Genomic DNA, 144,179 nt, shown 5'->3' on the forward strand with positions numbered 1-144,179 from the left:
ACAGGAGAATGAAAAGACAAACCATGGACTAGAATAAAATATGTGCAAAACACATACCTACCAATGAACTTGTATAAAAATATACAAAGAACTCTTAAAACCAACAATAAGTAAAAGAACAACCCAATTTAAAAATGGACAAAAGATTTGGACAGAAATCTCATCAAACAGGATACACAGATGGCAAATAAGCATATGAAAAGATGCTCAACATCATTTGTCATTAGGGACTTGCAAATTGAAACAATAATGATATAACATTACCCTCCTATTAGAATGGCTAAAATCCAAAAAACTGACAATAGCAATTGCTAGCCAAGATGAAGGACAGTGGGAACTCTCACTTATAGCTACTGGAAATGCAAAATAGCAAAGCCACTTGGGAAGACAGTTTGGTAATTTCTTATAAATCTAAACATAGTCTTACCATATAATCTGGCAATGGTGCTTCTAGGTATTATCAAAAGGAATTGAAAACATGTTCACACAAAAGGTTGCACACTAATGTTTACAGTAGCTTTACTAATAATTGTCAAAAAGTGAAAGCAACCAAGATGTCTTTTTCTTTTAGGTGAATTGACAAACAAACTGTGATACATCCTTACAATGAAACATTATTCATTGACAAAAAGAAATGAGCTATCAAGGCACAAACTACATCGATGAATCTTAAATGCATGTTGTTAAATGACAGAAGCCAGCCTGAAAAGGTTCGTACTGTAGGATTTTAATTATGTGACATTCTGTAAAAGGTAAAAGACAGTTAAAACATCAGTGGTTCATTGAAATTCAGGGAGAGGGGAGAATCACTGAATACATGAAGAACAAGGGATTTTTTAAAAGGGTATTTAAATAATTATGTATGATAATATAATGGAGGATACATGATATTATGCATTTGTCAAAATATGTATGTGAGGTCACATGTTTTATGCTTCCAATGTACTTTTAGGAGCATAAAACATGTGACGTGACATACATATTTTCTAGCTTTATAACTACAGCAGTTTTGTTAAATTCTATTGTGTTTCTTCATTATTAACAACCAAAAAGGCTTTTTATGGGTTGTTTATAATTGTATACTCTACTATTTTCCTGACAGGAGAAAATTTCCGTTTTGGTCAAGCACTAATAAAAGCTGAGTTCCTACTTAGAATTTCACCCATCAGGGGACTGTTATGATTGTGAGAATTTTCCACAGTGGGCTGCTGGGTCCATTCATTTCAAACCTTGTTTCTCCTCCATTACGCACATACTTTTGGTGCCAGGTCTATAGGACATGTTCACATCATGATACAGCCTCTGGCCACACACCTTTGGGTCATGATGCCGTGGTGAGCTGGTGCCATGATTAGTAGAAGTGTTGCTGAAAGCCATTCCCACACCAGAACAGCCACTGATAAATGAAAGTCGCTGTAAATTTTACAAAAACATATCACGATGTGAACACATTCCTAGGCCCCCTCCTGGAAGTTATAAATAACCTGGATAGGTTAGAGTTTTTGAAATGTAAGCTTCAGAAAATCAGCCTCTAGCTTCTAGGAGTCTTTGAAAGTTATCTTTTTTTTTTTTTTTTCTTCAATATTCAAGGTGCTGTAGCAGTCAAGATAAGCTAAGAGTGAGAATGGGGAACAAGGTGAGTGTTTTGGAAGAGAAAATAATGTATTAAATAGTCTGTTTTGAGAATAGAAAAAGCAAATGGTCTAGGGAAATATAGTGCCTGCTTGAAGTTCATGGGAAGGAATTTACAGAGAGACCAGTAGACCTGAAGGTGCATTGTGCTCTAGCCATGTTAGCCATAAAAGTATAGACAAAGGGTGAGTAGAGAATGGGATGTGAGCCAGGCTGTGGTTTACCAAACAAATATTAGAAAGTGAGAGGGACCAACGGTGAAGAAGGTGTATGCAGGAGGACAATGATAATGCTGGACCACAGATTTTAATAACTACCTAGGAAGAGAAGACAGGGCATCAGAGGTTGACAGTAGTAAAAAAAAAAAAGTGGTAGAACCAATAGGTTGACAGGTCTAGTGAGTTAAAGGATGGTTAGGATTGGGGTATATGAGGGAGTAAACTGGAAAGATACAAAGTCGTGCTCAGAGATGGAATGAATGCAGTTGATATAAAAATGGGATGCAGTCAATGGCAACAACAAGGTGTATAGGAAGACCATGAGACTGATCGGTTAGAATAGTGTTGAAGGCACGTTTCCCAGGAGGACAGAAGTTCAATAACCTGAAAGTGCAGGATGTTTAAAGGCCCATTTATGGTTATATTATAATCCTCAATAATTAAAAGAATAGTATTATACAAATGAATCCAGTGACAATGATCCATCCAGGTGCTAAACCCATCAAGAAACCAGGTGTAAAAACCTGGAAGTTACTACATGAAAGCAAAAATGAGTGGCAGTGGGTATATAATATGATAGCAGGAGATTCTAATCTACAAGGGTCTAAGGATGAGAAAAGAATGACCCAGAAGCTGCAACGAGGAGCAGGGAACCCACCTCCAGATCCAGTAACACCTGTAGGAGGAACAGAGCCACCAATTGAGAGTGCTTCTGAGGCTGATATGTCCTTGAAAGAGAGCTTCATTTTAATTTTGAGTTAGGCAATTTAAAAAAAAGTTCTGATAGTATGTTAGATTTTGCTGAGTACTGAAATTCCAAAGGGCACACATTATATTACAATCATAATGCCTATCTATAATTTCCTGGTTATTAGGGTGCAGTGGGTAAAGATTTATCTAGGCTAATGTAGTGTTCCACGTTCTCCTAATAAATGAGAGATAAGGTTAGAGACTAGTATTGCATATAGATACATACATAGTTTGTACATGCCAAAGAATTCCAGAAGTTAATGAGGAATAATTAGCAGTGTTTATCTCCAGGGAAACTAACTTTAATGTTCAAGGGGACTTTTAACTGTATTTTATACCCTACTCTAGTGCAATACTGCAGTGTACAGTATGAGAAAGTTAAAATATAAATACTTGTTGGCTCTTTGATATTAAGAAATTATTAATAACTTTTCTTAGGTATAAAAGGGTACCAGGGTTATGCTTTCTAAAAGTTAACAATTAGAGATATACATAGAAATATTTCCAGATCAAATACATTTAAGTACTTTCCTGAAAATGATATGAAACAGGGAGTGGATAGGGAGTTTAGATAAAACAAGATTATTTAGGAGTTGAGTAAGGTTGAAGTAGGGTTATGGTTATATGAATTTATTAGACTATCTTGCCGACTTTTGCATGTATTTCAAATTGTCTATAATTGTCCATAATAGGCCAGGCGCGGTGGCTCAAGCCTGTAATCCCAGCACTTTGGGAGGCCGAGACGGGTGGATAACGAGGTCCGGAGATCGAGACCATCCTGGCTAACACGGTGAAACCCCGTCTCTACTAAAAAATACAAAAAACTAGCCGGGCGAGGTGGCGGGCGCCTGTAGTCCCAGCTACTCGGGAGGCTGAGGCAGGAGAATGGCGTGAACCCGGGAGGCGGAGCTTGCAGTGAGCCGAGATCCGGCCACTGTACTCCAGCCTGGGCGGCAGAGCGAGACTCCGTCTCAAAAAAAAAAAAAAAAAAAAAAAAAAAAAAAAGAAAAAATTGTCCATAATAATAATCTTAAAAAATAACTTCTCAGTGCAGTAGGTGATAGCCATTTAGATCACATTTTGTTTCAATTCCACTAATTATCATTTGCACTACATTTGAGGACTGCAATTATATCAGTATTTATGGACCCAACCTTCATGTTGTTTATGGATTAAAGACAACAACGAGCAATCAAAAAAAAAAAAAAAAAAAAAAAAGATGAGGTGTCTCAAGTTGAGCCTTGCAGGCCGTGTTGAAGAGTTTGGGTTTTATCTCAAAAATAGTGAGAAGCCATCGAAGTGTTTTAGCCAGAAACACACACATACACACACACACACACACACACACACACACACACACACACACCCCAACCAGATGTCTCCCTATTATTCACTATAATGTGATGAACTGGTTGAAAACGGGTGAAAGTAGAATCATGTGATCAGTTAGGAGGCTATTCTAATCATCTAGTCATATATTGGTCGAAGCTGGCAATATAAAATGTAAACAGAGTAGAGAGAATCAGCAAATTCTGAAAAGAAATGGTGGGTGATAAGTGTGGTGTCATATAGCAGGGGTATGTGCTTGAGAGTCAAATAGCATGCAGTGGTTAAGCAGGATGATTATCTACTGCCTAAATCACAGAAGCTATAGTGGGTTTTGATCTTGTCATTCCTCTTCTCAGAAAAAAGCAAAGGAGTCTAGGCTTCTCAGGGACCCTAACAATAGTGTCTGCACTCCCTGTTGTTACACTGAAGGCTCTGGTCTTATCTCTGCATATGTCTTTTTATACGGTGTGTGTTAAGGACATACCTGTTTGATTTGATAAAATAATATTAGAAATTTTATAACTTCTTTCTATGGAAAATGCTGCTCTGACTGGGCTTAATTCTCACTATAAAAATTTGTCTCATCCTTCTAAGTACTAGTCCAAACATCAGCTCCTCCACAGTCCTCCTCATTCTGTATCCATTTTTCCTTCCTGCATGCCCTAAGCTATATCTATTATAGTGTTTTTCTATATATCTATTGCATTTCTTTTCCCCAACCAAGTTATAAACCTCTTGAAAGCAAACATCGTGTTAATTCATTTTTTATTTTCCTTGATTACTTATCTTAGTAATCAATAAATATTTATTGAATTTAAATGATTTCATATCTCCTTGTGTCCATATTTCAACAAAAGCTAGATTAATGACAAAAGTTTCCATAGAAAATTTTGACTGTAGTTTAATAAATGCTCAATCATGTTGTAAACATATGTGATAAACTTAAGATATAAAATGACAGGGCAAATTTATGAGAGTGCATAAAATTCTTTATTTAGAACAATAAAGTATATGTATATATAATGTAAATTTAAATTCAAACCTGTATAAAAAAGGGTCGGGACATACACCTATTTTAAAAAGTACACATACAGTATATACACATCCACTTCACATTTTACAATCTTTTTTATTTAATTAAATTTCAGTCATAATAAAACTATTTAGAATAGTGTTGACATACATTTACATTATTATATGCAAACTCCAATCTATGACTGAACTAAGGGTATATCTGTGCATCCATCTAAATTAATACTTTTCAAGTCCATTGATTAAAAAAATGGTGGTAAGTGGACACTATAATCACATATTAATCCTTAGAATATAGGAGAATAAAATATTTTGATTGGAAAATTATATTTAGCGAGTCTTGTAGCTCAGAGATCAAGTACTGGAAAACGGTGTGGTTTTTAGTTTAAACAATTGTTTTAATTTTATTGTTAAAAACATCATAAGGATGTAGTTGGAGATGGCAGTTATAAATAAATTTACAATGCTTAGTAAACATTTCAGGATCACGAATATCCATTTTAGCATGGATTATTTCTTTAAAAAAACACCTTGTTATAAAATGAAAGTACCATTATTTTATTTTTACAAACAAAGGCATTTCAAGACTAGTTAATGGAAAGCAGCAACACTATGAATTGTGTGATCAAATTCCACAAATGAACTAATTAGAATTTCAACCTGAATGGTTTTATTTTAAAGCCAATTTCAAAATAATATTGTTTCAAAGATAAGCTGGTTTACTTTAGAATTCTTATCCCACTTTCCAATTTTAAAGTGTAATTAATGAATTACTCCGTTATAAATTGGTTCTAAAATATCTTTTGGCATTCAAAAACTTCATGAGCATTTTACATTTTCTGCTCTTAGTTTTCAATAAAATGAAAAGATTTAAACGCTCACTTTGGTGCATTTCCAAATGTTACACACATCTTACAGTTTCTCATCCTGACTAATATGACTAAAATGTACTACTGGTTTTCATTCTTTGGAGGTGATCCAAAATGTTTATTTAAGCAAAGGAAAAAGCCATCTCTTGTGTAAATGGTGATCCAATTCACCCTACTTGAGACTGAATTTCACTTTTACTAATGGACACTATTTACATTAGAAACAAGAACAGCAATGACTTTTTATAGTCAAGATACTTATTCACAGAGTCCAGAATTGGATATTTTCTATAGGTTAGTTTCAATGCTATTTTATCTTCTTTGTCAGTCATATTGCAATAGGACTCACCCCTAAGGAGTGATCTCTGAGTTTACCATATAGATAAATAAAAAATTGCGATCCAAAGAGGAGAGGTGATTTACCGTATCAGTTAATGACACACTGGAGGCTCTGGATGATCTTTTGCAACATCCATCCCACCAGGCCAAAATGCATTTTTGAAGAATATACTTTTTAAATATACAGAATGCCTAAAAGCTCCAAACTGGAATTACATTTTGAAATGAAAACTTGGCTGCAGTAAAACATTTTTAAATATCCATGATTTCTGAATGAATTTTTCTCTTTATTTATAACTTCAGTTGAATTAGAGTAGCAAAACGGGACCCAAAGTTTCTCCAAAGTACTTTAAAGTTCAATGAAATGTATTTATTTCTTACTAAAACCAATAATTCATTAGGTATGCATAATTTTTCATAATTTTCATTTTTTCACATACTTTTTAAGAGAATAGGCTACTTGTTCTATTATTGTATTGAAGAAAAATCAATTTGTCTCTGACTCATTAAAGGGTGGCAGTGTGGTAAGCGTATTAAATTACAACACAATATCCAGCAACACTTCATTATCACTCAGGAGGCACCATTTATCATAAAGCTGTTTTTTAAATAGACTTGGTTTCTACCAAAGAGGTGCGAAGCTTTCAGTATCATTGAGAATCTGCAGACTTCTGAGATCATTTTAAAAGGTAATTTTGAAACCTTGTAAGATGGAACTATCAGATACATGGCACCAACTGAAAAGGCGATTTCATGGTTTACTATGTCAGCAGTTAGTTTTCCATGATTTATGAAGAAGGATATTCAGAACACATCTGGGATAAAATAAGCAAAGATAAATATATATTTTTATCTCAAAGCAGAAATGACACAGTTAATGTCCAAGCAGCTAGCATTCAAAATAACGTTCAGCATTTTTCTATTGTTCATGCATTTTATTCAACTTTAGTGTTTTAAAAATTGGCAATCCATGTAACTTTCAATGGACCAATACATTTAATAAGCAGGACACATCTCCCCTCTCCTACCATGTCAGATTTAATAACTTGCTGAATTTGTTTATTTAACTCCATTGATTAAGACCATGTCCATGAGTGTTAAAATCCAGCTACTAGGTTTGAGGACAAAAGTACATTTATTATACTCTTAAGCACATTAAGCAGCATTTTCATATGCTCAAGCAAACTGAAACCACTGGTTAAATAAATCAAACTACTAGATTGAGAAGTATCTATCTTCTCAATCTATACACGAAATACACACATAACTCATATTAATCTCTATCTATTTTCCTGAAAACAATCAATGCCACACACCGAGACAGGACCTATCAGCAATTAAACTGATCTCTGGTTTTATTACTAATCAAGTGTACCATGGGATATCTGAGGGCCTGAACACCTTAATGCAGCTTCTCAAAGCACCTGGGTTACATCTTAGAGAAATTACTCATATTTAAGGAACCACAGCATGTTAGAGAAGAAAGGGACTGTAAGAATCATCTGGGCTCTTTGGTACAAAAAAGAGCAAAGGCCACTTACTGGAGTTGCATCTGGATTAGCTTTGAACAGAAGCTAAAATCTAAATATACTAGAAATTCTTGGACTTTTGAAATGAAAGGAAAGCTAGCAGTTAATTTTCATGCCCTTTTGTGTCACTACATTGAAAACTGTCATCTTATGGTTGTAGAACATGGCAATAATGTTATCACAAAGATTCAGTTAGAATGGAAAGCTTTGGATTCCTTTATGTGTACATTCAAGACATGTTAAAAGAAGTTGCATCAAAATAAACCGTAAGAAATCATTCTTTAACTTTACTCGGACGTTTTCTTGATTATTAAAAAAACTGGCTAGGAATATTCACATAATGTCTTACAAGTTCTAGTTTAAAAGCACAATGTCCATCTTGGGAATTCCTGCCAAATTCACTCTTAATATGACAAACACTGTCACACATTTTAAATAGCAAACTGACATGCATAACTACATAAAGCTTTCTTTTTATTTTTAATTCAAAAAGCTTAATGAATATAGAGTGCCTGATTTTAAATAAATGGATCCTTTAAACTGATAATGGTGATTATACTATAAATAACTAAAGTTTCCTGATTCCTTGCATTCCAAGTAACCTAGTTTTCAACACCCATATTAGCATGTGGGCTTGGTTTTCTAATGTTAGATACTAAATGTCATAATTTATTTTTATTCTCTCCCATAGTGAAAATTGAAATGGGACCATCTTACATTCAGCATTTTCTCCTAAGTCCTTTACATAGCTCTGTAATAGTTTTAGAGTATAAACACATCATAACATATTTTGCAAACACGATTTATACATCTCATAGTGGTCAAGGGAAAAGGCAGACTTTCCCAGGATGCCGATGTCCTCCTCAGCAGACTATTCTGATGTTCAGTGTTCTTAACTTCTTCCTGCGATGACTCTTTCGGAGAGTCTCCCCTTTGCCAAGGCATAATTCAGTACTGGCTCCTTTGCATAAATGGAACCGGGCAACCATTTGCATTTGTTTAGTGGGATATGGGTGAGCATGGTTTACATCAGGAAGAGATCAAAATCAGACCCATATCACTAATCAGTAACTATAAAAGCTGACATGCTGCCAACTCCAATCACAGTTCCCACTGCTTTCCACACTGTACAGTGGCTGACACTAGTGAGTTTTAAACATTTTTTTCTAGATCCCTTTAAGAAAAATTGTTACCCCTACTATCTAAGCTGAAATCTACTTGCGAAGACCAGGATGACTACAGGCTGCAGTTTGTATCTGAAGAATAAAGCTAGGTGTTTTGTCAGCATTTAGACATTTCTGGAGCCATGCAAATGGTGCATGCAGTCTGAGACACGTGCTTTCTCTTCCAACATCAGCTGCAAGTTCTAAATGAGACCCAAGTCCTGCAGGTCCTTAAAATAGAGTCCTGCTCCATGCAAGTTCTTCTTTATAGATGATTAATTCAGTGCCAGTTTCACAGTAAAACATTCTGTTCCAATTTCTGAATCATCCATATAAAGTCATGGGTAGCAAGAACAGATAAAGATGTGGTCTGTCACTCCAGACAGAATATGAATTTGTTTAAAGCTGCTTCATTTATGAAGCAAACATGAACTGTTACCAGCCTAGAAAGGAAGGAAACAAAAAGAGAGATTATGGTGTATCTGCCTTCTGCGTTTTTAAAAATCTCAGTAGCTGAAATCATGTATGACCACAGAATGAGTAACAGATTTACAATGTATGCTTCACTTACATAGCATAAAAGAACTTGATAAATGTTTTCTTAGATGCAGTGATCAGTCACTTTCTATGATCTCCCTGGTAACACATTATATGAACAATCTTACTTATTGTTTATTATCTATGTCCTCCCATTAAAATGTAAGCTCCATGAGGGCAGGGAGCTTCTCCATCTCTTTTAATGCTGTACCTCCACCCTTATAACAATGCCTGGCACTTAACAGATACTCAATAAATATTTCACTCTATAACTTTCATACCTCTTGACATTCTACCAATGATCTCAGTTTGTGGTAATACAATTATCAACCTAGTTAGCTTTGAATTTCTCCAGCAAGACTATAAAAGGTAGTAGATGGGGGTGAAGGGAGAAGGATTGATGAACAAAGAAGTGTCTGGAGAGTGGAGACCAGAGAAGTGGAGATAGATGGAGTAGCATGAAAGAGATCCCTAGGACAGGTGGAGAAGCTGGTCAGTGGCCACCAACAAGTAATAGCCTCACATGGCCACTGAGCCACTCTAGTATCTTGACTATCTAGTTAGGTTCTAGCAATCATTTCTCCCAGCTGAGGAAACAGCAGCAGAAAGACTTCATCTAACACTTCCAGCCAAAAAAAGAAAGACTGAAATCTTGGCACCACATCCCACAAAGCTTCTGTGGAAGGTCATTTGGCCTCAGTGTGGCTTATTGTACTTGTTGAAGCATGAAAGCCATATTTTGTTTTAGTTCTTCAGTACTTGTGTTAATCTACTAGGTTTCAGATGTTTCAACTTTCCAGTAAAGTATTTGTATTTCTTCTCTACTTAAAAAAATATATTTAGATGGTATCATCATCCCATCTTCAATCACAGTCTCTAAATAAATGTGTTTTGCATTTCTCATCTTCTCTGCTCAATCTCTTTCACTACTTTTGTCCTTGTTTATCAACCCAGCGTCACAGATCACTGTTTTTAAAGTATTGAGATCATTACACAGATTAGCCATAAAATTCCATAGTGTGAGTAATAAGAATTGCAATGTTTTCCCAGTCTGCCTAACTATAATATATTAAAAACTGTCTTATACAACAATTTAACAAACAGAGAACTCTAGAAGCTAGACAACCTGTATTTAGGAAATCAGAATTAAATCTAGAACAAAAATTAACAGAAACTAAGATAAAACTTCAGAAATCCAAAATATATAGAAAATATTTTAAAAGCATGGTTAGAAAGCAAAAGGGAATCACAAAAAGCAAAAGAATGTATTTTTTAAAGGTATAAATAATTTGAAACACAAAGCTGAATGTAGAGAATTAAATGTAGGACGGGCATGGTGACTCACGCCTGTAATCCCAGCACTTTGGGAGGCTGAGGTAGGCAGATCACCTGAAGTCAGGAGTTTGAGCCCAGCCTGGCCAACATGGTGAAACCCTGTCTCTACTAAAAATACAAAAATTAGCTGGGTGTGGTAGTGCACACCTGTAGTCCCAGGTACTCGGGGGGGCTGAGGCACAAAAACCCCTTTCAACCCAGGAGGCGGAGGTTGCAGTGAGCTGAGATCACACCACTGCACTCCAGCCTGGGCTACAGAGCAAGACTCTCTCTCTCTCTCAAAAAAAAAAAAAAAAAAAAAAAAAAAAAAAAAAAAAAAGAGCGAGAGCAAGATAATTATATGTAGAGAAGATTGGAAATCTATTTTTGATTTTGTCCCTGGGTCACTTAGCAAAGAAAATAAACTTAAAGACTGACACCTGTTTTCCCATAGAACAAAACTAAAATTTTTATAATGACAACCTGGGTCTTGCAAGAACCCTTGTGAAATAAGAAGAGAAAATTTATCATTAACCCTCATTACACATGAAAAACCAAGGTTTAAAAGACATGAACTGGTAACTGATATAAACTCATCTAGTATTATACGTATACCAAAGAGTCAAGGCTTGAACCCAAGTCTAATCCCTTCTAATCATCTGCTTTACAATCTATCTACAGAAACCAAACTTCCAAAGCTTTGGAAAAGTCTTAGGAAATATCTGGCAAAGAATCACAGATCTTGCCATTTGGTAACCAACCATTCCCAAGCCTTGAGGCCTAAATTTCCAAGCTTGACTTGAAATTGTCCTTTATTCCAATTCTAAGATTTATTTTCTTCCCCCTTAGCTCAGATATACAGGAAATTTTGTTTGTATTTCTTTGGTGAACCTCTCCACAATCAAACCCATGCTATTTACTATCAACTACACGAGGCCATTTCTGTGACGAAGCAATTTTTCTTTCAAGGTCTCAAATAAAATTCTTTGCAGATAACTCTCAAATTGCAAATCTGTTCTTTCCAGGCCTGACTGTTATCTGAAGTTCCAGTCTAACATATTTGGCCACTGGTCAGTTTCAATAATATTTACCAACAGCTTCTTCACCTGATTTCACATTTCCTGTTAATAACAGAGTGGGACACACTCTGGTACGTCCCATAGTCTCCAAATCATTCTTGAGTTCTGCCTGTAATGACAAATCTCACATCCCATTAGTAACTAGGATTTGTTGATTCTTTTACTGCAATGTCTTCAAATGGTCTATGCTTTCTTATTTCCTGGCCCTGATGCTAATTCTGTTGTCATTCTCTCTCACATCTTATTTGAAGACTGGCCTGGTAAGTGGACTCCATTTCTCTAGTTAACCATTCCCATACATCTTGCCATACCAACACCGAATTAGTTTTCCCACATCTCTGCTTTGATTGTCACCCACATCTTTCTTATAGCATTTTATCCCAATAGCTCCTTATGTGACACAAGCTTATATTTTAAGCTCCATTCCTGGAATTCAAACCCTTTCTCAAACTGATGCTCACCCTTTCTTCTCAGCATGTTAACTCTTTATATGTGACTTCCACTGGAATCCAACTGTCCAAACTGACCCTTGAACATAGTTTCTACTTTGGGACTTTCCTGACTTAGTTTACGCTGTGCGCTCTGTACAGATGCTACGTCCATCACTTACAAAGTGAAGCTTTTCTCCTATTGTTAGTGATTTCTCTCTCCTTTCAAAAATAGGTAATTGTATTTGGGTGTGCTCAATTCTAAGATGTCATCCATGCCAGTATCTAGAACTGTGTTGAATTCCCAACTTGTAGGACCATATGCAGAGTATTATGTATATGTCTGATTTCCTTTTGTAGGCTATAAACAATCTGAGGACACAACGAAGTTATATTAAGCTTTGCATCCATCAATGCACCTACTAGAGGTTGTTGGAATCACATTTGTGGGAAGAGTAAAGAGCAAAAGTTTCCTGTAATGTATTAACCTAAATAAAGCTTTTAATGTAATGTATCTGTTTTATTTATTTATCTTAATCTTTGCTATACACAACACAATATGAAAAAGGTTTTTGTAGGATGCTACTATGGATACTTGGCATAACCTATGTGACCAAGTAAATTTTTAACTTTTCACATAGCTATTCTCATGCATAGTGTCAAATAAACACAACTTCAGTTAATTTTTTATTTTTATATTTTGAGACCAGGCCTTGCTCCATCACCCAGGTTGGAATGCTGTGATTTGATCATGGCTTACTACAGCCTCAAACTCTCGGGCTTAGGCAATCCTCCTGCCTCAACCTCCTGAGTAGCTGAGACCACAGGTGTCTCACCATGCCCACCCAATTTTTAAATTATTTGTAGAGATGGGGTCTTCCTATGTTACCTAGGCTTGTCTCAAACTCCTGGGCTCAAGTGATCCTCCCACCTCAGCCCCCGAGGTACTGGGATAAAAGGCATGAGCCACCACTCTTGGCATATTTCTTCCTAGGTGCAACTTTCTTTGTTGTTGTTTCTAGTTCAATATACTCCTTCCACGTTTGTTCCTTGTATTTAAGATATTAAACCCTCCTTCTTTTCATTTCCCGAGAACTAGCCCATATGTTCTCTATTCTAGTGTTCCAATATTTGTCTTGATTTAATTTGTTTTAGTTGGTGAAACTTCCATTTCAGAGAGAAATCCTTGCCATAAACCTGAGTCATTCCTTGTATTTTCCCCTTCCCTGCTAACCAAGAAAATGATTATAATTCAAATTATATATATTTTTAAACGTATAATTGCAACTCCACATTTTATTTCTATCTTGGTATTTTTTACTACGGTTATTCTTATTTTTTAGAAGATTTTCTCTCCTACCACATCATAGTTCGGTCTCCCAGACTTTCCCTCTACTACACACCTATCTAGGAACTAGACTTAAGAGTTCCTTGGAGAGTTTTCCATCTCTGTTAGTATGAGGCCAAATGTAAGGGTTTACTTCATATAATGGGTAGTCAATAGATGATTACAAATGATATACACTCATTTTTACTTTGGGATTTTCAGATTCTTGATGATGAACTGGCCCTTTTCTCCCTCTTTCCCTACTTTTCCCTCAGCATTTGAATTCTTATGTACTCATACACACATACAAGTTTATTTCTGTTTTTATCTTCATAAATTTTATTCTCATGTTATTGTAATTCTGAGATATTCATTCATCTTTCCATTAACTTATTCAACAAATAGTTATTCATCATTTATATGTGCACAGTATAAGTGACATTGTTTAGTAGGGCTCCAAAATTAAATTAAGAAAAAAAAATCCTGCCCCCTAAGAGCTTATGGTTTTGAAAAGGGCACAAAATGTTCATTTAAGTGACTGTGATGTCCTACCAAGGGTCGTATGAAATCTATTTAGAGGGCCACAAATAGAGATTATTTTCATTTGGGAAGTCAGCTTTTTGTAGGTGGTAGTATGTGACCTGAGCCTTGGCAGAGCTTTGCAGAGATGATGAGTAAGGCACTTTATGAAGGAGAATGAGTCACGTTTTCATTCACTCTGTGATCTATTTCCCATTGACTACTCAATAAGTGAGCTGGGTTTTTTTTTTTTTTTTTTTTTTTTTTCTGGATAATTCTGGCTTCTTTAACCCGGCTAATGTGATTCATTTTATACATGAGTAATAATTCATACCTTAAGAAAAATAATTTATTAATTTCCTATGTGATTATATTCCCTCTTCATATGCATACCTTGCTGTCTCATTAATCCAAGCCAATAAATTAAACACGCACATTCACACAAAAGATAAAAACAAATCCTACTTCAGAAGAACAATCTTCTTTGCCATTTGCTTAAACTTTCATTTAGGGCTGAGTCACTCACTCAGTCTCTCATTCAACAAACATTTATAGAGAGCCAACAGTGCACAGGTAGCATGTTAGGTGTTGAGGGTACAGCAAGAAACAGAAAGACCCAGCTCTTGTCTTGGAATGCTAACTCAGTATTCAAACATACATAAGTTGTTTGACTATGGTTGCTTTAAAATACCATCTTTTTTCCTCCTAAACAAGTGGCCTGGGTTTCCGTATCCTAATCCACTCCCAAATGTCATGATTAAAACCACATGATTAAAGACCTGTGTGCCAAAACAGGATCCCAGCAATGCAATCCCAAACCAAACAACAGAGGACATTACTTGAGCATTTAAGACTCAATTAACCATTTAATGTGTGGTTTGTGAATGCTGCTTGAGAGAACTGAAATGGCTGTCAAGAAGAAGAAGAAAAGGAAAAAAAAACCAAAAAGAAAACAGTGAATCTCATCTTACGGTTCAAAGGCAAAAAAATGAATTTTTAGGAAAAAGCATCGTTTCAGCTTGGGAAATACTGCTCCAGAAAATAAAAAGTGTTAAGCAAAGGTTCTATCCATTTACATGATTTGACAGGAAGAATGAGCCTAGAAAAAAGTGGGAATGGGCAGCAGAAAACAGAGGGTGCTATTCATGGTATGGACATGTTAATCAAGAGTATGATTGAAGGTAAAAGTGACAGAGTATGTAGAATAAAGTATTACAGTGTTAGAGAAATGTGCAACATAATTATATCATGTTATCTTGAGTTGTTAAAAAAATGTTGTATAACCATAAAAGTAAGCTCATTACAGGAGGCCAGATACTTTATGACTCAGCTCCACTGAAGAAGATTCCGCCTAGAGATAAATCTCTGAAGCTGGGACAGGGGTTAAAGCTGGAAGGGCAGTGACTTGCCGGGTAAAGAAGAACTCACCACAGACTATCTAGGTAATAAAGAGGAGAGTAAATAATCCTTTGACAATGAGGGAATGCACAGAAGAAATGAGGAATTAGAAAGAGAAGAGAATATTCGCATGCCACTGTGGTAAATGCACTCAGGATTCCATGACAGTAACAAAAATAACAGCCAATTAGCAGAAGCAAAAGTGAGGGACAGCATGAATCAATACTGATTAAGTTAAGGCAGCTGTGGGTCTTCCTGCAACAGTATCTGCAGCAAGGGAGCAGAGAAAGTAGACAGGACAGGAGATAATGATCACTAGTAACTTCTAGCCACATCTTACTCTCCTTTCTCCCACAATCCTTCCGCAGACCCATACAATCACAGCATGTGTCTGCCATGCGTTTATGCTCAGTGTATCCTGGGCTCTGAACTATTATAATGCATAATTATTACTAGTCATGTGGAAAGTGGCAATTGACCTTGAAAATCTTACTCTCCTGACTGTAAGATATTTGGATGTTTTCTCTTTTTCCTTAAAATGGCAGGGAAACATTCTGGTTTTCTCTTGTTTCAGCATCTAACACATGGGACACCGTCATGTTATGGTGGTCACACCTAAATAAAATTGATTCCATATGTCTTTATTCTATTAGTAATACTTAATTTTAGTCCTAATTTGCTATATTCCCCTTGTCTAATTAATTTTCTGGCCTCAAAAACAGTCCAAGTAAACATACAACTGTTAATTTTTTTGTGCATCTCCCATACAAGATGAATCCACTAGTCAGGACAAACACTGCTTACCTTTCAAAACTGGAGAATACACAATGAATTAGATATGCACATTTCAATTATGTAACAACTTCAGCCAACATGCTGACATCTGCTTGATAGACCACTTACTAATGAAGTTTGTTTATAAATTCTGGCATCTCATATGCTGTATAGTTCTAGCTAAATACTTCAGTTTGAATTAAAATGTTTACAATCTACCCATCTGACAAAGGGCTAATATCCAGAATCTACAAAGAATTTAAACAAATTTACAAGAAAAAAATCAAACAACCCCATCAAAAAGTGGGCAAAGGATATGAACAGACACTTCTCAAAAGAAAATATTTATGCAACCAACAGACACATGAAAAAATGCTCATCATCACTGGCCATCAGAGAAATGCAAATCAAAACCACAATGAGATACCATCTCATACCAGTTAGAACGGTGATCATTAAAAGTCAGGAAACAACAGGTGCTGGAGAGGATGTGGAGTAATAGGAACACTTTCACACTGTTGGTGGGACTGTAAACTAGTCCAACCATTGTGGGAGACAGTGTGGCAATTTCTCAAGGATCTAGAACTAGAAATACCATTTGACCCAGCCATTCCATTTCTGGGTATATACCCAAAGGATTATAAATCATGCTGCTATAAAGAAACATGCACACATATGTTTACTGTGGCACTATTAACAATAGCAAAGACTTGGAACCAACCCAAAGGTCCATCAATAATACACTGGTTAAAGAAAATGTGGCACATATACACCATGGAATACTATGCAGCTGTAAAAAAGGATGAGTTCATGTCCTTTATAGCAACATGGATGAAGCTGGAAACCATCATTCTGAGCAAACTATCTCAAGGACAGAAAACCAAACATTGTATGTTCTTACTCATAGGTGGGAATTGAACAATGAGAACACCTGGACACAGGGCGGGGAACATCACACCCTGGGGCCTGTCATGCCGTGGTGGGGAGGGGGGCGGGATAGCATTAGGAGATATACCTAATGTAAATGACAAGTTAATAGGTGCAGCACACCAACATGGCACATGTATACATATGTAACAAACCTGCACTTTGTGCACATGTACCCTAGAACTTAAAGAATAAAAGAAAAAAAGAAAAAAAAAGGAAAGAAAAAAAACTTACCAATATACGAAAGTAACAGTGTTGATACAAGCCACAATTACACTTCTTGAAACTCTCTCTCTTTCTCTTGCAACATACTGAAAAACAATAAAAAATAAAAAATTTAAAAAAATAAAAAAAGTCATGCTTATTTGCTCTTAGTCAGAGATTCTGAGGTACACCATGACCTGGGCATTGTAAAAGGCAGCTTTTCTGTAAATACAGTAGTAGAAGATTGCAAAATTTAATGGGGAGCTTACCTTCTTATTACTATAGGGAAGAGGGAAGACTTCATTTGTCTTAAGGTAGTCTTTCAAAGTAGTTAAAACATTTCTTTCTCTGTATATGCATATACACACACCAAACATGCCTATATGCATTTCATATGTGTCTGTGTATACAATAGGCATGACATGAGAGAATGCAACACACCAAATGAAAATTATAATCAAAGGTAAGGGAACATATGAGCACTGGGCAGTATAGGGTAAGGTGAAAGAGTAACAAGAGCCAGCTACAGAGAACGGAAAGTCATCTTACAGCAAATTTTGCATTTGGCTTTACAGAAAACAACAAGCATGCTGAGAAAAGTTAAGGGCTCTGAAAGCCAGAGTAAAATAAAAGATATATTAAATATACAAGAGAAAATCACGAACATATTTCGAATAAGAAGTCACACTATGAACCAGTGTTTACAGAAGAGTGTGACTAAAGGTTGAGTTTAGAAGGGCAAAAGAAAAGATCAGTGGCAGCAACTCATGAGATCATAAAGATGTCAGTGATGATAATGCTTCCTACCAAAAGAACTAAGCTTAGGAAAAGGCTCTGAGAGCTGAATCAGTATGTTTTGATAAAAGTGTGGAAAAGAAAGAACATGAGCAAATATGCCTCCAGAGTTCCACAACTAGGAGTCTGAGAAGATTCTGCTGCCTTACTTAAATAAGAAAGCAGAGGTAACCCCTTTATAAACCCTAAGAAGGGTCATGAAAACAATTATGTGAAGGTATTCTACAGGTAAATCGAGATGCAGCATTGAAGAGAGAGTGAGACATCAGAAAGATGGATAAAGAGTTGGGACTCACTGGTTAGGAGCTACTGTCATGAATTAAGGACTTCTTAAAGACATTCTGGGCATGTACACAGCGTGTGAAATGGCAATGCCATGCTTGATTAGGCACACATTTAGCAAAACAAAATACCTTATCTCATTATCGTCTTCATTAATTTGTATATTTTCAACTGCCCTTGTAAGACTTGGCTGTCTCTTCTGGAAAAAGAAGAAACACACATGCTGTAAAACGATCAATGAATGGTCTAATATTTAAGAGGTAAGTGCACTCCACTTTTATCTTTTATGTCAATAACTCCAATAACAGTTTTTTCAGCATGTAGCATGCAAAATGTTTTTGTAATAAAAAATTATGAAAGTTGCACGGTACCATCAACTCAACATTTTTAGGATGTTGGGGGAGAAAGAGTAAGAAAGAAGTTGACATTTAATCAAATTCAAAAGACATTTCAAGAAGCTGAATCACAATGATTTTTGCACATTTTTAAATTTTAGACAGGCTTCAATAAGAAGAGAACAAAAGAGTAGAAATCCAAAAATAGCAGATAATACAAATGACATTTCTATTTATCTTTTAAGTATATCATATGATTTTTGGCAGATCTTCCTTTTCATATTTAGTTCAGGTTATTAACGCTAGTTCCTAATTCTTTTTTTTTTTTGAGACGGAGTCTTGCTCTGTCTCCCAGGCTGGAGTGCAGTGGCGGGATCTCCACTCACTGCAAGCTCCGCCTCCCGGGTTCACGCCATTCTCCTGCCTCAGCCTCCTGTGTGGCTGGGACTACAGGCGCCCGCCACCGCGCCCGGCTAATTTTTGTATTTTTAGTAGAGACGGGGTTTCACCATGTTAGTCAGGATGGTCTCGATCTCCTGACCTCGTGATCCGCCCATCTCGGCCTCCCAAAGTGCTGGGATTACAGGCGTGAGCCACCGCGCCCGGCAAGTTCCTAATTCTTAAGTGTGAATAATCAGCTACAGGGATTGTCTCCAGATGTAATGAGAAATGGGAAACTTTCTAAAATTTAAATTTTGTTTAGATTATAAACTAAGGTAGAATTCACTGTTTTCGTAATGGATCATTTCTTGAGGAAAAAAGATTAATAATTTATGTAAACATAGCATATTAAAAAAAGGAATGGCAACACTTACCTTCCAGTATAAGGCTCCAAAAGCAAAGCCAATTATAAGAGAAAAGAATGCTGGCAATGCCATGGCTGCCCAGTGTAGGCTGGAGTCTCCAGTGGGATTTTTGGCCTTCCCTATAATTTAAAGAACACAGTGATGAATACAGCATATTCATCCTAGAAGTTTTGCTCTTATGCTGTGGTTGTTTTTAACTGTTTCCGTAACACATTCTGGACCTATATCTGTTTAAAGTATTCAAAAGATTGATTTTTCTGCTGAATATTGCTTTTGCAAGGCAATATAAGTCCAGGTAGTCTCCAAAAGATGAATGCATTAAAAAGGAAAGAAATCACAGAGACAGAAAGAAATCTGGCTTGGGTAATTCTGCCACATATGGAACACAGACTTAATATATTTCTGGGGGGGAAATGACTTACACTATCAAACAAATCTATCTCTCATGCCTTTATCTTGGTATTTGGCTACGTTGGGTCAGCCGGATGTCCCAGAATCAAGGTAGCCAAACACCACGTTCTTCCTGTTCTATACAAAGACCAAACCCAAGTCTTGAAATTCACCACTCAGGCCAAAGGAAAGACCAGACTCAAAAGCAAAAAGCAGCTTACTAAAGAGGGAGATATTCTGGAATTTGCTACCTAAAACCTTTCTCAGGCAGAAGGATAGCATCTAAGGAGGGGGCTTCAAACAAAGCGGTGTGGGAGACCTCACTAAGGAAAGCAGACCTGCTCTCTGAGGGTGCGGTGACTACCATGTTGACAGTTCCATCCCTAAGACTATGAGCCAAGATGCAATCCTGGAATCTGACTAAGACACAGCAGCAATCTTCCTGCAGGAGAGAGGGAGGGAGAAAAACAGCAAAGACTAGGTGGTGGGGAGGCAGTGCGGGGGAGGGTTGGGGGAAGTGCCCATAGATTACTTAGCTTCACATCCTATAGAGGTCAATGTTATCTCACTTTTTTTATTTCACTTGTTCATGCGTGGGGCTTAAGAACCAGGTCTTTGGTCCATCAGGGATACTACTGTCCCTCTTGCAGGCAGACAAAAAGAATTTTATCAGAAGAGATTTGCTTAGACCTCCAGCGAATGACTTTCAATACTTTCCACTGCAGCTATCCAGTAGGAATCAATGAGATTTGAATTGTATGCCTCAAGGCCCAAATGAAGGCTATTTGGGGACAAAGCTTAAGCTGACAACAAAGTTTTGATTTTATGCAAAGATAGCCTGCAGAGAATTTGTGTGGAGAGGAAGCTCATCTGGGCAGGATTTGAGTGATCCCAAATTCCTGGGTTATTACCATATTAATTATATCTCCTTATTACCAAAACTATCCACTGTCCAGAAATCTTGGGAACTGACTTGTTTCATTTGACTAATAATAACTAACATCTGTAGACATATAGAACACAAAGAATTGTGCTATAATTTTGCTGAACTTCTTTTTAGAGTGAGCATTTTTAGGAGCACCATGCCTGTGACATGGTTATCTTGGTGTTTATGAAACAAGCAAATGAATATTCTTCCTTGATTCAGATCTGGAGCTCACTAAAGGTTCAACATAATTACTGATCCAAAGTCTTATTGCATCTCATTATTCTAGTACTTAATGATGAACTCTTACAAGACATCAGGTATGTCTCCAAGCACACGTGTACTAACTCACTTAAAACTCACAGAAACTCTGTGAAGGAGGTATTATGATCTTCCATTTGACCGAAGAGTCAACAGAGTTTAACTTGACTAGTATATGAGTCCAGGAAGGTTGAGTCAAGACTATTTCTAGAAGATGTATAAGGTAATGACAAAGTTAGGATTTCTTTCTCTATCATTTAGGTACTGTCTGCAAGGATCTCAAACATAAACATCTTTTAAACATTCTCTTTACTTATCATAAAGGATATTACTGTTATGCTATAAACATAATTTCCTTTGGATAACTAGTAGGTTTGTATGTTATTCCATTATCCCATGACTTTTCCTTACACACTCACAACTCTGTAATAAGTTTTCATATGCCCTGGTCCTCTGACATGGCCAACTTTTGAGTTAACCCTGAAAACTAGCATGCTTTCTTCAAATTTCCCTAACCCTTCTCCCAAAAAACAAGTCTTACCCCCTTTGTGTTACAACTAAAAACATTTGCATAATTCTATTATGATACATATTATGTACTGTACTATGAGTATTTACTTCTGTTTCTCTTAGAATGTGAGCACCACAAAATCTTGTCTTGTGCATAGGTATCTAAGTGGCATATTCATGAATGACATCACCTAGCTAAAAGTTGCTGACAATGCAAGACTCAAAATTTTTTAAAAAGAAAGAAAAAGGAAACAATGAACAAAAAAGAAGCTTGTCCATTCATCTTGCAATTTAAAAAGTAATCTCTAATTCAGAGGCATGGGATTAAATAGGTATTTTATATTTAATTTGTCTTCTAAAATCAGTAGGAAAGACTTTTTGTTTCCAAACACGATGGTAGCAGACTAGCCTTTCCAACCTAAGTAATTATAATTCTGGACAAATTATGAGGCAACTCTTTTCAGAAATTAGGGAACAGCAGCACAAATGTGTAATTCGTGAGACAGGGAATCCACACTAAGTGAGGCTCATGTTTGCCCTGGCTTTCGGCTTTCAGCTCTCCTGTCTGGGGTGCACTTTCAGATTGAGGTGTGGAAGACAGAGTCCAGGCAAGGATCAATGGCCTCACTAAGGCAGGGAGTCAAAGATTGAAATTCAGGGCTGCTGATGTGGCTGGGGTTTCTAGATCTAGGTTATTTCAAAGAAGGGAGCCATGCAAAGAAGGAGCATCAGAAATCTCTAGATGAATCTCCTTAAGTTACTGGTCCAATAATAAGCTTTATATGCACCAGTAGAGAAGTCACAAAACCTGACTAAAAAATAAAATAACAACAACAAAAGAAAACAAAAACCAAACCTTTGGGAAGCTATAATATTAATAGAGACCTTAGCAGTCACAGAACAATGGTGGACAAAGTTGTTACGACAAGCAATATTGGAGAGATTTTCTGAGTACTTTAGAGGTGTCTCAGATATTCCATGCCTTAGGAATAAGGCTACTTTCGTTTGTACCCAAGAATGTTTAAAAACAAGGCTGGGAGAAAAGATAAATCTCATCTGCTAGTATTCGAACCTCTTACCAAAACACAATTCAATAGCCTCTAAAGAAATGCTATAGAACTGAAAGATATTCAACAGCATAGAATTCATAATATCCGGCATTTAAACAATCACTAACCATTTAAAAGGAAATGTGACCCTTCCTTTTAATCAAGGAGGAAGAAGTCAATAGACATTAACTCTGGGATGACCTGTGTGTTGAAATTTGGAGACAAGAACTTTAGAGCAGCTATGATCATTATGCTTAAGTGATAAAAAAGAATTTTTTTCATAATGAGTATGCAGATGGAAAATTCCAGCAGACAAACATAAAACACATTAAAAAATTAACTGGACATTCTAGAAGACAAAATATAAATGTATAAATAAAATAATTCACTGGATGAAAAATTCAGCAGATCAGAGATGGTAGAAGAAAAGGTCAATGAACTTGAAAGCAGACAAGTAGAAATTACTCAGAAGAACAGAGAGAAAAGAGGATAAATAAATGAATAAAACTTCTGTGACCTAAGACACACTAGCAAACTGCTAACATACATGCAAGTAGTATCTCAGAAAGAGAGAAGAGATAAAATGGATTAAAAAAAATTGAAAAAATTATGGTTATTTTTTCACCAAATTTCAGGGAAAACAAATTTATGTATCCAAAAGCTTGACAAATCTCAAGAAAGATAAATACAAAGAAAACCACTCGTAGGCATATTCTAGTTTAACTGTTAAAAGGAGAACACTTTGAAAGAAGGCAGAGGAAGAAACGACCTAGTACATGCAGGGAAAAAAATAAGACAAATGGTGGCTACTTTTTTTTTTTTTTTTTTCCAGAAACAGTATCTGCAGGAACACAATAGAGTGATATTTTTAAAAGACTAAAAGAAAAAAAAAAAAATTCTGTTTACTCAGACTTCAATATCTAGTAAAAAGTACCTGCTACATGGAAGACAAAAAAAGATATTTTTCCAATTAAAAAGAAAAAAGAATTTGCTGCCAGTGGATCTGTATTATAAGAGACACCAAAGAATGTTTCTCAGCTTGAAGGAAATTAATACCAAATGGAAACTTGGACTGACAAGAGGGAATGAAGGGTACAGGAAATAACAAATATGCGGGTTAATATAAAAGACAATATATTTCTTCTTCTCTTACTTTAAAATACGTATGACAGTTCTAAGCAATAATTGAACTGCATTGTGTATTGTAGACTGTATTGTGAAATTTATAACTGATGTAGATATGTTACTATATGTCAGTGATGACACAAAAGATGGGTATGGGTAAGTACAACTATCCTGTTTCGAGGTTCTTGTATTTTTTCTCAAGTGCTACAACAGTAACTCTAAGTAGAAGATTACAAGTTAAAGTGTATACTTTAATTCCCCAAATAATCACAACATAATGCAAAAGGGTACTGTTGAAAAGCCCACAGTAATTAAAATTAAACACTAGAAAAAAAATGAAGTAGCCCAAAAAAGGGTGAGAAATAAGGAACGGAAGAGCAATACACAAATGAGACAGATAAAAAACAAATAAGAAAATGGTGGATTAAAATCCAACTATACCGATGATGTATTACACAGAAATGGATGAAACACTCTAATTAACAGAGACACACTAAATAAAATAGTGAAACCCAAGTGTATGTTGTCTACCAGAAATGTACTTAAAAATAAAGACAATAGACTGAAAATAAAGGAAAATCAAACATATACCATGAAAACAGTAAGCATAAGACTTGCTCTACTAATATCAGATAAAACACACTTCAAGCCAAAGAGCACTATCAGAGATAGAGGGATATTTCAGTAAGATTAAAAGGTCAATTAAACAGGGAAGATCTAACAACAATCAATGTATAAGCCCATAATAATAAAGCTTCAAAATATATGGAGCGAAAAACCCAAAACCAAAAGGAAAATCAGACAAATCCGTAATCAAAAGTAAACATTTTCAATTCCCTTTTCTCAATAATTAATAAAAATTAGATACAATGTTTAATAAGGAAGAGAAGATATAAACAACACTATCAACCATTTTGGCCAAATTTGAGTGCGCATTCAATAGTTAAATAATATACATAAAATAGTTTCAGCAGATTTCAAAAAAATTATAGAGTATGTTTTCTGACAACAAAATTCATAAACCAGTAACAAGAAGATATATAGGAAAACCTCAAACTTTTTGACATCAAACAACTCACTTTTATATTATCTGTGAATCAAAGAAGAAATCACAATTAACAAATATTTAGAAAAATAATAAAATCACAACATAAAAATGTGTGAGGTGCAGCTAAAGCAGTGTATATAAGAAAATTTATACATTTAAGTGCTTGTAATTAGCAAAAATAGTTTAAAATCAATGATCTAATTTTTCTACTTTGAAAGGCTAGAAAAAGCGGAGTAAATGAAACACAAAGCAAATGGAAGGAAATAATAAAGATTGGAAATCAATGAAATATAAGCAGAGAATTTAAGAAGACAGAGTTGCTTCTTTGAAAATTTAATAAAATCCATAGTTAGTAAGAAAGCCCTTAATTGACTAACACACAAAGAGGGCCGTAGTCCCTTTTTGACACTTTCAGAACTGATACATAATTTAGAATTTTAGGTTTTAGAAGATTCTGTCCTGCAAATAATGTATAACATATACTGTCCCCAGTGAATCCTGGGTAGCATCCTGTAATCAAATACATTAATATTTCATTAGTAAAATATATATTCACTTTTGGAAAGATAAATAAATACTATAAATAGCCAAAAATCACTTCAGGTCAGGTTTTGGTGGCAACGAATTCCAAAATAAGTAAACTGCAATTTACAGGTTTTTTTTTTTTTTTTAATTTTGCATTGTAACAAGCTATTACGAATTAGTAATAAATTGCTACTTAGTTTCATAGACAGGTCTTCTAAGTCCCTGAACAAATGACAGTGCCCCATTTGTAAGTCTTAAGGGATGACCTTTTTAGCTTAGATCACAAGATGATTTTTTTTCTTCCCGCACTTTCCATGAGGCCAGAGAGTATTTAGTAAATACAATAACCTTTATAATGACCTTTGCCTGGATTTTAAAAGAAAACTGGGTTCTTGGCCAAAGAGGACAGACATTTCAGAAGAATAAGTCTATTCTCGTCAAACATATAATTCTGTAGTAAAATAACAGGATCATCAAATTTCAAAATGCACAATAGTAAATACTGATATACACAAAACTGAAAATATCTTTGGAATTCTATACAACCAGCATTTATACACTCAATTTTAAACTTCTGGTTTTGTCAGGCACATTCCACACAGAATATATTTTAATGATTCAACAAAAAGCATAAATCATATTTCTAAAATTAATTTTATGTCTTATTTAAAATAACCTTAGCAGAAAATTTATTGGCCGAATTCTCTAAACATTATCTCCAGCTCTAGGGAAATTTAATTCTACAAACTTAAGTCTCAGGAAGACCATAAAAGGAATAACAGTAACAGAACAGTATCAATAGTAATAAGTGTAGAAGTTTCCTTGAAAGCCCATGCAATACTCCTATAGGTGCTAATTGGAGCCATGCATGCATTAAATCAGATATATGTACTTACTATTACTGCTACTGCTGTCATTCCTAAGGGAGCTGGCTGCAACAGGGGGTAACATAAATGGTTTTGTGACACTGACTCTGGAATCTAAATAGAAAGCAATAATGTGTCAGTGTTATATGGTGATTTGTATGACTTATAGAGTCCCTGAAAGGTGAAGTGTAATACCAGATTACTTGCCAGGTCTGCTTCCCAAATCTAGAGTATTCAGCTCTTATTTATTTCATACTGGGTCCTGCTATTCTATTTTACTAAGAAATTCACCATTGTCACCTTGTAGAACAAATACTTATTGAATAAATATGTTAATAAATACAAATAATGACACATTGATGGTAATTTCTTATTAAAAAAGAAAGCCATGAATCCAGGTTTGTATTACAGAGACCCAGTGAAGGGAAAAGAGAGTCTCAATACAGAGTAACTGGGGAGGATCAGAATTTGTGACTTCAGAATTAGATCCTTAAGAAAAAAATTTGAGAAGGAACATTAAGTTGACTGCAGGTACAGAATAATATAATTGTAACTACTGGCAAATATTAGATGAGAAAAGGTATGAGTGGCCATCTCATATACTGTTTACTCACAAACAGCTCACTGATTTGAAATTGATGAATACTGCTTTGGCTTGGAAACCAAGAAATCTACAATCATTAGTTTCTTCTGTGCTATTGATACTTGCTTTTTTATTGGACATACATGCACATTGTCTTGCTACAGCTAAACACAGAGGTAGATTCTTACTCTATAGGGAAGATTTAAGTTTGTTGTTTACATTTGAACTGGAAATGCTTACATGTCTTACCTTTCTCAGGACTTAATGTCGAAGAAACCACACAATCACTAGTTTCAGATGCCACCGCAAAGTCCTTGAAGGCATCAATGGATCTATTAAAAATTCTAAAGAATTCTTCAGGAGTAAAGAGCCTGGGTTCTGGGCTCTTGAATGATTTTTTTAGATCCTAGAACAAAAAAAAATAGGATTACATTTTTCAAATAGTCTTTAGACTTAACTGAGGTCAAGATAATGGACTATAAATATGTCCCTCAAAGATTAAAGTATTTGGACTCTTACAACTAGCACTTTTAGATGGCTGTTTCAATGTATGTAATTCAAATTGGTAATGTGGGGTAGTGATCCCAGTGGGCTCACAAGTTGAATCTGGAGCAGTGAACACAATGTCATGGCAAATAATAATAATAATAATAACCTTGAAAACAAACTGGGGATATTTTTCTTTAGAGATGCTTATTAAAAACATCAGGGTTTATTTTTAAAAGACCTCTCCATTACAAGAAATTCTAGTCTTTAGAAAAAAAAAGACCTCTCCAAAATGCATGCTCTAATATCCAAAAATTAGAAAGTCAGATGATACTAAATATTGGCAAGGGAACTATTATGTACTGCTGAGATAATGTAAATCGGTACATTTGATATTATCCAGTAAAGTTAGACATGTGCCCCTCCTGTGACTCAGAAATTCCATTCTCAGGTAAATACCCTAGTGAAACTATTGCACATACATACCATCAGACATATAAAAAGGTTTTTTGCAGCAATATCTGTATCACTATGTCAATCAAAAGAGAGTGGCTTAATACCTAGTGATACATTGAATTAGTGGAGTTCAGTTCAGGAGAAGGTTAACTACAGCTATATGCTTTAGAGTGGATACATCTTCTAAACCTAAAGCTGAGTGAAAGAAGCAAGTCCCAAAATAATAAAAATAGTATGATTAATTGATATAAAATTAATATAAAATTCCCCAAAGCAAATCAAAGCTATATTGTAGGGATACATAATGGATTATAAAGAAAAGTAGGTAACCAAAATAAACAACTATCTGTCACTTACTATGGACTATTCTAAGTGCGTTATATAGATTAACTCAATCTCCAAAACAACTGCGGAAATATCATCGGTAATCTCCTGGGTTCCCACCAAAGTGTCATGATTAGTAAATGCACATTCTTTGTTGTTTGCAGTGTTCCTCCCAACATCACCATTGACTTAACTCATTTACCTAACTTATCTTTAAGGCTCTAATGCATATGTTATTTCCTTTGTGACACCTTGTGTGATATATTCTTTTTGTGACCTCAACTTCTTTTGAATGCTGTCAGCACACTATATGCAGTGGTAATATGAAAGAGTGGTTAACACTACATTCTGACTTTGGAAATTAGAAAACAAAACAATAGAAAGATTAAAGGTAGTGATTGGATTATTAGTATGGTAAGAATTATAAGATTGGAGAGCACAAATAGGATTGAAATTGGGTCTTACAGAGTAGCTGGAATTTAGATGGGACACAGGAAAAAGAATTTAGGTATTAAGGTACAGAATCCTGTTTAAAACTTTGAATTTAAACTTATAGAAGTCTCCTAAGCTAATCTTTGGCCATTTGAACTGTATACCAAATCAGGTCTGCTAAGCGTGATTCTGCTATAGATACAGTGTGATGAAAAAATGTAAAATTTTATTAATATTTATTTTGCTGGGTATGGTGTTAAAGTACTCATGACAAATCACCTAATGTCAACCCTGTTAGATGAATTCTGGCATTGTCCCCATTTTAAATATAAAGAAAGTGAGGTACAAAGAAGTTATGCTCACAGAACTCATTAGTGACAGAGCCAGAATTTAAACTCCAATATCCCACTCTCATTTTCTGGAGTACACTGCCTATTCCATGTGTCGTGCCCATATCCTGAAGTTGGGGATGATCAGTTATCCAGTGACTCTGGGGAGCCAAAATGTATTTCTTTGTTGTGACCTATGGGGTGATTACATTATGGATAAAAGGACAGGGATATGTGTCTATTACAGACAATTTTCTATTTAAATGAACACTTGTAACTTAACAGGAAGATTTTGAGGACTTCACTTATGAAAAATGAAGATAAAGGCAGGACTGATTTTGCATTGTAATGTAAATAAGTTTTATTTTTATATTAGATGACAATATTTAAGTCTGAATGCACACTTCAGTATTGCACTATAACTGCAAATACTTGTTTTCTTTGCTCATCTGAACAAGATTTTTAAATTTGAAGTTTCTACAATCAAAATATCATAAAGGTGCCTCATTCTCCCCAATAGCACCAAGAAGCATGGGTTTTTAAAGAAGAGTAATGAAAAATAATCCCAATGAACACAAAGTTACCTTAGATGAGTTTTCTTTCACGCACTCCACAAGGTCATCCACTATATTGACAAGTTTGTCTATGATGGAATAATTACTCAAGCCTTCAGAAATATTTGAAAACTTGTCCAGAAGATCAGTCAAGCTGTCTGACAATTGTACTACCATCTCGCTTATCCAACAATGACTTGGCTGCAGGATATGAAAAAGGAGACAAAGCAGCTATTTTAATAAGTGCCATAAAACTCGGAGTACTCTTCAAAGCTATCATTTTAGTCACGCAAGTGATTCTCCTTCCTCAGCCTCTCGAGTAGCTCGGATGACAGGTGCCCGCCACCATGCCTGGCTACTTTTTTATTTTTAGTAGAGACGAGCTTTCAACATGTTGGCCAGGCTGTCTCAAACTCCTGCCCTCAAATGATCCGCCCGTCTCAGGCTCCCAACGTGCTGGGATTACAGGCATGAACCACTGTGCCTGGCCAGATTTTTAAAATTAATATACATTACTTAAAATGTTGTAAAAGGAGGAGAGAGGCTATTGTAACAGGAAGAGAAGGGACTAGTGTGACAGGAGGAGGAGGGACTATTGTAATAGGAGGAGGGACTCTTGTAACAGGAGGAGGAGGTTGTAAATTGCATACTTTATATGATTTTAACGTGTTATCTTTTCTTTTATAAATATCTTTTAAGTGGAAACTCTGATGTATTTTGAACTCTGCTGAAATGCTGCAGTGACAAAAATAAGATTATTATTAGGAATAGCTAACATTGAATTGGCTCATTAAAAGCATAAATAATTTAATAGAACTTGTAACAAAAATATTGTACTCAGAGTAATTGATGTCATGCAAAATAAATCACACTACTAAGCTTTATTTCTCTATTTACTAGTAGAATATCTCTGTGGGAAAAGGCAAGTCTTTCATTTATTTATTTATACTTTAATTTTTTACAGAGACAGGCTCTCTCTCTGAGTCCTGGGCTGTAGTGTGGGGGTGCAATCATGGTTCATGTTTCACTGCAACGTTGAATTCCTGGGCCCAAGTGATCTTCCCACTTCAGCCTCCCAAGTAGCTGGCACTACAAGACGCATGCTACCAAATCTGCTAATTTTTAAATTTTTCCATATAAATGGGGGTCTTGCTTTGTCGCCCAGGCTGCTCTTGAACTCTTGGCCTCAAGCAATCCTCCCTCTTCAGCATTCCAAAGTGCTGGGATTATAGGCGTGAGTCACTGCAGCTGGCTCAAGTCATTTATTTATTCTAAAGTATAGAAGGGACCACTTCATATTCATTTAACAGAACAGTTTTACTTAATATAATACAGCCAAAAAGGAAACAGGTTTATCTGCAGATAGGTAAGCCCCAATTCCTGGAACCATTAAATGTCATTCAAAACTTTTAGGATTGTTGGCTCTGGCTTCAGATAAGAAGGGTAAACAAAGCTCAACATGGGAATTTAGTTCGAGTGGCCATTTCAACTCGTCAAAACCAAGTTCTCAAAGAATATGTGTTTCCAAAGTATATGTAGAATAGAGTCTTTGTTTTGTTAAATCAATGCTTATTTCAAGCACATGCAAGTTCCTACTTGCATCATTATCAGGTCTCTTTCAAAGCTGTCAGTCTTTCCTTGGATGCTGAATTGCTCTGCAAGTTTCTCTCCTTTTAGAGAGTGATAATTCCTTATAGACAGTCAGCCCTATCAACAATGAACAGATTTCCTAGGATACGGAGCACAGCATACAGTATAAATGCTATTTGAATAGTATTTATGTGATAGAGTCGCTTTCACCAATTCATTCTGCTGAAATTGTGCAAATTTTTCTAACAATGAAATTCCAGGTATTAATCTCTTAGGACTCTATTTCCTCACTTTATGAATATGCTTGCCTAGGATCTCTGGCAAGTAAGAACCAAAATGAAATTCCCTTGTTTTGAATTAAGACATTCCTTTAGTTTCTGTGGTAGTTGTCTTATATGAATGGGTACTTTGTTCATTTTGCCTTTTTTTGTGTGTGTGTGGTTAAAGTAGAGAAGATTTTGTTGATTTGTTTCTTATTTTTAAGCTGGGGAATTCTGGGGTACTTACTGCCACTTCTGTTGATCACTATTTTCAACTGAACTCTATGTTTACATTTTATATTCTAAGTTCCTATTTAGCTATTACCCTACCTCCTCCCATTTTCACATACCTAAATCAACAGTGTAAACAATCAACTCTTTCCAGTAAAATTTCCAACCCCAATCCTGGGCTTTCTTAGAGTTAAACCATGGAAATTCCACAATCTAATCCTACTCTAATGTTTGCCCGTCTAAAGTCATGAACAATTTGTTGATAGTTGATAAAAACTACGTGCCTACGCAGTTGAAAAATCGTGTATTTCTAAAACCCTGGCAATAACATTTCATTCATTTTTTTATTTTTGCTTGTGCTATTATTTCTTTGGAAAAGGCTAAATCATAATTCAAAGTTCTATTTTTCAGTTATTTGTTTAACCAGGTATATATTGGCTTTTTAAGATTCTTGAGTTTATCAAAGATAAAATGAAGGTAAACAAATAATATTAAATGTCAGTTTTAATCTGCCTGCTTGTAAGAAAGGGAACTAGTTTTGACTGGAATGTCTAGCAGTTTTGTAATTTTTAATTAAATATCATCAATGATTTGCAAGGAGAATAAAACACACTGAACTAAGTATTTCATTTGTGAGGTGATAGCAGGTCTTTCTGTTTTTCAATTCCTCCAAGATTATGATTATGAAAGAAATGATTAAAGGTTGTCAAATTTACAAATGTACTTTTTCCTTTGCCTTAATAAACAACATTATCACTGTTTCTTATTTTTCAGAGACATTTTAAACTTAAATATTTTTATATAAATATTTACTCAATGATATTCATTAGAAGAAAGTAGGATATAATGTTCTCTCTTTCACTGGAAAATATAAAGGATTAAGAAAATTGGCGGTCATACAGGATGTCAAAGGTGACACAAATAATAGTTTTTAAATTCTTGAAGTGCATGTACAGTAATTTGATGCTTTATTCATCTGTATGTGTAGTTTCCAAATGAAGAAATATATAGATTCTGCTTTGAGTGTAAAAACTTTTTTCTTGACTCCATGCTCTCAATTTCTTACCTCCTTTCTTGATAGCTTCTGTCTTATGTTTTCTTGGTTTAATATAGCAGCTCTAGCTAGGACTACTAAAAACATGTGCTTTCTATCCCCATGTACTTATAACATGTATGACTCTAGAATCCAAACTGACTCAATGATGAATCAATATGCTTGAGCTGCTAGCATGTCACTACCACTGACAATTCAGTTAAAAACTGTGAACTTCTTTAGAAATTTTAAAGTACCATGAACACCAAATCAATGATCTCACTAAATGATTAAATAAAATGTATCATTTAAAATGAATAAAATTAAAAGTATTCTAAACATAACAAGAAATATGACTGTTTCCAAAGACCAACAACAGAAATGCATGCACATTCTAAAACTAAGCATAAATTTTTAAAAGGTAATATATTAATTCCACAAAATATGTGACACAGAATCTCTGTAGTTCTAGAACCAGTAAATCTGAGAAACTGGCTGAAATAAACCATGTGTTTTAAAATCACCCTGGGGACTTGCTAATTCTGGCATGCTTGCTCCTCTCCATCTCCTGCCTCATTCAGGAAGCTGTGCTGGTTTATTAGGTGAAATAATTTGACACATTATTCCGCATTGTAATTAGATGCATAGACAGTCTGTTTGTTGTTGTTGTTGTTATTTTTTGTTTTGTTTTGCTTTTTTCTGAGACATAGTCTTGCTCTTGTCGCCCAGACTGGAGTGCAATGGCGTGATTTCAGCTCACTGCAACCTCCAGCACCTGGGTTCAAGCTATTCTCCTGCCTCAGCCTCCTGAGTAGTTGGGATTACAGGTACCCGCCATCACACCCAGCTAACTTTTGGTATTTTTAGTAGAGATGGGATTTCACCATGTTGGCTAGGCTGATCTTGAAGTCCTGACCCCAGGTGATCCACTCACCTTGGCCTCCCAAAGTATTGGGATTACAGGTGTGAGCCACCGCGCCCAGCCCAAAGACAGTCTTTAAGAACAGTCACAGTAAGATTTATGGAATAAGAAGCTGAAAGTAGACAAAACATACTATAACACTTCTTCATTGATGCACTTTACACTACTTTCCATTTGGTAGCTGTTCACAGAGAGGTATCTATGTGCTTTCTTATAGGGCCTAAAGCTAGTATCTACCCACAGAGAGCGTTCTTTTCACAGGAGTTGGTGAAATACCAATTAGGGATTCTCAGAGAGAAAAGCCTGGCTCATAAACCACGATGTTTCTAAGAATATTTACAAGGAGTATTCACCCAGCCTTCTAATCTGATTAATCTAATTACCGGCATTACTGCCCAATTTGTTTTTGTTTTACTTTCTTTAATTTCTGTCAAACTTCAGTCTTGCTGGAATTAGACATAAGCATGCCTAGGGCACAAAGCATGCCTTTCTGTTTGTGCTTTCGGCATCTACCTCTGGGATGAGTAATCAAAATTTAGAGCCATGTCATCAGAATCACCAGAATTTCAGACCTAGAAGGAATATTGAGGACCAGTCTCACCAACTGCATAAGTGGGAAAATCAAGGCCTAGAGTAGTGAAGTGTCTCGTTCCAGGTTACATAACAAATTTACACAGAAACATGAGAAACCAGGACTCTCGATCACTCATTTTGTTCTAGTAGCCATGAGAATAGTGAAAGCACATACAACTGACGTTTTTTTTTCTGCTGAAGTCATATGACTCATGTGGTCTCACGTCTGGACCAGACACAATGATTCTTAGGCTCAATTAAGAAATCTCTTGGGAATAGAAATGGTTCTTTCTGTTTCATTTCAATTAATCCAGAGTCATACCAATGAAGGTAAATTTCTCTGAGGAATCCTGACAATTGCCATTTGTAGACTTTATTTACTGTTCTTTTGGTTTTTATCCTTGTGGCTAGAAAGCTGACATTCTACTCTCAAACATTCCATGGGCAGGCAAATTTAAAACTTTCCTATAAAAGCACTTTGCAAAATAAATATTGCATGTTCATGTTGCCAGTGTAGTCTCTGAAATCTTAACTTCTCTTTGGATAAGCTGGGTTTTGTAATGATTTATTTTAGTCCTCTCCCTAAACAATTAATTTGGGTCTTCAGTGTTCACTTTAGGCATCCTGTTTGAATTAAAGTGACGTAGAAACCTCAATCTGATTAAGATGGAAATCAACCAAAGCACTCTAAATACGTGTTATTTCCCAGGGTAGACCTATAAATGGCCCCTAGGCCAGACTTAAAATAGAAAAGTGAAGGAACAGCACAGGGGTTTGGGGATTGAGGGCAGCAACGAGGAACCAGAGGCCCAGTTTTTAGTCCCAACTCTGTCAATTCACTTTGTGATTTCAGGAAAGTCATTTAACCTATTCAGGACTTCAGTTTCTCCATCTGTAAAACAAAGGGGCCTGTCTAATTGGTGCTGGCCAATATGGGAATCCCACTATCCATCTACATCTCCTCTCACTCAAAATGCATCGAATGTGACTGCAGAGCTAAAATTTTCCTTTTACTTAACTATAATTTCTTTAAATTGAAAAGTCAATAATATCACCCTAAATATTTAGAGGCTGGAAAACTTTTAAGTATGTTTGGAGAAAACAGAAATGTGACTATCTCTTCAATGGATGGTAAATTTTATTTAAAAAAATCTAAATATGGAATAACTATTTCTAATGAAAATTTAGTGTATGAACTATAATATGTTGCCAGTGTAAAACACACTGTGGATTTTGAATAATATGAAAAATAGAAAACATTCCATTAATAATTTTTATATTGATTTTAAAGTGAAATGACAATATTTCGGATACATGGGGCCAAATACATTTCATTATACTTAATTTCAGCTGCTCATTTTTATTTATTTATTTTTTTAGTGTGGCTACCAGACAATTAAGATTATGAATGTGGCTTCCATTGTATTTCTATCAGACAATAATGGCCTAGATAATCTGAACAGCATCTTAATATAATCACTTATTAGGAAGACGGCCCCCTGTACTGTAGTAGAATATACAAAAGAACTACTTAAAATAGCATTTAATGTCATATTTTATTCATTCAATTAACATTTTATGCTTATTCCTTTTAAATAAATATTTTCTTATTACATGGAAGATCGAGGTAGATAAATAGTTGAGTACAAGTGTCTATTTGGCTGACGTCTATTTTCATAGGGAGAATGCCACATCATAGTAGTGGAGCCTCAGAATCCATGCTTACAAACAGTGAACTTTCCCTGTAGCCACAGTTGATGGGATGATGGTAGACACCTGTCTTGGATGGACCAATCAGAAAGTTCCTCCCCAAAATTGGTATTGATCATTAGAAACTGATAATTAGTCTCTGAGGAGGGCTGAAATTGGAATATGTAAATCTGGCAGCTCTTGGGCAGTTACATTCTACCAAGTGATTGGAACAAAGGAGAAAAAAATCTGCACAAAAAGAATGAGGCAGAGACATAGAGGTTCAGAGAAAGAGAAGGAAAAACTCATAGTTCCCAATCCTGGTTCCAGTCTTTTCATGAGGCCTGTTGCATCCATGCCCTTAGGTGACATGCTATTCTTTACTGTCCTTATAATGGGACTTTTACTATTAGTGAAAACCACAGGAGTCTAAACTAATAAGATGGGCTCCTTCAAGATTTGGAAAACTAGCATTTTTGCCAGAGTTAAATGTTTATTCATAACTATTTTTTGAGGAGTGACTATATGCATTGGATTGTCTAAAGAATGGTGAGGAGATACACAGGAGTAAAAGAGTTCAACCTTGCTCCATAGATAGTCAAAATATAGTAAAAAGAGAACACAACAACAAAATAATAATGATGGTATCTGACAATTATTATATGCACACCACAACACATTTTTTTTGTATTTTGATTATTTCTCACAATAATACTTTGAGACAATTATATAACACTTAAAATATTAAGCTCTATGTAAGCAATATATGATCATGTACCCAAGATGAATAGCTTCTGGACAAATTCCATAGAAGTCACAAGATAATAAACTATAAGACAGGGTCCACGTAGCAGGTGCAATGTTAGTGTTGCTGACCACCAAGCCCCAGCATCAAGCAAAACACTCAGCACAGAGTAGATGTGATGCCAATTTCACCTGATCAAATGATACAGGGGAGAGAAAGTGTGGTCTGAAAGAGCAGAAAATGACCTTGTGTGAAAGAGAAATCTTAAACTGACCTTGGGGCAGATGACCACTAAGATGGTTTAAGCCCCAAGATACTGCCTAATTCTGTGGGCAGAATTTGGGTAAGTCGATGGGAGAAGAAAGGGCATCCTGAGAACAGGCACAGTGATTTTAGGAGGCCGTAGTGCATGTGGCTGAGGTTGGAAGTTTGTGTTGGGGAATAATGGGTATTCAGACTAGCTGGTTAGGGTAGGGCAGGATTACGAAGAGTCATGAACATCAGGTTCAGGAATTTGGCTCTTAGCCTTTAGTAAATGGGAACAATAAGCAGGTTCTTGAATACAAAAATGACCAATTAAAGCAGTAGAACAGAAGGCTTAAAGAAGCTGTGATTCCCCAAAATTGCATAATACAATTCTTACACCTAAAATCTTTCAAAAATGCACACTCATCTAAAAGAAGATAATGTTGCAGTACAGAAACTGTGTGATGAGTTATAGGCACTCACCACATCATCATAACCTTGTGAACTATACTCAGTTCAAATCTGTGCCTCAAGAAAATTATAAATGATTATATACTGGGGAACTTTTCTCCTTCTTTCCTTTCTTCACTTTCTTTCAGCAAATATTCATTAAATGCCTATGAGCATCCATGAGGCACTGAGAATCTAATGCAGAGCAAAAAGAATATAGTTCCTACTTTCGTGAAGTTTACAGGTTGGTGGAAGATTATCCATTAAATCATCCCACAAATACATCCAAAACTGCTACTCTGAGGAGTGTTATGAATAGTTTCCAATAGAACAATTTGGTTTCATCAAAAATCAAAACTGATATCTAAAAGAATCAGGTGTTATCTAGACAAAAGAACCAATGAGGATTCCAGGTACAGAGAAAGCCAGGCAAGAAGATATGTGGCAGCAAGGAACCGGTAATGATAAGGAAGAAAAGGGATATGGAAAGGTAAGGTGCCAGATCAGTATAGTCTTTTTTTTTTTTTTTTTTTTTAGATGGAGTCTTGCTCTGTCGCCCAGGCAGGAGTGCAGTGGCCCGATCTCGGCTCACTGCAAGCTCTGCCTCCCGGGTTCATGCCATTCTCCCGCCTCAGTCTCCTGAGTAGCTGGGACTACAGGTGCCCACCACCGCTCCCAGCTAATATAGCCAGGATGGTCTCGATCTCCTGACCTCATGATCTGCCTGTCTTGACCTCCCAAAATTCTGGGATTACAGGCATGAGCCACCTCGCCCAGCTAGATCACTACAGTCTTGGAGGCCTTGTTGAAGTAGCTCCTTTTCCTGTTTCCTAAGAGCAACAAAAAGCCACTCAATGAATATAAAGAAGGAGGAATGAAATGATTGGATGTATTTCTTTTTAAATCACTCTGTCTATTCAGGAAGAACCAAAACATCAAATAATAAATCCTGAGGTATCAAAGAAAATGGAAAGAGCCCAGAGGTAAGTAACAGGGCCAGGTAAAAGAAGATGAGAGTAGCCAAGAAGTGAAATTGTGCACACCTGAGGAAGGGTACTGAAGAGGGAAGAAGGCTGGAAGGCTTACTGTTAGAGTAGCATCACATACTGCCAATCTCTTCCACATTTAGCTGTGCCTTTAAAAACTCTGAATGAAAAACTGACAATGACAGCAAAGATTGGTTCAGGTAAGTATAATCAGTAGATGCTAAATCTGTGGGAGAAACTTTGATAAGGAGAAGGATTGCTTACATGGCCTTAAAGTGTCTCTCCAAAATTGTGAATGAGTAAATATACATAAATAGTTGAACACCTTAACCAGATGATCACAACAAACAGCACCATGAGGAGAAGATGGACTTTGTGTGCCTCTGGATGTGGTAACCTGAGCACAAATCATCACTTATGTAGCATTGTCACTTGAATTGCATAAGCGCCACAGAAGCATTAAGAAACATCAATCAAATGTTGCAAAGAGAAACACTTTTCTTAAAGGGGAGGACTGTCTCATTCAAAAATATCAGTGCCATAAAGACAAAGAAAGCCTGAGGAACTCTTAACGGAAACTAGAGAGACAGGATGTAGTAGCTTCTCATTGCTGCTATAACAAAGTACTACAAACTTGGTGGCTTAAAGCAGCACAAATTTGTTATTTTACAGTTCTGGAGGTCAGAAGTTTAAAATAGGTCTGAATAGGTTAATATCAAGGTGTTCATTAGGGCTGTGGTTCTTTTGGATGCTCTAAAGGAAAAATCATTTTCTTTGCCTTTTCCAGCTTCCAGAGGCAACGTGCATTCCTTGACTTGTGAAACCCTCTTCCATCTTTGAAGCCAGCAGTGTAATATTTTCAAATCTCCCTCTCTGGCTCTGAAACGCTTGCCTCCCTTTTATAAGGACTCATGTAAATCAGAGTGGGACCACCCAGATAATCCAAAATAACTTTTCCAGCTATAAATCCTTAATTTAATTATATCTGCAAAGTCCTTTTTGCCACGTCAGGTAATTTATTCCCCAAACAAGGCATCTTTGGAAGTCATTATTTACATGGTATCAAAATGAAAATTACGATCCTAGATAGGATCTTATACTGAAGGAAAAGAAATGAAAAAAAAAAAAAAAAAGGCTAAATTGAAATAGAGACCTAGATTTAAGTACTATAATTATTGTAAAATTTATTGAAGTAGCAAAGGTACTGTGTTTAGGTAAGAAAACATCCCTGACATAGGAAATACACACTGAAGTATTTACGAGTAAATGGCCATGTATACATCAGTATACAACTTATTCAAGAAGCTCAGAAACATAATAAAACACACATGTATACACAGAAAGAAAGCAACTGATACAGCAAATGAGGCAGAATGTTAAAAATAGGTGAAATTGGTAAATCTGAATTAAAGGACACAGGGGTGTTCTTTAAATATTCTTGCAACTTTTTGTAAATTTAAAATTATTTGCAAATAAAAAACTAAAAGAAAACTGATGAATATATACTTTAAGTAAAAATTGAAGAAGGAATAAGATATAGCATTCGGTAGCAAAATAGGTGATACAGTTAATAAAAATGTCTGTTTCAAAATAACTAAAAGAGTGGAATTGGAATGTTCCTAACACAAAGAAATGATAAAGTTGAGCTGATGAATATTCCAGTTACTCTGATTTGATCATTACACACTCTATGCTTGTATCAAAATATCATGTGCACCCCATAAACATATACAATTCTGAAGTTCGTATGTAATAGACTGAGAAAGTAATGTTTTTATGATAACATTACTAGTAAATGTAAAAGACCAGAAATATCTATGTATTCTTGAAGGTTAGGAAGTTAAAGGAAATTTTAACAGTCCAGCAATATAATAGTTTCAAAGAGTTTAAAATAGCATTGGTGATTACCGTTAGAGTTAAACACTAAGTGGCTGATCACACCCTGCTATTTGTGAGAGAGAATCTGCTAGGTAATTTTCTAAGAAGGACCTTGGAAAAGTGAACTCCCTTTTCCAGGAGAATTTAGCTGATTTTTTTTTTTAACAAAAGCAAAATAAAAATAAAAATAAAAGTATATTCTATTCTAGAGCTTTCTTCTGCCCAGTGCCCATTGGCAGAATTTTATTGCTTTGGCCCGAGAGAATCTTTCTGGCACCCATTCCCACTCCACCCTCTATTGTTTAAAGACAAAAGATAAGGCAGCTGGGACTCTGACCACTCGCAAATAATCAGAGGCCTCCCCACTGGGAAACTCCTCTGGTCTTGGCAGAAACGAACATTTCAAAATGAAGGTAAAACAAAGGGTGAGACCCCTGGTTCTGCCCAATGCACTAAGCATGGCCTTGTTTTTCTTGCCCACAGTGGTGGCCAAGAAGAACAGTGTTTCTCCAGTTGTGCCAGGACAGCATGCCAGAATCAAATAATAGCAGACTTTTCTCAATTACAGAAACAAGCACAAAATATGTGGCAGTGAATCAGCTTTATTTTCACAAGCTTGGCTCTTGCTATCACTAGCCGACATTGAAATCTATGATTTAGCACATTCTACGATTATACCAGCACAAAATATTCTATTTAGTTGTTTTCAGTTTAACATTTGTTTTTCAAAGAGCAGCAGGTTATCTTTGAGTGCTTGGCAATCACAATCCTAAATGCTGCTGCAGTCAGGAAGGATCTGGGGTGGGTCTTTATTACCAGAGGCTTCCCTTCAAACACTTTCCCTAAGTATTGAAATTATTTAGATTCTCACTTTCTGTAACCCAGGGTTAACCTAGGGGTTTCTTTTTAAGACTCTTGGCACTTTCTAATTGTATAACCTTGGGCAAAATACTTTTGAGCTGTAAAGCTCAATATATCATTTGTAAAATAGGAATCATACCTTCCTCAGAGTTTTTCTAATCAGCCAAGAAAATTAATATGTGAAATCATTTCGCAAATGGAAAAGATTTATAAAAATGCCACATAATACCCCCTTCCTGCCTTCCCAATTACTAAACTTTTTGAACATAAGATCATCGCCTAATTGATGTGTGTTTGTTTCTTAAAGTGTCTGGTAAAGTGCTGGCTCCTGGTTAGTTTTTCCTAACTAAATACTTGCCGACTAAGTAATCAAATAATAAAATTAATTAACTTCCAGGCTGCTAATAATTTTCCATTTCTATTTCCAGAGAACTCCCCCTAACTCAACAGGATAGACATTGACCTAGGCTTGAGGATAAATGGTTCAGCATGAAGATACATGTTCTAAGGAGTTCTAAAAAACTTTAGGTAGTTCACGCTAAAATGCTTATGAATAAAAAGAAATGTAGCTTTGACATTCTCTTGAAATGACAGCCTTGTAGTCTTTGAAACGCATTTTAAGCACAGGCACATAATGATATGCTTAAATTGGTAACAACTTTGATGAACTGATCCACAAAAATTGGTCAAAACCTAAAACAACTTGCACAAAGTAGATATATATAATAAGGTTTGGTAGATTATGGAAAGATGAGAGCTGTAGAGAGGAGAGTAACTCAAATGGTTTCAAATTTACTCAACAAACAGTACAGTAGTTGAAATGAGTCAACATAAAACAACTTGTCAAAGCATGTTGAAAGATATAAGCAAACTTCAAAGTATAGAAGATTAACATAAAATTATTAAGTATTCAAAAAGTTCCATGTCTTATGTATGGGTGCATACACTGCAGTAAACATATAAGAGAATGCTTCTCCTGCTCTATGTAACACCAGCGAATGCTGTCCACATTATAAGCCCTGAAAGCACACGTTGGAATGAAAAAGTCCAGCTCAGAATAAGTGTTACCACTAAGAGACAAAGTGGGGATTAATGAAGATAGAGAAGGAGCATACATAGGGCATTAGTTACATTTGTAATGTTTCATTATTAAAAAATATATTTGAAGCAAATATTGCACAATGGTAAAGTCTGATAAGCTCTGTGATGGGTATACAGATATTACAGTATTCTCTATGCTTGAAATATTTCTTAATGTATGAATTCTAATACTGTGTAACAAGAAAAATCATTAAAATTTCCTGGTTTCAGCACTAGAGTAGTATTTATAACAGTAAACACATATACTTGTTGTAAGGTTCTAAGAATCTATTGCATTCCTAGTAAATTCAGAGATAAAATATTTCACATTTTCAAATTAAACAAGTGAGATAGGTCAGCTATGAAAAAGAATTTACATAAACTTACACTCAAGTCCTTTTTAGGGGGATGCTTAAGGAAAATGAGAAAATCTGTGGCTAGGCCTATAGAAGATAATTATATTTAATTTGGAAGTACAGATGGCCCTCTGTATCCATGGATTCAACCAACCGAAGATGGAAAATATTCAAACAACAAGAAAACATAAAACAAATTTTAAAAGCAGAATATAATAATTATTTATGCAATATATGCATTATATTAGGTATTAGAATTAATTTAGAACTCATTTAAAGCACATGGGAGTTCCAGTGTGCCTTCCATGGTGAAAAATAAAAATGTGAAAACAAAGTATACAGAAGAATGTGCATAGGTTATATGCAAATACTATGCCATTTCATAGGAAGGACTTGAGCATCCTAGGATTTTGGTATCCTGACGGTGGACTGAGTGGGGAGGATGGAGGGTTGGAAGGTGTCCTGGAACCAATCCCCTAAGGATAGTGAAGAACAACTATACAGGTTTAGGACATATGTGCTGAAATGATCACTGATGAAGTTTAACAGTTGCTTAAGTGGGGGGGTGAAACCCCTGCAAGTCAAATTCCAAAGATAAATTCTTCAAATCCTGACAATAAGTAAGCTCCTACATAGCAGCTAGTGTACTATCTCAATATGAATTATCTCATTTCTTCTTTATTCATCCCACATGAATAATTTAGCCAACAACTGACTGAGCCCACTGGGTATTAAGATAACATATGTTCAAAAGTAGTTTTGCATAATTCTTCTATGAGTTACTAACTTGAAAATCAGAAATGTAGTTTACATACCAAAACATCCATCCCGGGGACATATTTGAGGGTTATCATATAGTCTTTCGGAAGATTTGCCACCTACAGAGACAAAAAAAAAAAAAAAAAAGAATTCCATAAGAAAATTCTTATTAATTATATTTGTAGTGCTTTGGAGAAAAGCATACAAAACTGTTGTGCTTTTTAAAGTTACCAATGAATTTCAATATTTACATGTATATTGATTTTTAATCCTTGATTTCCCTCTGTAATGAAAGGCACCCTTCAAAATAGAAAAGTGATAATGCTAATTTTTTGGACTCCAAATGCAGTTATGGCTGGCTAGGTATAACCTACTGAGTTTTGGAAACATGATCTGAATTTCAGCTTCCACCTGTGATCTTGGAATTCCCCTCCAGGACTATTTTCCTACTTGTTCCTCCACAGAATTAATCATAAAATATATGCTTTTTATGTGAGTGGTTCTCAAAATGTGGACTTCAAAGTGAAGTGCCAGCAACAGGGAACCTGTCAGAAACGCAAATTCTCAGGCCATACCAGACCTACAGAATCTTACGTAACAAGTCCTCCAGGTGATTCCGATGTGCGCCTAAATTTGAGAACTACTATTTTATGTTGAACCTAAAAAATGACCAGTGAAACTTCAGGAACAATGCTACTTACAAGATGCAAATGCTTTACAACAAATAATTTAGAAAGACTCAGTCTGTGATGTAACTTAATTCTTTTGCCTTGGGCTGAACATTTGAGAAGTCTCAAATATTTGCCTAGGTTCTTTTGAAGGCTTTAAACAACGTCTGACTTATTTACATCAGTCATTCTGGCATAAGTGAATAAGCAACAGATTTGGGACAAGGGAATCTGGGACAAATCTAAACTCTGTACATTGGTTCCTCTCATTGATAAAATAAAGATCAAGATACCTATGTCAAATGGTCATTTAGAATTAAGATAGATGAATGTGCCAAACACATTATAAACACTCAATCCATGTTCTTTACTGAGAGCTATATTGGCAACTGACTTTGGAGGCATATAACCCTAGTAAGTTACAGAGTTCTAGGTTCTCTTCCTTCCTACACATTGTACTAACTTTGCTGGCCCCACACTTCTATCACCATTAAAATTCCCAGATGAATAATTTAGCCAACAACTGACTGAGCCCATTGGGTATTAAGATAACATATGTTCAAAAGTAGTTTTGCACCATTACATCTTCAAGGGTCTATCTTGCTTTGTAGACTTATTCTTTCCTTCATCTTGTCTCTAAATCTTTATCTTCCTTACAGAAAGCTAAGATCATGTGCATGTTTGCTAGACTAGGTCATCTCACACAAGTTTACCATAACATTTTCTGTATTATTCTGCTTGATCTTGTCAATAGTTTCTAGAATCTGAGAACAATTTATTGATAAATGAATTTAGGCATGGGCATAAGTAGTCAGATGGGAGTTAAGGCAGTAACTGATCTCATGGTGCTTACTACCATCCTACTTCCAGTAATGCCACCCGACACTCATCTCAGCTCTGAACTGAGGCACTTGGTATGGTTCCTCTTCCCTAAGTTCACATAATCATAAAATAGTAACCGTGTCTAACACTTACTAAATATCTACTATGTGTCAGGCACTGTGCTCACTATGGGCTTAGGCTACATTATTACAATTTATCCTCAGATCCCTCTGACATATTATCTCTATTTAACAGATGAAGAAACTGAGGCTTGAAGAGGTCAAGTGCCTTGACTAAAGTCACACAGCCATCACATGTTAAGTCTATACTAGAACCCAGGTCCCCTGAGAGCAGAGCCTTCCTTGTCTCAGCTCCACTACATATGTTCACACTCTACACCCTCTAGGCACTTGTTCTGAGTATATCAACCCTCTTCATGCCACCCTAAATAAAATATTAGAATCACTGCTGTTTTTTTTATTCTTTTTGGGGGACAAGGTCTCACTCTGTCACCTAGGCTGGAGTGCAGTAGCACGATCTTGGCTCACTGCAACCTCCACCTCCTGGGCTTAAGGAATCTTCCCATGTGTCAGCCTCTGGGATTACAGGCATGCACCACTACACCTGGCTGATGTTTGTATTTTTAGCAGAGAAGGGGTTTTGCCATGTTGGCCAGTCTGGTCTCAAACTCCTGGCCTCAAGTGATCTGCCTGTCTGGGCCTCCCAAAATGCTGGCATTATAGGCATGAGCCACCGTGTCCATTCCATCGCTGCTAATTGAAAAGACATCTGAGCTGCCAGACACAACGGCATTTTTTTTTTCATTTATTTTTGGAGTTAACTCCCTCATTCTTTACACTTAACTTTCTTCCTCTCAAACTTTCCACCAGGCTTCCATAATTTCTTTTCTCTTCTTAATCTTCATCCTCATCTTTGAAAAGCAAAAGGGTCTAGTCATTTTATGTAAACCCTAGTGACAAGGACAAAGCAGACCTGTTGCAAGTGTGAAAACAACAACTGAGCAGCAATATTCTATCTTATCTTGAATAAACCAGGTAAATTAAAGGCATTCCACACAGAAAAGTGCAGCAAGAAGTGGCAGGTATTCTGAACACAAGCTGCTTGAAAATCCAGCCCTTTCTTACGCATAATTTATATTATTTTAAAAATACAAAAATACAATCAACTTGATTAGTATTTAGAAAGTGTGGGATCTGAGTATATGTCTAAAAAGCAAAGAAAATGTAAAGAGTATGGTGACCAATTCCATTTCATGAATAATTTATATACAAATATTGGTTCAAATAAGGCTTATAGGAAGTTCCCTGACAAAAACACTGGAATCTACACTCTACCACTGGCAGTGGGACAGTGTATAATAATAAAGTAATTTCTTTGTTAACCTGATTTATGGATATTCAGTTTCTGGTGAGATTGAAAAATAATACTGTTTTTGAAACGTGCTTTATAATTTAAAACAAGTTTTCATATACAGTCTCTACCACAACCCCATGAGAGATCATATTAAGCTCATTTTACGAATGAGGTCATAGAAACTCAGGTTAACTGGTATCCCCAAGGTCACAGGCATTAGGAGTAACTGGTGCAGGTAGGATGCAAACCCTGGCTTTCTGCGCTGGGGCTCAGCACACCTACCTATAGCGCTGTCTCCCCGTTATTACTTTCTTGGTTTTCATTGGTTTCTTTCTAATTACATTTGGAAGAGAACTTAGAAAGTCAAGTTGTAGATATTTGTGGTCACTTAATAAATTATTGTATTAATATTACTTTCTAAGCATTTATACAGGTTGAGCATCTCTAATCTGAAATCTAAAATAAAGCTGCATACATACAAGTCATGTGATCTTTGACAAAGTCAACAAACATACACAATGGGGAAAGGACTCCCTATTCAATAAATGATGCCGGGATAACTGGCTAGCTAGATGTAGAAGAATGGAACTAGACCCCTACTATTCACCACATACAAAAATTAACTCAAAAGGAATTAAAGATGTAAATGTAAAGCCCCACACTGTAAAAATCCTGGAAGAAAACTTAGTAAACACCATTCTGGACACTGGCCTTGGGGAATAATTTATGACTAAGTCCTCAAAAGCAATTCCAACAGAAACAAAAAATGACAATTGGGAGCTAATTAAACTAAAGAGCTTGTACACAGCAAAAGAAACTATTAACAGAGTAAACAGACAATCTACAGAATGGGGGAATATATTTGTAAACTATGCATCCAACAAAGATCTAATATCCAGAACCTAAAAGGAACTTAAACAATTCAACAATCAAAAAATAACCCCATAAACAAAAAGTACGCAAAAGACATAGATATTTCTCAAAAGAAGATATGCAAGGGGCCAAAAAATACATGAAAAATTGCTCAACATCACTAATCAATAGAGAAATGCAAATGAAAACCACAATGAGATACCATCTCATATGGGTTAGAATGGCTGTCATGTTGGTGGGAGTGTAAATTAGTTCAACCATTGTGGAAGACAGTGTGGTGATTCCTTAAGGATCTAGAACTAGAAATTCCATTTGACCCAGCAATCCCATTACTGGGTATATACCTAAAGGATTATAAATCATGCCATTATAAAGACACATGTACACGTATGTTTATTGTAGAACTATTCACAATAGCAAAGACTTGGAACCAACCCAAATGTCCATCAGTGATAGACTGGATAAAGAAAATGTGGCACATATACAGCATGGAATACTATGCAGCCATAAAAAAGGATGAGTTCATGTCCTTTGCAGGGACATGGTTGAAGCTGGAAACAATCATTCTCAGCAAACTATCACAAAAGCAGAAAACCAAACACCACATGTTCTCACTCATAAGTGGGAGTTGAACAATGAGAACACATGGACACAGGGAGGGAAATATCACACATCAGGGGAAAGGACAGCACTAGGAGAAATACCTAATGTAGGTGATGGGTTGATGGCTGCAGCAAACCACCATGGCACATGTATACCTATGTAACAAACTGCACGTTCTGCACATGTACTCCAGAACTTAAAATATAATTTTAAAAAATGCCAAAAAAACGACAGATGCTGGTGAAGCTGCAGAGAAAAGGGAATGCATATACACTGTTCAGCCACTTCGGAAAGAAGTTGGGGGATTTCTCAAAGAACTCAGAACTACCATTCAACCCAGCAATCCCATTGCTGGGTGTACATCCAAAAGAAGTCCTTCTACCAAATAAACCCATGCATTTGTACGTTCATCACAGTACTATTCACAATAGAAAGTCATGGAATCAACCTATGTGCCTATCGTGAACTGAATAAAGACAAAGTGATACATATACACCATGGAATACTATGCAGCCACAGAAAAAGAATAAAATCATGTCCTTCGCAGGAATATGGATGCAGCTGGAGGCCATCATTGTTAGTGAATTAACACAGGAAGGGAAAATCAAATATTGCATGCTCTCACTTAGAAGTGGGAACTAAACACTGCATACTCATGGCAATAAAGATGGCAACAATAGATACCAGGGACAACTAGATAGGAAGAAGGAAGACAGGGTTAAAAAAATTACCTATTAGGTACCATGTTCACTATCCAGGTGATGAGATCAATCATACCCCAAACCTCCACATCACACAATATACCCAAGTAATAAACCTTCAAATGTAGCCCCTGAATCAAAAATAATAGTTGAAAGTATATTAAAAAGAAAAAACCACAAATATTCTAAAATCTGAAAAAAAAAAAATGAAATCTGAAACACTTTTGGTCCCAAGCATTTTGGGGAGGAAATATTCAACCCCGTAGTATACTGACTCACCTTCCAGAAAGCACAGATAACCATGCAATAAATTCGGCTTCTCTCATATATATCACAGAGCAAGCCTATGGCCTGGAACTTGGAAAATATTCCTTAGAGGCAGTGAATTTAATGTATGGATTAATAGCACAGGTTCTGGGGACAGACCACTCAGGTTGGATCCTGGCGCTGCAACCTGCTAACTCAGAAGTCTCAGGCAAGTCACTGCATCTACTTTAACCTAATTTTTCACATGTGTCACATGGCAATCATGTAGAATCTAGCTGACAGGTTTATAAGGATTAAATAACTCATGTAAAATACGAAGTGCTTAGTTAGGCATGGTATGTGAATGAGTATGAATTTCTATTAATACTAAATGCAAGGGAGTGGGACATTCTAGATAGAGGAAGGGTCCTGTGCAAAGGCAAAGAAATGGGAAAACTCATAATGTATTAGGGAGACCACATAAGAGATAAGAAATACTCCAGGAAAACTGCATTTGAGAGAGACCCTCCAAATGTTGAGCTAAGGAGGTCAAATGGGAAGTAGTAAAGTACAGTAGGAACAGTTCTACCACCAGAACTCTACAGCAAATCGCTTCTGCTTAGACACATAGCATCATCTCTGTGGAAGTTCTACTCCCTGTCTGTAAAATAAAGAGGGCAAACTAGGTAATTTCTATAAATTCAGTCTGGTTTGACTTCCTTATGTAAGTGGTGATGCAACACTGAACGTGTTTCAGCAAAGGAATATGGTAGTAAAATAGCAAGATTAGTATGGTAAGACAGTTTGGCGCAAAGAGAAAATAGAGACAGACAAAAGATTAGAAGACCACTAGGAATCTGAATATACATTAAATATTTACATGTAAACTAGAAACTAGAAAAGCAGGAGCCAGGTCTAGAGTCCAGGGAGGTATTCCCTGTTGGTAGAGTTAAATGGATAAGTAACCAAGGGTACATATTTTTTAAAAAAATCTGTTCTACTAAAAGAAATTCATGGAAAAGAAAAAAAAATTAACTGATGGAAAATTTTACCAAAGGCTAACTCATTGTAATGAGCTTTAGTTTGGAGTGCAAGGATGTCAATACTATGCCAGATTGTAAATAAGAAACTGCAAAAACAAGTCACTGGATGATGAGCTAACTGTGCTGGTGGGCCCTATTTACTGTCTTCTTTGGATATCCTAAGGATTGACCATGTCCAGTGACACTGGAAAAATATCCACGGGAGAACAGCATTCGGAAATGCTGGAGACTCGGCCAAGAAAAAGTCTTTGCAAGCCAAACTGGCACTGGCTGCATACCGCACCCTGCAGGTATTTGGACTCAGAAGAAAAATAATTCCAAATCAGAACATTTAACTTCCTCTCTAGATGACTGATCTAAAAACCTTTGAATCTCATGGTTCAAGTCTCATGGTTCAAGTGTCACTGAGGTCCCTAAATCCCATGAGATCAGCGGCCACTTGGACATTTTGCAAGACCCTTACTTGTTTCGGCTGTCTCTCCCAAGTCCAAGGCAGGAATCAAAATTCAGTAGTGATCTATGGCTCCCTTGACACTTTAATAAAATGCTGTGCATATGTCAACTGTTCTGGGGAAAGAGTCCATGATTTTCAGACCTAGCACTGTTTAATAATCATGGCTGTAGAGGAGAAAAGCTCTACACTTCTATCTAAATGTCATCGTTCACTCATATACAGTAGCTTACTATAATGTTAGTTGTTCAGCCTTCAGAAATAACACCTCCCAAAAAAGCTTTTTGCTGTTTTGTTTCTCCTAAAACTTTATCTACTACTAATATTGACTAAAAATCTAACCAGCCATGTGTATTACCACACCTGTATAGTTTTCGAGTGTAACTGGACTTTTTAAAAATGGTAACTCAATTCATGATTTTACAAAATTGGCAGGGCACAGTGGTTCATGCCTGTAATCCTACTGCTTTAAGAAGCCAAGGTGACAGGATCACTCAAAGTCAGCAGTTTGGGACCAGACTTGGCAACAAAGTGAGAGTCCATCTCAAGAAAAAAATTTTAAAAATTAGTCAGGTACGGTGGCAACTACTTGGGAGTCTCAGCTACTAGAGAGGCTGAGGCAGGAGGATCACTTGAGCCCAGGAGTTTGAGGCTCCAGTGAGCCATGACTGCACCATTGTACCCCAGACTGGGTGACAGACATCCTGTCTCATTAAAAAAAAAAAAATTAAGATGACAATTTTAGGAGGCTTTTCAAGGTCATCTTTCCTCAGTAAAGAATATCTAAACAAAGATAGATAACCATTTTTTCCTTTCAAATAGAAGAGATTATAAACTATAATACTTAGGGAGTGTATAATACCTCATGATGATGACATACCTTATGATGATGTCCTATCATATGATGACATACCTTATGATGATGATTCCAATTAAGTAGTACTAACTGAGCTTCTACAATATGATAGCTTCCTAATCACAGTAAGATAAGGTGACTACTATTCAGGAAATAAAATTCAGTAGGTTACAATGATAATTCATTAATTGTGGTTGAAATTTACATCTGAAACTACTGGGAATGCATTATAAATTATGAACTGCATTACTGTGCTGCAATGATATGTAGTTAGGGGGTCAAACCTCTACTCAACTATTTCCCAAGTGATAATGATCAGGTTACTAAATACCACTAGATCTCAGCTTTCTAACCAATATACTGGGCCTAAAAACAGTTACCTCATAAGGTTATGAAAAGTAAAGGAGACAATCCATGCAAGTATTTCTGCATGGTGTCTATGTACTCGTAACTATTGTTTTAAAAAACCAAGGAGCAGGCTGCGCATGGTGGCTGACACCTATAATCCCAGAACTTCAGGAGGCAGAAGTGGGAGGATCTCCTGAGACCAGGAGTTTGAGACCAGCCTGGGCAACACAAAGGGACCCACATCTCCACAAAAGATAAACATAAAAATTCAAGGAGCAGAAGACACATTATCTAAGTAATTTATTCTATAAAGGAAGAACAATGTTTTCCTAACAATAAGACTGATACTCTTAATAATATAGCAATCTATGTAGAGAGTTTTAATACATATTATTTCTAATAGTCCTTTTTTTAAAAAATATAAAATGTCCTTAAATTTTAGCTTTAAATAGAGAACAAATTTTTTGCTGACCACAGGAGCAGAAGTTAAAATGCTAAATATTGCAACCTAATAAAATAAAATTTGAAAACTATCTTTCAAACTATTATTTTTCAAAGGTCAAACAAAATTATGTGAAATCTTCACTATTAATGATATACACAGGTCATTTGAAGAAAAGAATTCATCCAGAAATGGGGACATTCAGGGACTCCAATTCTTCACTTTAATGCAGTAGTAATTCTATTTGAGAAATATAATATTTGAAGAGAAAAATAATCAGAATTAATAAAGACTGTCTATTCAAAGTGTGAAAATGTGTTATCTGAGGATATTTTTATAATCTCTTATTATGTTAATCTCCATGAATCATGTATAAATATAGCCAACTTGAATTAACTGCCCACGACAAGACCAGGAAAACAATAGGTTCCTTTGTTCTAATGCTATCTTACTAATTTGTAGACTGACCTTGAAAAGACAGAATAATTCCACCTTTACGAGATGGGGACGGGACCTTAAGAAACGTTTTGAGGAAGATAAGTCATTACCCAATAGAAAGTTAAAGACAAAAACATTTTTTCTCTTTAGCAGCAAAATCATATTGAGTTAAACTGCCTCAAATGAAGAAACAACATCATCACAAACAAAGAGAAGAGGAGGGAGAATACACAGAGAAAACTAGTTTGAACTCTTTCAATATTTGAATTTCCTTCTTATATGAACAATTACAACTGCTAAAAGCTGCAACCTAACTATCCCATAGATACAAGTTATGAAAGCTTGATTCATCCTCTTCCCAGATACTTGACCCTTTCTTTAGGTAAGTCTGAGTTTGCCATTTAAAACAAGTCTTGCAACACTTTTTTTAGAAACAAAGTAAAATGTTCTGTAAATAGATGAACTATTATGCTTAGTAAACGTGCCAGAAACAATTCAAATGAAAACCATGGGGACTGTAGGGGCAGTATAAAGTGTTCAAGAAGAAATTTAAAACAATTGACATTAAAGTCATAAATCATGTGCTTCTGTGACATGAGAATCACTTCAAGTAAATAAAGTATGTGGGCACAGTGCAAGTTGCCACCTAATGCAAAGACGGAACTGGTAGGGGCTGCAAAGGAATGATTTCCATTGAAGGAATAACTGTGAGTACAGGCAAAAATCAACTGTCAGGCCACTTCCTTTCCCTCACATAAAATGTAGCAAGGTTATGTCTGCAAAGCAAGTTCCTCTCATCCTATATAACCTCCTTTAGTCGAGTCATTACTGAATTATTCCAAGAGATGCAACCTGAAAAAAAAACATCATTATGGAATAAAATAATTTCAAAGCTGAAAAGGGCCTCCAAATTTCTCTAATTTAGTAGTTCTCATCTTCTTTGGGGCCATAGATTTATCTGAGAAATGATAAAACCTACACACTCTCCTCAGAAATGAACATAAGGCATACAAAGGCAGCACAATTCTGAACTTCATGTGTAAGCATTTGAAGTTTATCAGTCCTAGATTAAGACCTATTGATCATGTCCATGTTCCTCACTTGAAAAACTAGGAAATTGAATGCCAGAAAGATTCAGTGATTTGTCCAAGGCCACACAGCCAAGTAATAGTGGAGCTGGCATTAAAACAACCCAGTAATCCTGACTTCCATCAAGATGCTCTGCCCCAGCATTCTTTAGAGAAAGGCTGTGATTATCTCCATCCATAAATCTCAACAGTCACTCATGTTGCTGCTTGAATAAATGAAATTAATAAGTTAGGATAGGAACACTCCACTTCAAACATTAAAACACACACACACACACACACACACACACACACACACACACAATAAGCACTATTGCCTAAGCAGTCCTGATACTTCTACATAAATAACTTTTATGTAGATGCTCGTTGGAAACATTATGGTTCTTACACCTCATCTCCACAAATTGAGATTCGGAATAGTGATGCTCTTAGAGCTGCACCTTAAATAACTCCCTGAGAGACTGTGATCTGCTGGTTCTAAAGTAATGACCTACTGTAAACATATTTTGAAGATTTGTTTTAATCTGGCATCTTTATAAATCTATACAACACAGATAACTAGTCATAATAGGAGTTGAGATTAAATAAGAGTCAAGACATTTTCATTTCTAAACAATGACAGAAGAGACCATCTAGAGCAATTGCTCTTAAGTCTCCTTTCAGAAATTTGTTAAAAACATAGATGTTTGGATCCCTTTCTCAGACTTATCAAAGCAGTTTCTTGCTGTAGGTCCAGGCACTTGCAATTTTTAAATTATTATTATACTTTAAGGTCTAGGGTACATGTGCACAACGTGCAGGTTTGTTAACAACACGTAGGTATACACATGCCAGGTTGGTTTGCTGCACCCATCAACTCGTCATTTACATTAGGTATTTCTCCTAACGCTATCCCTCCCCCAGCACCCCACTCCCCAAAAGGTCCCAGTGCGTGATGTTTCCCTCCCTGTGTCCATGTGTTCTCATTGTTCAATTCTCACTTATGAGTGAGAACACGTGGTGCTTGGTTTACTGTTCTTATGATATTTTGCTGAGAATAATTGTTTCCAGCTTCATCCATGTCCCTGCAAAGGACATGAACTCATCCTTTTTATGGCTGCATAGTATTCCACCATGTATACGGGCCACATTTTCTTTACCCAGTCTATTACTGATGGACATTTGGGTTGGTTCCAAGTCTTTGCTATTGCGAATACAGGCATAATTTTCATCAGCATGACAGGTGATTGTGATGCTCATTAAGTGGAGCACATCATTTCTTCTTCTTCACTCACGCAGCAAACATTTAATGAACACCTTCTACTTTGCTGTCCCCACCCTTCTCTTATATCACCATTAAAATTCCCAGATGAATAATTTAGCCAACAACTGACTGAGCCCATTGGGTATTAAGATAACATATGTTCAAAAGTAGTTTTGCACCATTACATCTTCAAGGGTCTGTCTTGCTTTGTAGACTTATTCTTTCCTTCATCTTGTCTCTAAATCTTTATCTTCCTTCCTTACAGAAAGCTAAAATCATGTGCATGTTTGCTAGACTAGGTCATCTCACACAAGTTTACCATAACATTTTCTGTATTATTGTGCTTAGTCTTGTCAATAGCTTCTAGAATCTGAGAACAATTTATTGATAAATGAATTTAGGCATGGGCATAAGTAGTCAGATGGGAGTTAAGGCAGTAACTGATCTCATGGTGCTTACTACCATCCTACTTCCAGTAATGCCACCCGACACTCATCTCAGCTCTGAACTGAGGCACTTGGTATGGTTCCTCTTCCCTAAGTTCACATAATCATAAAATAGTAACCGTGTCTAACACTTACTAAATATTTACTATGTGTCAGGCACTGTGCTCACTATGGGCTTAGGCTACATTATTACAATTTATCCTCAGATCCCTCTGACATATTATCTCTATTTAACAGATGAAGAAACTGAGGCTTGAAGAGGTCAAGTGCCTTGACTAAAGTCACATAGCCATCACATGTTAAGTCTAGACTAGAACCCAGGTCATGCACAAAAGTTAAATTTTAAACACATACTGTCCTTTTAGTGTTGTTTCTTGGGTCACAAACTAACAAGCAACTCAAGGAAAAAAACATGATCTGTTTTAAACAGTATGTTTTTTTTTTTTTTTTTAAATATGCCCCCCTCACCCCCACCCTATACACAATAGCTACCCGGGTATATATCAGGCAACTCTTGCATGGCTTTGCTCACATTTCCCTCAAGTAAGACATACTGATACATCTGCTGCTGCTGTATGGGAGAATGCTTTTAAACCTTAACTCTCTGGGTCCCAAGGAATTTGTATAAACTGTGTCTGTAGGTTTCTACTTCTATATTGAGGCTAAGCTAGCAAGACTTCAACAGTGGCCTTAAACTTCTGTTTTGAAGATCTATTATAAACCCAAAATAAAACATATACACCGGAAAATATGTATCAAGAAGAGGGAAGATAAATAGAGCCCCTTCTACTCCTTATCCTATTACCCCAACAAATAAACTTTTCATCCCTTTCTCTACATCACAACCCTCATTTCTTACCTATTCTCACATCACCTCGGTTCTCCAGTGAGTATTTAAATAACCAGGAATTTAAAAAAATTGCTTCTCAAGCTTTGTTCATCCTGAAATCATACATGGTTCAAACAAGCATGTAAGATCTCCCCTAGATCGCGAGGGTTGGGAAGGATGCATTCCAGACGTGTTATGCCCTCTCTGTGGCTTGATCTTGAGAGAAAGCACCTGGAAAAGCATAGCATGGAGCTGGCAGTGACTTAGGGGCAAAAATGCAAATGGCTTTCGCTGAGGGAAGAGTTCAATGTCACAAACCAGGGAGATGAGTCCCTTCAGCATGTGGGCAATGAATCACCTCTCTATGTTCCCTGAAGAAGCAAATGCCCACTGACATGTGACAGGGTCTTCATACTGATGGAATGGGGAGAATAGCCATTTCAGATTTCCTTTCGTTAGGCTTTTTAGAGAAGAGTAGGAAGACATGTGAAGGGGAAATAGAACATGCTGGAGAACCCACTGGAGAGATTATGGGGAACAAGCCGGGGCAAGCCCATCAGCACACAGCGAACTCTCCAAGGTCCTTCACTGCCTATGAAGGAGGGCGAGAAGACCAGCAAATAAGCAGTCACAGCAGCGGTGTGCAACTAGCCAGTTTTACCAACAAAGTATCCATGACCTTAAATATCTCACTACCTGCTTTCTATAAACCCTTTATAGTAACCCAATGATTCCTTTCCCCACCTTAGGAAAACAGTACTTTGGGGCAAGAAAAATCTAAATCTTTGATCAACAAGCACAGGAAAAAGAGCCACAGCTCTTTTTTACACGGCACTTTAAAGCATTCCTTACTCACCAATTTAGTGACGTCTTTTACATTATTAGTCACACGATTCCTGCAGATCCCTTCAGTTTTGACGAGAGGATTAAATAGGAGCAGTTGGAGATAAATGCAAGTGAGAATCCAAGTCTAAATGAAAACAGAAAAATTGCTTGATGATCATCAGTTAAAATCTGTAATCATTCAAACTTTTAACATTTAATGCCTTGATGCACAAAAAGGCCGGTCTAATATATATATATATGTATGTGTGTTATTGGCTTAAATGCAATTAAATATTACACATTCAAGCTATGTTCACCAACGTTTTAAAAAGCTTTTAGTTAAAATCCATTTTGAATTATTCTCTCAATGACAATATTGTTAACTTTTGTCAAAAACTTTCTTCAGCCAATTTCCCAATGGCAATTAGGAATAAACTTGTAACAGCATGTTAAAGACTTAGCCTTTGGGGTGTCTTCTAAAAGCTAGAGAATGCATAAAATGTATCCCTTATGGCACCAAAAGAAACATCTTATTTCTACTTTAAATGTAGACCGCTTGGCAAGTAGCAGTATAACCCCTGAGCAGTGCTTTAATTCAATAATCTACAAGAGTACACCAAGTTAAAGTGACAGAGATGTGTATTTTTAGACCTAAGACAGAATTCCACTTAATTTGTGAGACATCAAAAGAATATTTTGAAACACAGCTTTTTAATCACGTCAGGAAAATATTTCCTTAGCCAATAGGAAGGCATTCTTGAACCCTAGCAGAAAGTAATCTGTCTTCTCTCTCTCTCTCAAACACACATAACCTACACATCAGCTTGAAAACAACATTTTCTATCATGTATTATAGTTGTTTTAATGCATGACTTATTATTCCTTATTACACTATAGAGTTTCAAGGACTTGTGCATCTGATTTATCTTTGTAGTACCTTCACAACGCGTAACACAGTATCTTGCATATAAAAAGCCCTTAATAAATATTTGCTGGGTGAATCAGTGGTCAAGGTAAAAATATATTCTGATGCTCAAATTCAATAACCATTTATTAAACATGTATTATGCTGCAAGAACAGTGCCAGTCACTAGGGTAACAAAGATGATGAAGATGCCCTTGAAACTCAGAGGCAGGTAAATAAATAACACCCACACCTTGTGATAAACACTTTGGGAACACAGAGGAGGAAGCAATTAATCAATTAACCTTAAGGGGGAGAACCAGTTGCAGGAAGACAGTGCCAAGAAAAGCCAGAGAGAAAATGTGACTGTGGCCGGATTTAGGAGGACAAGGAGGATTTGCAAGGGCTGACAAAAAAAAAAGATGAGCGTTCCAGGAAAAATAAACAACATGACAAAACCATGCAGATGTGAAGACATTCTAAAATATGTGTGAATTCTTTCATGAGATACCATTCTTCTGTAAAATCTTAAAATTACACAAGAGTCCAGATGCACATGACTAGAAATCTTCTCTATTTACATAGCTAGCCATATTTAAAAGGAACTGGATTATTATTTTCAATTAATATCTGCACGCTAACTATAGATATTATACTAGAACAAATAATGATTATTATTTGCTAAAATTTCTAAAACTACAATGCTAATTACATGGATAAAGTGGTTTGTATTCAAAATTAAAATCCTTTTATTCCCTTACCACCATGGTCTATTTTAGCAGTAATCCTGCATAATTTAATTTAAGGCTACTTTGAGCACTGTGGGGTCACACTCTTCATAGTATCATCTTTCTTGGACCACAGTGAAGACTAAGTTGTAAAAATTATTTCTGTCTGAGGATTCTTCTTTTTGGACAACCCCTACATACAAACACTCCGTTAATAACACAATCTTCCTTCACATGTGTAAATATAATTTATTAAACTCAGCTTTCTTTTATATTGTCATTGCTAAGACATAACCTCCCTGGAAATAAACTTCTCTAAGCCCCTCTTTCCTGATGTGATTTGGGAACTTTCTCTAAGACATCTCTGTAAGGGACCAATCTCAGAAATGACCATAATCACATCCTTGGCTCAAAGAAATTTAACGGTAGAAATTCTGTTACTGGTCTTCACAATCCTTTACTCCTGGCCTTGAATAAATACTAAAGAAACATTTGTTCATTCATTCATCTAACAAGTATTTATTGAGTATCTGGTGTATACCAGGCATTGTGCTAGGTGCTAGGCCTATATAATGAACAAAAAAAACCTGCCCTCATAAGGCTTAATCAACAAACATAAGTAACTAGGTTATACAGTATGTCAAAAGGTGTCAAAAGCTATGGAAAAAAAAAGATTAGAGCAAGGTTAAGGGGATTGGAATCATAATGTCTACTCTGCCTTACTGGTGATCTTGGGTTCAGAGTGACAATCACAGTCATGAGTCACAGGAGGCTTTGCTAAGCACCATGTGTACTACTGAGTTTTAAGAAAGGTTAGGTCAGCCGGTTGTGGTGGCTCATGACTATAATCCCAGCACTTTAGGAGGCCGAGGTGGATGGATCACGAGGTCAGGAGATCGAGACCAGCCTGGCCAACATGGTGAATCCCCGTCTCTACTAAAAATACAAAAATTAGCTGGATGTGGCAGTGTGCGCCTGTAATCCCAGCTACTGGGGAGGCTGAGGCAGCAGAATTGTTTTAACCCGTGAGGCAGAGGTTGCAATGAGCCAAGATCGTGCCGCTGTACTCCAGCCTGGAGACAAAAGCTAGACTCCATTTAAAGAAAGAACGAAAGAACGAAAGAATGAAAGAAAGAAAGGAAGGAAGGAAGGAAGGAAGGAAGGAAGGAAGGAAGGAGGAAAGGAGGAAAGGAGGAAAGAAGGAAAGAAAGAAAGAAGAAAAGAAAGGAAGAAAGAAAGAAAGAAGGAAAGGAAGAAAGAAATAAAGAAAGGAAGAAGGAAAGAAGGAAAGAAGAAAGAGAAAGAAAGAAAGAAAGAAAGAAGGAAAGAAGGAAAGAAAGGAAGGAAGGAAGGAAGGAAGGAAGAAATAAATAAAGAAAGAAAGAAAGAAAGAAAGAAAAAGAAAGAAAGAAAGAAAGAAAGAAAGAAAGAAAGAAAGAAAGAAAGAAAGAAAGAAAGAAAGGTTAGGTAACAAAAGAGTACATACAGCACCAGCAGAGCCAACTCCCAGGCCATCTCTAATATTAGAAAGTCACTGAACACCCAGGATATGTGTGGCAATGATAGGTGATGCTGGGTAGGTGATTCCTTCTCCTTATACCTTGCTAGCTGAGCAGTTTTTTAGGGATACAGCATGAACTTCTATTCATTTTTCTAGAGCAGCTATCGCCACCAGTACCAGTCTCAACAATAAAATATTAATACATATCAGTGCATGATATATGCCTGTAATAAAGCACACATCAGTGCTTGCTACCTAGTAACTTCAGCTGAGTTCTCTTGGAGGAAGTACAGATGAACACCTAAAAGTTTCTTGAGTCCTTGCTGAAAGAAGACTTATAGGGAGGGTCAAATCACCAGGCATTTCTGAGTCTAGAGAAGAGCCACAGAACTAACTGTACTCTTTTCTTTCCAAAGATTGCAGTATGTATGGAAACAGCTTGGAATTTTTAACAGGGTAATATTGACAAGTGTCTCATTAAGAAGACAACATTTCACCAAAGATTGGACAAAGCTAAGGCAGTGGTCCACGCAGACATCTGTGGGAAGAGTACGGCATACAGAGAGAAAAGCTGGTGCCAAGGTCCTAAGGTCTATTTAAGACATCTGTTATTTAAGACATAGCAAGAGTAAATCAGGGAGCAGTAGAGGATGATGATGTCAGAGAGACAATGGAGAGGCCAGCTTATGTAGGGCTTATTGAAGCCCATTGCCCAGACGTTGACTCTTACTTGAATAAAATAGGATTCATTGCAAGAATTTGAGCAGAGGCGGGATATAAATATACTTCAGAATAAAAATAAATTAATTAAATAAGATCAGTCTGATTGCTATAATAAAAATAGACTTTAGGGTGACAACAGGTAGAAAATGAAACAGACAAGTTGGGAGGTTGTTGCTGTAATCCAATCAAGAAAGGGTTATAGTAATACATTAACTGAAAGTGGTTAGATTCTGGACATCTTCCTAAGGCTGAACCATGAGAATTTCCTGACAGAGTAAGATTTGAGAGAAAGAGTCAAAGATGACTATAAGAATTTTGGTATGAACTACTGGCAAGATGGTGTTGCCATCAACTGATATGGGGAACACTGGGGATAGAGAAGGTTTGGGGGGCAGATCAGGAGTTAAATTTTGAGTATGTTAAGTTTAAGATGTCTTTGAAGTATTCTAGTGATAATGCCAGGTCAAGATATTTAAATCTGGACTTAGGAGGGAAGCTTGGGCTGCAGATATAAATATGATAGCCTTCCATATATAAATGGGGTGTTAAGCAAATGAGTGGATGAGATCACCAAGGGAGTGAGTAAAAGTACAAAAAAGAACAAAGAACTGAGCATGCTATGGTGTTCTAACCTTAAGGGATCTGACAGAAGAGTTAGAACCCACAAAAGAGTCCAAGAGAGCAAAGCAAAAAGATTATGGAAGAAAGTCAAGACTTTAAAAAAGTACTTTAAGGAAAAGAAGGTCAAACTATGTCAAATGCTGGTTATAGGTCGAGTAAGACAAGGACTGAGAACTGACTACTGGTTTGGCAACATTAAGGTCACTGGTGACACTAACAAGAGCACTTTTATTGAAGTGGTACGGGAAAAAGCCAGTCTATGGTGGGTTTAAGAAAGCAAGAGACAAGACTAACTAGAAACAATGAGTATGAACAGTTGTTTTGAAGTTTTCTTTCAAAGGAGAGCAACTGGATAAACAAACACACAAATAAAACCAAGATGGGGAAGTAGCTGGCAAGAAATTGGGGGTGGAAGAGAGTTTTCTTTGTAAGAAGGTTGAAACATCAGAATGTGTATATGCCTATGGGAATGATCCAATAGGAGGAAGCAATTGGCAGTATAGGTCAGAAGAGAGGGGACTGCTTGGGCAACAGCCTTGAGCAGGAAAGAAGGGGTGAGATTCATTTCTCAAGTAGAAAGTGTGGCTTTAAATAGGAGTATAAGTAGTTCAATTCTATCAGGCAGAGTGCTGGAATGTAAATGCAGATGCTGGTGGTGTTTTGGGAACAGTTCCATGAATAGAGCTAAAAGTTACTGAACATTTACTATATACCAAGCATCTTGGATATCTAATAACGAAAAAACAATAACTTTCATATGTCCTAATTTTAAAGATGAAGGAGTTGAGGTATAGGGACATTTGGTGACTTCTGAGTGGTGAAATCAGTAAGCCCAGATCTGTCCAATTCTAACTCCTGTCCTTTTAGCCCCTCTACACTGTCCCAGAACTCCCGCAAATCTGTTAGATGATTTGTGAGAACTGTGATGTGATAGCAAATCTCTAAAACTTTAATAATTTTGCAAATATCAAGCATATGGAGACAAGTCTGTTCCACATTCCATGCCACAGCTGAATATTCTACATTATTCAAACCATCATTTTTAATATATGTCATTTGATAGTTCCTTAAAATATATCAACACAGACTGCTATAATAATTGAAGAATGATTTGATCAGGCAATATATTTTTTTGTATCGGTTAAATTGAAATAGCTTACAAAGATATGGTTTTGTTCATTTTATAAAAATCTACTGGGTAAATGCTAAAATTAAATCTATGTTGGCTTATGAACATTCAAATATCTCTGAAAAACCTATATTTCTTAAAGCCCTTTATTTTAAAGCCATTATAAATAAATTCATACTGTAATTTAATTTTGCAGATACTTTGCTACCATTTAAACTACCTACCTTTCATAAAATTCAAGAATTCATTCTGGCATAGCTAAACATTAGGACAGGGGGATAATCAAGTTAGAAATACTGAGGTTTTTGCGAAGCAAGGATGACACCTCCTTCATCAGTATACTCAGGAGAGAGCTGAACTGCAGAGCTTACTTCTTTATATAAAAAAGAAATTTTTCAGTATTAATTTTTCTACACAGAAGTCTTTCTAATATTGTACACACACTTTGATTTCTTAAACAGTGAATTGAAATATTCAACTTTGCTTTTCTTTGACGGTTCAGGGTCATCAAATAAAAGGAAGACTTTCAAAGTATCTCACTTAGGTAGTTGTAACTTCCCTTCTCCAAGAGGTTCCAAATTACTGTACTTGTTTGTATAACTTGTAAACATTTAGGTTTCACTTGTTTGTTCCTTAGTTTTCCTGTTTCCCCCAGATTGTCATGTCATTACTTGCAACATATTTTTACCACTAACATGCCTATTTCCAGTCTCCTGCACTCTTGATGATGAGCACAACACATGTCCCATATGGGAGCTTATAGCAGAAAGTATAATGGTCCCAAAGATGTCCGTGTTCTAATTCTTGGAACTTGTGAATATATCATCACATATGGCAAAATGGACTTTCCAGACATGATTATGTTAAGAACTAGAGATGAAGAGACTATCCTAGATTCCCTGGGTCTAATCTAATCCCCACGGTCCTTAAAAATGGAGACTATTTTCCAGCTCTGTTCAGAGACAGGCGCAATGATGGAAGAACAGTCAAGTAAATGTGACATGAAAAGGACTCAACACGTCCTTGCTGGCATTGAAAATAGAGAGAAGGGACCAGGAGTCAAGGAATGTAGGAAGCTTCTAGAGGCTGGAAAAGAGAAAGAAACAGATTCTCCCCTAGAGTTTTGGAAAGCAACACACAGTCTAATTGATACTTTGATTTAAGTGAGCCCTATTTTGAACATTTGATCTTCAAAATTATAATATTTATATATATATATATATATTTTTTTTGGATGGAGTCTCTCTCTCTCTGTTGCCCAGGCTGGAGAGCAGTGATGTGGTCTCAGTTCACTGCAACCTCCGCCTCCGAGGTTCAAGTGATTCTCCTGCCTCAGCCTCCCGAGTAGCTGGGATTAAAGGTGCCTGCCACCATGGCCGGCCTTTTTTTTTCGTATTTTTGGTAGAGATGGAGTTTCACCATGTTGGCCAGGCTGGTCTTGAACTCCTGAGCTCAGGTAATCCACTTGCTTTAGCTTCCCAAAGTGTTGGGATTACAGGCGCGAGCCACTACACCCAGTCAGTCAATAAATTTGTGGCAATTTATCACAGTAGCAACAGAAAAATAAAACACAGCTCAATTGAAATACTTTTGGAATGAATGAACGAATGAATGAATGAATGAATGGTGCAGTGTAGTGATGGTCAAGCTATTCCAGATGAGGAAAGTGAACTGCCTCTGCCAGAATTCTTGGCCCCCCACCCTTTATTTTAAGCAGAGTAGCTCAGCTTTTTTTTTTTTTTTTTTTTTAATTTGTTCATGCCTCTTAGAAAGATTCTGTTTAAACAAAGGTTTCCAAGGACCAAGAAGAAATTAGGAAAAAACAAAACAAAACAAAAAAACGCTTTTGGAAACCATGGGCAGAATATGGATCCAGAAAACCTCTCAGTCCCTTCCCATGTGACTTCAAGCAAGTCAGCTAATCCCCCTGAGTATCCATTTATCAGCCTGTAAAACGAGAATAAAAATAATTTTTGTCTTACCCATTTCATGAACTAGTAGTAAGAATCAAATGAGAAACTATTGAAACTGCGGATGCTATGCAATTATTTGCTGTGCGGTTTATGGGCTTTGCATTGGCTAGGAAACCAGGAAACAAGTACTTCAAAAATGTTTGAGTAAAACTTTCTGAGAAAAGACTTTATAGAGTAAATCTCCCATGAACAAAGAGTATGACCTTTAGCACATGAATATTTTCACACTAACTTTGAGTTCACACACCTTTTTCATTTATTTCTTAGTTCTGAACTGTGTTTAGAGTAGCTTCAGTTACCACACAATTGACTTCCAATTAAATGAGGTGTTCTAATATATCAACAAAATATTTATCTTTGTTTTCTCTTCCTCTTATTCCAATTTCTGGAAACTCTGAGGGGATAGGGTACCTAAATGTGTGGGTGTGCACACACGCTCACACACACCCTAATGGAGATAATACTCCTGAAGCAAAATGTCCCTGTGTTTGTGACTTCTGCTCTAAAATGTATCTTTTCAGTTTGGGTAATCATCTGTGTTTTTTTTTTGTTTTTTTTTTTTTTTCCTGTTAACATTCTCTGCAGCTGTATATGGCATTTTTCTTTGCTACTTTGTTTAATCATTGTACAACTTTTCTCTCTAGGTCAAGCTCATTGTGTGATAACCTCTCATTTCTGGATAGTCTTTCATTGTATAGACACATATTGTCGTGGGTAGTTCTCGTTTTTTTTTTAGAAACATGCATCAAAATTGTCCCCCGTGTATTCCCCCACAACACACAAAATTCCAATAATCCTTTCATTGCTAAATGTTGCCTTCAAATTATTTACATGATTAGGAAAAAAAATAATGAGAAATCTGTGTGCACTGTTACAACCAAGGCATGCAGTAGAAACAGTTCTGGTAGAGGGAAGTAATACTGACTAAAATTTATGTTAACATCAATGACAGATGTGGCAGGTCCTTTTCTGGGAGCAGGTTTTAACAGTAGCAGATAGTACTAGAAAAGCACTTTAAAGAAGTCAGGGGTGGGAGGAATTTACAAGAAGATGAGGCTGAAGACCTCAAAGGCAAAGGTCTTGCTCAATTTTCATTTTCGTTGAGAACAAACATCAGCAGACTCCAGTGGGCTATTCACCCAATAATCAATCCCTCCTGAACACAGAGCTTTCCTTACAGTAAAAAGCCATATGCCAGGAAAAGAAGCTACAAAATCCCCAAACGAAATAATGGACTTAATCTGAACGTGTGTTGCAACACATAAGTCATACTGCAGATTCCTTTTCTTCAGTAGAAATTAAAATGCATGCAGCCTAAGAACATCAGGAGGACATATGCTATTCAAGAAACCAGAAGATACCAATCTTCTAAACTTGGAAAAAAAATACAGGAAAAAAAGCCTTTCTTTCTCTATGAATATGAGAAGTGATTTTTTAAAATATGCATTGTCAGGGTCCACATTACAGACTTCACAAAGTCAAAAAGAGAGTGAAGTGTTTGTGTAGCTCATTTTCTTTATGCACAGACCTAAGAAATGGTATTAGAGCTGCCCTGAACAAAACAGCAGCTGCTGCCAAAAATAACATTCATCTTCTCTTTAATCTTGCATACCAGCTATTGAAGCAGGCAGTTCCCTTGTAGCCCAAATGTATTTTGGAAGAGAGCCAATTGGCTCAACTACCCAAAGACAGGAAAGCCAGTTACCAAGATACAGGTATGGTAATTAGTCCTGAGTTCAGGTCTTCTTAACTCATATGAACCATATCTTCCAAAAATAATCTATGTAAACCAACAACAGGATCCTCATTTGGTGAATAACCATTCAGTTCTATATGACTTCTTTTTTCAGATCCTTTTAATTGCTTAAAGATTTATCATTAAATATTATAAGGAAAATACCTAATCATCTTACATTGACTGAAATTCTTCTCCAAGCACTGTTCAGTAATCTCAAAGGGACAAATGAAACATTTAGTAGATTTTTTAGTTTTTGAAACTTAACTACTATCAATAAAGCAGATGTTACCAGAGTAACTAATTGAAACTCAGACCAACTTGGAACCAAATTGGTGGGTGCCAACATCTTGTAAAGATACTCTTCTAACTTCCCTCCACAAAAATCCTTTTGTGAAGAAGTAAACTAAAAATGTTTTAAAATATGGGTGATCATTAAAATATGTAATGAATATGCTCTTATAACAAAAAACTGAACATCCTAGAAAGAAATTGCTTAACATAAAAAGGCAGACAATGTAATATAATATGACAATTTAATGTAATAAAGGAATTTAAAGATTTCAAGGTACTCAATATATGAGAAAAATTTGGGGAAATTCACCCTTTAATAATCAGTCCTTGTTCTATATGTAAATGCCACTTAAAGGGGAAATAACTCAAAATATATTGACTCCTAAGGGCTGCACATACGACAAGCAGTTTGCAGATATTATTTCCTATAATCCTCCCATCAACCAGGTAGATATTATTACCCTATTCTGCAGGTGAGCAAAACACAATTTGGAGAGATTAGGTAACTTCCTCACGGCCACTTGGCTAGGAAATTGCTGGATTGGATATAAACCAAAACCTACACTAGCTATGCTGGAAAGAAAAATACTGGGCCAGTTAGATAATAAAACTGACTTCACTTATATTTAATGAATAACTGAATTTTATTTAAAAGGGTCATATTGCAGAAGGCATATAGGTCTCTTTAACTCAACCAGTTTCAAACTGAAACTACATGTCAAGTTATTACTAGGTTGAATAAAGTCAGCAGGTAAATCAAGTTACACTTATCTATAGCTTAAACAAAAATTTACATAGCTAGAGGGAGGGGAGAAACCCAAAAAATAAAGCGAAAGTTGTTTCTTTTTATAAAAACAAAATTGGGTGCTTTCAGACTTGTAGTAACATCATCCCAGGAGCCACTTATTCATTCAACAGACATGTCCGGAGTATCTAATAAATACATAAGCTTAAGACAGAAAGACTATGGTCATTGGCCTCAGGAAGCTCAAATTACTGGAGAACACAGCACAGAGGTGGGCCTCAGAGAGAAAAGGCCCAGACCCTCCCTCAACCGTCCCCTGTCCCAAGTACAGCTAAACCTGACTTGGGGAGGGGAGCATTTGAGGGAGGGGCTGAGAGATAGTTTCTGGGGGAGAAGCTTCTCCAAAGGTGATCGGGGGCAGCCAACTCAAAGACAGTGAGGGAGAAGACCCCTGACAGAGGCACTAGCAGGTGCCCACAGAAGTGTGGAAACAAGGCATGTTCTTAGAATTCTGTGACTTTTTACTCCATTGGAAAATGAGAATAAGCAAAAAAAAAAAAAAAAAAAAAAAAAAAAAACACAAGGCTACAGAGAGAGATATAGAGGCCCTCCTAATTTTGCTAATTGATTTAGTTTCCATTTTAAAAGCACTGGGGAGACCCAGAATGATTTTAAGCAGGGGCGTGTCAAGATCTGATTTATTGTTAAAAGGTTTATCAGGCATCAGAATGAAGGATGGACTGGAGGAGGGAGGGCAACAAGCCTGGGGGCATGAGGCCCATTAGGAGGTCACTGAAATAATCCAAAGTCGAGATGAAGAGGGCCGTAACTAGGGCAGTGGCATTGAGAATGGAGAAAAATGAACACGTTCAACAGGATGTGGAAGTAGAACGGAAGATCTTAGTGACTAATGAAAAGAGGGTCAAAAGGGGAAGAGGCACAAATGACTTCCAGGTTCCAGTTTGGGTGAATGTGTAAAAAGTGATGCTATTTGCTGATCCAGATATGTAGGAAGAGAAGAGGCAGCAGGAGTCTGGGAGTTTATCACCAAAAACCTTAGAGAATACTACCATAGAAGGAGGACATTCTATCATGAACTATCTGTGTAGGAGATGAGAGAATGCGAAGCCAAATGCATGAGAGGGAAATCAGTTGATTGTGGGGGTACTGCAGCCAATGGGAAAAAAAAAAAAAAAAAAAAAAACAAAGGGAGAGGGCAATGAATAAAACAAGCACTAAAAGGTGTCAATATGATGTTTACTAAAGAGTACTTAATGGAGCTGACCTTAATGAGGGCAGTTGCCATTGAGTTGATGGAACTAAAAGTCAACCTCAGTGGATGGACTACAGGACTGAATGAATATGAGGGAATTTCAAAGGTATATTACTACAGTTTGCCAAAAAAGAAAGAAGAGAGTGAGTGATCATAGAAAGGGCTAGAAAGTTCACTTCTGTCTTGGTAGAAGGGAACAGACAGCCCTGAAAGAGTGGGACTAAAATAATCAACTCAGCATTTCTCTTTTTTAAATGGCCTAGGAATAGGGAACAACTCAACTGAGGTTAACAAAGCTGGGTGAGGTCAGCAGTTTTGACCCTGTGTAACAATCCCTGATAAAAGACTGATACCTCAGGCAAGAATATAGGGCCTGCGTATTCAGGTTTTTACTGTTATTAATTTTAATAAAGGTGTACATAATAGAGTAAGCATTTGTGACAGCAGTATAGACTATTCAATTAGTAACAATGGTTTAAAAAGTAGATCATTAGCTATCCATAAATAAAGCTCTTTAGCAGTTATACAAAGCAGAGGAAAAAAATCCCCTACACAGTATAATCCACTGAATTTTAAGGAGATCTGAGCTAATGACTAATTCTAATTTCTATGAGGATAATGATGTATAACAGACTGAACTAGTCTAGAAAACTGATGGGTACTAGTTTAATTCTCAACTATCATGTCTAGAAAGCTAAAAACTCCATTTCTCAGATGCCCTTTAAGTTAGCTAGATTTATATATCTACTGCCAACTCTTTGCAATAAGTGTATATTGTCAAAGAAATAAGACGAACAGACCTCCCCCAACACCGGCCAAAGTATGGAAACATAATTTTAAAAATTCATGAAAGTTCTGAAATCTGTATCTTCAGCACTGCATGAACACTGGCACCATTCATTCTTATGCCAATTAGCTGCTCTTAAAATTGAACTACCCTGATATACAAGAATCTGAGGGTTGTAGCTCTCCAAAAACAGCTACAGAAACATAAATCATAATTTATACTCTTTCAAATACGTGACTCGCTTCTGAAAGTGAGATCCCATGTAAATCAAAAATTATGTAATTCTTTAAAATCTCTAAAATATCTTGAACTCCAAACCATTTAGTGGTGTGAAACGAGCATAGGCTTCAGTTGCCATCTGATCCCAAGTGCCCAATCTGAGACTGAATGCCTGAATTTCCTAGGACCTTTTTGTGGTTTTTTTTTCCCACTATGGATGCAGTTAAATTTGCTCATATGCATTTTCACATCTGCTACTGAAAGTCTGACAAGTTTAGTCTCACAGGACCTTTTAATTAAAATAAATAAATAAATAAAAATCTGAGGAAGCAGCTCAGAAAATTTTCAACGAAGTCCCCCACCGCCTCACCACCAACCTGGATCCTTTACTACATGAGAATAAACTAAATCTTTATACTCTACTTTAACTGCTTCCAAATATCATCAAAATGAGTAGAACTAGAGGCATGAGGTCAAAGAACATTCACAGTCTTGATCGTTTTCTCCATCACATCAGATGACAAGCTTGATTGGCAAAGGTCACAAACTAGCTTTCCGAATTATGCAATGCGTGCAAGACATACCAATTGCCTTTTTAGTGGGATGGAATAAACTGTTGAAATGTTCCTTCTTTCACTGAAGGTGTTCCAACTGAAACCAAGGGAGTCAGCTGTGTTATGTTTAGATAAAGTGTAATCATCTGGGGTGTTTACTTAAAATGCAGATTCCTGAATGTCAGAGGGAGTCCAAATTTCTGAGGTGCATCTCAGGAAAGCACATCTTTTAATAAGCTCTCTATGTGATTATTATGTACCCTATAAAGTCTGAGATATAATATTTTAGATAGTTCATGAGTGCTATATTGGTTAAAGAAAACAAAACAAAAATGTCTTAAAAGGTATACAAGGTGGTATTTGATTGAAGCGCTACATACTAGATGCTCTTGATTTACAGTAACTTGAGGGGGTGAGGGATAAAAGACGACAAATTGGGTGCAGTGTATACTGCTTGGGTGATGGGTGCACCAAAATCTCACAAACCACCACTAAAGAACTTACTCATTTAACCAAACACTCCCTGTTCCCCAATAACCTATGGAAACTAAAAAAAAAAAAAAGATAAGAAAAGTTAAGTGTATTGAGTGCAGAGAATACTGTTGATTGGCTCTTTCAATTGCCATTCCAATATTCTCTAGCATATCCCTCTAAACTATCATGGCTAGAAAGCTAAAAATTCCATTTCTCAGATGCCCTTTAAGTTAGCCAGGATTGTAGATGGGACTTCGGTTCTGCGAATTAGGCATGACTGCAAGATCTGATATGGGAAGGAAATACTTGAGAAGACGGGCTGGCTCCTGGGCATGCATTTTGTTGGTTTAGTTGGTACTACAGGCAGCAAGACCCTCCAGTTAGCAGCAGTAACAGCTTTCTGCACTGGCTGCAACATATTTACAGACTGCAGTGGACTTAAGTTCTGAGTGCTGGGAATTGCTCTGGAAGCTCAGCTTGCAGTATGCTCCTCCGGCCTTTCCAAAAATTCCATAGACCATCAAATGCACTTCAATATACTCTTTGAAGTGTATTCCAGGTTTCAACCATGCAGAGTGGATTATAGTGTCCAAAATTAAATCCTAAGCAAAACAAGGGGAAAAAGCCAAGTAATTAAGCATTTATTTCTCCTAAGGGTGGTCAAAACTTTTCTTAGAAATTTCCCATTAGTATTTCACAATTCAAGTTGTAAAATAAGGATTATTTTAAATTTTAAAAAAGACCAATTTTTGATAGGCAATCCATGAGAGTTTAATACAATTCTACCAGCTGAAACACAGCAAAGCATTTACAGTTGGCATGCCTGGGACAAGTTCCTCTGGTAACAATAAACTTCAATTGCAGATTCATTGACATGCCTGAGACACGTTTCTCTGGTAATAACACTCCACAACCGCAGGTTCAATAGCATGCCCAGGACTCGTTCTTCTGATAACAATATATGTCAATTGCAGGTTCACTGCTTACGAAGGTGATATTTAAAACAAGAACGTTATCCAAGTAAGACATGAATTCAAATTCTGGTGCTGTTACTTAATTGTAATCCACAGCAAATTATGTAACCTCTCTGAGACTCAGTTTTCTTGTGATAACATGTTTTTGCAGTTTTGAAAAGATTACATAAGACAATGTTATGTAAAGCACTCACAACTCAATTGGCAGATCTAGGAGATCATTACATGACTATTAATGCTCTAATAATTATTTTGTTAATTATAGCTAATAGTTAACTACAGCTAGTTCAGTTAGCTACAGTTAAACCATAGTTGATGTTACAGTTATTTTATCTTTATTAATCCCTTAAACACTGAATTCTAAAAGCTGAGCTAACAGTAAATTACTATAGAATAATTCACAGTGCAATCCATTTTTTAAAAATGTATTTTCTTTTTTTTTTTGAGACGGAGTCTCGCTCTGTTGCCCAGGCTGGAGTGCAGTGGCGCGATCTCGGCTCACTGCAAGCTCCGCCTCCCAGGTTCACGCCATTCTCCCGCCTCAGCCTCCGAGTAGCTGGGACTACAGGCGCCCGCCACCACGTCCGGCTAATTTTTTGTATTTTTAGTAGAAACAGGGTTTTACCGTGTTAGCCAGGATGGTCTCCATCTCCTGACTTCGTGATCCGCCCGCCTCGGCCTCCCAAAGTGCTGGGATTACAGGCGTGAGCCACCGTGCCCGGCTTGTATTTTCTTTTTAATTGAACATAATAATTGTAGACAATCTCATTTATGCTCTGCATCCCCATAGATTAAAGATCGGTCACGGAAAGTGAAATAAAGAGGTTGTGAAACTGCCCCTGAGCTTGGATTTGGATCCGCTCTTCCAAGCAGGCAGGCTCTTTTCTACCTAGTATAAAAGTGAGGCAAAAATTGTTTGGGCAACAGATGAATGTTAACCTAAATAGCCAAGTTTCAAAAGTCAACTTTAGCTTCACTAATATATCCAAAACAGCTTTAGAAAAGAGCGTGTTGGCTGGGCGCCATGGCTCACGCCTGTAATCCCAGCACTTTGGGAGGCCAAGGCGGGCAGATCACAAGGTCAAGAGTTCAAGACCAGCCTTGCCAACATAGTGAAACCCCGTCTCTACTAAAAATACAAAAACTAGCCGGGCATGGTGGCGCACACCTGTAGTCCCAGCTACTTGGGGGGCTGAGGCAGGAGAATCGCTCAAACCTGGGAGGCAGAGGTTGCGGTGAGCGGAGATCGCACCACTGCACTCCAGTCTGGGTAACAAAGCAAGACTCTGTCCCCCCAAAAAAAAGAAAAGAAAAAAGAAAACAGTGTGTTTACTCATGCATAGAGAAGTAAATGGTATAGAGGAGGGGGTTGGAAAACATTAACCTTAGAATCAGACTGCCCATATTTTAATTTCTACTTTGACAGAACCGTTATGGCCTTTGGAAAGTTATTTTATCATTCTGGGCCTCAGTTTCCTCATCTGTAAATGGGCATAATAACAGAACTGACTTTATAGGTTTACTGAAGATTAAATATAATTATGTAAGTAGGCATTTAGTACAGTACCTGTCAAATAATGCACCCTTATAGATGTTTGCTATGGCTACTATCATTGCTGTCTAGAACAAGCATCCCCAGTAACATCATGCCCAAACTTGAAGAAGGTTGCTTAAGCCAAAAATCTGGGCACCATCCTTGATTTTTCCCAGTCCCCTATTTCCACATCTGATCATATTTTCTACCAGCAAAATAAATCTCAAAACTCATTTCTCTCCATTTCATCCTGTACAACTTTATTTTGTGCTAAGCTCTTAGCACACACTTACTAGAAGATTACAAGGATCCTCTAAATAGCCTTCTTTGCTTTCAGACTTATTACTCAGAATAGTATCTTCTTCTGGGAATATATAAAACACGGTCACTACCTGGTTAAAATCTCCCAATATCTTTCCATTACATTTACAGTAAGACTTGAACTCCTAATCAAGGCCTACAGAGACCTTCAGAACAGACTTGTCCAACTCCACATTTATGTCTTAGTAACCTTTATCTTCCCACCATGCTCTAGCCACACTGGCTTCCTTTATGTTCCTGAAATACCTGGAAGGCAATTCCTGCCTCAAGTCCTTTGTCTGCTGCCAGCTTTCTCTTTTTCAGGCTTTGCCAATGGCAAGTTGTTCTTATCATTCAGGACTCAGTTCAATTACTGAGAGACATGACTAGCTGGATTTCCTAGGCGGACTAAGAACCCCTAAGCCTAGCTGGGAAGGTGACTGCATTCACCTCTGAACAAGGGGCTTGCAACTTAGCCCACACCCGACCAATCAGAGAGCTCACTAAAATGCTAATTAGGCAAAAACAGAAGGTAAAGAAACAGCCAATCATCTATTGCCTGAGAGCACAGCAAGAGGGACAAGGATCAGGATATAAACTCAGGCATTCAAGCCAGCAAGGGCAACCCCCTTTGGGTCCCCTCTCCTTATGTGGTAGCTCTATCTTCACTCTATTTCACTTTATTAAATTTTGCAAGTGCACTCTACTGGTCTGTGTTTTGTTACAGCTCGAGCTGAGCTTTCCCTCACCACCCACCAATGCTGTTTGCCGCGGTCGCAGACCCGTGGCTGATTTCCATGCCTCCGGATCTGGCAGGGTGGCTGATGTGCTCCTGATCCAGTGAGGCGCCCATTGCCACTCCCGATGGGGCTAAAGGCTTGCCATTGTTCCTGCATGGCTAAGTGCCTGGGTTCGTCCTAATCGAGCTGAACACTAGTCACTGGGTTCCACGGTTCTCTTCCGTCACCCATGGCTTCTAATAGAGCTACAACACTCACCTCATGGCCCAAGATTCCATTCCTTGGAATCTGTAAGGCCAAGAACCCCAGGTCGGAGAACAGGAGGCTTGCCACCATTTTGGAAGTGGCCGCTGCCATCTTGGGAGCTCTGGGAGCAAGGACCTCCTGGTAACAATACCATCTTCTCAGAGAAGGCTTCCCAGGTAACCTGTCTTAAGGAGCACCTCATCTCATATCACATCACATCACGGTTTTACTTTCCCTTAAGCACTTTTCATTCTCAGAAATTATCTTGATAACCCAATTAGTTTACTCTTATCATTTGTTCCTCCCAACAAGAATATACATGGTATATGAATGAGGATTATATTATTCTTATCCGTCATTCTTACCTCGAGCACCCTGATTTGGTCCCTTCTCATAGTACGTAATCCTCCATATTTGTGGACTGCATGTATTGCTAACTGCTACTGAATTGCTCATAAAAGTGCTCCTTCAATAAAATTCTCTTTTATATGGTACGGACCAAGGTAGTGGCAATATCTAAATTGTGTGACTAGAGAATAAAACCAGGTACATATGATGGGGCAGAGATGAAGGCTGGCCAATGTACAATTCACTCCTCAGCAGGTGGTTTCCATATTTACACAATGGACTTGCAACATCGCCAACCAGTTTTGCTTATTATCTGTTTCTTGCACTTGACTGTGAGCACCATAAGGTTCCATATGGACTTTCAGTCCCTCCCTGTTTTCTCAGAGTGACTAAGGCAATGCTGGGTGTGAAGAAGCCCCTCGTAAATATATTTAGAATGAATGAGTGAAGGATAAACAGGAGGGCTTTGCTCATCAGTTGGATATAAACCATTGTCATCCTTCTCACTCTTACGCTCAATAACTGCTAAATTCAAACAGTGGCAATTAGCTAAATGCTTCTCAGTTTGAACTTTTAACCATTTTCTTTGTACCTTTAATCCTTCTCTAGGTCCATGTAAGTGGAAAACTAGGCTATAAAACCAGGAGTAGACTATAAACTCCAGGAAGGGCAGCGATAACTTAACTGTTTTGCTTACTACTGTATCTCCGGCCTCTAGCACAGTGGTAGTAAATGCTACATAGGCAATTTTAATGAACGAACAATCATTGAAAAATGCCTCTTCTGGTAGATGTGGCCCAAAATCAAAGTGCTGACCTGGCTATAAAATCCCCAGAGTTCCCTTTCTGAAGAAACTACCTAAGTATAAAGTGGACTCATTTTCCTTTATTGACAAAAAGGGGCATATAAAAAAGCAAAAACACTAAAAATATCCCACAGAGCTGAAATGTAGACACTGTCCTGCAGTAAGTTCACTGGAAGTCTCTGAGAAGTCAACGATTCCATAATGCTTTATTTAGAATTTATTATAATAAGCAACTATAAATTTCTTCTTATTTCCCCAATGAGTTGCAATGATCAACATTTCTAAAGTAGCCATTCATAAAAATTATTCATGGTGATTCTGCATTCAAAATGCACGCAAAGAATAAGATTTCACTTGGGGCAGACATACCCAGAAGTGATGACATGGGCTAAACTTTTAAATGCTAATCTTATCTGTTCCCAAAGCATTGGTTGACTCTTATCTATCTGTCATCTTTTCTAAAGCAGGCAAAACAATGCTCATAAAACTGAATCCATTTCCAGACCTATTCCTACTTTGACCAAAACAAAACCAGCTACCTTTTCTTCAGGGTCACAGTGGCATAGTGTTGATGTTCCCCTATCATGCAACTTGTTTGCAAGAAACAGAAAGTCATGCCAGACTACTCATGAGCTAATTCAATGAAACTTCATCCCTCCCCTAAAATAGGCTGCATCATCACATTTTCATGCTAATAATCATGACTAAGTGGCAAGCTCTTTTATTCCAATTGTTTATCATGAGATTCACAGAATTATACTTAGCATTCTCTCTAATACCATTATGATGTAGGAGGAGACTCTAAATTCATTAAGAAAGGAAGATGTAAAGGAAGATGTGACCGGACGTGGTGGCTCACGCCTGTAATCCCAGCACTTTGGGAGACCAAGGTGGGCAGAACACCTAAAGTCAGGAGTTCGAGACCAGCTTGGCCAACATGGTGAAACCCCATCTCTACTAAAAATACAAAAAATTAGCTGGGCATGGTGGCGGGCACTTGTAATCCCAGCTACTAGAGAGGCTGAGGCAGGAGAATTGCTTGAACCCGGGAGGCAGAGGTTACAGTGAGCCAAGATAGCCCCATTGCAATTCAGCCGGGGCAACAACAGCAAAACTCCATTTCAAAAAAAAAAAAAAAAAAAAAAAAAAGAAAAGAAAAGAAAAAAGGATGTAGGACAGAAGCAAAGGAGGAGATGATTTTTTACAATGTATCAGGATAGGAGTACTGGCATCACACATCACACTTGTTATTGTTATCTTAAAAGATTCTAAACTAACAATTTTCTCAGTAAATGTAAGTTATTGTGTATTCTGAAATTCATCCTCACGGTAGACTTGGGAAGATTATTTTGCTTTCAAGTTTAAAACAAAAGAAGAATATAGAAAATGTACCTTAAGACCTCAAGTCTTGACTCTTAATAATGCTGGGAAAATACAGAAAGAAACTTTCTTCTTGGGGCAGGAAAGAGGGAGAGTAGGTAACCATTTCAAGATAATCCTTTGAGCTGCTTTTCAAAGCAGCTGCTTTGCTGAGGAATCAGAAGGGGATGGAAGAACTAATGTAAACAGGGAAACTGTTTGGATAGCAAAGAGATTTTCTCACCATATGCGAGAGAATAGGGATCTACTTCCTCAGGAAATAAAGAGAGGGCCTCGTGAGCAGTATATTCGCTAAATGAAATTTAAGATGTACTTCAGCTGCTGTATGTTTTAAGTGCCAAATCTGCACAAACCATTTTGTACATCTACTTCATTGCTCACTATTTGTGTGTTATCGCCTCTTCTTTATGGTCCTTTTTTGGAGCTTTTCTTTGCAAATTAAGGCAGAATTTAGACTTAATTCTTTGTGATATAATTATATAAAACTGGAAACATTTTATTGGTTTAAGAAATGTTAACTTTTCAGATCTACACCCAAAACCAAGAAACTTATCTGATTTAAAAAAAAAAAAAAAAAAGATCATGTTCCAAGGTTGCATCATTTTAAACACTTTAGAATTTTTAAAACTTGGCATCGAAGAGTATCCCCAAAATGATATATGTTTTTTAAAGTACACGCAATCTCTGTAACATTATTTTAGAACACTATATTATAAAGCAGTAGTATTACTGCCTTGAGTCACTAAGATAATGGCTTCTAACCACACATGAAATTTGAAAACATCACTTCTTGTTAATCCTTCTCCAACTTTCTTCCTCCACACTTAATCTCCATCTTATGTATTGAAACATTATTTTTGCTAAACTCCTTAACCATATTTGTCTTAAATACATAATTATCCTTCTAATAGAATCATCTGAACCCTCTCATATTGTCATATTTTTGTCTTTCAACCCCTTTTAGACAGACTATACACCTCAGTATCCAAAACTACACAACATCCTTTATTTGTGTATTGCACTGACTACCTATTAACCAGCACAAATTGTTAACAGAATTTTAAAGGAAGCATCTTGAGTGTGGGTGAGCTGGGAAGGAAGAATCCATTTACTATATTTGTAATAGGCTCATGAATTATTATGCATCAAAAAAAAATCTTGGCCAGGCACGCTGGCTCAGGCCTGTAATCCCAGCACTCTGGGAGGTTGAGGCGGGCGGATCATGAGATCAAAAGATCGAGACCATCCTGGCCAACATGATGAAACCTCATCCCTACTAAAAATACAAAAATTAGCCGGGTATGGTGGCACGTGCCTGTAATCCCAGCTACTCAGGAGGCTGAGGCAGGAGAATCGCTTAAACCCCGGAGGCAGAGGTTGCAGTGAGCCGAGATCACACCACTGCACTCCAGCCTGGCGACAGAGCGAGACTCCATCTTAAAAAAAAAAAAAAATCTCTAGGTAAGAAAAGAAAATGACAACAGTACTAATACTAAGCAAGAAATTAGGAACAAACAGATCAGGTTTGATGATTGAGAGTTGTAAGATGCTGAGCAATTTGCTCAACCTTTGTGAGCTCACATTCCTCTTCTTCTATTAAATAGAATAATCACACTACCACCACCCTCACAGGTGGGGAGAATCAGGAGACATAAAGTATGTAATAGATTTAGCTCAGGATCTGGCACAGGGAATAAACATTGGAAAGCAATATTTTTCATCCTTATCATCATCAACAATATTCTGCCCTAAAATCCTTTCTGGTTCTTATGTCTTCATATATCTGGCATTAGCGAGTTTCAACTGGTCCTTGTCATTCAGCCTATTGTGTTATTTCCTTAAGAATGGCAAGTCATTGCCTCACCTTCTCCTTTATTTACTTATTTATTTTTAATTTACCATCTCCATTCTCTTCTACCACCCCAAGTGGCTCATTTATCATTTCTCTTTCTGAGGAAAATTATGTTTGAACAATGTATGTATGTTTATCCAGGACAGTGTTACATGCACAGTTTCATGTGTCGGCTGAGGTCAGCAGGCACAAAATTATCAAATGTCTAGATCCATTCTTAGAATGCTGATAGGTGGATGCTGTCCCTTAAAGAGACATCTGGCATTAAATTCATAGTTTAGTTCAGAAAACCTTTATCAGTATTTTGGCACTGTGCCAGTAGCTAGGGATACCAGTGTTAGACAACTTAGCAAGGTAAGTAAAAAAGTAACTTTAATATAATGTGGTAAGTGATATGATTTTTTTTTTTAATGCTATAAGAGCTCAGGGTAAGAACAATGTAGTAGGGAGTGGGGCTGGGGAAGAAAAGCAAACAAAAGTCAGGGAGGACTTCCTGTAGGAGAGACCATCAAAGCTACCCAAATGAGAGGCCCTCGGGACCTTGGAGACCAAGTGCAGCAATATAGGTATGTCATTGTACATAGTTAGGTGACGCTGGAATGAAACTTACCACTCAGGGAGTGGTGGAGATAAGCAACAGCCAAACCACAGAGGACCTTGTATAGCGTGCTGAGGGTTTGGACTTTATCCTGAGGGTAATGTAAAGTCAGTAGAGGATTTTAGCCAGGGTAATGACACAGTCAGACTTCTGTTAATAACTCTAGATTGTGTGCATTAGAGAGAACCTTTAAAATTATAGGATCTACCCCCACATTTTGATGGCTAACAAAATGGACATCCTGAAAGCCTCATAGAAATACAGTACTACATACATGAATTTAGGATATGGATCTCCTGTGCTGTCAGCAAGTTCTTCTTCTGACTTTCCTGTACTACCCCTCAAATGGTAGGACACAAATCATCAGGGAAAAGTGCAAAAGGAATTCCTTGTTAAATCTAATTCCGTTTCTAAGCAATTCACAAAAATAACACTTGTCAATGTTTCTACTACATTCTCCTTTGGGCCTTAAAAGCGAGGACTTTAATATATATATACTTTTTTTTCTTTTTCAATATCTAAAAGAGATTTTTGCATTTTCGTCTTGGTTCAAACTGTTGTGTTAGATCCCACTGTGAACTGAACCCAAAATTACTTCCCACATTTCTGGCTTGCTAAATTACTCACTGTGGTATCCATAATCAAAGATTCAATCAATAAACTTCCAGAAAACCTTTGGAAACAAACTTTGGATTACAAAAGAGTTAGAAAACAGGAGCTGTTTTCTCTCTTTCACAAGTGTTTTGAACAAATCAGCACTCCATCAAAAAGAACATAACAGTTTAATGTTCTGTCAAAGAATGGAATGCTTGTTTACCTGAAGTAATGGACTGATAAAAGTAACTTGCGTCTGTCTTGATTGATACAAAACTTACTCAAAGATGCATCTGGACAACCAAGCCCTTAAACTAAACAGAACCACTGACAAGAAAATAAAACCTGAATTCATAAAGGAAACATTTCCAAACTGTTGATTCTATACAGTTATTAAATTCAACACATGCAAAAAAAAGTAAAATAAAATAAAAACAACAAATAAACAACCTTCGAATGCAAAACTGCATTTTATCTGAAAGGAGTTAACATTTACCGAGGTTTTCTGGTACCTGTCCTGGTGCCCTTCTTACACATTAGCCCATTTAATCCTCACAGCCACCTTAGGAGTTAGACATTATTATAAACCTCATTTTACAAGTGAGAAAATCAGAATGTTATCAGAAGACTCAAGTGACTCAAAGTCATACAGTTTGAAGAGATGATTCCAGATTTATGAGTCTCCAAAGCTATTCATGATCATACTATACAAAAAGTAATTTGAGGCTCATTTTAGAAGCCATTAATAAACTAAAGTTTTCGTGTATTTGGAAACTTTAAATTTTTTATTGCTCAAGGCTGAGAACAATACAACAACACTAGGCCTCTCAATGGACAGTATAGTATGTAGAACACTGCTCAATTAATTACTCTCTTGACTTTCACAAGTTGTGAGGTCACCAACATGTGTCAACATCCTTACAGACACAGAGCAGACAGTCTAATACATACTGATGTGTCTGCTGGCATAATCCATTCCCTAAAGCTTACAGATACAGTTTACTGAGTATCACTTCTGGGTCAGACAATTTCCACATATTATCTCATTCATTTATTTATTTTTATTTTTTTATTTATAATTTATTTTTTTGAGACAAGGTCTCACTATGTTGCCCAGGCTATTCTTGAATTCCTGGGCTCAAGCAATCCTCCTGCCTCCGTCTTCCAAAGTGTTTGGATTGCAGGCATATGCCACCCTGCCCAGACTATAATCTAATTTAATTATTGTGTTCTTCCAACTATGTACTATTACCCCTAAGACCGCATTACACCAATGAGGATATTGGGGACTAAGGGAAGGAAATAAATATCAGGCTGTAATCATAATAGTAGAGATAAGATTTAAACCTCATTCTGTCTAACTCCAAACCCCATGCTTCTTCCAGTCTGCACAAGGCCAATGAGCCAAACACTTTGAGAAATAAAATTTACTGCTTAAAAGTAGAGCAGGGAAAAGTGTTAATTCTGAAAAACATTGTTTTCTAATAGTACAATTATTGGAGTGATTGTGATTTGTGATTACAAATTAGGTATATAACATTATTTCTAGGTTTTAAAAAAAAGGAAGGGAAAGAACAAGGAAAGAAGGGAGAAAAAAAAGAGGAAGCAATAGAAGGAAGCTGCAAAGTACTATTCTTCCATTTTACAGAAGGTTAAGAGAAGGTTAAGGAAAGATAAATAAATAGCCTAAGATCCCATGTCAAGCTAGAGTCAAGAGCCAGAGGTAAAATCTATGTGCTTTTCACACAAAAGCCATGTAATTTCCATTGTCTTTTGACAAGTGGCTATATTTTTATGGATGCTGAAAATGACCTCACTCATATAGGGAAAAGTAGGAAATCACTCACTTATTCAAAATAGGAATGACTCATGTTCTGTTCCCCTAATTCCAGGTAAAGCAAAGAGCTTGGGAATGCGAGCTCTGAATCCAAATCTGGTTCACAAGCCAGCCACCACATATTGGTGCTGTGATCTTGGGCACATGATAGAAAGAAGTAACTTTGGTCTAGGTAAACTCTTTTGTGATTCTAAATATACGCATTTTTTCTTTTTCAGTTTTTGTTTTTAAAAAAGAATAAAAACAGCTACGTTACTCAGGACAAAAGTGAATTTGAGGCTGGAATTACTTGGATAAATTGCTTCAACTTTCCCTTTCACTCTGGTAGTGGAGATTTTGCAGTTAAAGTCACTTTCCTGAAGAAAGGAGTCATCACTGTTGATAAGCATTACATTACCATTTGTTTAATGGTAATAGCAAGAGTAAATGTTTATTTAGTATTTTCTTGGTGTCCAGCACTGGACTAAGTGCTTTTTTGTGGATTATTTCATTTTATCCTTATAACCACCTATGAGAAATATACCGTTGCTCATTCTGTTTGGCAGATGGGGAAATTGAAGCTAAGAGATTTTCGTTCTTAGGCAACCAAAGCAGACCATCTGACTGCAGAGTTTGGTTAAGTACATCTCTGTTCTGTGGTCTCCTTCACCTGCGTTGAGATGATGCCAGGACTTTTTAGCCAACACTTTCATTTGTACTAAACTGCTATTGAGTAAGTTACAAGGTGATGCTGCTGATAAGGATGTGCTGACAATCACCCAAACCTGCGATATTAATGCAGAAAATATTGGGTTTTTTTTTTTTACTATTAATGCAGTTGGATTGATAAGAAATGAACAAAACAAAGGCCACAATATAAAAGGCTGGTAGCTTTAAAACCCAGACATAAGCGACATTATTATCAAATAGTTTTCTAATATGATCGCAGACATTTAAAACCATCTTCCAAAACAGCATGTAAAGAGGGTCAGAGCAAATTGATAAAAGTAATTTCTGAAGTAGCTTTCCATTCCAAGAAGTTATTCTGAAACACAACTTGAAAATATTTTAAAATCTGCCCTCTGCCAACAAAGTACCACTTTATTTGAAAGACAGAAAGCTTTCTGGCAATGAAGTAATTCCTAATTCCATAAAGTAAGAGGACATCTTTAGAGTTTACAATGAGCTTCCCTCACAACAGTCCAATGAGTCAGGCAAGGGGTTTCCTTTGACTGCTGGGGAGATGGGTGGGAGAGCCTGATGAGGAAACCCAAGCTCCCTGACTTGTGGGAGTGTTGCTCATATACAACCATTTACACTTCTGGTAAGTACTGAGGAGTGTGGGGTCAGAAGCAACACATCACTCAACCAGAGGACTCGGCTTTGCCTGCTCTCAGTCTTTCTGGTGTAAGGTTAAAATGCATCTTCATCTCCACACATAAATTTGAAAAAACAAAAAAACAAAGAAGTTCAAGCCTTACAGTTTGTATGTGTATGCATGAGTGTCTATATTGGTGCATTATATTGTAGTGATTAGAAGGAATCTGGCCTTTAGATTTAAATAGGCTCGGCTTCAAATCCAAGCTCTTCCACTTACTTGCACTTTTTAAATGCTCATTTTGGGCAAGTTTTCGTAATCTCTCTGAACTTCAGGTTTTTTTTTTTCTTTGTTAAAAAAATGATGCCAAATAATAATATGTACTTTACAACATTTTGCTACAATCAAATGAGATACACTTGTGCAGTTTGTGGCATGGTGCTTCACCCATGGGGAGTAATTCACAGTTATTAATTATTAATTTGTCTTAATATTTCCTTATTTGGTAAGCTCTTCTTTTACTTCTTAAACAGCTTGTCTTTGGCCTACTTTGTATAGCTATTTCCTTTGAACAGAAAGGGAAGAAAAGTAAAGGAGATAAAATTGGGAAAACTTTAAAAAATTTGCTAAGGGTGTTTATGAGTGTTAAATAAGATAGATAATGTATAAAAAAGAGAGTTAAGCTATTAGTCTTTAAGGATTGGTTTTAATTTTTTTTTATTTATGAAAGTCCTATAGCCAAAGCCAGGAATTACTAACACCGAAGTTATGTCTTACAGCATACAGATTTGTATAATGCTCTGTGTGATTTACTATTCTTTTAGAGAAGGAAACGATGACCTATTAAGTAAGTGCCAGTTGCTGTGATGTTAGACAGTCCATCTCTTTTAATTATCACATCAATACTACTCCTAGGTGGTTACTTCTGTGCCCATTTTAAATACTGAGAAAGTGAAGTTCAAAGAGAAAAACTTACTGGGGCTGGTAAGTGGCAGAACCAATACTACATTTGATCTATACCCATTCAAACCTTTGCTATTCTCTCACACGTCATCTCCAGTTTCACTAAGTAAATGATGTTACACATTCACTGAAAATGCTGTAAAACAGCGAACAAAGTAGCTTTGCCAGCCATGCACCAAACACATTTGTGTGTATAATAGACCTAGCACACTTGTTAAAATTTTGCCATTTAAAAAAAAAAGGCTTTTAAAAAATGTATCAGTATCTAACAACCTGAATGAGGTCTCCATTCATTTCACAACATTCCAAGTGTATTTACTGAGCAGCTGGCAGGAGCCACTCTTTGAGGCAACTGCAATCATGAAATTTTTGTTGTCCAAATTCTATTACTGGCAGCCGTTTTGAAGATCTGAGTTGCATTTGTTTTTGATTCAATGTTCATATAAACAGAATACATATCTTTGAGGTATTAAGCTACACTAATGTGCTGTGGTTAATGCCAGCTGAGTCTCTTTTGCAATAAACGCCTGGGACTGGCAGGAGAGAGACCTTGTCTTAGTTTCCCTATCTGTGAAATGGGGTTTTAAAAAATAATAACTACCTCTCACCGGAAAAGTGCTATGAATTAATTAATCTTGGAACTGTTTTCTACTAAGTGGCCATTTTGGCATGATCTATTATCAGGATGGTCTGATTTTATAATACAATGATAGAAGCTATTTAAAATGGCTACACATTTAAATGCCAAACACCTGACACATAGCACAGTAAATTTCATCTCTTCAAGTTGAATCATGATGTGTGACATTTGTACAGAAGTGCAAACAATAAATGGTCAAATCAGTCTTGGATTTAAAAGTCTAATTACTGAAAAATATAAATAAATAAATGCAAAGTACTTAGAACAGGTCCTTACACTGTGAGCATTATATAAGGATTTGCTAGTATTATTAGAAGCTACTTATAATTTTAAATTAAAATTCTCTACAGTCAAATGTGTATCTGTATATGAAATAAATCAAGCAAGCTTAATGCCTATATATATATTCTTTTCTTAAACACTCTAGTTTCAAATAAAAAAAAAAGGTACATTATTTTTCAAGTATTATTAAAGCATAGAGTACTGTGGCTTCAGTACATTACAAATAGGAATTAAAGTTTTAAAAACACTTTTCTGGTCAGGGGCTAAGAATAAATATAAACACGTACATATATATATACATATATATAATTTGTTACAAAGATAGTGGAAGAATTATGTATGCCCTATTTTGTAGTTCAGTGCTTTTCTACATAGAATTAATGTCATCCAAATAGTAAAAACATTATGCTAATAACTTCCTCTGCATTTTTCATGAGTGTTGCCTAATCCCTTTATTATCCCCTCATTTTGTTTAGTTCCCACTTTGGACCACCTGGAATTAGAAAGCACCAGCCATTCTCCTGTACTGTGATAATGTATCTTTCAAACAGCAGAATGCCATATGTGTTAAGGTCAGTCCTCTGACTAACACAGCACATCAAAGATTTCTGACTAGGGCCCACTGAATACAGCAGTTTTCTAAAGTTGCCAGAAATCCAAACGAAAGCAATCACAGAGCTTTTGGTTGTTCATCAAAAAAGGAAATCCCTAATGTGTTAACTATTTCAGAAGCATTAAATTGTACTTTTACACGAACCATAAATAATGATGTATGACTGCTCAGTATGACTGCTGAGGTCTGTTTTGCAATCCTTGGGTTTTCTAGATCATGTTAGAAACAATTTTATATGAGAACATCTCTACCCTCCCTTCTCCCCACTCCTCCATCTCAAGTTCTGCAGTGAATATAAATTTTAACAGCCAGTACATCCATATGGATACCACATCCCAGGAGGGTGACAAGGTCTTTATAACAAAGCACGCTTTCTCTGTGACACTCTTCTTGGAAGTCAAGGAATCTGTGTGTTTTCCCAAGGCAGTTGTTTGGGAGGGCACTGAGAAAGGAACTCCAAGTAAACAGTAGAAAACTCAGCACTGTAGGGCCCTAAGAGGTTCCTTCGCAACAGACCACCGCTATTCAGTTGTATTCCTCAGAGGCAACCTGGTTCACTGCCACTCAAATACTCACATTTAGGTGAAACAAGCCAATAATGAGATGCGATTCAGCCCTGGAGCAGAGGGAAGACACTGAAAGGTCCTCTGCTTTAGGGATTTTATGTCAAGGTGAAAAAGAGGGAAAAGTTCTAAGCACTCACCGGGCTTATGTTCAGCAGATGAACTTTTGCTCCTGAAAAAGCAACACATATGAGCATACAAGACAAACACAACACCCCCCCTCCAAGCTGTGCTCTTTCCTCCCAGGTTTGCACAGGGATGCAGTTATGCAGTGGGGATGCCCCTTCTGCAAAGGTGAACAAGGCTTGCTTTTTCGAGTGAGCACTGATGAGTTTGCAGTGGTCCTTTCATGTCCTTTTACATGGTCACCCCAAAGAGCAAAGGCATTCTTTGTGAGCAACAGACAAATTTTGAGCTGCTGTCTGTGTACCTGGAACACAGAAAAGGCTACCTAATTGGCCTGCTCCCTCCCAATTTACCATGTTCTAATCAGCAGCACTCAAGAGCTCCGGGACAACAGCTACAGGCACAAAGTCAAGTGCTGAATTCCTGCATCCAAATATACTAATGATAGCCATTGCTCCTTTTTGTTGTTGTTGCTAATTTTCTAGACTATTGCCTCAATTCTAAACTTCGTTTTAGTGAATAGCTCAGTGGGTAATACCAGTGATTAGAGAAGAGCATTATCTTCATTGTTATGGCCCTGTTTTCTGAGAAATGTGTGTTCTCCTAGCTGGAGGAGGGTCCAGCTGATCTCGGAATATTTTCATGTCAACAAGAAAAGACTGCCATAGCTTCTGACTCCAAAAAACAAAAGGCTGCTGTTGCTGCTAGCTACTGGGTTTGCTCCAGCTCAGGTAAGCAAGCAAGGATGGTACTGGACCCAGACAAAAGCCAGCTAGGGAGAGACTTGGCATAGTATCATCTGCAGGAACCGCCTTTCCCTGAGGCTCCCTCCTCTTTCCACCTCTGTGTCTCCAGTTGCAGCCTCTCATCTTCACTATCTTCTCAGGATTAACTCTTGGGCATGATTCAGAGATGCTAAGACTGGGAGACTAGCCCAAGGTCACACACCTTGAGGCAGAGCAAAGGGTAGGATCAGTTCCTCTGATTCTCCCCTCAGGGCTCTTTCTATTACATCATCAGATCCCTTCTTGGTTTTCTTTCTCCATTTCAACTCCATGCACGTAGGTACTGGAAGTTAAATGGACAGAAAAAACAGGCAAATACAGGGAAGCATTCCCCCTTTGTAAGCTTATCTCCTCTGGTTAGCTGACTTTGTCTTAGAATTCTTTTTCATAGAACTTAAAAATTTAGAAGAGAGAAAGTAAAGATCCTCTTTAACTATGGATTTTGCCAAAACAGGAAAGTGTAAATACCATTCTTTCCATACAGAAATATCAAGTAGTAGGTGAAATGGATAAAAGTAGAACAGTCTAAATTTAAATCTCCTTCATTTCTATCCATTGGCTTATTCATAATCATAAAACAATGGTTATAATGTGTATTCACACTGAAGCAATGGCTACATAAATCTGAGAACTGAAGGAAGCTTAAATGCCATCTGGTTCAAATCTCTATTTTACTAGTACTTTAGAAATAGAGAATTTTAGAACCAGAAGGCACTTAGAAATCACCTAGTCTCACTTACTCATTTTACAGTTGAGCAAACTAAGATCTGGAGTTCAAATAATTTCCCAAATTACTACTACTTAGTATCCAGGTTAATAAAAGAAATCAGTCTCCTAATACCCAAGCCAAAGGGGCAGCCTAGAAAAATAGTAAAATGTAGCCAACGGACAAAGACAGGTAATAAAGAACAGTCTTCCTTTAGATGGCACACATTATTATTTTAAAGAAAGAACCATGAGCCTCAACTATGAGAAAATCACTCCCCCACCTCTTTTTTCTATAGAGAAAGAAATAGGTAGAGATGGGATCATGACAATTCTCTTAAACTCCCAGCCCCTGTAAATAGTTTTTAGTATACTCGTAATTAAGTGAAAAGGCAAACACATCTTGCTGCATCTATAAATCAGAAAGGCTACAGTCAATGGTTTCTACAAAACAGAGCCTATAAAAAACCAACCCTGAGAGTAGCATATATTATAAAAGTATCTTGGTGTTCCCTCAATTTGTTTTGTAAATTGTTCTGGCTACACATATGACTAAAACCAAGAACAGTCTCTTGCAGCTGCTCATGATTTATCTGCTAGAAAGAAAGATAAAAGATCACTCCTCAGAGATTTATATCCAAATGTCTTGCCCTAATTTACAAAAGGGAACATTAAGATAATCCAGAAAAGAAAAAATAAAAATCCCAAACTAGCATAATGAAAAAAAAAGTCACTGCACGTTGCCTGGTAAAGACAACAAAGACACCCCACAGAAACGAATGCATGGTCTCACTCAGAAAAGCAAGTGCGAGAACATTAGGGATGGGAAACTGACCAAGTCTCTTTGTCCAAAATAAAATAAAATAAAATAAAACAAAATAATTCCTTAGAATCATAGAAGGAGAACTTAGAAAGCAAGAATGTAGAAACATGAAACTGAGTCAGCGATAATGATTTCCATTTTCCATTTGTATTTTCTACTCTAATTATCTCATTCATTTGCACTTTAAAAGAAAAACCTTCAAAAACGTAGCACCTCTTATACCCACATATCACCTTTGTCTTCACATATTCCTGGATTGATGTGTGTTAAGTATAGTCTATAATTAAGATATTAGCCTATTAATATAGATATTAGTCTATCATGGGAGTCACCAAATCGACAGATGTAGATTTAGGAAAACTTGGTCTCTGTGCTTGGTTCATTAGGCATCATTTAACTGCAATAAGTCAGTTTTTCTCTCGCTTGTAAAAGTAGGCCAGCAGGCACTCTCTTCTGAGGAACAGTAAATTCAAACTGTACATATAGTAAGCTACCATGCTGGTATAAAGACACATATAAAATTTCATTTAGTCCATAAAGCCATCATGTGAGAAAAATCTTTATAACTTTTATTATCATCACACTGATTACAAAAAACAAAAGTCCCCAAAAGTTTAACAAACATTTGCCTAAGGTCATTTGTCTCATGAGTAGTACAACAGGAATTAGAATCTAAGTCTTCAGAAGCTAGAGCCTAGAATCCTTCCATCAACCATATTGTAGGTGTTTCTCAGACATGGAAAGCGAAGGCCACACGTAGTGGGATTTGCCAATCCATGTAAAAAACCTCCAATATCCAGACTTGCTATTTGAGTGGGAAACTTTTATGTGATTTATGGTGATAGAAACATTTCCATCACCTATTATTAAAGAACAAATGTGACCCAGAATTTGCTCTCTTCAAATCAGCGGTTTGATGTAAATAAAATTTAGCAATTTTAATTGGTTTGGCCCAGGCTTTCAGATTTCCATATGGTTATTTTCCTTGTTTTATGTTAAATGTAATCAACTTAGCACTTAGGTTTTAAAGTCTTGGCAGAATGTATCAATTAAAAGCTACATAAATTAGAATTATTCAAAGCATACATTCCAAATTGAGTGATCTTAAGGACAAGACTAAAAAAATGCTCTTTTCATAAATATGTTAATTTTCTTCTACAAAGTAAACTTGCATCGTCACCCACATGACAAACTTCATGCAGACATAAAAGAGAGATTTTCTTTGGAGTAGTGAAAACTAGCATTCTATTTGCTTATTCTCTGAGAGTTAGTATGCCTAAAATGGCCTTTTTACATTGTTTGCAAGATCAATGTTTCTTATCTCAGTATTTCTGAAATTGACAGCAGTTATGACACTTCTTACAAACCATCCCCAAACTAAAACGTAAGCAGAACACTGATAAATGTAACACCAGGTACATTAAGCTGATGGTACTTTTAACCAAATCTTAATCAGTGTTGCAAAATATGGTGCCTTGATTGTAGTCTAAAATGGTGTATCAGAATATTATGTTTAAAAAATAGTTACACATTGAAAGAGACATTTTTCTAAGCCCAAGCCACAATTACCTCTAGAAACTGTAAAACCACACAATCTGAATAAAATAAAATCAAACAGAAATCTGAAAAACTCAAAAGACATTCATTTCTGTAGAACTGTGATTAAATGTATTGTCACAATTGCTCCTCATGGCTATTGCCTGTGTCATTATATTCAAAATACTGAAGTGAACCACACATGCTAAATGAATGAATCATTCATCAAACCCCAAGTGGTTGTTGATGGAATTTTCACACTTATTTAGCTTGACTGAAAGGCCAGAATACCTGGAGCCTCCATGATTCTTGCAGAGCTGCGTGATTCAAATTAAAGTCCATTTTAAAATATTAGTTTTTTTTATATGTAGGAGAGTACAGAACCAGCTGCTTTATAATAGAACCATGGTATTGATGCCATGTTTATAAATGACTATTTAGTAAATATTAATACATACTCTTCCCTGGTGAGGATAACATTAGATTCAGAACAATCGATCCTACTTCTTAGTTTACAATTTACGTAGGCTACTTTCTATCCATGCAGCATTGCACAGAAAATGTCTTTTTAACTTTGGATTAGAAAATTTAACAATATGAAAGAAGATTTAATCCCCGCCCCCCATGTCTGCAGATTATTTTATTGATTTTGGGCTATTTCCAGTGTCCCCATTTTCAGTGACTGTGGAATTGCTAGAAGTATTCTTAAAGAAAACCTTGAAGGTCATTAGATCCTAGGCAATGAATGCCTTCATTCAACAAGGGCACTGCCCTCCTTTGCCTGCAAGGCGTTTAACATCAGTAAGTTCCCCCAAAGGGCCTGCACTTTAACTTGTGTGATGTGTGACCGAACAGGTCACATATCTAAAATACTTAGCTTTCTCAAATGTCTCTGGTCGGCAGCACTGAGTCACTTAATGCCACAGCCACAATGTTTCAGACTAGATTGACCTCTTTCTAGTTTTCAATGGAATTATTCCATGTAATCCGATTTACACAGCCATTTAATCAAAGCGAGAAAGGAGATTACAGAGCTCACATTTGTTTTGCAAAGCAAGGGTGCAAGGATCTTCAATCCTACTGCCTCTCAGAGTGTCTTGATAGTACATCCCCTGGCTTTGGAGTGTTGGACATTACCCTTATCTGTCTCTTGTGTTCTTCTTTAAATAGGAAGGTTTAGGCTCTTTTCCTGAACTAGGAGGTAGCAGCTTCTTCCCCCAGATCTCACCACTACCATTCATGGGAGCAGATGCTACTACAAAAAGGAATAGGTCTCTACCCTTCTTGTAATTCCGCAGAAAGCTCGTCTAAATCAAGAGATTACAATAAAACTTTTCTTTTGCAAGCATCTGTAACATTTGCATTTCGACAGCACTCTGTGGTGATTCCAGGTGTGGCGCTCAATGCCTTGCCTGAAAGCTAACCAGCTTGCAAGAGAGGGGAGAGGCACATGGCTTCTTTTCTCTTAGAGAGTGCTCTAGAGACTACGTAAGCCTGTTTCAGCCAGGCAATGTCCCTTTTCCCTGCCTTTTACCACATCGATACAAGGGGCTAGAGTCTTGCAACTTTCTTCCCAACGTGTACATTTGCAGGCCTAGATATCTGTTTAAAACATGATGCTAAGCAGGCCATTTGATAAAGCATTTTGAGCACATTGATGCCTTCAACCTAAACCAACGATGTGTACAAACACCCTGATTTCCTTTTTCCCCACCATTTCCACCCCTTCCACACATTTCAGGAACTGCAATCTCCGACAGAACCTCTGGGGGGTGAAAGGGCAACCCTTACCCAACCCGCGGCAGACAACACATAACAATTTCTAAGGGGGAGAAGTGAGAGCAGGTAAGAATCAACAATGGTGAAGAGAACTGTGGATAGGATAGGGGGCACCGTGGCGGCCCTTTCTAAAGGACGAACCAGGTATTTTCTTCAAAAAAAAAAAAAAAAAAAACACCACTAAAAAAAATCTAATTGTCCCCCGGGGCAGCGCTTTACCCACAGTGCTTTATGTATAACGCAGAATTTAGCAGCACTAGGAATTATCTCAATCACTATCATTTAGAGGTGCCTATTTTATAAAGAGCCTTTATCCCTGCTGAAATGGGAAAAGGTGCATGCATTGTGGAGGTACTACAGCTCTTTAGAGCCCATACAGAGCCGCAAACTAGGCAGACACCGCCGAGAGCCAAGTTTCCCGGGCGGGCCGGGCAGGTACCTGCCCCGCCGAGAGCTGCAGCTTAGGAGCTCCCCGTTGGCTTCGCTCCCCCGGCTGCACCCGCGTCCGTGCCGCTCCCGGTGACCGGCGCCCACCTCGGGGCTACGCAAATAAATCTGAGAGAGAGAGCCAGCGAGGGTGGCGCGTGGGGTGCTGTTTCATAATCTCCCAGAATCCACGGGAAAACCGTCTCCTATGCAAAGACATGCTTTCCCGTGATAACTTAAAATTCCACGGCCCAAAAGCCAATCTTTCCACCAGACGGGAATTGCGGTTTCCGACTGACAGCTCAAAACTTAACTGCGGAATCTCCAAACTTGACACCGGCTCCCTCTCAGCACTCCCAATCCTTTTCTCCCTGGCTCAGCGGGCTCGGGATCGTACACCACGCCGGCCTCCCCCTCACCCTCTTGGCTCACCCGGCAGGTACGGCCCTGCACGCCCCAGCTGCAGGTCCCAAGGCGCGCCGGCTTCCCCGGGGCACCGGGCACGATTTTTCTTGGCGAGCCTGGGAGCTCCCGGGCGCGCCCTACTCACTTGTGTCTTCTTCATAAGGAAAGGCAGCGCTGCGATCCAGCACAAGCAGTGGTGTGGCGACTCCGTTTAGCTGTTCTGGAGCTCCAGCATATTGCACGAACAGCGGCGGCAGATAGTCCACGCATTGGGTAGCCCGAGCGCAGCGCCCTCTCTACTGTCCGTGCTTCTTGCGGCGCTTCTAGTCTCGGCGCGAGGCGGCGAGCGAAGCCCGGCTGCTGAGCCGCCGGCGCTTTTATACAGTTCCCTCCCGCCTGCTCCGGACACGCCTCCTTCCCTTCCGGAGCCCCGGGTAGGCGAGAAGCAGGCAAGGGCGCGGAGGGAAGAATCGGGAAGGCGGCCAGAGCACGGTAAATGGCCCAGAAGTTGGGCAGATTAGGCCAACCTCGTCCCCTCGCCTGGGGGCCCCGGACCTGCACCGGCGGGAGGCCGCGAAGGCGCGGGGACGCAGAGGTCGAAGCTTGGTACCCTGCAGCTACTGCTCGCGACGAGTCCCAGCTCACCCTCCCGGATCCGACGGGGCTCACCTGGCACGCCTGGGGACAGACGAAATAACCTCGTGCGCCAGAGAGGGCTCGGAGCTCCCTCTTTTATAGAGTCGGAGAGGGAGAGGAGTCGGGGAGGTTCAGAGCAAAGAATTCACCCTGCCTGCCTTAGAGAAATAAAGTTTAATTGTGATCTGTAGTTAGGCCATTGTCCTATCACCTCTATTTTTTTTTTAAAAAAAAACAATTACTTTAGTGAATGAATATTTAATAATTACAAGAATTGTCGACTCAAGGTTAAGTTTTGCGAGGGGAGATGCTTCATTCGGAATGGTTTGTTACTATGTCTTTGGAAATTAAGATTGAAAGAGAAGCGATAGATTATTAAACTACAGGTCACCAACACAGCAAAGCTTTGAAAGTTGTACTTTTTTGAACGGAAAGATAATGCCACCACAGTAATAATAGCTAACATCATTATGTGATGCACTTATTCATGTACCAGGTGCCAGACTAAGAACTTCGCATAGATTATCTCATTAAATTCTTTCATCAAATCTATTAGTATAGATCTTATTATTTTATTCCCATTTTATGGACGATTAAATACAAGGTTAATTTTCTTGACCAACCATATCTAGTTAATGGCAGAGCTCTAATTTAAACCTGGAGCTCCAGCTGTACAGTCTTAAAAAATACTTAAAACAAATATTTTATTGATTTTCCAAAATGTGTCTGTTTTTGTTTGTATAACTGGAGAACATTCCAAAGCATGTCATTAATTTTTTAAAAGAAAATATTAGCTGAACATTAACATCAGTGATCTTTAAAAGAAGGAATGATGTATGAGTTTAGGAATTAGTTATTTTAATAATAGAGCAGGATTCCAAATTTGCTTTAATTAGTTCAGGTGCATTGGTTAAACACGAATATGCCAAACCTGTAATCAGGGCGAAGCTTATTTATTTCACTCCGGATGTGCTGACCTCTGTGATTTCCCCAAATGTGGGAAACTTGACTGCATAATTTAGTGGGGGACTGCGTTCTCACTTTCGCAGGTTAGAAAAAATATGTATAGACAGCACATCAATCATGATTCCAAGTTGATAGTTGCTTAGAAAGATTTTTATACATTAGGTACTCTTAGTACAAATATATCAAATATCAAAATGAGCTGCTTAATTTGGATACTGAAGGCATTGCAAATGATTGTTTTCTTTCTCTTTAAGATTTTTTTTTATTTTGTATTTTTTAGATGGAGTCTCTCTCTGTCTCCCAGGCTGAAGTGCAATGACGCAATCTCGGCTCACTGCAACCTTTGCCTCCCGGGTTCAAGTGATTCTCCGCCTTAGCCTCTCAAGTAGCTGGGATGACAGGCGCCCACCACCACGCCCAGGTAATTTTTTTGTAATTGTTTTTAGTAGAGATGGGGTTTCACAATGTTGGCCAGGCTGGTCTCGAACTCCTGACCTCAGGTGATCCGCCTGCCTCGGCCTTCCAAAATGCTGGGATTACAGGCATGAGTCACCGCGCCTGGCCTCTTTAAGATTATTTTAAAGTGTAGCATTTTATTTTTTCTGCAGCTTTATTAAGTTATATTTGACAAAAATAGTATCTATTTACCATGTACAATGTGATGTTCTGCTTATGTATACATTGTGAAATTATTAAATCAGGCCAAATAACATATCCATCACCTCACATACTCATCATTTTTGGGAGATGAGAATATTTAACATCTACTCTTTGTAGTTTTGAAGTACCTCAGTATATTCAGGGGATTGATTCCTGGACCTTTCAGGTATACCAAAATCTGCATATATTCAAGACCCACAGTCAGCCCTGCAGAACCTGCCGACACAAAAGTCAGCCCTGCTTATACATGGGTTTTACATCTCTAGAATCCTGTATTTTCTATCTGAGTTTGAAAAAAAAAAAAATTGCATATAAGTAGGCCACACAATTCAAACCTGTGTTGTTCAAGGGTTAACTGTATACAGTACATTAACTGTAGTTATCATTGCTGTACAATAAATCTCCAAAACCTACTCATCCTGTCTAACTAAAACTGTGTACCCTTTTACCACCATTTTCCCCCCAAGGAAAAAAAAAAATTAGTGTCAATATAAACTCACTTTAATGTATAACATTAAGTAAATAACAAGTAGTACTAAAGGAGGACAGATATGACAAAAATAATCAAAATCGTATGAGAGTTACTGAAGCCTGTGAATCGTAGATCTAACCATACGGCTTTTATGAGACCAATAAGAAGGAATGGACTGATTCGTTGGACCAGGTTTAAAGAAACCAGGCAGTGTTCCTAACAGAAATTCAGTTCAATTTCTTTTCATTCAGCTCAGTAATACATGCTACGTTCATCTCCTGCAATGCATTCTCATTCTCCTCTCTGTTCCTCCCTCTTTCTGTTCTTTTCCCTCTCAGTTCTCTCTGTCTCCTCCCACCTCCACCATTCCCTAGTTCTAGCTTCATTGATATCACTGACTTTCTCATCCAGAACAGAAGTATCTTCTGCTTCCCTCATACTGCTGCATTACAATTTTGTTGTGTAGTAATGTTACTTGAAATTAAATCAAGAGAATGTCAAAGCAAATATCCAAGAGATTAGAAAGAGCTAATATGCAAATGAAAGATTTTGGGTAGGCTTATATGGAAGTCACAAATGGGTCAGAATGACTGAGATCTCTCCTTAAGACTGGCTTTTGATAGGGGATGCAGGCCAGCATTCAGTTGATTGGCAGAAGAAAAACCAAGGAGTTACTTTAAACTGAACGAGAGGCAGGGCTATGTTCCAGGTAGATAGGAGGCATGGGGTATGTTTTCTTATGGAAATAGCAGGCTACCATTGTAGAGCTCAGGGAGTTCAACATTTAACGCACTGGGTAGAAAGGTATTTCATAATTATCTAATTTTTGCTTGAATACTTTCAATACTCTTTGTCAGTCATGCTATTATTGATTAATCCAATTTTGAAAAGCTTTTTTCCTGAGCTTTATCATTTTTGTTGTTAAGAGGCAGGTGTAATTTACCAAATAAGTCTTATCTTGCTTTGTGCATATGAAATATCTCTTGTTCATTCACTATTTTGTGGATATCATCTTTTAGACACACATATTGTTGTCAATATTTTTCTTTTAAAAAATGGCTCTCACAAACTGAAACTTATTGCCTGACCAAGCCAGACCAGAGGCAGGCTCTCTGTATCTGTCTTTGGGTGACTGGAGGAGGGGGAAAAGGAGAAGAATGCTCTCTTTGATTATGAAATTTCCTCTGCTGAAAGCTCTTTGGTGGCTTGCCATTGCTCTTGGAATAAAGAAGTTAGCACCTTACCAAAGCCTTCAGGGCCTCCAGGATCTTGCCTCTCCCTCCCTCTCCAAGGTCAATTCATTACGTGATCCCCTTTTTCCAGGGTCAAGGCTCTTCTGTCCTCATAATTCTCACCTCAGACCATTTGCAAATACCCTTCTTTCTGCCTCCATTTGGACCACTTTGTTTCACCCTATCATTGCGCCTAGTAAGTACGCACTTGTCATTTAGGTCTCAACTCAGTATTCCCTATGTTTCCTTCCTCAGGGAGGCTTTCGCTGATCTCTTTGCTTTGGTCAATTCTCCTCTTATAAAGTCAAGCATGAACTACCTATTTTTTACAAAACAACTGTAGTTTTATATTTGTTTGACCTATTTGGTTAAAGTCATTATGACTGCCCTTGCTCATTATTTTATTGTCAATATCTTTCACAGGGAAAAGAACAGAGTGAATCCCTTAAATATTGGTCAATTAGGTTGCTGTTGCCACATATAAGCCAGGAATTGGTCTAAGTCCTTAGTTTATATTCTGTCAATAACTTCTTATGACAATCACGTAAGACAGGTAATTTTAAACTTTTCTACTTGATAAATAAGGAAACAGGATCAAGGAAGTACAGTGATTTGCTCAAGATCCCTTAGTTGATAAGTGGGAAAACCATTATCTAACCTAGACATATGGACTATGGTTAGAAATTTTTTTTGGGGGGGAGTGGAGGAGGACAGAGTCTCACTCTTGTTGCCCAGTCTGGAGTGCAATGGCATGATCTTGGCTCATGCAACCTCCACCTCCCAGGTTCAAGTGATTCTCCTGCCTCAGCCTCCCGAGTAGCTGGGATTACAGGCATGTGCCACCATGCCCAACTAATTTTTGTATTTTTAGTAGAGACGGGGTTTCTCCATGTTGATCAGACTGGTCTCGAACTCCTGACCTCAGGTGATCCGCCCACCTCGGCCTCCCAAAGTGCTGGGATTACATGCGTGAGCCACCGTGCCTAGCTTGGACTTTTTTTTTTTTTTTTTTAATTTGCTTAGCACACTTTTCTGTCATTCTTCTTCCATTATTAGTACTCATTTTCCTTAGAGAATTCAGACTATTCCGTATCTTTCAGGAGAGACTGTCATTCACATGGTTCTGTTTTCCCACCTCCCTCCACTATAGGAGATAGGCTTAGTTCCCTGATCTGTCCAGTCCTGATTGGTTGAGGAATGGGTACATCACATGAGGTGGGCCAATCAGAATCCACTGTGGGACTTTTCTGCTAGAGCTAATGGAGAAGGCTATTTCCTTCCTATGGAGTTTCCAAACTATAAGAATGTAAAGTTCTCTTTGCCTATGTGAAGACGTGTGATTTTACCAGCCTTGATAATGATGAAATACATAATAAGTTCACAGAGTATTCTTTGAATAATATATTTTTTTCTAGTATTCAGAAAACAACATCAGACTCATTTGTCTAGTTCAGGGTTGTTCTTGATTATGTAATAAGGATTAGCAGTATTGCCAAGGATAGTGTATTAGTTCATTTCCATTAATATAAAGAGATGCCTAAGACTGGGTAATTTTTAAAGAAAAGAGGTTTATTTGGTTCACAGTTCTGCAGGATGTACAGGAAGGATGGTGCTGACATTTGCTTCTGGTGAGGCCTTAGGAAGCTTACAATCCTGGAGGAGGGTAAAGCGGAAGCAGGTGTGTCAGGTGGCAGGAGACAGCACAACAGAGTGAGTGGGGGAGGAAGTCTCAGATCTTAAACAACCAGATCTTTCATGAACTAACTGAGCAAGAACTCACTCATTACCAAAGACATGGTGCTAAACTATTCATGGGGGGTCCACCCCCATGATCTAATCACCTCCCATCAGGTCCCACCTCCCACAATGGGAATTACATTTCAACATGAGATTTGGGGGGGGGGGATTATGAGAAATCGTACAGTTCTGCTTTCAGCCGCCCAAATCTCAGGTTCTTCTCTCATTTCTAAACACAAGCATGCTTTCACAATAGTCCCCCAAAGTGTAAACTCCTAAGTTCTAAGTCCCAAGTCCAAAGTCTCATCTGGAGATGAGTTCCTTCCACCTATCAGCCTATAAGATAAAAAATAAGTGATTTACTCCCAAGATGCAACAATAAATAATACAGGCATTGGGCATATGTTACCATTCCAACAGGGAGAAATTGGCCGAAAGAAAGGAGCTACAGGTCCAGTGCAAGGCCCAGCAGAGCAGTAATTCAATCTGAAGGCTCCAAAATGATCTTCTTTGACTCCATGATCCACATCCATGGCACACTGGTGCAAGGACTCCCAAGGTCTTGGATAGTTCTGCCCCTGTAGCTTTGTGGGTGCAGCCCCTGTGCATGCTCTCGTGAGTTGGAGTTGAGTGCCTGAGGCTTTGCAGGTTCAGGATGCAAGCTGCTTGTAGATCTACCATTCTTGGATCTGGAGGATGGTGGCCTCTTTCCCACAGCTCCACTAGGCAGTGACCTAGTGGGGGATCTGTTTAGGGTCTTCAACCCTACATTTTTCCTCTACACTGCTCTAGTAAAGCCGTCCTGTGAGGGCTTCACCCTTGCAGCAGGCTTCTGCCTGGTCACACAGGCTTTCTTGCATGTTCTCTGAAATCTAGGAGGGAGCTGCCAAGCCTCCTTCACTCTTGCATTCCATGCACCTGAAGGCTTAACACCACATGAAAGCGACCAAGGCTTACAGTGGCTTATGGTCTCCAAAGCAGTGTCTGGGGCCCTTTGAGCCAAGTCCAGAGCCAGAGCAACCAGAATGTGGGAAGCAGTGACCTGAGGTTGCACAGGGCAGTCGGGCCCATGACTAGGCCTCCAAATCCATTTGTTTTTCTTAGGCTTCTGGGCTTATGATGGGAGGGACTTCCTCAGATACTTCTGAAATGACTTTGAGGCTTTTTTCTCAATAGCTTGGATATTAGCTCTTGGTTCCTTTTTAGTTAGGCTAATCTCTCTAGCAAATGGCCACTCCAAAGCCTGCTTGTGTTATCTCCTGAAAATGACTTTTCCTGTTCTATCACATGGACAAGCTGCAAAATTTCCAAACTTTTTTGGCTCTACTTCCCTTTTAAATATAAGTTCCAACTTTAAGTTCTTTCTTTGCTCCTGCATCTGAGTATAGATTGTTAGAAGCAGTCAGGCTACATCTTGAACACTTGCTGCTTGGAAATTTCTTCCACCATATATCCTAAGTCATGACTCTTCGATTCAACATTCTACAAATCTCTAGGGCATGAAGGCAAAGCAGCCAATTTCTTTGATAGGGCATAACATGGGTGACCTTCACTCCAGTTCCCAATAATTTCCTCATTTCCACCTGAGACTCCTCAGCCTGGCCTTCACTATTCATATTTCTATCAGTGTTTTGGTCACTACCATTTAACCACTCTCAAAGAAGTTCCATATTTTCCCTTATCTTCCCATCTTCTGAGTGCTCCAAATTCTTCCAACCTTTTTCTGTTACCAGTTCCAAAGCTACTTCCACATTTTCAAGTATCTTGATAGCAAAATCCCACTCCCTAGTAGAAATTTTCTGTGTTAGTCTGTGTTACTATAAGGGAATACCTGATACTAGGTAGCTTATATAAATAAAAAGAGGTTTAATTGGCTCAGAGTTCTGCAGAATGTACAGGAAATGTGGTACTGAAATCTGCTTCTTGTGAGGACTCAGGAAGCTTGCAATAATGGTGAAAGGTTAAGGGAAACAGATGTATCACATAGCAAGAGAGACCAACCAAGCAAGTAGAAGGAGCTCCCAGACTTTTAAACAGCCAGATCTTGCATGAATTAATTGAGCAAGAACTCACTCATCACCAAGGAGATGGTGCTAAACCATTCATTTGGGATCCATCAGATAATCCAATCACCTCCTACCAGACCCCACCTCCAACACTGGGAATCATAGTTCAACATGAGATTTACAAGGGACAAAACGTCCAAACCATATCAGATAGCAAATACTTACATTGTTGGTGGTTGTCTTTTTTCCCCCTTAATACTATGCCTAAAAATTAGTTGTATGATCAATTTAAAAATCAACAGTAAATAATTACATTCCTGAAAAAAGTTGAGCTTGTATAATAACACATCATAGAAATTTTTGTTTACCTCTCTTGTGAAACTCTAGAAATATTCATATTAACTCAGAATGTTCTGTTTAGTCTTATCAATAAACATTGATTACATATTAAATGGAATTTGTTTGACAAAAAATAAAAAAAGCATGAGTGTCCCTGGAGATAATTATTATATGGATAAGCAATTATACTCCATATGTATCAAATAATCAAGAAGCAAGCTCAGCTGCTCACTGCTTGTAACAAGAACGAAGTGCAGTGAAAGGAAAATTACTTTATTCCAGGGCTTGCAGTGAGGAAATGGCCAAGGCTAGTGCCTTAAAACCGTTTCAAACTTTAGGCTGGGGAGAGGGGCTTAAAAAGGGAACTTTGAATGGGAGGCATGCTTGAGTGGCACTGGGTACAAGGTCTGTGTGTCTTGTACCAGTGGCTATCTTGAGTTACGGTTAGCCTAGAGTGTGGGCTGGCATTATCTCAACAAGGTTGTTGACTAACTACCTTGAGGTAATCTCTGGAATTTTGTGTCTGGGTCTTCATGCTTGGTCTGTCTCAAAATTAGCTTCTGGAACTTCTAAGAAAGCACAACTTGTAAGTGTGCATGGGGTAAGTTTAACAAGTACACAGTTAGATAAATGTTCATAGTATCAAGGAAGTGTGTGGTGAGAGAGGGACATAGTGTTCCAAAGAAGACTTCAAGGCTATATTTTAAAACTAAGGAGAAATAAAGAAGGTTTCTGCAGTATGCTTCAAGGTTACATGTGGAGCCTAGGGGGAAAGGAGAAAAAGGAAAGAAGAAAAAGACAATTCTCAAAAGAAGAGATACAACTTGCCAACAAACATATGAAAAATGTTCAATATCACTAATTAACATGAAAATGAAAATTAAAGCCATGAGATACCACCTTTCTCCTGCAAGAATGGCCATAGCTAAAATAATCAAAACATAATAGATGTTGGTGTGGATATCATGAAAAGGGAACACTACACTGCCGGTGGAAGTGTAAAGTAGTACAACTGCTATGGAAAACACTATGGAGTTTCCTTAAAGAATGAAGAGCAAAATAACCATCTGATCCAACAATCTCACTACTGGGTATCTACTCACAGGACATTTGCATATGCATGTTTATAGCAGCACAATTAGCAATTGCAAAAGTATGGAAGCAGCCTAAATGCCCATCAACCAATGAGTAGATAAAGAAAATGTGTTATATGTACATCATGGAATACTGCTCAGGCCTAAAAAATGAAATAATGGCATTTGCAGCAACCTGGATAGAGTTGGAGACCGTTATTATAAGTGAAATAACTCAAGAATGGAAAACCAAGTATTGTATGTTCTCATTTACAAGTGGGGTCTAAGCTATGAGAGTGCAAAGCCATAGAATGATGTAATAAACTTTAGGGACTTGGAGACAAGAGTGGATGAGGGGTGAGAAATAAAAGACTACACATTGGGTACAGAGTACACTGCTCCAGGGTAGGTGCACCAAAATCTCAGAAATTACCACCAAAGAACTTACCCATGTAACCAAAAACACTTATTCCCCTAAAACTTTTGAAATTAGAAAAGAAAAGAAAATGTTTAATGTATTTTGAAGCTAAAATGCTCATTACAGTATTGGCTAACATGATCCAATGAGAAAACGAGATTACCAAGAACATCTAAAGGGATAAACTTATTTACATATTCTAGTAGCAACTTGAGGGAAAATAAATCCAGTGGATCTTAGAGATAGGATTTCTGGCATATTTCAAAAGTACAAATTCAGCTTTGCAGAGAGAACTTCAATTATTTATTCATTAATCCCCTTGCTCGGTAAATATTTGTTAATACTTCCAGATGACACTATTTCCTTCAAAGCACATGATTAATAATTAATATTTAAATAATAACCGACTTTCTCTAACTTACTATTTTAGTGTTTAATAATTTCCTCCAAAACATATTATTCATTTCCTTTGTCACTGCCCTACTTGAGAGCCTCCTGAATCTCACGTAAACTATTCACCAGTGGTCTTCCTATCCTTGGTCTTCTATTACTAAAGTCCATTTCAACATTGCTGTCAAAGTTACAGCTGCATGTGTAAAAATCTGGTCATGCCACTTTTCTGTCTATCATGGTATTTTTACCCTTCGTACCTAGAGAATAAAATCCAGGGCTCCTTACAATTTGGCCACAATATTTATAGTTCTCTATGTTCAACTGTTATCCACTTCCTTCCAAATAACCATATTGAACTTCTCAACATTTTCTCCTTTTTTTTTTTGTACAAATCTTTCATTGGACATATAGTTATCCATTTCTTTTGGGTAAATATATAAGAATGAGATGTCTAGGTTGCATATTATGTCTATATTTAATTTTTTTAGTATATTTTATGTTCTCGGGTACATGTGCACAACGTGCAGGTTTGTTACATATGTATACATGTGCCATGTTTGTGTGCTGCACCTATTAACTTGTCATTTACATTAGGTATATCTCCTAATGCTATCCCTCCCCAGTCTCCCCACCCCACAACAGGCCCCAGTGTATGATGTTCCCCTTCCTCTGTCCAAGTGTTCTCATTGTTCAATTCCCACCTATGAGTGAGAACATGTGGTGTTTGGTTTTCTGTTCTTGTGATAGTTTGCTGAGAATGATGGTTTCCAGCTGCATCCATGCGCTTACAAAGGATATGAACTCATCTTTTTTATGGCTGCATAGTATTCCATAGTGTATATGTGCCACATTTTCTTAATCCAGTCTGTCATTGAAGGACATATGGGTTGCTTCCAAGTCTTTACTATTGTGAATAGTGCCACAATAAACATACATGTGCATGTGCCTTTATAGCAGCATGATTTATAATCCTTTGGGTGTATATCCAGAAATGGGATGGCTAGGTCAAATGGTGTTTCTAGTTCAAGATCCTTGAGGATTCACCACACTGTCTTCAACAATGGTTGAACTAGTTTACAATCCCACCAACAGTGTAAAAGTGTTCCTATTTCTCCACATCCTCTCTAGCACCTCCATCATCTCAGCCCAAAATCTCCTTAAGCTGATAAGCAACTTCAGCAAAGTCTCAGGATACAAAATCAATGTGCACAAATCACAAGCATTCTTATACACCAATAATAGACAAACAGAGAGCCAAATCATGAGTGAACTCCCATTCACGATTGCTTCAAAGAGAATAAAATACCTAGGAATCCAACTTACAGGGGATGTGAAGGACCTCTTCAAGGAGAACTACAAACCACTGCTCAATGAAATAAAAGAGGACACAAACAGATGGAAGAACATTCCATGTTCATGGATAGGAAGAATCAGTTTCGTGAAAATGGCCATTCTGCCTAAGGTAATTTATAGATTCAATGCCATCCCCATTAAGCTACCAATGACTTTCTTCATAGAATTGGAAAAAACTACTTTAAAGTTCATATGGAACCAAAAAAAGCGCCCACATTGCCAAGACAATCCTAAGCCAAAAGAACAAAGCTGGAGACATCATGCTACCTGACTTCAAACTATACTACAAGGCAACAGTAACCAAAACAGCATGATACTGGTACCAAAACATATATACATATATAGACCAATGGAACACAACGGAGCCCTCAGAAATAATACCACACATCTACAACCATCTGATCTTTGACAAACCTGACAAAAACAAGAAATGGGGAAAGGATTCCCTATTTAATAAATGGTGCTGGGAAAACTGGCTAGCCATATGTAGAAAGCTGAAACTGGATCCCTTCCTTACACCTTATACAAAAATTAATTCGAAATGGATTAGAGACTTAAATGTTAAACCTAAAACCATAAAAACCCTAGAAGAAAACCTAGGCAATACCTTTCAGGACATAGGCATGGGCAAGGACTTCATGTTTAAAACACCAAAAGCAATGGCAACAAAAGCCAAAATTGACAAATGGGATCTAATTAAACTAAAGAGCTTCTGCACAGCAAAAGAAACTACCATCAGAGTGAACAGACAACCTACAGAATGGGAGAAAATTTTTGTGATCTACTCATCTGACAAAGGCCTTATATCTAGAACCTACAAAGAACTCAAACAAATTTACCAGAAAAAAAAAACAACCCCATCAAAAAGTGGGCAAAGGATATGAACAGACACTTCTCAAAAGAAGACATTTATGCAGCCAACAGACACGTGAAAAAATGCTCATCATCACTTGCCATCAGATAAATGCAAATCAAAACCACAATGAGCTACCATCTCACACCAGTTAGAATGGCAATCATTAAAAATTCAGGAAACAACATTTTCTCTTTGACACCTTTGTGCCTCTGCTCACATTGTTCCTTTAACATGGAGTAGCTTTTCCTCCATTTTTTGCCTGAAATCTCCTATTCATCATTCAAAGCCTGGTTCAAATATCACTTTCTCTTTGAAGCAGAGTGGTTGCTCATTCCTTACAATCTTAGGTTTACTATTAACAGGAAAATTAATTTGTAGTACATGAGCCGCCACTCAGTGAAGGAGAGGCTGTTGCTCAAAATGTGTTGAGTGAAATAGTAAAACGAGTTGTAGAAATGTGATGGGAACATTCTAGAGAACATTTATCAAGTCTTGATAAAAGTCCTATATGTGTATTCTTTTTTTGCAATTAAAAGTTTTATTAATATAAATATTTGTGACTCAAAATTTAGAAACTAGAGAAAATTTAGAGATTTTTAGGAACTATGAGTTTGTGAGTTATTTCATGAACACAGGTTATAAAACTAAAAGAAAATTTTGCTAAAATGTAATTTACACAGTTAATCTGCAGGTGATGAAATTGAGGTTACAGAGGGGCTAATTTATGATAGAATGAGGAGTAGAACCCACATCTTCAGACTTGACTTATGCAAAACCTTCTGGTTAGTCCGGAAGCAGTACTTCCAAGGAATCAAGATCAAAGAGTAAATATTCTAGTGTTGTTTATAGTAGAGTGACTCATTGTTAAGGAGGCAATGATTTTAAGATTATTCAGAAAGGAATTTCTAGAGAAAAAGAAAAGGTAGAATTGATTTTCTGAGTGATGTGTATTTCTATGAATATACTTTTTTATATTCTATATTCCCAGAATATAGGAGGCTGTTGAATGCATACATTTTAGATGCTCAAATATAATGTAATACAACAATTTTAATAAATTTTACCATAGGTCCCTCTTCTTCATAAACACTTAAAAATCTATCATATAACTGTACATTTTGCATTATTTTAGTTTGTGACTTTTTCTATGTCTAATAACCTTTATTTGTACTAGATAAATTAGTTTGGGTTGGTGGTTTTGGTAGCAATGTTATTCTTTTTGGTTATTTGATTTTTAAAAAGATTTGTGGCTTCACCTGTGGCAATGTTGTTTTTCATATTCTACTTTTGAAACATGTGTCCTCTAGTGAATCATTTTAATGAGAAGTTCCTGGAGTATGGCTTATTTCTTAATTTACAAGTTTGTTTTGCATCACTCTTGGAACGACAAAGTTAATAAAGGGTGAGGTATATAGACAAAAGTGATGTTTTGGAAAGTTCTGTCACAAGATGCAATGCAACTCCCATGGTGTCTTTTCCTATGAAAACTATAAATAGGGAATACTGAGAAGCTATCAGACATTAGGGACTTTCTTTCTTCTTTCTGCCTTTTTGGGGGTTGGGGTGGAAAAGGAATGAATTTGACATTAAGGCAACTAGGGAACAGATAACTTTTACCATTTTGGGTTCCACAGTCCGAAACAGGCATTGTAATATTTCTTTTCTTTTCTTTTTTTTTGGGGGGGGGTGATGTACAACTTAGACAAGTTGTAGATTTTTCGTGTCTCCTTTCAACGTCATCAGACCACTTATCAAGTTTGCATAAAATACATCTGTTAACAATGTACATTGTTGTCTGAGTTTTCTCTCAGCTAGAAACTGACTGTTTGCAATGGCCCCCATCTTCACAGGTTATGGGGATCTTAATCAGTTTTCAACCTATTTTCCAGAGGCCTTGAGGGTAGAGATGGCTTTTGGAATTTAGATATCCAAACTTAGACTGGTTAGTAAGCCCCAGGCATTGTCATCCTTGGCCACATACACTACTCGCCCTCACCTACCTGTTTTTTTTTGTTGTTGTTGTTGGCAAATGCCAGACACTAACTTTCTTATTCTGAAAACTATACCCAAGGTGAGGCACAGGTTAAACAAGATGTTCATTGTCATAACCTCTGAATTTTTAAATATGTTTCCTTTATAGTTTATTTAAAAATGCATTCTTCGCCAGGCACAGTGGCTCATGCCTCTAATCCCAGCACTTTGGGAGGCCGAGGCAGGTGGATCATGAGGTCAGGAGATTGAGACCATCCTGGCTAACATGGTGAAACCCCATCTCTACTAAAAATACAAAAAAAAAAAAAAATCAACCGGGTATGGTGGCATGCACCTGTAGTCCCAGCTTCTTGGGAGGCTGAGGCAGGAGAATTGATTGAACCTGGGAGGCGGAGGTTGCAGTGAGCCGAGACTGTGCCACTGCACTATAGCCTTGGTGACAGAGCAAGACTCCATCTAAAAAAAAAAAAAAAAAGCAAAAATGCATTCTTAAATTGGATTGATTAATGTCATGATAGCTTTCATTTACCTTAAAATATGCAGTGTGGTATTGTGTGTTTGCTATTTGAGTGAGGCCTACATCCCACATGCTAAGAGCATTCTATTCAAGAATTTCAGTCCACAGCTGACAAGCAGGCTTTCTAATGAGAGTTCCATGCTTGATATGGTTTGACTGTGTTCCCACCAAAATCTCATCTTGAATTGTAGTCCCCATAATCCTCACGTGTTGTGGGAGGGACCCAATGGGAGGTAATAGAGCCATGGGGTCAGTTACCCCCATGCTGCTATTATCGTGATAGTGAGTGACTTCTCACGAGATCTGATGGTTTTATTAGGGGCTTTTTCCTGTTGCTGGGCACTTTTCCTTGCTGCCATCATGTGAAGAATGACATGTTTGCTTTCCCTTCCACCATGATTGTAAGTTTCCTGAAGCCTCCCAGCCATGCTGAACTGTGAGTCAATTAAACCTCTTTCCTTTATAAATTGCCAGTCTCGGGTATGTCTTTATTAGCAGCATAAGAACGTATTAATACAATGCTTTAGCAGGTACTAATGCAAGCACTTATATTACCCATATGTAGCTTATCCATAGATGTTGGAAATATATTCAAAATAAGAATGTTATTAATAGATATTATTCATGAATAGCATGCTATATGGGAAAATGGTTTTTTAGAGGTGAAAATAGTGACTGACTGATCAGCATCATTAATGTAAAAAGAGAGCTCTAATTGGTAAGATTAAAGTTCTTAAGAATATGTGGATTGGTTAAACTTCTTTTAGAGACATAAACATGACCAGGGTATAAGAATCCAGGGAGGCCTGAAGCTTGTAGCAATAAAAGTGATGCTAAGGACGTGAGCCCTAAACAAACTGGTTCTAGCCATTGACTGAGAGAAACTCTAAGGATATGTTTGCGTTGAGTGAATTTTTCACTTCAGATGTTAAAGGGAGCACTTAACTGTACCAAGAACTGGGACTTACTCAAGCTTTAAATAATATTTTGTATGACCTGACTTGTGTCCACTTGTCAATGTATTGGTTAGTCATGTCTACATTTGTGAGAGAATTTGATCTATGATTTGCTTTCTCTATGGTCTGGTAGCCAAATAATATACTGTAAATAACCTAAGAATTATGCATAGTAAATAGACTTAAGATCAGTTCATAATTGTTTAGGGAGCATTTACCAAGCACTAAGTACTTTCCATACATTGTTGAATCTTCAGCTTCCAATGTCTGCACCGAAAAGGTGTGCTCTACAGTAGTCCTCACAACACTGCTAAGAATGCTGTTGTTGTTTGTTTTGGTTTTGATTTTGGTAAGCTCACTGTGAATAATGTGCTGCTTATCGTTGTCATTATTTAGAGAAAGGGAAATAAGATGATCAAATCCATCTATGAGATGGGTAAAATTACCCTGTTTTGCAGATGAGGAAACTAAGTCACAAGGGTACTTAAGTGACTACTCTAGGTCACAGAGCTAGAAAGTGGCCAATTTGGGATTCAGTTGGTATTTGAGTGACTCTAAAAATCCATTCTTTTAACCATAATATTTTAGTGTATCCCTTAATAGTACTTTGTTGTTAAATGGGAACATTTATGGGCTAGGAAGGCAGTTAAACATTTCTGATAATACAGCATAGTATTTACATTGCAGAGTTTCCTTATGTAGTCAAAAGGTAAAAAAGTAACTTGTCTCATCCTAGGGCATGCTGGATAGCTACCCAGACTACAGGATAATTAGACACCTTTCAAAGAAGTACTTACAGCGTGGAAAATGTCCTTAGGGACTTTGATTCAATGACTGATTTCATGACAATGAAGGGCTCCGAAAGCAGAACGAGGTTCCTTTATGTAGAGTAAAGGAAATAGTTAGGCTAGCACTGGACCTTTTTGGTGCAGACATTGGAAGCTGAAGATTATCTGTACTGATTTTCCCCCTAATTCCCGTTATTGGGTTACTGGTTACCGACCTTAGTATAACTTGAACAATATCGTCTCTGTAACCTTTGTGTTGGCTTATCTTGATCAACTATCAGTGCAAAGTGAGAAGCTGCCTTTCATCTGATTTCCAATGGTGTTAACTAGAAAAAGAGAAACTAAAAAGTTTGCGCTGAGCAGAAATAGGTAGTCAAGGTATTAAAGCACTAACAGTGAACCTAAAAAAGGTATTTGAAGAAAGAAGGATTCCTGGAGAGAAGGTTCACTAAAAAATAGCCTACACCGTAGGACATTGTGAACAAAGAGAGTTGGCTAAAATCTGGATTATTTGCTATGGTACAAAGTTTTTCTGTTTGAACTTCAATGAAAAGTTTTTCGTCAATTTATCCTTGCACTGAAACTTTCCTCTTAAATCTAATGCATCAAAGATCTAGCATTGTTAAGGAAGAAATCCTTGAACTCTAAGCAGGGCTGGAAAAAAAAAATAGATAATGGTACATAAATCTTCCTCTCTGGAAAAAATAAATAAATAAAGCCAGTTTGACTTTTGGAGACCAGTTAAATCAGTTAGAAGAAGAGAGAAAGAGCTTTCTAGCCAAGGAGGGAGGAGAAAGTGAACAAGGAAGTTGTAAAACACAATACGATTATTTTACAATGGCTTATTAAATGAAAGGAGGTAGCACTTTGCTTGTCTAACATAGATCGTTTCACACGGTGCCACAGTAGAAATAACATCAGCTTTGTGATACACAGACCTCAGTTTAAGGCCTGGCTCTACCACTTTCTACCTGGGAAATTCATGGCAGCTTCTTAACTCCCAGTACTTGCCTGACAGTAGTATTGGGGCCTCTGTGTGACAGTAACCTTCTGTTTGACTTTGGCCAAATTAACCCCTATGTCTCAGAGGCTTCGTCTCTTAAATGGAAATAGTAATGCTTCATTGTTCCATTCTAGAACATTTTTCTGCACATGGGGACAAAACATACAGAACTAATGTTCCTAGTGGTTTTTGTTCTCTCAAATGAGGATAACAATGAACTCCTATAGTAGTGGCATTTCGAAGATTAAGTCTTAATGTATTTAAGGTCCCTAATTCTTAAGCAGACAATAAATGCTACATAATAAGCATGCAGTAAATATTAGAGCTACATTATTAAATTCATGAAAGATCTATTGGTGGCATTAACTTAGTACTTACTTTTGTAGAGAAAAATATATGCCACAGCAGACAACATACAGGAATATCATCTCATATCTGAATTGTGCTTGTGATTTTTCAAAGCATAATCACATTTTAATGGATAAGGGCATGCATACATCATAATTCTCACCTTCCAGAAAAGGAGGATGAGATCCAAAGAACTTTAGTGATGTTAACCAGAGATGATGTAATTTTAAATAGGGAAGTCAGGGCTGGAATCTGAATACCTGAATCCTATCCTAGTGATCTTCCCATTACACCTTTTTCTTGTTTTTGTTTGTTTGTTTGTTTGTTTTGCTGTTCTATAGGTCTGGCATACTTTTCCAGAAATCCTGTGTTAGAGTAAACTATAAGAAGGAGAAATATGCGATCAAATGATATTTTGAAAATCTTATGAGTTTATGATGCGTTCTTATCCTGAATTTATTATTGCAGTTTTTTGAATGTGAAAAAAGATAAATTATCTGTTACATTCAGAGAGGAACAGAGAGAACACACTTGTGCTAAATTGAGTGAACTCGTGCCACTATCAGTTTTGAGTTCTGAACTAATTTCAGACCCATGAAAGTTGAAAATTAACGAAATGCTTTGCTTTTTTCAAAAAAAAACTGAAATTTTTAAAACTCACAAATCAAATTTATCCACTCTAAATAACTATGGAAAGATAAATATTTTGATCAACAAAACAAATTGGAATATTAAAAAAATTATTAAATTTTCTGTGAAACATGTCTATTTAGAATACAGTAATTGGTTACTGACTCTATATTGTTTAAGAGTGTTGGGATTATAGAATTAAGCCTGAACTGACTTTGATTCCTCAATATAGTTTGTTTCACCTACCCAGTTAAATACCTTAATATTTGATAATTCTTTTTCTTTGCAATATCAAAATACTTTTAGAAAGTAACAGAAATTTACAGCATTGTGTAAATATAATATTTGTCTATTTTAGTTCAGTCCAGCTGAATTTCCATCATGAAGAGTCTGCAATGCCAGGCATGATGCTTTCCCCAGATAACTACAGTCTCTGCCTTTGAAGAATCCAATGTCTGAGCTTTATGCAATAAAAGCTCATAGTTGCTATCATTCATTGACCTCTTGCAATGTATGAGCTGCTCTGCCAAGAGTTTTGAACATGTTTTCTGATTTAATCCCATTGTCCAAGGTTTTGGAAACAGTGTTTTATTAGCCCAGTTTATAGATGAGGGAACAGTGGCTTAGAATAAGGAACTTATACTGAGATACTAACTTCATAAATGGTTTAATCTATCTGATATGGTTTGACTGTGTCTCCACCCAAATCTCAACTTGAATTGTATCTCTCAGAATTCCCACAGGTTGTTGAGAGGGACCCAGGTGGAGGTAATTGAATCATGGGGGCTGGTCTTTCCCATGCTATTCTTGTGATAGTGAGCAAGTCTCATGAGATCTGATGGGCTTATCAGGGGTTTCTGCTTTTGCTTCCTCGTTTTCTCATGCTGCCATGTAAGAAGTGCATTTTGCCTCCTGCCATGATTCTGAGGCCTCCCCAGCCATGTGAAACTGTAAGTCCAATTAAACCTGTTTTTCTCCCCAGTCTCAGGTATGTCTTTATCAGCAGCATGAAAACGGATGAATACAGTATTCTTAATTGATATGCCAACACAAATATAGAGACACATATCAACATATATAAACAAAATGCAAACAAAATTGCTTGCAGCTCTAAGTAGATATAAGTATACTTTTCCTTCTTCAGTGGGAACAAAGGTATCGTAATTGTTGTTTCTGCCTACAGGTTATGCTTCAACATTGGTTATGTGATAGTAGCATCACCGTTGTGCAGAGAAGGCAATGCATTAGTAATCATAGAGGGGTGCAAAAATCCATCATGGCTAGTAACTCAAATCTCAAATGCTCTGACCTTGACCCTATAGCCTTGATTTTTATTTAAAAAAAGATTATAACCAAAATTATACTTTAAGTTAAACTTTAGGTTTACTTAAAGGTCTTTAATTATTTTTAATGATTTAAGATCATTAAAGATCTTTAAATCAATCTAAAGTTTGTTAACGATAATGAAACTTCTCATCTTAACTCTATCTTGTGCTTTTTCTAGGAAACCATAGTAATAAGAAATGCCTCGAATATACTCAGAACTGTATTTTATAAAGGGATCACAAACACACAGTGCCAGAAGACCTTAGACAAGAGTGTATGAAGGGCACAAAGGTAGGAGAGAAATTAGTGAAGACATAGTACTCGAAAAATAATAGACTTTCCCCTCTTGTATTTCAATTTTTGAGAGCGAAAACTTGTGACCGAATATTTAGAAACATATTAGAGATACATAATTTCGTCCTTATTTATTTATTTATTTATTTATTTATTTATTTTTTGAAACAGAGTCTTGCTCTGTCGCTCAGGCTGGAGTCCAATGGCCTGATCATGGCTCACTGCAACCTCTACATCCTGGTCTCAAATTATTCTCATGCCTCAACCTCCCAAGTAGCTGGGACTACAGGCATGTGCCACCATGTCTGGCTAACTTTTTATTTCTTTGTAGAGATAGGGTTTTGCCATGTTGTCCAGGCTGGTCTCAAGCTCCTGGACTCAAATGACCTACCTGCCTTAGCCTCCCAAAGTGCTGAGATTACAGGTGAAAGCCACCATGCTAGGCCTCATTCATGCATTTAAATAGTAAAGTAAGTGATTGTGTTCTAAATTTGCTAAGGCTTCCGTAACAAAGTAATGCAGACTGGGTGGCTTAAGTAACAGAAATTTATTTTCTCACATTCTGGAGGATGGTAGTCCAACATCAAAGTGCCAGCAGAGTGGTTTTGTCTTCCTTGGTTTGTAGATGGCCATCCTCTTGCTGCCTCATCACAGTGTGTCTGTGCACAGCTGGTGGCTCTCTGTGTATCTAAATTTCCACTTCTTATAAGAAAACCAGTCAGAATGGAATAAAGTCTTCCTCAGTGACCTCATTTTAACTCATTACCTCATGGCCTATCTCCAAATACAGTCACATTCTGAGTTACTGGGTGTTAGGGTTTAAAGATATGAATCTGGATGAGGGGACACAATTCATCCTATAGAAGTGACTTTAATTGCAAAGAGCGTAGTTTCTTTAAATCTAGAATCTAGTGCAACTTCTTCAAAATTTTCACTCTCTATAAATTAACCATGATCTAATTTGCTAATGAAATGCATTTATTTATTAAAAATAACATTCCTGAATTAGCTTAAAAGGACAATATACACATATACGTGTACATATTTGAGTATATATAAATGCATACATACACTAAACATATATGTTAAGAGTGTTGGAGAGACAGCAAGGCAGGTATGGTTATAGCTACCTGTTATTCATCCACATATTTACAGCCAAAAGTATAGGTTTTATTTATTGACCAATTAGATGTGGCCAAATGAATAACCAAAATAGTACATTTTCATCATGCTGAAATCTTTCCTTTTAAAAATGCACTTGACTAAGTTTCTCTTTCAGATTAACCTACAATTTTATTTCTACATTCAACTTCATTTTTGGAAACATTTGAATAGACTAAAATAAATTATTTGCGGTTGTACTGTGAGTTCAAAGTAATCTCAAGTACGTTAATTAAGAGATCCCATTTTTGTGGATAGTATTTTCCAAAAATGGCTATAACAATGTTCCCAGTCCGACAGACCCTTGTAACTTTCCAGCCAAGAGGCAGTTTATCGCTCCTCTAGACACAGTGTTTAAAACTTGATGGGCCTTTGTGAATGCTTGAACAAATAGAATGCAGCAGAATTGATACTATGGGACTTTGGAGAACATGTCATTAAAAAAATATATAGTCTCTCTCTCTCTCTCTCTCTCTCTCTCTCTCTCTCTCTCTTTCTTTCTTTCTTTTTCTCTATTTCTCATTCTGGAACCCTGAGCAACTATGTAAGAAGTCTGGCTGCCATGATGCCGCCATGTTGGAGGGACCACATGGACATACCATGAAGATACATAGAGAAATGCTCTAGGAACCTCAGCTGTTCCATCTTTCAGCTATTTGAGTCTTCCTAGGCCAAGGGCCAGACATATAAACAAAGAAGACTTGATGATGACTCCAGCCTTATTCAACGTCTAACTGCAAGCACATGAGAGACTTTCAACCAGAACTATGCAGTGGAGCTGCTCCTGAACTCCTGACCCATAGAAACCATGAAAGATAATAAATGATTGCTTTTTTCCCTAAATGTGTGGTAGCATTTCTCAGTGAAACCATCTGTGCCTAGTGTTTTCTTTCTGGAAATGTTTCAAGCTCTAAATTCAATCCTTAATTGAATTTTATATCTATGTATCTATTGACACATACAAATATCTATATATATGCAAGATAATTCAGATAATTCAGGTTCTCTCCTTCTTTTAAAATATGCATTGGCAGTTTGTGTTTGTTAAGGAATGTGTCTAATTCATTCAAATTATTGAATTTATAGGCATAAGCTTCTTCTCAATATTTCTTCACTAGTCTCTAGATATCTACAAGATCTGTAGTGATGTTATTACTCTCATTCCTGATACTAGTAATTTGTGTCTTCTCTTTTCTCTTGGTAATTCTGGGTGGTGGTTTGTTAATTTTACTGATCTTTTCAAAGATTCCAGATTTTGATGTTAATGATTTTTTTTCTACTATTGTTTGTTTTATTTTTCATTGATGTCTGTTCTTGTCTTTATTACTTCCTTTTTTGGCTTTCTGTGGGTTTAGTTTTTTTTTAATTTTTACTGTTTCTTAAGGTGGAAACAGATAAGCAATCTGAGATATTTCTTCTTGTCTAGTGTGAACATTCAATGCTACAGTTTATCTTCTAAGTAGTGCTTCCCCTGCCGCCTACATATTTTGATATGCTATGTTTTTATATTTATTTACTTCAAAATATTTACTAACTTCCCTTTTGACTTCCTTTTCAACATAGGGGATATTAAGAAGTGTGCATTTTAACCAGAAATATCTGGGAGTTCCTGTTGCTTTGCATCAGTGTTAGCCATACGAAGCATTAACATTTGGCATTGTATTTTTCTTTTAGCCATTCTAATAGTTGTCCAATGGCATCTCAATATGATTTTAGTTACATTTCATAAGGGATTAACATGATGGCTAATTTTATGTATCAGCATTACTAGGCTATAGTACCCAGTTTCCTGATCAAACATTTCCTGACCCAGCCATGCCACATCTTCATGTTTATTCTAGAGAAATACAAACTCCTCTTTCCCAGTTACTCTTTATTTCCTTACCTTCTTAATTTTTTCAAGATCTTTTTTATTGTTAATTTAACTATATTAGTTATTTACTTATTTACTTTTTCTGATGATGATATATACAGTTTAGAAACTTCTGCTTCTCCGTGGCCCTACCTCTAGCATCCAGAGGAGTGCAGAGCACATGGTGGATATAGCATGAAATGTATTCCTTTATAGATAAACAATAACAATGGACATTGTTTGGGAAGAGACAAGGATTAAGAGTATGTAGGATGACTAGGACAAGAATAAATGGCATGTGATGGTAAATGCAGAATGTCTTTGTCTTTACAAAAGTGCAATATTGTTTGTACTTAGACTAAGATGCTGGGATGGAGAGTGGGGGCTGCCCGGACAGAGCTATAATCAGGGAATTCAAGGCCTGCCACTGTCAGTGACTTACTTTGTTTCCTTGGAGTTTTTTCACCCTAACCTGTATTCTGTCTTTCACAAATAAATTTAAGTTTATGTTATCATTTAAAAAACCCCAAGGCATACAAGTATTTTTGGATAAAATGAATATATCTATGAATCTATTGAGAATAAAGGTAGCATGTTAAAACTCCCATCAACATTCTGTTTCTTCACACTTCCATTTTAACAGTTTTTATTGCACATACATATACCGATACAATCAGCTTTATTGAAGCATAATTTATGTATAAAAATTTACCAGTTTTAAGTACATGCTTCAGTGGATTTTGAAAAAATGTATAATTTAACCGCAACCTCTGAACCTGACCAAAACATTTTCGTTACCTGAGAAAGTTTTATTATGTCCCCTTGCAGTCAGTCTCCTCCCCTAACCTTTAGGACCTGTTAACTGTAGTTTTCTATCACGATAACTTTACTTTTTTCTAGAATTTTATGTAAATTGATTGATATGATTATATATAGTGTTTGTGTTTGGTTTCTTTCACTTATGTTTTCAAGATTCATTTAATTTGTTTCATGAATCAATTTATTTCCTTTTATTTATCATTTCCTTTCCGTGAATCAATTTTATTCCTTTTTATTGCAGAGTAGTTACAATGGACTGAATATTCATGTTCTCCAAAATTTGTATGTTGAAATTCTAACCCCCAATGTGATGGTATTATGAGGTGGGAATGTTGGAAGGTAATTAATTTAAGGCTGGAACCCTCATGAATGGGACGAGCACTCTTCTAAAAGGGATGCCAGAGAGCTCTGTTGCTGTCTTTCAACCACTTGAGAATACAATAAGAAGATGGTAGTCTGCCATTGAGAAGAAGGCCCTCACTGGAACCTGACTATGCTGACACCCTGATTTTGAACTTCTAGCTTCTAGACTGAAATAAATAAATTTCTGTTGTTTATAAGCCACTCAGTCTGTGATAAATTGTTATAGGAGCCCAAATTAAGACCATAATATTCATTATACGTATATACAATTTCTTTATTCATTTACAAGTGGATGGACATTTGAGTTGTTTCCACACCTTTTCTTTTTATTATTATACTTTAAGTTCCAGGGTACATGTGCACAACGTGCAGGTTTGTTAACATATGTATACATGTGCCATGTTGGTGTGGCACACCTATTAACTCATCGTTTACATTAGGTATATCTCCTAATGCTATCCCTCCCCCATTCCCCCATCTCGTGACCAGCCCCAGTGTGTGATGTTCCCCACCCTGAATCCAAGTGTTCTCATTGTTCAATTCCCACGTATGAGTGAGAACATGTGGTGTTTGGTTTTCTGTCCTTGAGATAGTTTGCTCAGAATGATGGTTTCCAGAGTCATCCATGTCCCTACAAAGGACATGAACTCATCCTTTTTTATGGCTGCATAGTATTCCATGGTGTATATGTGACACATTTTCTTAATCCAGTCTATCATTGATGGACATTTGGGTTGGTTCCAAGTCTTTGCTCTTGTGAATAGTGCCGCAATAAACATACGTGTGCATGTGTCTTTATAGCAGCGTGATTTATAATCCTTTGGGTATATCTCCAGTAATGGGATGGCTGGGTCAAATGGTATTTCTAGCTCTAGATCCTTGAGGAATTGCCACACTGTCTTTCACAATGGTTGAACTAGTTTACAGTCCCACCAACAATGTAAAAGTGTTCCTATTTCTTCACATCCTCTCCAGCACCTGTTGTTTCCTGACTTTTTAATGATCGCCATTCTAACTGGTGTGAGATGGTATCTCATTGTGGTTTTGATTTGCATTTCTCTGATGGCCAGTGATGATGAGCATTTTTTCATGTGTCTGTTGGCTGCATAAATGTATTCTTTTGAAAAGTGTCTGTTCATATCCTTTGCCCACTTTTTGATGGGGTTGTTTGATTTTTTCCTGTAAGTTTGTTTGAGTTCTTTGTAGATTCTGGATATTAGCCCTTTGTCAGATGAGTAGATTGCAAAAATTTTCTTCCATTCTGTAGGTAACTTGTTCACTCTGATGGTAGTTTCTTTTGCTGTGCAGAAGCTCTTCTGTTTAATTAGATCCCATTTATCAATTTTGGCTTTTGTTGCCATTGCTTTTAGTGTTTTAGACATGAAGTCCTTGCCCATGCCTGTGTCCTGAATGGTATTGCCTAGGTTTTCTTCTAGGGTTTTTATGGTTTTAGATCTAACATTTAAGTCTTTAATCCATCTTGAATTAATTTTTGTATAAGGTGTAAGGAAGGGATCCAGTTTCAGCTTTCTACATATGGCTAGCCAGTTTTCCCAGCACCATTTATTAAATAGGGAATGCACCATTTATTAAATAGGAATCCTTCTAAGTAATCTGCTATTTTATTTACTGTTTCTTCTTAGACCCAGTAGCTATTCAGGAGAAGTTGTATGTTTGTTTGTTTGTTTTTTCTTCTAAGTATTTTAGAGTAGGAGTGAACTTAGTTACTTTGAAAATGAGGAGCGAAAAGAATCAGAGAATTACAATCAGTTACAAAGCTGAGCCAATGGAGTGAGTATGAAAAAAAATCTGAGAATAATAGCTGATCTGAGAGGAATAATTTGCACCAGGAGTTAAACTTACTGAGGAAAATTTTAAAAGATGTTGCTGTATACTACATCTTTCTACATCTTCTGATATGGAAGCACTTGGTAGTTCGTGTAAGGACCAATATAATAATACAAGGTTAAAAATATTTATTACATAAAATAACTTTATTTTATAATCTTATTGTAGTATTATATTATATGACTTCATGCACTTATAGAGTAGAAAACATTTGTATAGTTATTTTTCTTTTGCTTAGTTGACTAATTTTAGGTATGTTCTACAAACATATCTTACCTTTATGCTGTCTATAGTTTATAATTTTACTTCCTGAAAATGATACATGCAATAAGTATTTGGTATTCTCATGCAATACATCTATTTGCCATTCTGTAAAGAATAGCCATGTGTTATTGTTATGAAGATGATATCTCACAAAACTTAAACTGCTCTATTTTCTTGAACTATAGCAGAAGCCAACATAATATAGTGAAAAGTTTATTAACAGTCTCTGTTTTAGTCACCTGTATTTCACTCCTAGATAAATTTCCTTATTTTTTTTAACAAAAAGAAGAGGTTATTCCAAGTCACATTTTCCAGACTAAGTGGTCATGAAATTACCTAAAACAGTATGTTGTAATGCTTTAAGTCACTCTTTGTGGAGATCCTGAATCAGTAGGTTTGTAGAAGTGCTCAGGAGTCTTTTTCATCTTTGTTTTTTTAATGAATCTGATAGGACTCCTACAGTTAAGCAAGTTTTGGAGTAATTTATTGTGCAATTGTTTAAAACTGGAAGATTACAGACTAAGAGTTACAGTTAATTCTGAACCATCATCAATAATGAAAACAGGATGTTAACTCAAAAAATGAATAAATCCCAGATGTTATATTTTTGGATTCCAAATGGGTTTTACCTTATTTTGTCTATAGTCATATGTTCCAAATTAGAAAACAAATAATCATTTTTCATGCAGATATAATAATTAGATTTAATTGCAAAATCTTTATCAATTATATACAGTTATACCATTACCCTTGGTGCTGTAATTAAGCAGGGGTTGTCAGACACCTCATACAGGAGAGCTCCAGCTGGCATTTGGTGGGTGCCCCTGTGGGATGAAGTTTCCAGAGGAGGAAACAGGCAGCAATTTTTACTGATCTGCAGCTTCCGTTGGTGATATTCAGGCAAACAGGGTCTGGAGTGGACCTCCAGCAAAATCCAGCAGACCAGCGGCAGAGGTGCCTGACTGCTAGAAGGAAAACTAATAAACAGAAAGGAATAGCATCAACATCATACAACAAGGATGTCCACACCAAATCCCCATCCAAAGGTCACCAACAGCAAAGAACAAAGGTATATAAATGCACGAAGATGAGGAAAAACCAGTGCAAAAAGGCTGAACAATTCAAAAACCAGAAGGCTTCTTCTCCTCCAAAGGATCACGAGTCCTCTCCAGCACAGGAACAAAACTGGAGGGAGAATGAGTTAGATGAATTGACAGAAGTAGGCATCAGAAGGTGGATAATAACAAACTCCTCTGAGCTAAAGAAGCATGTTCTAACCCAATGCAAGGAAGCTAAGAACCTTGAAGAAAGGTTAGAGGAATTGCTAACTAGAATAACCATTATAGAGAAGAACATAAATGACCTGATGGAGCTGAAAAACACAGCATGAGAACTTCTTGAAGCATAAACAAGTATCAGTAGTTGAATCAATCAAACAGAAGTAAGTATATCAGAGATTGAAGATTAACTTAATGAAATAAAGGGTGAAAACAAGATTAGAGAAAAAAGAGTGAAGAGGAAAGAACAAAGCCTCCAAGAAATATGGGACTATATGAAAAGACCAAACCTATGTTTGATTGGGGTACCTGAAAGTGACAGGAAGAATGGAACCAAGTTGGAAAATACTCTTCAGGATGTTATCCAGGAGAACTTCTCAAACCTAGCAAGACAGGCCAACATTCAAATTCAGGAAATACAGAGAACGCCACAAAGATACTCTCTGACAAGAGCAACCTGAAGACACATAATTGTCAAATTCACCATGGTTGAAATGAAGGGAAAAATGTTAAGGGCAGCCAGAGAGAAAGGTCTGTTTACCCCCAAAGGGAAGCCTGTGAGGCTAACCGCAGATTTATCTGCAGAAACCCTACAGGCCAGAAGAGAGTTGGTGCAAATATTCAACATTCTTAAAAAAAAAAAAGAATTTCAACCCAGAATTGCATATCCAGCCAAACTAAGCTTCGTAAGTGAAGGAGAAATAAAATCCTTTACAGATAAGCAAATGCTGAGAGAATTTTGTCACCACCAGGCCTGCCTTACAAGACCTCCTGAAGGAAGCACTAAACATAGAAAGGAACGACCAGTACCAGCCACTGCAAAAACATACCAAATTGTAAAGACTATCGATGCTATGAAGAAACTGCATCAACTAACGGGCAAAATAACCAGCTAGCATCATAACGACAGGATCAAATTCACACATAACAATATTAACCTTAAATGTAAATGGACTAAATGCCCCAATTAAAAGACACAGACTGGCAAGTTGGATAAAGAGTCAAGACCCATTGGTGTGCTGTATTCAGGAGACCCATCTCACGTGCAAAGACACACACAGGCTCAAAATAAAGGGATGGAGGAATATTTACCAAGCAAATGGAAAGCACAAAAAAAAAAAAAAAAAAAAAAAAAAAAAAAAGCAGGGTTGCAATCCTAGTCTCTGATAAAACAGACTTTAAACCATCAAAAATAAAAAAAGACAAAGAAGGGCTTTACATAATGGTAAAGGAATCAATGCAACAAGAAGAGCTAAATATCCTAAATATATATGCACCCAATACAGGAGCACCCAGATTCATAACGCAAGTTCTTTGAGACCTACAAAGAGACTTAGACTCCCACACAATAATAGTGGGAAACTTTAACACCCCACTGTCAATATTAGACAGATCACTGGACAGAAAATTAACAAGGATATTCAGGGCTTGAACTCAGCTCTGCAGTAAGCTGACTTAAACATCTACAGAACCCTCCACCCCAAATCAACAGAATATACACTCTTCTCAGCACCAATTCACACTTATTCTAAAATTGACCACATAATTGGATGTAAAACACTCCTCAGCAAATTTAAAAGAACAGAAATCATAACAAACAGTCTCTCAGACCACAGTGTAATCAAATTACAAGTCAAGATTAAGAAGCTCACTGAAAAACACACAACTACATGGAAACTGAACAACCTGCTCCAGAATGACTATTGGGTAAATAACGAAATTAATGCAGAAATAAATAAGTTAATTGAAAACAATGAGAACAAGGACACAATGTACCCAAATCTCTGGGACACAGCTAAAGCCATGTTTAGAGGGAAATTTATAGCACTAAATGCCCACAGGAGAAAGCAGGAAATATCTAAAATTGATACCCTGACATCACAATTAAAAGAACTAGAGAAGCAGAAGCAAACAAATTAAAAAACTAGAAGAAGACAAGAAATAACTAAGTTCAGAGCAGAACTGAAGGAGATAGAGACATGAAAATCCCTTCAAAAAAATAACGAATCTAAGAGCTGTTTTTTTCCGAAAAGATTAACAAAATAGATCAACTGCTAGTGAGACTAATGAAGAAAAAAAGAGAGAAGAATCAGAGAAAAATGATAAAGGAGATATCACCACTGATCCCACAGAAATACAGTCTACCATCAGAGAATACTGTAAACACCTCATGCAAATAAACTAGAAAATCTAGAATAAATGGGTAAATTCCTGGACACATACACCCTCCCAAGACTAAACCAGGAAGAAGTTGAATCCTTGAATAGACCAATAACAGGTTCTGAAATTGAGGAAAGAATTAATAGCCTACCAACCAAAATAAGCCCAGGACCAGACGGATTCACAGCCAAATTCTACCAGAGGTACAAAGAGGAGCTGGTACCATTCCTTCTGAAACTATTGCAAGCAATAAAACAGAGGGACTCCTCCCTAGCTCATTTTATGAGGCCAGCATCATCCTGATACCAAAACCTGGCAGAGACACAACAAGAAAAGAAAATACCAGGCCAATATCCCTGATGAATATCAATACAAAAACCTTCAATAAAACGTTGGCAACCGAACACAGTAGAATATCACAAAGCTTATCCAGCACAACCAAGTCGGCTTCATCCCTGAGATGCAAGGCTGGTTCAACATACTCAAATCAATAAATGTAATCTGTCACATAAACAGTACCAATGACAAAAACCACATGATTATCTCAACAGATGCAGAAAAGGCTTTCAACAAAATTCAACACGCCTTCATGCTAAAAACTTTTGATAAACTAGGTATTGATGGAATGTAACTCAAAATAATAAGAGCTATTTGTGACAAACCCACAGGCAATATTATACTGAATGGGCAAAAGCTGGAAGCATTCCCTTTGAAAACCAGCACAAGACAATGATGCCCTCTCATACCTCTCCTATTCAACATAGTATTGGAAATTCTGGCTGGGGCAATCAGGCAAGAGAAAGAAACATAGGATATTCAAATAGGAAGAAAGGAAGTCAAATTATCTCTGTTTGTAGATGACATGATTGTATATTTAGGAAACCCACAGTCTCAGCCCAAAATGTCCTTAAGCTGATAAGCAGCTTCAGCGAAGTCTCAGGATAAAAAGTCAATGTGAAAAATTACAAGCATTCCTATATACCAATTATAGACAAACAGCCAAATCATGAGCGAACTCCCATTCACAACTGCTACAAAAATAATAAAATACCTAGGAATACAATTTACAAGGCATGTAAGGACCTCTTCAAGGAGAACTACAAACTACTGCTCAGGGAAATAAGAGATTACACAAACAAATGGAAAAACATTTTATGCTCATGGATAGGAAGAATCAATATCATGAAAATGGCCATACTGCCCAATGTACTTTATAGATTCAATGCTATCCCCATCAATGATTGTTGACTTTCTTCACAGAATTAGAAAAAACAACTTTAAATTTCATATGGAACCAAAAAAGAGCCCATATAGCCAAGACAATCCTAAGCAAAAAAACAAAGCTGGAGGCATCACGCTACCTTACTTCAAACTATACTACAAGGCTACAGTAACCAAAACAACATGATACTGGTACCAAAACAGATATATAGACCAATGGAACAGAACAGAGGGCTCAGAAATCACACCACACATCTACAATCATCTGATCTTTGACAAACCTGACAAAAACAAGCAATGGGGAAAGGGTTCCCTATTTAATAAATGGTATTGGGAAAACTGGCTAGCCATATGCAGAAAACTGAAACTGGACCTCTTCCTTACACCTTATACAAACATTAACTCGATGAATTAAAGACTTTAACGTAATACCTAAAACCATAAAAACCCTAGAAGAAAATCTAGGCAGTACCATGCAGGACACAGGCATGGACAAAGACTTCATAACTAAAACACCAAAAGCACTGGCAACGAAAGCCAAAATTGACAAATAGAATCTAATTAAACTAAAGAGCCTCTGCACAGCAAAAGTAGTCATCAGAGTCAACAGGCAACCTATCAAATGGGAGAAAAATTTTTCAATCTATCAATCTGACAAAGGACTAATGTCCAGAATCTACAAGGAACTTAAACAAATTTACAAGAAAAAAACAAACAACCTCATCAAAAAATAGGCAAAGGATATGAACAGACACTTCTCAAAAGGAGACATTTATGTGGCCAACAAACATATGAAAAAAAAGCTCATTATTACTGGTCATTAGAGAAATGGGATTCAAAACCACAGTGAAATACCACCTCAGGCCAGTTAGAATGGTGATGAGTAAAAAGTCAGCAAACAACAGATGCTGGATGGGTTGTGGGGAAATAGAAATGGTTTTACACCGTTGGTGGGAGTGTAAATTAGTTCAACCATTGTGAAAGACAATGTGGCGATTCCTCAAGGATCCAGAACTAGAAATACCATTTGATTCAGCAATCCCATTACTGGATATATACCCAAAGGATTATAAATTATTCTACTATGAAGACACATGCGCATGTATGTTTATTGCAGCGCTGTTCACAATAGCAAAGACTTGAAACCAACCCAAATGCCCATCCATGATAGACTGCATAAAGAAAACGTGGTACATATACACCATGGAATACTATGCAGTCATAAAAAAGGATGAGTTTATGACCTTTGTTGGGACATGGATGAAGCTGGAAACCATATTCTCAGCAAACTAATACGGGAACAGAAAACCAAACACTGCATGTTCTCACTCATAAATGGGAGTTGAGCAATGAGAACATACAGACACAGGGAGGGGAACATCACACCCAGGGCCTGTCAAGTGTTGGGGGGCTATAGGAGGGATAGCATTAGGAGAAGTATCCAATGTAGATGATGGGTTGATGGTTACAGCAAACCACCATGGAACGTGTATACCTATGGATCAAACCTTCACATTCTGCACATGTATCCCAGAACTTAAAGTATAATAATAATAATAAATTCCTAGGATAAAAATTTTAAAAAAGAAAAAAAACGTGTGTGACATCCCCACCCGCTGTGTCTCTTGGTCCTGTTCATGCTATGTAAGTGGGAACATGCTTGTTCCCACTTTGCCTTCCTGCATGAGTAAAAGCTCTTGAGGCCTCCCTAGAAGCAGATGCTGCCATGCTTTCTTTATAGCCCACAGAGGCCAATTAAGCCTCTTTTCTTTATAAACTACCTAGTCTCAGGTATTTCTCTATAACAATGCAAAGATGAACTAATACAATACATCTGTACCATGTAATACTACTCAGCAACCAACAGAAACCAATTAGTGATACTCAGAAACATAAACAAATCTCAAAATACTGTTTACTTTATGGAATTTAAAAAGCCATACAAAAACGGGTACATGTTATCTGATTCCATTTATTTAAAATTCTAACAAATGCAAACTAATCTATAGTGATAAAAACCAGATCAGTCGTGGTTTGGGGACACAGATGGTAAGTAAAATGGAGGCATACAAAAGTAGATGGGAACGTTTTGATGTAATAAACACATTCATTATCTTGGTTACACTGATCGGTTAATTATATAAATTTATACTTATCCAATTATATCCCCAAAAAATTTAAAAAATAATATAAACACTTTTAAAAACACCAAAAAGTGTATAAGAGCTATGCAATGAAAATGTTAAGACTTTTTTAAAAGGTGTAGTAATCTGTGAGGCTTTTTATTAAATTCTAGGCAGAGTGTTTATGGTTTTATTGAATGTGATGCTAGATATCTGAGCTTCCAAATTTTTTATCTCATTTTTTTAAATGTTAGATTCTAGGGTGTATTACATAATAATGGGGATTGGGCTTCTAATGTACTAATCACGCAAATATTCAACATTGTACCCAGTAGGTAATTTTCAACCTTTACCACCTCTTCCACCATCTCCCCTTTTGTAGCACCCAGGATATTAGTTCTATTTTTATATCTGTGTGTATGCATTGTTTAGCTTCCACCTATAAGCGAGAACATGTAGTATTTGATTTTCTGTTTCTGAGTTAGTTCACTTAGGATAATGGCCTCCAGCTCCATCCATGTTGCTGCAAAGAACATGATTTCATTCTTTTCATGGTTGCATAATATTCTGTGGTGTATGTATACCACATTTTCTTTGTCCAGTCAACAGTTAATGAATGCTTAGGTTTCTTCTACAACTTTGTTGTTGTTAATAGTGTTGCAACAAACATACAAGTGCAGGTGTCTTTTTGACTTAACTATTTCTTTTCCTTTAGATAGATATACAGTAGCGGGATTGTTGGCTTAAATGGTAGTTTTATTTTTAGTTATTTGAGATATTTCCGTACTGTTACACAGAGAATGAACTAATTTACATTCCCACCAACAGTGTATAAGCGTTTCCTTTTCTCCATATCCACTCTAGTATAGGTTATTCTATTTTTTTTACATTTTAGTAATAGTCATTCTGACTGGTGTAAGATGATATATCACTGTTGTTTCAATTTGCATTTCTTTGATGTTTAGTGATATGAACATTTTTTCATATGTTCATTAGTTGCTTGTATTTCTTTTGTGAAGTGACTGTTCATGTCCCTTGTTCAGTTTGTAATGAGGTTGTTTGTTTTTTCTCATTGAGTTGTGTGAGTTCCTTGTAGATTCTGGATATTAGTTCTTTGTTGGAGGTATAATTAGAAAATACTTTCTCCTATTCTGTAGATTTTCTGTTTACTCTGTTAACTTTTTTTTTCTCTCTCTCTGTAATTCATACCAGAGTGCACAACAGGAGTCTCTGCTTTAGCTCCTAGGCTCTGGGCAAGACCATACCCAACTCCACCTAATATGAAAGTTATCTCATCAATCTCATCATAGAGATTTTCAAGGGAAAGGATTCAATATCATGTTAACTTTTTGTTTTTGTTTTTTGTTTTTTTAATTATACTTTAAGTTCTGGGATACATGTGCAGAATGTGCAGGTTTGTTACACAGGTATACATGTGCAATGGTGGTTGCTGCACCCATCAGCCCATCGTCATCATTAAGTATTTCTCCTAATGCTATCCCTCCCCTAGCCCTCCACCCCCACGACAGGCCCCAGTATGTGATCTTCCCCTCTCTGTGTCCATGTGTTCTCATTGTTTAACTCCCACTTATGAGTGAGAACATGTGGCGTTTGGTTCTCTATTCTTGTGTTAGTTTGCTGATGGTTTCCAGCTTCATCTGTGTCCCTGCAAAGGACATGAACTCATCCATTTTTTTTATGCTTGAAGTTCTAGGGTACATGTGCACAACGTGCAGGTTTGTTACATAGGTATACATGTGCCATGTTGGTTTGCTGCACCCATCAACTCGTCATTTACATTACATATTTCTCCTAATGCTATCCCTCCCTCAGCCCTCCACCCCCTGACAGGCCCTGGTGTGTGATGTTCCCTCCCTGTGTCCCAGTGTTCTCATTGTTCAGTTCCCACCTATGAGTGAGAACAGGTGGTGTTTGGTTTTCTGTCCTTGTGATAGTCATCCTTTTTATGGATGCATAGTATTCCATGGTATATATGTGACACATTTTCTTAATCCAGTCTATCATTGATGGACATTTAGGTTGGTTCCAAGTCTTTGCTATTGTGAATAGTGCTGCAATAAACATACATGTGCGTGTGTCTTTATAGTAGCATGATTTATAATCCTTTGGATATATACCCAGTAATGGGATGGCTGGTTCAATCGGTATTTCTAGTTCTAGATCCTTGAGGAATCACCACACTTTCTTCCACAATGGTTGAACTAATTTACACTCCTACCAACAGTGTAAAAGCATTCCTATTTCTCCACATCCTCTCCAGTATCCATTGTTTCCTAACTTTTTAATGATCACCATTCTAACTAGCATGAGATGGTATCTCACTGTGGTTTTGATTTGCATTTCTCTGATGACCAGTGATGACGAACATTTTTTCATGTGTCTGTTGGCTGCATAAATGTCTTTTGAGAAGTGTCTGTTCATGTCCTTTGCCCACTTTTTGATGGGGATTTCTTTTCCTATAAATTTGTTTAAGTTCTTTGTAGATTCTGGATATTAGCCCTTTTTCAGATGGGTAGATTGCAAAAATTTTCTCCCATCCTACAGGTTGCCTATTCACTCTGATGGTAGTTTCTTCTGCTATGCAGAAGCATTTTAGTTTACTTAGATCCCATTTGTCTGTTTTGGTTTTTGTTGCCATTGCTTTTGGTAAACTCATCCTTTATTATATCTGCATAGTATTCCATTGTGTATATATGCCACATTTTCTTTATGCAGTCTGTCATTGATGGGCATTTGGGTTGGTTCCAAGTCTTTGCTGTTGTGAACAATGCTGCAGTAAACATACATGCGCATGTGTCTTCATAGTAGAATAATTTATAATCCTTTGGGTATATATCCAGCAATGAGATTACTGGGTCAAATGGTATTTCTAGTTCTAGATCCTTAAGGAATTGTCACACTGTCTTCCACAATAGTTGAACTAATTTACATTCCCACCAACAATGTAAAAGTGTTCCTATTTCTCCACATCCTCTCCAGTATCTGTTGTTTTCTGACTTTTTAATGATCGTCATTCTAACTGGTGTGAGATGGTATCTCATTGTGATTTTAATTTGCATTTCTCTAATGACCACTGATGATGGGCTTTTTTTGATGTTTGTTGGTTGCATAAATGTCTTCTTTTGAGAAGTGTCTGTTCATACCTTTAGCCCACTTTTTGTTAGGGTTGTTTGTTTTTTTTCTTGTTAATTTGTTTAAGTTGGAAGTTGGTAAGAATTGCATTGACTCAGCAATAAAAGAAAACCAGTGGCTAATTTTCCTGATGAGTGTATGACATTGTTTGGTTGTGTGCCCACCCCAAATCTCAACTTGAATTGTATCTCCCAGAATTCCCATGTGTTGTGGGAGGGACCCAGGGGGAGGTATTTGAATTATGGGGGCCAGTCTTTCCCCTGCTATTCTGGTGATAATGATGAAGTCTCACGAGATCTGATGGGTTTATCAGGGGTTTCCTCTTTTGCTTCTTCCTCGATTTCTCTTGCTGCCACCATGTAAGAGGTGTGTTTTGCCTCCCACCATGATTCTAAGGCGTCCCCAGCCATGTGGAACTGTAAGTCCAATTAAACCTCTTCTTCTTCCCAGTCTCAGGTATGTCTTTATCAGCAGTGTGAAAACAGACTAATATAGTAAATTGGTTCCAGTAGAGTGGGGCATTGCTGAAAACATACCAGAAAATGTGGAAGTGACTTTGGAACTGCATAGCAGGCAGAGGCTGGAACAGTTTGGAGGGCTCAGAAGAAGACAGGAAAATATGGGAAAGTTTGGAACTTCCTAGAGACTTGTGGAATGGCTTTGCCCAAAATGATGGTAGTGATATAAACAATAAGGTCCAGGTTGAGGTGGTCTCAGATAGAGATGAGGAACTTGTTGGGAACTGGGGTAAAGGTGACTCTTGTTATGTTTTAGCAAAGAGACAGGTGGCATTTTGCCCCTGCCCTAGATACTTGTGGAACTTTGAACTGGAGAGAGATGATTTTGGGTATCTGGCAGAAGAAATTTGTAAGCAGCAAAGCATTCAAGAGGTGACTTGGGTGCTATTAATAACACTCGGTTTTATAAGGTATGGAGAGCATAAAGGTTTGGAAAATTTGCAGCCTAACTATACAATAGAAAAGAAAAACCAATTTTCTGGGGAAAAAATCAAGCCGGCTGCAGAAATTTGCATAAGTAGCAAGGAACCTGATGTTAATCCCCAATACCATTGGGGAAATGTCTCCAGGCCATGTCAGAGACCTTCATGGCAGCCCCTCCCATCATAGACCTGGAGGCCCAGGAGCAAAAAATCTTTTCATGGGCCAGGCCCAGAGTTCCCATGCTGTGTGCAGCCTAGGAACTTGGTTCTCTGTGTCCTAGCTGCTCCAGCCATGGCTGAAAGGGGTCAATGTACAACTCGGACTGTGGCTTCATAGGGTGGAAGACCCAAGCCTTCGTAGCTTCCACATGGTATTGAGCCTGTGGGTACACAGAAGTCAAGAATTGAGGTTTGGGAACCTCCACCTAGATTTCAGAAGGTGTATGGAAACACCTGGGTGCCCAGGTGAAAATTTGCTGCAGGCACAGACTGTCATGGAGAATCTCTGCCAGGGCAGTACAGAACGGAAATGTGGGTTTGGAGCCCCCACACAGAGTCCCTACTGGGGCACAGCCTAGTGGAGCTGTGAGAAGAGAGCCACTGTCCTCCAGACCTCAGAATGGTAGATCCACTGACAGCTTGTGCTGTGTGCCTGGAAAAACCACAGACACCCAGCACCAGCCCGTGAAAGCAGCCAGGAGGGGTGTTATACCCTGCAAAGCCACAAGGCAGAGCTGCCCAAGACCATGGGAACCTGCGTCTTGCATCAGCGTGACCTGGATATGAGACCTGGAGTCAAAGGAGATTATTTTGGAGCTTTAAAATTTGACTGCCCCACTGGATTTCAAACTTGCATGGGCCCTGTAACCCCTTTGTTTTGGCCAATTTCTCCCATTTGGAATGGCTGCATTTACCAAATATCTGTACACTCATTATATCTAGGAAGTAACTAACTTGTTTTTTTATTTTACAGGCTCATAGGTGGAAGGGACTTGCCTTGTCTCAGATGGGACTTTGGACTGTGGACTTTTAGGTTAATGCTGAAATGAGTTAAGACTTCGGGGGACTGTTTGGAAGGCATGATTGGTTTTTAAATGTGAGGACATGATATTTGGAGGGGCCGGGAGTGGAATAATATGGTTTGGCTGTGTTCCCACCAAAATCTCAACTTGATTTGTATCTCCCAGAATTCCCATGTGTTGTGGGAAGGACCCAGGGGGAGGTAATTGAATCATGAGAGCCAGTCTTTCGCCTTCTAGTCCTGTAATAATCATTAAGTCTCACAAGATCTGATGGGTTTATCAGGGATTTCCACTTTTGCTTCTTCCTCATTTTATCTTGCTGCCACCATGTAAGAGGTGTCTTTTACCTCCCACCATAATTCTGAGGCCTCTCAAGCCATTTGGAACTGTTAAGTCCAATTGAACCTCTTCTTCTGCCCAGTCTCAGATATGTCTTTTTTGGCAGCATGAAAATGAACCAATACAGCATAGATGCAAAAATTCTCAACAAAATACTAGTCAATCAAATTCAACACCACATCGGAAAGATAATTCATCATAATCAGTGGACTTTATTCCAGGGATACAAAGATGATTTAACATTTGCAAATCAATAATTGTGATTCATCACATAAACAAAACTAAAAACAAAAGTTACCATCTCAATGGATGCAGAAAAGGCATTTGATAAAATCAAACATTGCTTCACAACAAACACCCTAAACAAACCTCAAAAAACTAGGCATCATAGGAACATATCTCAGAATAGTAAAAGCCATCTATTACAAACCCACAGCCAACATTGTACTTAATGGGGGAAAATTGAAAACATTCTCTCTAAGAACTGGAACAAGCCAAGGATATCCACTTTCACCCCTCTTATTTAACATAGTACTAGAAGGTCTAGCCAGAAAAATCAGGCAAGAGAAAGAAATAAAGTGCAATAAAATAAGAAAAGAGGAAGTCAAGTTATCTCTGCTGATGATATGATTGTACACCTAGAAAACTTTAAAGATTCCTCCAAATGATTCCTAGAGCTGATGAACAACTTCAGTAAAGTTTCAGGATACAAAATCAATGTACAAAAATTCGTAGCATTTCTATACACCAAGAATATTCAAACTGAAAACTAAATCAAAAACTCAATCTCATTTACAATAGCTACAATAGGAATAGATTTAATCAAGGAGGTGAAAAATCTCTTCAAGGAGAACTACACAACATTGCTGAAAGAAATCACAGATGACACAAAGAAATGTAAAAGCAGTCCATGTTCATGGGTTGGAAGAAACGATATCATTATAATTACCATATTGCCAAGAGATTTAATGCTATTTCTGTGGAACTACCAATGTAATTTTTCACAGAATTAGAAGAAAACAGTCATAAAATTCATATGGAACAACGACAACAGCAACAACAAAAAAAACCTGAATGGCCAAAGCAATGCTAAGCAAAAATACCAAAGCCAGAGGCATCACATTACCCAACTTCAAACTAGACTGCAAGGGTACAGAAACCAAAATAGCAATATAATGGTACAAAAACAGACACATAGACCAAGGGAACAAAACAGAGAACCCAGAAATAAAACCATGCATCTACAAGCAACTGATCTTTGACAAAGTCAACAAAAATAAGCAGAAGGGAAAGGACACCCTATTTAGTAAATAGTGCTGAGAAAACTGGCTAGCCATTTGCAGAAGAATGAAACAGAACCCCTACCTCTCACCATATGTAAAACTTACCTCAAGATGGATTAAGGACTTAAATGTAATGCTTCAAACTCTAAAATTCCTGGAAGAAAACCTAGGAAAATCTCTTCTGGACATTGGCCCAGTCAAAGAATTTGTTACTAAGACCTCAAGAGCAAATGCAAAACAAACAAACAAACAAACAAACAAACAAAAAACCCCTAAATTAACATTTGAGACCTAATTAACTAAAGGGCTTCTGTACAGAAAAAACAAAAACAAACAAAAAACTATCAACAGAGTAAACAGAAAACCTATCAAATGGGCAAAAATATTTGGAAGCTATGCATTTGACAAAAGAATAATATCCAGAATCTATCAGGAACTTGAATCAATAAGATAAAACAAATAAACAGATTAAAAAGCAAGCAAAGGACATGAACAGATATTCTCAAAATAAGATGCAGAGGCATCCAACAAATACATGAAAACATTCTCAACAACACTATTAGATAAAGGCTAATTAAAATGACAGTGATGTATTGTATTAGTTCGTTTTGAGTGGTTGTAAAGGAATATTTGAGACTGGATAATTTGTAGAGAAAAGACGTTTATTTGGCTCACAATTCTGCAGGCTGTACACACTTAGTAACAGCACCTACTCAGCTTTTGGTGAGACCTCAGAAATATTTTACTTATGGCAGGAAGCAAAGGGGGAACAATCATATCATATGGTGAGAGATGGAGTCAGAGAGAAAGGAGAAGATTTCAGACTTTTTTAAACAACCAGTTCCTGTGTGAACTAATAGAGTGAAAACTCATTCATGCCATAGGGAGGGCACCAAAGCATTCATGAGGGATCCACTCCCATGACCTAAACACTTCCCACAAGGCCCACCACCAATACTGGGAATAATATTTGTTTGTTTGTTTGTTTGTTTGTTTGTTTTGAGATGGAGTCTTGCTTTGTTGCCCAGGCTAGAGTACAGTGGCATGATCTTGACTCACCACAACTTCCGCCTCCCAGGTTCAAGTGATTCTCCTACCTCAGCCTCCCGAGTAGCTGGGACTGTAGGCATGCGCCACCATGCCAGCTAATTTTTGCATTTTCAGTAGAGATGGGGTTTCACTATGTTTGCCAGGCTGGTCTCAAACTCCTGACCTCATAATCCACCCACCTTTGCCTCCCAAAGTGCTGGGATTACTGGACTAAGCCACTGCGCCCAGCCTTGGGATGATATTTCAATATGAGATTTGGAAGGGACAAGCATCCAAACTGTATTTAAGATACCATCTCACACCAGTCAGAATGGCCATTATTAAAAAGTCAAAAAATAATAGATGTTGGTGAGGTTGCGGAGAAAAGGGAATGCTTGTACACTCTTGATGGGAATGTAAATTAGTTCATTCCCTGTGCAAAGCAGTTTGGAGTTTTCTCCAAAAACAACAAGTAGAATTACCATACCTAAATTATTGATTTATGAGAATTCATTTAACTTTTTTCTGTGGCTCAGCTGGGGAACACTCATGTATTAATCAGGCTTCTCCAGAGAAACAGAAACAATAGGAGAGAGAGAGAGAGAGAAGAGAGAATGAAGAATTGGTGCACACAATTGTAGATACTAAGAAGTCACATGATCTACAGGCTGGAGACCCAAAAAAAGCTGGTGATGTAATTTCAGTTCAAGTCCAAAGGCCTGAGAACCAGGGAAGCCATTGGAATACATTCCAGTCTAAGCAAACCAGAAGACAAGTGTCCCAGCTCAAGCAGGCAGAAAGGAGGGGGATGAATTATTCTTCTCTCTGCTTTTTGTTCTATTCAGGCTCTCAAGGGATTGGATGATGACCAATGACATGGTTTGGATCTGTGTCCTCACCAAGTCTCATGTAGAATTCAAATCCCTAGTGTTGGAGATGGGACCTGGTGGGAGGTGACTGAATCGTGGGAGAAGAGTTCTCATGGATGATTTAGCACCATCCCCCCTTGGTATTGTGTAGTGATAGAATTTTCATGAGATCTGGTCATTTAAATGTGTGTAGCACCTCCCTCCTCTCTCTCTTGCGCTTTCTCTGGCCATGTGATATGCCAGCTTCTCCTTTGCCTTCCACTGTGATTGTAAGTTTCCTGAGGCCTCTCCAAAAGCAGAATCTGCTATGCTTCCTGTACAGCCTACAGAACCATGAGTCAATTAAAGCTCTTTTCTTCATAAATTACCCAGTCTCAGGTATTTATTTATAGCAATGTGAGAATGGACTAATATACCCACCAACATTGGACAGGGCAGTCTATTTTACTGAGTCTGCTGACTCAATGCTAATCTCACCTGGGAACCCCCTCACAAACATATCCCAAAGTTTTTAACTTGAGCACTCCATCACCCAGCCAAATCGACACATAAAATTAACTACTACATCACATATGATCATAAAGGAATCCATTGGGTTTTATATGGATTCTGTGGTATGTAACCACTGACTGTCACTGAAAATTATGACCAATATAAAAATAAAACCACGACAGGGCGCGGTGGCTCACGCCTGTAATACCAGCACTTTAGGAGGCTGAGGCAGGCAGATCACAAGGTCAGGAGATAGAGACCATCCTGGCTAACACGGTGAAACCCCATCTCTATTGAAAATACAAAAAAATTAGCCGGGCATGGTTGCAGGCATCTATAGATCCAGCTACTCAGGAGGCTGAGGCAGGAGAATAGCAGGAACCTGGGAGGCGGAGCTTGCAGTGAGCGAGATCATGCCACTTAATTCCAGCCTGGGCGACAGAGTGAGACTCCGTCTCGGAAAAATAATAATAATAATAATAATAATTTTTAAACATACTGTGTGTATTTCACTCATGGCCATAACAGATCCTCTGTTATCTTATATATGGCCCCTTTTCTCCTTTCATTCTAGTATCTTACCTAAAGTTTTAATTTTACTTCATTATTTTTGCCTATTAGGTAAATATGAATTTTGTGTCTTAATGATAGTTGCAAATGCTTTGATTATTATTCTTAAAGACTTTTTACTCTATAGACCCAGAAATTTTGCTTGCAAAATTTGATAAGCAGAAATAGTATCTATAAAAACAAAACCCAATACCATACTTGTAAATTCTGAGCCCTAACTGGTGATGGGATTTAAAAAATTAATAAATTCTTGGTGAATGATTAAAATAATAAATGATGTTAAATTTTACCTGTTTATTTAAATCTGGTTTAGTACTCTTAATTCTAGAATGTTGAAAATATGATCAAATTTTATCAAGTTCATTTTCCACCTATACTTACATTTGATTGGTTCCACCCCTACCTCCACTTCCTAATGATAAAGGACACAAAATCTCTATAAAGCACCCTTCTAAAAATTCTCTGGAAACCCAAGAGGTATCTCACATGTGCTTATGTGCCAACTTTATTCATTGCTTCCTGTGGGCATTTGCCATTTCTTCCCTCTTTTGTTCAAGGCTTTTTCTACTAGAAACTGTGGTGTCTGCTGGGCTTTGCCAGCTGTACTGGATACTACTGTTGCTTTTCTCAGATTCTACCAGTCAACATTAGTCAGGATATAGGATTGGTTCTTCTGATGATCCCACTCATATTAGCTTGGTGCCTTGGTCTCTTTCTGGACACTACACTCTCCCACTAAATTCCCCTCTCTTCTGCTACCTAGCGTGCCCTGCAACTGCATGGGTGCTGGAGTGGAATGTTATTCCTTTGCAAAGCAGGGAACCTACTTCTCTTTTGGATTAAGCCTTTCTAGAGCTGGTATCAGAGATAGAGAGAAAGACAGAGAGAGAGAGAAAGAGAGATGGTGCAAGAGAGAACAGATATAAAAGGAAAGCACTACTTTGGTAATACCTAAAAGTATTTTTAGAAATTTTGATTTGGGTTCTCTGTTAGTCTGTTTGGGCTGCCATAACAAAATACTATAGACTGGTTGCTTATAAACAGAAATTAATTTTTCACAGATCTGGAGGCTTAGAAGTGCAAGATCAAGGTGCTGATATATTTAGTGTCTGTTGAGGGCCTACCTTCTGTTTCACAAATGGTGCCTTCTAGCTGTGTTCTCACATACTGGAAGGAGTAGAACAACTTTCTGGAGTATCTTTTATAAGGACACTAATCCCATTCATGAGGCCTCCAACCTTATGATCTAATCACGCACCAAGGCACCATCTCCTAGTCCACCGTATTAGTGATTAGGTTTTCAACATATGACTTTTGGAGGGAACAAATGTGCAAACCATAGCATGTTCCTATGTTATAAATCCCAGAGTCTCCCCAGTAAAGTCTTCTGCACGAGACTCTTGGCTCTTGTTGTTGCTGCTCCCATTTCCCCACCTGAAGTGTGGGATTAGGGAAACAGAATAATCTGGTAATTGAATTAACGTGATATAGAATAGGAACAATACACCTGTGATGCAAAATGACCCTCACATTGAACTAATTTTATGAAAGCAGTAGCATAAAATCTGAGCTAGAACCACGGAAACATAAACACCATAATTTTTTTCAGAAATCTTGAGAAGGGACATAGTGCTTAAATCTATGAAGCGACTGGGCTAATGTATTCTTATCTAGTTTCTACAAAGCAGGGTGACTCCAGCTGACCTCTGAATTGAATTCATCTCATGATTACCCTTCTTCTATAGTAAGGCAGTTTTGGTACTGGGAAAGCCCATAGTTCCTCACTATCTTTTTCCTTAGAGCCAGTTGCATCCTAGGAGGCTAAGGATTTCTTGTACAGAGACTCCTGAGTGATATGCTGGGTTTCTGGATCATTGGCAGGGGCTTGGTTCTTCTCTTTGATCTGAAGCTTCATTCTCAAACCTGCAGCTAGACAGATATAGAACAGGTACAGATAGTCGCTGAAGGAAAGCACTTTGTACAGTAGGTGACCCCACTGATTCATTAAACATATGCGTACAAAACTAAATCTGAACCAGGGTTAAAACTCAGGATTAACCTGGGTCCCTTACCACCCCTATAAATACTGTGAAAGTTTTTAAAATCAGTAAAGTATACGTACTTTTTTTTCACCAAATGGTTTTTCCTCCTTGAAATGGGCACCTACATTGCCAAAAGAATCTTTATTAAGAAGATAACATGTTGTGTTTATTAGGGATGCTGAGAAGAGCAATTATTTATTAGAAATAGAATAGGGTGGCTGAAGAGCTAGTGAATGTACAATCCACTTGTAAGTTCAGGTTTACTCAGACTCTGAAACCAGATGATACTTGAGACAAGATAGACATTTATCACCATTACTGAAGCAGCTTTTGGCAGAATATACTCCCATGCTAAGACATGGACATCAACAGGGAAGAGTCCGTTAAAAGGGGTAGGACTAGGATCCTGCCAGACAAGGAGTCAAGTGTGTTAGATAATATACCCATGGAAATTAGATAAAGCATCAGCATGCGAGTTCTCCATGTTAAGTCAGCAGTGGTTTTCTGGTTAAGTCAGCAGTGGTTTTCTGCTGACTTAACCAGCTCCATGTTAAGTCAGCAGTGGTTTTCTCCATGAACTACTCTTGGGCAGGAGAACAGGAGTATGGTTTGGGGAGGATGGTAGGTAAGGGTAGGAAGAGGAAGAACACCTTGATTTAAATCGCGTGCCAATTTCTCTGGTGTAAATACTCCTACTGTGACCAGTTTCAAGCTACCACAGCAAGATGAACAGGCTCACATATTTTTTGAAGTTTTAACAGTCCATTCTTATGAGCCATTGTGAATCAGCTCCAGCATGCTACAAGTACAGCCACTGAGATCCATAACTCAGGCAGGAATAATGGATCAGGGATCAGGGATTTGGGCAAAGAGACTGGATGAGAAGTTGTATGAATTCAAGCAGAGCATCCAAGTGATATGTTCTTGTGTCCTCCACATGAAAAAGCAAGCTATGTTACTAAAAATTGTCTGAGCCATGGCCTCTCTGTTCTTTCTGTTAAAGTTAGAACTAGTCATATGGAGATGGATCAGAGGCAGGTAGAGGCAAGTTGGAGCATCTGCCAGAGTGGGAAACACGGGGCATAAGAGGCACTATAGGGCAGTCCTGTTTTCTTTCTCCTGAGTGATATGCTGGGTTTCTGGATCATTGGCAGGGGCTTGGTTCTTCTCTTTGATCTGAAACTTCATTCTCAAACCTGCAGCTAGACAGATATAGAATAGGTAAAGATAGTCGCTGAAGGAAAGCACGTTGTACAGCAGGGTAGTACGTTGCCTGCTTCTAACTAACTTCAAGAATGAAATAATTTGTACAGAAAAAGTCTTCCAATCTCTCTCTCTCACTCTCTCCCCCACTCCCCCTTCCCTGCCCCCAATAAATGTTCTGCCTTCTTCGGAGCAATCTATCATTCCACGTGACATCAGTTACAATTATAATATATTATTGCAAGGATATTATTTAGTTCACAGTCTAGAATGATAGGCTAGGAAGTGTCAGTGTTTACATTTGTGAATTTGTCATACAACCCTTGCTTTGTATCATTTTATTTCCAGAAAGAAATTTAAGTTCTAAATAATGGTAAAAAAAAATTCAAAATTACATGATGACTGTAGCTTTCATCACTTACTAAATGAATCTCTTCAAAATAACTGTCCCTAGGATGCCAAGCAATTTCTATGTAAGTCTGACCTTTGGATACAGCTTGAGTAATGATACTTGTTTTAATAATCCCTAATAATTTATTATTAGGTAAGAGAAACCCAGGGAAGCCCACCAGAATGTCAATGAAATAGTTGAATATGATATTTAGAGTTCTAAATTTTGTTAGAGAGTGAAACAAAACACTTCTTCATTAGAATATTCCTATTTGAAAATGACTTTTGCTTGTTGTAATGCAATGTTATGTGTATAATTCTAGAAATAATGTTTTCTAAAGCTACATGTCAGCCTGACACCATAAAAATTGTTGGCACGTTTGAAAAACTAGTATACATAAAATTAATTATGTAAAAACACTGGATTTCATGGAATTGGATCTAGTTTGTAAGTGGGCTCCATGTCTCCTGTGTAGAGAAGAAAGATAAATAAATAAAAAATAAAAATATTAATTTAAGAGACACCCTCCCTAAGACTATTACCCATTTATTTTCTTGTTCCAGAACCGGGCTACTTCTGCTTTTTCAGGCTACCAAACCTTCTTCAGCCTGACTGGAGCGTTCAAGTCCAAGCTTGTTTTTGATAACATGCTTTGATTGGTTCCACCCCACCTCCACTTCCTAATGATAAAGGACACAAAATCTCTATAAAGCACCCTTCTAAAAATTCTCTGGAAACCCAAGAGGTATCTCACATGTGCTTATGTGCCAACTTTATGCATTGCTTCCTGTGGGCATTTACCATTTCTTCCCTCTATTGTTCCAGGCTTTTTCTAGTAGAAACTGTGGTGTCTGCTGGGCTTTGCCAGCTGTGCTGGGTACTACTATTGCTTTCGTCAGAGTCTACCACTTAAAATTAGTCAGGATATAGGATTGGTTCTTCTGGTGATCCCACTCACATTAGCTTGGTGCCTTGGTCTCTTACTGGACACCACACTCTCTCACTTACATAACGTCTCTGAGGTTCCCCATAAGGCCCTAAGGCTGCAAGGTTTCTCTTCATTAAAAAGTCCAAAGTTCTCCTAAGAGACATATGACCCATAACTGTATTCTCCTGTTGAAAACATTTCTGTCTATTCATACTTCTCATGAATCCACAGGAAATGGTGGCAAGATGAAGGGCACTTTGGCTTCCAAACCATTATATACCATTTATTCACCCCACTGTTTTTTCTAAGAGACTGAAACATAGGCTCAGTGTCCTACTTTCCCTAGATTTTATAGGAAGCTGTCCCTAGAGTACAAACTAGAATTATGATATCTTAAGCTCTTTCTTGACTGCTTTATTTAGAATAACCCCACCCTTAACCATGTCCCAACACGATTCCCTTTTCTGCTTGATATTCCTCCCTAACACCCATTGTTGCCTGGAATATGATATATTCTAGTTATATATTTGTCTATTGTTTGTTTTTATCACTAGAATGTAAGCAGTAGGAGGTCAGGGTTTTTATCTCTCTTGCTCACTGCTCTATCCCTAACACCTAGAGCCATGTCTAGCACACAGTAGGTACTTGATAGTTACTGGATATATAAATAAATGAAAGAACAAGTGAACAGATTTTGGAGGATAGGTTTTAGATCTGGTACTAGGGTTCAAAAATGTGTCTTTGTAGCACCAGAGTTCTCAGTTTAGTAGGTTTGCTAGAGTGAGTAGAGTTTTGAAATGATGTGTGTTATCACAACATATTGTTATGAGCACTTACTAACATGTTGGCCAGATGAGGTTAGAATGCATCCTGATAGAGGTAGATGCACAGTGGAAGCAGAGGAAGGTCTCACTGCTTATGAGGAGGTGTGGAGAGATGATGCCAGGCATAGATTTATAGAAGAGAAAGTGTTTACATTCTAAAGGACTTTCTTTTTGGCAGAGAAGGACACTCTGGCTGAAGGAAATGAATGGTCAAAAGCATAGATGAGGAAGATTCTGGCATTTGAGGAAGATTCTGGCATTTTGGTGCAAAATGTTTGGGATTGGAAGTGGACAGAGATTCCACATAGGGATGCCTTCTAGGGCATCCTTTGCTCCAAGTGACAATGACAAGGACCAGGGTAATAGCAATGGGAGGAGAGAGGAGGTGAAAGAGTAAATAAATATTTTAGAGGTAGACTTCATAGGAGTTGATGATTGACTGGTGTAAAGAAAAAGGTAAGAGGAGGAGTGAGGAATGGCAATGCCATTTCTAATGTGAAGAACTGATACACTGGTTTATCCTTAACTGATATGAGTAATACATGGGGTGGCGGGAGCAGGGTTGGTGAGAAAATGAGGAGGAAGACTTCCATTTCCTGTTAGACATGCCATGTTTGAGATGCTGGTGGCTATGCAGAAGGGGGGGCCTTGAGCTCAATGCAAAATTGGGGCTGTTGATGCAGATTTGGGTGTCATTGCTGAAGTATAGGATTTTATCAGCTCTGTTAGATAGAGGATACAAAACAAGCATAAAATCATCCTAGGTTTCCAGGATGGAACCCTGAGAGATGTGAATATTAAAGAGAAATCTATAAAACAGAAATTGAATACTCAGTTTCATCAGAACCAGAGGAGAAGGAAGGGAGGAGGAATCTTTGCAGAAGGAAAAATGGTCAATCAGCAAATGCCACCAAAGTGAAGAAGATAAAGTTTAGTAACTAGGATTTCTTGGTAATCTTTGCAAGAGCCATTTCAGTGGAATGCTGAGGGTGAGAAAGCAGAGTGAATGCTGTACATTTATATGAATTCATAGAAGCATCCACCATTGTACCTTCGACCCTACCCCATCCAACCCTTCCCATGGAAACATTCTCAGTCCTGCAGAACTTGCAATGAGGTGAATTAATTTAGCACCTTTTGCTCAAGTGAGGACTATAAGAGTGTTCACAAGTTTACACGATGTGACTGCCAGCCTTTTCCTCTTCCTTTAGCATCCTCACAGGTATTTTTTTATGACTGATGAATATCACTTACTGACCAACATGTATCTGAGGAAGTGAGTAAGGTCCAGGAAGTCTTCATTTCTAAAAATGTCAAAAGTTGATGCTGCAATTACCAGTAATAATCATGCATCTTGAAGTGCCCTTAATTTAAGTTTGATACTATGGTGGTGAGATCGTCTTCTGTCCCCTACATAATAAAAAAAATACCTTGATCCTTTCATAAACATAACTTTTCAAAAGCAAAAGGGCAAAAAGGGCACAGACGCTTGTGTATGTCGTTGTATAGAAAATACTGAAGGGTCCATAACCAATGGTTAGCAGGAGTAACTCTGGGTAGAGGGTGAGATTACGGGAGGGGTGAAGGGAGAAATTCACTTTTAATTTATCTTCTTCTGCACTGTTTAATGTCTAAATTTTTAAATGGGCATATATTTAGGCAATGCTTGTGTAATTCTTTGAAAGACATGCCATCTTATTAGGAGGGAGACTGTCTTTTCCGTACTTACCCTCACCCAAAATACTACATAGAGTTTATCATGCCTCTGGTTTAAACATGATTTCTACTTGTTGCTAAGTTAATCTTAATCATGAGACTGTTGATGAAGGGGAAAATGTGAGAGAATAACCAAGGATAGAATGAAAATGTCTATAAATACCAGAAGCAAAATCGATGCCCTCTTCAGCAACCAGATGCCCTTTTCACTTTCCCAGAGTGTTGCTGTAATCACTGGGAGCTCAGTAGCAGTACAGATTCCCAGGTCCCACTCTCCCAAACAAACAGGATTCTCTGAGGATGAGTCAAAGAAACTTGCAGGTTTTAGACAGCCCCATTGGTATTTTTTCTTTTTGAGACAAGGTCTTGCTTTATCACCCAGGTTGAGGTGCAGTGTCACAATCATAGCCCACTTTAGCCTTGAACTCCTGAGCTCAAGCAATCCTTCTGTCTCAGCCTCCTGAGCAGCTGGGACTACAGTTGCACAACACCATGCCTGAATAAATTTTAATTCTTTGTGTGGAGACGGGGTCTCACTATCACTGTTGATAATTCTTTTGCACGTCAGAATTTGAGGGTCACTGGCACGTGTTAAAGTGTACTCCTTTGGGAATCTGGGGGCCTGAGTTTTAGTCCTGATGCTCACCATTTATGTGGCCTTGGACAAATTGCTTATTCTCTCAGAATCATTCCCTTTGAGGATTCTCTGAAGAACTTTTTCTCCAAATCAATCTCATTATCTTATTCTTATCTATGCCTGGTCCTACCAAGTAAAAGGAAGGCTTCAATGAAGTTGTGTTTACTGAAGTACACGTAAGTTTCAAACGTTCTTTGTCTGAGCTAATCGAACCCTCAGGTACTTATTACTGAGGGAGTTCCTGTGCTAATGTCATGGGTGTGGGTCATGGGGAGAATCATTGCTAGGGTGGCAAAAACACAGCAAGTATAAAACTGTCTCCTGTTTCTTCCTATTGTGTAAATATTTGGATGTTCAGTGTCTGTAAAATGGCAGAGGCAGGAGATGGGATTAGTGGAGGAGACATGGGGAAGAGGGAGAGACCTGTAAACATAAATAAATTCTATTTTTTCATATATTAGTTGGTTGCTTGTATTTTTTCTTTTGAGAAGTGTCTGTTCATGTCCTTTGCCCAGGTTTTAATGGAATTCGTTTGTTTCTCATTGAGTTGCGTGAGTTCCTTGTAAATTCTGGATGAGTCGTTTGTTGGAGGTATAATTTGCAAGTATTTTCTTCTATGCTGTAGGTTTTCTGTTTACTCTGTTAACTATTTATTTTGCTGTGCAGAAGCTTCTTAGTTTAATGAAGTCCCATTTGTATATTTTGTTTTTGTTTTGGAGGCTTGTCTTGCTTCTGTTCTGGCACTCTGGGCTGGATTCCCCATCCATTGGCAACCCAGTGATCAAGAGTCAGCCTGGTGAAATGACCTTGGAGTCACACCCTAATGTGAGGAAGCTGGAGCAAGTGGCTGGAAAATATCAGGACAGAGATTCTCTCCTCTTCTGGCTTTTGCTCTGCCTCTAACCTAGAAAAGAAAAAAAAAGGAAGAAGGGGGTGATGTAGTTTGAATATGTGTCCCTGTCAAAATCTCGTGTTGAAATGTAATCCCCAGTGTTGGATGGGGCCTGTTAGGAAGTGATTGGATCTTGGTGGGGGTGGGCATTTCTCATGAATGGTTTAGTACCATCCCCTTGGTACTGTCCTCACTGTAGTGAGTGAGTTCTCACGAGATCTGGTTGTTTAAAAGTGTGAGGCACCCCCTCTCTTCATCTCTTTCTCTTGCTTTGGCTATTTGATGTGCCTGCTCCCACCTTGCCTTCTGCCATGAATAAAGGCTTCCTGAGGCCTCCTCAGAAGCTGGTGTCATGCTTCCTGTATAGTCTGTGGAACTGTGAGCCAATTATAAAGAAATTAAGCTTCTTTATAAAATACCCAGTCTCGGGCATGTCTTTATAGCAATGTGAGAATAGACTAATACAGGAGGATTTGCTGTGTTTTTGGTATTTCACTATCTAGTAATTCATGAGAATTTCTTTTTTCTTTTTTTTTTTTTTTTGCAGTTGA

General features: G+C 37.4%; 1 protein-coding gene and 1 long non-coding RNA gene across 6 annotated transcripts; one reads left to right on the forward strand and one right to left on the reverse strand.

The window, feature by feature from the left end:
- Nucleotides 1–4,896: 4,896 nt before the first annotated feature.
- Nucleotides 4,897–92,568, reverse strand: KITLG (KIT ligand). 4 transcript variants are annotated; one of them, XM_015152436.3, is made up of 10 exons: nt 92,361–92,568; nt 56,436–56,549; nt 43,165–43,227; nt 29,480–29,650; nt 27,118–27,274; nt 26,316–26,399; nt 19,596–19,705; nt 18,577–18,644; nt 17,399–17,475; nt 4,897–9,304 (listed from the first exon to the last, which is right to left on the reverse strand). In XM_015152436.3, the coding sequence occupies exons 1-9, from the start codon at nt 92,373–92,375 to the stop codon at nt 17,436–17,438; spliced, it is 822 nt and encodes a 273-aa protein (XP_015007922.1). In that variant the 5' UTR covers nt 92,376–92,568; the 3' UTR covers nt 4,897–9,304; nt 17,399–17,435. The 4 variants fall into 4 exon arrangements, with proteins under 4 accessions (XP_015007922.1, XP_077809347.1, XP_077809346.1 ...); XM_077953221.1 differs by having other exon boundaries at nt 92,243–92,396; XM_077953220.1 differs by lacking the exon at nt 56,436–56,549.
- Nucleotides 92,569–92,574: 6 nt separating this feature from the next.
- On the forward strand, nt 92,575–112,207 carry LOC144332704 (uncharacterized). Of its 2 annotated transcripts, none has more exons than XR_013400689.1 (4): nt 92,575–92,707; nt 94,098–94,238; nt 107,185–107,301; nt 112,095–112,207. It is a non-coding gene; the product is annotated as an uncharacterized LOC144332704 (long non-coding RNA). The 2 variants fall into 2 exon arrangements; XR_013400690.1 differs by lacking the exon at nt 112,095–112,207 and adding an exon at nt 110,949–111,072.
- The last annotated feature ends 31,972 nt before the right edge of the window (nt 112,208–144,179 follow it).

The sequence above is a fragment of the Macaca mulatta genome, chromosome 11 (genome assembly GCF_049350105.2).
Source record: "Macaca mulatta isolate MMU2019108-1 chromosome 11, T2T-MMU8v2.0, whole genome shotgun sequence".
NCBI lineage: Eukaryota > Metazoa > Chordata > Mammalia > Primates > Cercopithecidae > Macaca > Macaca mulatta.

Bases quoted from the DNA above. Each gene is read 5' to 3' on its own strand.
- KITLG (XM_015152436.3), bottom strand. The intron at 43,228-56,435 runs GTGAGTAAGGAA...TTGTCTCTGTAG, and splicing joins TAAAAGACGTCACTAAATTG to GTGGCAAATCTTCCGAAAGA. The intron at 26,400-27,117 runs GTAAGACATGTA...CTTTCTATTTAG, and splicing joins GACATTAAGTCCTGAGAAAG to ATTCCAGAGTCAGTGTCACA.